Genomic DNA, 142,380 nt, shown 5'->3' on the forward strand with positions numbered 1-142,380 from the left:
TGATCCGTTTGAGTACATTAAAGCAGTCAAGATGATAGCAGATGAGCTAGGGGCAGATGATACCAGAGCCATTCAGATGGCAGGGTTCACTTTAAAATGTAAGAAGGCGAAGGAGTGGTTTGGCGTCTATGTGGACCCTAGGTTGGATAACATGTCTTGGGAGGAGTTTGCTAATGAGTTTGCCGGATGGGCATTCCCAGATAGTTCGAAAGAGCTAAAGATGATAGAGTTTGAGCAGCTCAAGCAGACAGAGGATATGAGTATTGATGAGTTTACTGACAGGTTTCTGGAGTTGCTGCGGTATGCAGGACAGGCCTATGATACGGAACAGAAAAAGGCTAGGAGGTATGCTATGAAACTGCATTCCAGGTATTCCTCTTTGATCCATGCAGCCGAGAGGGAGAGTTTCCACACCGTGGTGGATTTAGCACGGAGGATGGAGGCTAGTGCCATTATACAGGGTACAGTGAAACAGCAGCCGGCACAGTCTTCTGGTTCTAAGACCCCAGGTAGGGGTAAGTCAGATCCCTCTTCACAGGGTGCAGCAACTTCCAGTGGTAAGAAGTGGAGTGGTTCCACGCAGAAGTCGAGGAAGAATAAGTTCTGGAATAAGATTAAAGCAGGTCTGGGATTAGGCAGTGGCATGAGTTCAGGCTCAGAGGTTCCAGTGTGTGGTCGGTGCGGTAAGGCGCACAGAGGAGTTTGTCGTTTGGGGATTACAGGATGTTACAGGTGCGGCCAGGAGGGACACATGGCTCGTGAGTGCCCTCAGGCATCTTTCACGGCACCATCCCAGCAGACAGCTCCAGCTAGCATGCCACAGCCACCAGTTTCAGTTATGACACAGGGCAGAGGCAGAGGGAGAGGGTCAGCCTCTTCATCTGCAGGTCCCAGAGGTGGAGGTCCGTCAGCTCCGGCGCGGATTTTCACGATGACACAGCAGGAGGCAAACACTTCTAACACCGTGGTGTCAGGTAATCTCCTCATTGGGTGTTCTGAGGTGTATGCTTTGTTAGACCCTGGTGCTTCACATTCCTTTGTTGCTCCCAGAGCCATAGAGAGAGTGGGTTTGATGATGTCTGGGTTAGAGTGTCCCCTATGGGTCAGTGGCCCTAAGTGTGATCCATCGTTGGCAGAGACAGTCTGTCGACATAGTCCAGTGTTTATAGATGGTAGATGCCTTCCAGCTGACCTTGTGGTTCTAGAGTTGACAGATTTTGACGTCATTCTAGGGATGGATTGGCTATCTGCATATGGTGCTACCTTGGACTGTAGAGACAAGGTAGTTAAGTTCAGAGATGAGGATGGATCTGAGTTTGTCTTCAGAGGAGACAGGAGGGGCACGCCTAGAGGTCTGATATCAGCCCTACAGGCTCGTAGGTTGCTCAGGAGGGGATGTCAGGGGTATCTAGCTCATGTGAGAGAGCTAGACAGTCAGGTTAGGGACCCCAGTTCAGTGCCCGTAGTCAGAGAGTTCCCAGATGTGTTTCCAGATGAGCTTCCAGGACTACCACCTGATAGGGAAATAGAGTTCGAGATAGAGTTAGTGCCTGGTACCAGACCGATCTCTATTCCTCCCTACAGGATGGCCCCAGCAGAGCTAAAAGAGTTGAAAGAGCAGCTACAGGAGTTGGTAGATAAGGGTTTCATCCGTCCAAGTACCTCACCCTGGGGTGCTCCAGTGTTGTTTGTCAAGAAAAAGGATGGATCCCTTAGACTTTGTATCGACTACAGGCAGTTGAACAAAGTCACTACCAAGAATAAGTATCCTCTCCCCAGGATCGATGATCTATTCGACCAGCTAGCAGGAGCAGGTTGTTTTTCTAAGATAGATCTAAGATCGGGCTATCATCAGCTGAGAATCAGGGAAGAGGATGTACCTAAGACAGCGTTCAGGACCAGATATGGGCATTATGAGTTTTTAGTGATGCCGTTCGGGTTGACTAACGCCCCTGCAGCATTCATGGATCTCATGAACCGAGTTTTCAGAGAGTACCTGGATCACTTTGTTATTGTCTTCATAGATGATATCTTGGTGTATTCCAGGAATGCAGAGGAGCATGCCCATCATCTGAGGATAGTCCTGCAGACCTTGAGAGAGCATGGTTTATATGCCAAGTTCTCCAAGTGTGAGTTCTGGCTAAGGAGCATTTCATTCTTGGGGCATGTAGTGTCAGATCAAGGTATAGTAGTGGACCCCAAGAAGATAGAAGCTGTAGCCAATTGGCCTAGACCCACCACAGTGACAGAGGTCAAGAGTTTCTTGGGTTTGGCAGGCTACTACAGGAGGTTCGTTCAGGACTTCTCTAAGATAGCGGCTCCTATGACCAGATTAACCAGAAAGAACCAGAGATTCACATGGTCGGACCAATGTGAAGAGAGTTTTGAAGAGTTAAAGAAAAGATTAACTTCAGCACCGGTTTTAGCTCTGCCTACTAGTGATGAGGACTTCACAGTATTCTGTGATGCGTCCCGAGTGGGATTAGGTTGTGTGTTAATGCAGAATGACAGAGTAATAGCTTATGCTTCTAGACAGCTGAAGAAGCACGAGCTGAACTATCCAACACACGATCTTGAGATGGCAGCTGTTATCTTTGCACTCAAGATGTGGAGGCATTACCTCTATGGGGTGAAATGTGAGATCTTTACAGATCATAAGAGCCTACAGCACATCCTGAGTCAGAGGGAGTTAAATTTGAGGCAGAGACGGTGGGTGGAATTGCTTAGTGATTATGATTGCAAGATCCAGTATCATCCGGGAAAGGCAAATGTTGTAGCCGATGCCTTGAGCCGGAAATCATTAGGCAGTTTATCCCACATTACAGCAGAAAGGAGGCCGGTGGTGAAGGACTTCTACAGGTTAGTTGAGGAAGGGCTACAGTTAGAGTTAACTGGTACAGGTGCTTTGATTGCACAGATGAAAGTTACACCCGTGTTTCTGGAGCAGGTGGCTCAGAAACAACATGAGGATCCAGAGTTGATCAAGATTGCCAGGACTGTTCAGTCAGGCAAGAGCGAAGAGTTCAGATTCGACAACCAAGGGATTCTCCGCTACGGGCATAGACTATGTGTACCAGACGATATCAGTTTGAAAGGAGACATTATGAGAGAAGCTCATAATGCGAGATATAGCATTCACCCTGGAGCCACCAAGATGTATCAAGATCTGAAGAGAGTGTATTGGTGGCCAGCAATGAAGAGAGAAGTGGCACAGTTTGTGTCAGCCTGCGAGATATGTCAAAGGGTGAAGCTAGAGCATCAGAAGCCGGCTGGAATGCTTAACCCACTGCCGATTCCAGAATGGAAATGGGAGAACATAGCCATGGATTTTGTAGTGGGGTTACCGGCGACGTCCAACAGACTAGACTCCATATGGGTGATTGTGGATAGACTGACTAAATCTGCTCACTTCATTCCTGTCAGGAGTGGCTACTCTGTGGACAAGCTAGCGCAGGTATATGTTGAGGAAGTTGTGAGGTTACATGGGGCTCCTGTTTCTATAGTGTCTGACAGAGGACCCCAGTTTACCTCCAGGTTTTGGCGAAGTCTGCAAGAGGCTATGGGCACAAGATTAGACTTCAGCACTGCTTTCCATCCACAGACTGACGGACAGTCAGAGAGGACCATCCAGACCATAGAAGATATGCTTCGAATGTGTGTGCTAGATTTTGGAGGATCTTGGAGGCAGCATCTACCCTTAGTGGAGTTTGCCTACAACAATAGTCATCATGCTAGCATAGGGATGGCCCCATATGAAGCTCTGTATGGGAGGAAGTGCAGGTCACCAGTTTGTTGGGAAGAGGTTGGAGAAAGGTCCCTAGCAGGGCCTGAGTTAGTCGAGATCACGAACAGGGTGGTGCCCATCATCAGAGAGAGGCTCAAGACTGCTGTTAGTCGGCAGAAGAGCTATGCAGACGTTCGCAGAAAGCACATAGAGTTTGAGGAGGGGGATCTGGTCTTGTTGAAAGTGTCTCCAATGAAAGGGGTGGTTCGTTTTGGGAGGAAAGGTAAGCTGGCTCCGCGGTACATTGGACCTTTTGAGATTTTGCAGAAGGTCGGAAATGTGTCGTATAAGCTTGATTTGCCTATGTCTATGGAAAGAATCCATCCAGTCTTCCATGTTTCGATGCTAAGGAAGTTTGTGTCAGATCCGAATAAGGTTCTCAGCGAACCAGATGTGGAGATCCTAGGTGATCTCACGTATGTAGAACAACCAGTGAGGATCATTGACACCCAGATCAGAAAGCTAAGGAACAAGGAGATCCCGATGGTGAAAGTCCTCTGGAACCACCATAACATAGAAGAGTGCACCTGGGAGACACGGGAGTCTATGCTCCAACAGTACCCCCATCTCTTTTGAGGTTAGTGTTAGCTTCTTTTGTTCTTTATGTGCTTTATGTTATGTTTTTACTCTGTTTTGAGTTAGAGAGGAACATTCGGGGACGAATGTTCTTAAGGGGGGGAGAATGTAATACCCGGCTAGACCCCGGTATCGGAATTCCTACGTTCCGGCGGATTTTCCGTTGGAAGTCGGGATTCGAGGATGTCGGAGCTTGCCCTAAGGGTATAAGAAAGGTTTTTAAGATATAGGATTTGGAGGCTGAGAGCATGAGTTGTGCTCGGATTCTGCCTTTCTGGAGAATCCAGGTTCGGCCGCCGAAGTAAGGTTCGGCCGCCGAACCCCTTGTGGAGGCAGTTTCGGCTGCCAAACTTTGCCCCCGAAAGCTTGGCTTTTGGGTGAGAAAGGGGCTTTCGGCCGCCGAAAGAGGGAGTTCGGCCGCCGAAAGTGCATGAGTTTCGTCTCTGGACGAGACTTTCGGCCGCCGAAGGTGCCGCCGAACATGCCTGAGTTTCGTCTCTGGAGAGGGGTTTCGGCCGCCGAAAGTGCCGCCGAAAGTGCCCAGTCCAGCCTTCTTTTGCCCATTTTTCCATGCATGCCTATGATGTTTTAGAGGGGTTTTGGGGAGATAGTAGGAGTTATGTTTAAGTACGTTTGGTCCTCATTTGAGTCCACCTGTGTAGGTACGGACCCGAGAGACCAAGGAGGCCCACAGAGTTAGAGTTACACAGAGACTGCTCAGCAGTTGACAGAGGTGAGTGGAACAGAACTTTATTTTAAACGTTAAGAACTGTTTTAGCATGATTCATGCATCATTAATGCCATGTTTATGTAGGATGCTTTGCATTAGTATTCACCAAGTTGATGCATTGCATTATTACTTGTATATGTGGATTGGACCGAGGCGATCTCAATAGCCCATAAGTCTGTCATTATTGTATGTCCTGTGTGAGCTCTTTTGGGGCCGGGCATTTACCTTGGATGAGTCCTGTGAGAGCCCTTATAGGGTCGGGCACCATGAGTAGTTAGTGAAAGACCTGTGTGAGCTCCTTTGGGGGCCGGGCACTGACAGAGGGAGTTTTGGGATCATGTCCAATCCGAGATGTGAAATGTTTGTGCAGTGATGCATCATATGATAGCATGTTTTAAATGTGATTTATTTTATAAATTCCGCTCACTGGGCTTTAGCAGCTCATCCCTCTCCCTAACCCCATTTTTCAGGGCCTCAGAGAAGAGAAAGAGAAAGAGAAAGCAAGGGTAAAGGTATATGTAATAGTATAGAATAGTGGACATGATAATGATGTACAGTACAGAGTTTATGTAATGTATAGAAATGATGTAATAGCAAGTTATGTATTGAGTTATAGAATTGTGCTTGGCCCTAGTGTATGTTTATCCCTTTGCACATGATCATTTTATGATTGAGATAATGTTGTTATGATGCGCTAGGCTTGGTGCATGGTAGTCTTTCTATCTCTGTAGTTACTGTATGGTACCATAGCAGGTATCACTCTTCGAGTGCATACAGACAGAGCATGCATAGTCCAGGCTTAGTTGATGAGAAAAGTTTCAAGAAAAGAAAAGATAGGCAAGCAAAGAAAAGAAAAAAAAGAGAAGAGTAAGTAACAGTTTTAAGCTTAAGTATGATCATGTATGGGTTTTATCAGGTACACAGAGTTGACAGTAGGCTTACTACGGGTCCCGGCGGCCTTAAGCCGATCTGGATCCTAGTGCCGGTGATGGTCCGGTAAGCGGGCTGTTACAGATAGGGCCTTTGCTTCTTTCTCCCCCACCAGTGTTTGTTCAACGGCTCTGGTCCCCAATCTTGCCTGCTCTTAGGCTTGTCTTGTCTCTTATCCTCCCTGGCCCTTCCTCGTCTCTATCATCTTTAGCAAACCTGCTTGCAGTTAAAGCGTCGTCCTGCCTTATATACTTCTCTGCTCTTTTCATAAGCTCTGTTGGAGTGGTAAGGGGCTTCCTGCACATAGGGGTGAGCAGTATTCGGTTCAAACCGAAAAAACCGACCGAACCGAACCGATTTGAAAATTTGGTTCGGTTTTTTTTATACTTCGGTTCGGTTCAGTTTTGATCAGAAAAAAACCGAAAAAACCGAACCGAACCGATTAGTAATAATAATATGTTTTTTCAATAATATATAGAAATTAAATCATATTAAAATTAAAATATTTTAATTAAATTTTAAAACATTAAAAATAAAGTGTAAAAAATAAAAAATCATTAAAAATCGAAACCGATCAAACCGAACCGAACCGAACTGAATCAGACCGGTTCGGTTCGGTTCGATTCGGTTTCTGACCAAAATCGGTTCGGTTTTCATAAACACTCAAATTTCGGTTTTCAGTTTATTCGGTTCGGTTCGGTTTTGAACCGAACCGACCGAATGCTCACCCCTACCTGCACAATGACCCGAAGAACTCTAGGGAGGTAGTGCCCTTCTGCATAGCTTTTACGGCTCTTCCTTCATCAAGCTCGGGTATCTGCAAAGCTTCAGAGTTGAACATGGCCACGTACTCTCTTAAGGATTCATTCTTCCTCTACCGAACGATTTTCAAGTAGCTTGTCTTTCTCTTCGCAGGGATCCTAGCGATAAATCTACTGATGAACATGTTGGCCACGTCAATGAAGCTTTTAATACTTTATGTCTCCAGGCTGTTAAACCACACCCGGGTTAGTCCTGTTAAGGTGGTAGGAAAAATCTTGCACATCAAGGCATTTGAGTAAGTTTGCAATTCTATGAATGTCTTGTAGTTCAAGACGTGCTCCTTGAGGTTTCCTGTCATGTCATAAGCAGCCATTGTTGGCATCATGAAACTTTTTGGGAATAGTCTCTTGTTGAATCGTCTCACAAACAGTGATGAGGTTGGTAATAGGGGACTGCTGCTGTCTCGTGCCTCCAACTCCGTTAGTAGTTGTTCTTTCAGCCTTTCTAACTTCTAATCTACATCTACGTCCTCCCTTCTGAGCCTTTCTTAAGGCGGTAGTTTCTTTCTAACTCTTCACTCTCCTACCTTTCCGCTGGTTCAGAGGAATTACTCTCAGCCCCATCATTCTCAATGAGCTCTCTCACTACCCTGCCTCTTATTTTGGCTATCAGCTCGTTCCTCTGACTGACCTCTCCATCCCCATCATCTATTTTCCTATTGTTCTGTTGAGGGGCTTGATAATTTAGTGTAGGTTGAGGTTCATTAACAGTGAACCCTTCAAGGACGGGTGGTACGCTCAGTGGGGTGTTGAACCCTCTCTGTTGCAGCATCTGGCCTAGCCAGTAAGCGGTGTTCTGTAGCTGGAGAGCCATATTCTGCAGCTCTTGGTCAGATAAGGTAGTTCATGGCATAATCCCTACTGAGCTCGGTGAGGGATTAAATAACGTGGGTAGCTGACTTATTGGAGCAGTCAGGCTATAAAATGAGAACTATGGTCCTTCCTGAGTAGAACTATGGTCCTTCCTGAGTCGAACTCAGGTCATTTGGGATGTTTCCGGTATGGTTTTCGTCGTGATTGACCATGTGGATCTTAGCGGGTGAAATGAGAATGAGAACTCCGATGATGAAAAAGATCTTCTTCGTTTCTACAGACGGCACCAATTGATATTCTGAGATCCAGTAAGGGGTAGATTCAAGGTGTATTTTAGTAAGTTTAGTATAGTGTGTCTCTCCCTTACTTCCTTTGTTCCTTTTCTCTTTTGTCGTCTAGTGACGCTTAACTGTTGTCTTGTGTTTGTACCCTCATATCACAGTCACGCTGACCGTACGTATGAATATACAGTGTCTTTTTCTATTATTAGGCGATCATTTAATTCCATTCGGCGCTATGTGGATATGATTCCGAGCGTCACGAGGTTTGTTATTTCACGGGGTCAAAGGAATAAATGAAATTAGACCTTCCACGCGTAGATTCGAGCCTGATCCAGCTCATCAATGTGAGTTCTGTATTTATACATGAAATAGATCTGACTGTCGAATTTTAATAGAGTTGAAATTTGGTATTTCCAATATCGATCTAATCTGAGCTGGAATGTTCAGGTTCAGTCACCATCAAATACTAAATAATATTTTTTTAAATATATTCTATTAAAACTTTAATTAAATTCTACATAATTTTTTATAAAATGAAATTCAACCAAACTCTATGCGAGTTTGAATACAGCTCGGAAAAAAAAAATGGCAACGGCCATATAATTTCTTCAACCACCCGTGCGTGAAGGGTACAATACAATGCCATCTCGCAGATGTGGAGGAAGAACACAAACACGTGACGCTTTATGCGTTGCCTTCACGCTGATATGGTCCCACACACCCCTCTAACTACATTTTTTTTACCAACATAAAAGTATTGCATTTACTACGGCCAATGGGCCAGGATGGTTATAGTCTAACACAAAGAGTCTTGAAAATAAACCAATCAAGTCCAACCCAATTTAAAATACCAAAATCCAAAAATCCAAATCTCACTACCCATAATTCGGAAATCCATATCCGGACACTCTTATCAGATCCAAACTAACCGCATTGCATTCCTCACCCTCATCTCTCTCAATCGTTGTTGCACTGCTGAAAGCGCAGAATGCCAGATTAAATAAAAATACAATGAAGAGAAATCACAACATAAATCTAAATCCATTCCCAATCAAATTATATTAGCAATAAAAAAAATAGAAGGTACAATCAAAACACATATACAATTAAAATTGGATCGAAAGAAGATATAATCGGATAAGGGCAGTTCAAGAGAAACTGAACTTAAAACGAGGAAATACAACAAAATTTACGGTGGGTCATCGATTTATAAAAGCCTAACCATTGGATGGTTGATGCCATCTCCAGTTGAAACACCCTACAGAGTTAAAGATTTTTTTAAAACTAAAAGACACAATTTCCAAACTTTCAAGGTAGGTAGGGTAAAAAATTTATTAATAAAAAAAACAAAAAAATGTACAGAAAAAATGAAAACAACAAAATAAATTATAAAACAAATTAAAATAACCATCATCTACTCCGTCATGATGAGAGAGAAACTGAAAAGGAAAAAAAATGAAATCAAAGTACTCTGAAAATGACCAAGAAACAAACAAAATGAAACCCTTGCCAATGTCGATGACCTTTCGAATTCCTTTTTTCTCTTGATTCTTTCATTTTTTTTTTTTCTTTTTTAGGTTCTCGATTCTCTATATAACTACATAAATTTAAATAAAACTTACAACTTTTACAAGTTTAAAAAAATATGTATAATACTGTAAATTCATTGTATAATATTACTATATTATTAATAAAAGCAAACACTTCATGCCTATATTTATAAACCAAATATCTATTGCGTTACAATAATGAGTTTTTCTGAAAAAATCACTGCAAATACATAAACAAATAACTAAGAGAAATTAATAATAACGAAAAGTGATGCTTGAGATTATTAGAATACCGTATAAACTATAGTTTATAGAATATATTTAAATATATAATGTATTTTTATATTTTTATAAAGTTAGTTTTTAAAAAAGTTATGATGAAATTAGTTGTTTTAATAATTATTATTTAAATTTAAAAATAATATTCATGAATTAAAGTAAAAAAAAATCTGAAAATATTATTAAATGATCTAAATTTCAAGATGATAACCATCAATAATATGAGTGAATAAAGTCCTGTCTGGTATATATATCTAATTAATTTTAAATATTATATTATTGAAAATTATAGTATATTTTATCTAAAATTATAATAATATCCATCTAATATTGTAATGTAAGTGAGACAAAGAAAATATGTTTTCTATGAGAATAATAAATTTTCAGCACAATTATAAATGGAGATAGATGAAAATATTGTTTATTTTTAAATATATTTATTTAATTTATAATTACATAATAAAAAAAATTTCCGTTGACCGTAACACCGAATAATTTATCATAATTTTGCTAACCGAACCAACGTCTGAGGAAGTAGACCAGAAACCGTAGGCAAAAACCGAAGAACCCTAACTGCAAAGGAGGAAGTGGAACGAGCCGACCAGGTGGGGCCCAACTAAAAATCTAAAAACAGAAAAAGTTTCAAAAAGGGAGGACCCAGAGCGGTCTGACGTGGCTTTCGAGGACACGTGAGGGTTTCTCAGCTTCAGCTCCGCATTACACGACAAAACTCACCTACGTGATTAACAGTCTCCCTCGCCCCGTGTTGATTAGTTGAGTTTCTAGCAATACTACCGCACAAACACACTCACACGCATAACACGAGGTCACCCTTCCTTATATAGAACTCAGAAAAAACTTGATGAATGGTAGGCGATGAGAGCTCACGGGGACTACTAAGAGGCGGCTCGCAAATTAGCATAACTAGGTGGTCGTAAAATAAAATTAGCAGAACTAGGCGTCTCACGCTCGCCAACCATAAGAAGCTCCGCTATTTCTTCATTTCATTTCGCCTACTGCCTGCTCTTTCTCAACAGCCACAAGCAACATAATAATAATATAAAAAAAACAGTCTCTCTTTTCTTTTTCTTCTCTCCTCTTTTGTTAGGGTTTTTGCCGGACAAGCTCCAAGTGGGATACTGCAATGGCTTTCTCTGCTCTTCTCAGATCCACAGCTACCTCTCCTTTGATCGAGGCTTCTCGCACCGACCTCTCTCGCTCCCCCTCCGATCCATTTAAGGTTTTACTCTCCTGTGATCGCCGCCTACTTTTGGATCATGTCTTTGTTGTTTTTTTATTTCTAAAGCTTGCTTCGGTTTTCGGATTCTGTCTTTTTTTTTTTTTTTTTTTCTAAATTTATCTCAAGAGTCTCTTATGCTTAAGATATACGCCCAATAGATAAGAAAATGGAAATATGTTTTCCGTTGCTTTCCTTTACTTTATTTTTTTCCCTCTATTTTGGGAAAAAGGAAATGAAAAGCTGGCTTAGGTAAGCTGAGCAATGAAAAATTCGTCTAATATATCCTTGCTCTCTTTTTTTTGACTAATCAAGTACTGTTTTTTTAGCTAATACAGACCTCGCAGTTTCTTGTGTTAACTTTCCGATTGCTTATTAATGTTTAGAACTGGCTAAATGACGGGTTATGGATTCTACTCTGTTTTTCGTGTTCTCAACTGGGTGTCGCTATGCTAATTTTCTAGAAAATTTACCGAGATCAATATATATAATTTTTTTTACAATTTATCTAAGTGTAGCATATATGACGAGTTAAATGCGTTTATATCTTTGGACATTTCAATAATACACTCTCGTTCTTTGCCAAATATTCAGGTTTCAAGCGTTAATTTCAAGCATGATTTAATATCTTCCAAGAGCATTTTTGGAACTTCAGTTCCGTCTGGATCTTCTTCATTGCAGTTAAGTCAGACAGTGCTTTAGCATTTCAATGACATATATGACGTTATTAGTATGCATTTCTCTACGCATATGCATGTTTTATTGTGTTACTAATATTATTATATATATTATTTTTAAAGTGGTGATGATACATTTTAAACCATTCAGGGGATGCAGTGCAAGAAGTTTCCAACCCATCAAGGCCACAGCACTTGAAATGCCTCCTACTGTCATGAGTAAGAATTATTAAACTTGCATTAGTTTTTGCTTCTTTATCAAACTTGGTCAGGATTTGGGAGATGTATTTTCTCTGATGTAGCTTGTCTATTCTTTGTTTAGAATCACGGAGTGATGGGAGGACAAAGATTGGAATCAATGGTATGTTTTCGTATAATTATAATAATTATTATTATTAGTTTTTTGCTGCTTTTCTTTTCTATTCAGGGCAGAGTATATAACTTGCAGAATGTTTCAAAGTCTGATGTAAGTTATGTCTAGGTGAATTTAGAGATGTATTTAATGGTATTGCTGAATGGCTGTGTTGGCAGCTCTGTGTTGGTCACATTATTTTATTATAGGTTTGTTGTTATCTTAATATTGGGGAATTTTAGTGGATGAAGAGGATGTATTCCAGATACATGTTTAAATATAGAGATTATTTTCCATTACAAGGACTTGGATGAGGTTCTTAAGAGAATTCTTGTGTTTTGTAGTGGTTCTTAAATTGTCTCTTAACTAATTCTCGAGTCACAATAAGAGCTTGGGCTAAGAATGCTTCATTCCTTAATGAAAGAGCATGTCTATCACAACAGAATTTATTCAAAAATATTTTAGGAAAAAAACAATTGTAAAAGAATGACCAAGATTGCTTATATAGAAACTATTGCTCAAGGATTGGCATTGAAAATCTAATTCAATTTCTTATTTTACCATCTCTCTTTGCTGTGGCTTCTTAAATGAGGGTTTTTTGGTTATGCACAGTAGAATTTCATGTTATTATATTGATGCAGGTTTTGGTCGTATTGGAAGATTGGTTTTGCGAATTGCAACTTTGAGGGATGATATTGATGTGGTAGCAGTTAATGATCCTTTTATTGATACCAAGTACATGGTAAGTTTGTGCATTTAGGTTTCTTCACAGTGTTTTTTTTTTTTCTTTTTGGTTTTAACATTATACCTCGGTTTAACACTTGCTGTCAACCCTTCTTATAATTCCTTGGGAATCTATTCCCTGTGGTTTATAGTGCTTGTAACTGGAGCATTGAATTTGTATTAGGACTAGTAGATTGTGCAAGGAGCCCATGATATTTTGTTAGAAGGAAAAAAAAACGCGAGTAAGGTTTTAAATGGATTATTGAATATGATTTTGTGTGTGTGTGATATATATGTAGAATGTGATTATTACTTTATTGAAGGATGGTATTGTTGCTAGTGCCACCCTTAGTATGAGAATGGTCTTTTGCAATGATTTAGGTTGGCGTTGCTTTGCTTGGTTTCCATTCAATAATGTGTATATTCTTTTGATGGTGGTGGGTGGTTGAGTAGTTAAGTTCTTTTTAGTTATTCAGGTTTCTTTGGTTTGGAAAAGGATGGGCGCATAATGCTCTCTTTGTTGCACCTTATCCAGGCTTACATGTTCAAATATGATTCTACTCATGGAGTTTACAAGGAATCCATCAAGGTTTTGGATGAGTCGACCTTGGAAATCAATGGGAAACAAATCAAAGTTTCAAGCAAAAGGTATTATCCTGCAATTGTACTCACTCTGGGTGCGTCAGATGGTAATAGGAACCCTTGTCAGAACTTTTGTTTTTATGTGAGAACTTCAAGCTAACAGTTAAACTAATCTCTTTGCAGGGACCCAGCAGAGATTCCTTGGGGTGATTATGGGGCTGAGTATGTAATTGAATCTTCCGGGGTTTTCACTACACTTGATAAGGCTTCAGCACACAAGAAGGTTGGTATTAACCATCAGTTTTCCCCTGAATCATTGACATGTAAAGTCTAAATTCAAGAGGAGAGCTTGTTTTTTAATCTGCTTTTGCAGGGTGGTGCCAAGAAAGTGGTAATATCAGCTCCCTCTGCTGATGCACCAATGTTTGTGGTGGGGGTGAACGAGAAGACATACAGGCCAAACATGGACATTGTTTCTAATGCTAGCTGTACCACCAATTGTCTTGCTCCTCTTGCAAAGGTCCGTTTTTATCATGAGATTTCAAGACTTATTGCACATTGATGATTAATCAGTTTGAGAGGTTAGCTATTGTTTTTCTAAGTGATTTGGTAAGGGACTAAGGGTTATGCTGGACAGATATGTCTAATTTGAATCTTGATATGATTATGTATCAAATGTAATTAATTAGTTCCTCATCTTTGATCTTGTCTTTGTTTCTTTCTTGTGTTTGTTGAACTTAGCATTCAATGCTCTCATTTTACAGGTAGTGCATGAGGAATTTGGTATAGTTGAAGGTTTAATGACGACTGTCCATGCAACTACAGGTTTGTCTCTCTTTTCCCATCACAATCTCACATGCAAGTTATGGGGTTTGCTGAATTTATCATGATCAATGAGTCACATGGTTATGATCTTTATTCTTTAGCAACACAAAAGACTGTAGATGGTCCATCAATGAAGGATTGGCGTGGGGGCCGTGGAGCAGGACAAAATATCATTCCTAGTTCCACTGGTGCTGCCAAGGTATGAGATTGAATTTCTGAATGTGGATGAACTTTGTGAAACGGGGATTTCTTGTTTGATAATGAATTTAAGATATAATTAAATGCTTTTGGCTTTGTAGGCTGTTGGAAAAGTTCTCCCGGAACTCAATGGAAAACTTACTGGAATGGCCTTCCGTGTCCCAACACCTAATGTTTCTGTTGTGGATTTGACTTGTCGACTTGAGAAGAGTGCATCTTATGAAGATGTTAAAGCAGCTATCAAGTATGCTTGCTATTTCTGGTTTGCAATCTTTTTTAGGGGTGGATTTGATTTTTTTTTTTTTTTTTTTTTTGGTGTGCGTTTGCGGGGGAGGGGGGGGATGTTGGATTATGCTTGGAAAGTCATGTTTTTCTAATTTATTTTAAAGTCTATTATTCAGCATTGACTAAGACTCTGGTCATCAAATGAAGGTGTGCATCAGAGGGACCCCTAAAAGGCATTCTTGGTTATACTGATGAGGATGTTGTCTCTAATGATTTCGTTGGTGACTCGAGGTCTCTTTTTCCTTCTCTTTCTTTGTGTGTATGTGGTGTGCCATTCCATTTTATAACAATAATTAAAATTATTGGCGGTGCATTTGTTGGTATCTGAAGTTCAGGAGGCAATTCTATGATTTTAAGATTATCTTTGTTATTTCTTATCTAACTTGTGAAGGCTTGTTTTGGGCTTGATATTTTTGCTGTGTTTTCATGATTATGTGATAGTCTGAAATTCATGTTCAACATATTAAACAACCATGATAATTTGAAAAGCTGGTTTGCCTGTGCCCCTTGTGGTGTTCCGAGTCCTGTGATTTATCATCTCATCAGATTGAAAATGATGGCATGACCTGAAATTGATCATTCAAATAGTGTTTAATGGTGTTTCGTCATTCTAATCGACTACTTCTATTGCTCCAGGTCAAGCATATTTGATGCCAAGGCCGGGATAGGATTGAGTGCCTCGTTCATGAAGCTGGTGGCTTGGTATGATAACGAGTGGGGATATAGGTATATCATCTCGTTCAGTTGATATTGTGATGATATGTGACAATATAGTTTTTATTAACGTTTCACAAATTGTCATTGTTACCTTTCCCACAGCAACCGAGTGCTGGACCTGATTGAGCACATGGCATTGGTTGCAGCACATCACTAAAGAATTTTTAATGAGGTTTATAGCTGCCGACTGCAGCAATTTTAGCATGTGCTGAGAGTTTAATCCGAAGTGTAGTCAACAGATTTTCTAGTGATTCAGTTTTTGCCAAGTGGCCTTTTTTTGGTCTGATAATTTGAATTTGGACATCCCATGATGCGACATTGAAATAATGTGATATTCAACATGTATTGAGGTCTGTTTATTAATAAACCTCCGTGTGGACATCCTGATCGTAGAAAAGTTACTCGGTGTTCCTTTCGGTTGGTGTTGTATTTATTGGCGGATTAAATATGATTGTTTTTTGACAAATGAATTGCAAGACGGTCACGCCATAAGTGCATTTTGAGCCTTAATATTCTTCGCGATTCCTTGTTTGGAGGTACCCTCTGTCGTATTCATTATTGTAACTAGCAACAGTTTCTCCTTGGCACATTAGCGGGTTCGAAGTCCTTTTGAGAAAATTTCCACTTATCATAGAATTGCAAAGATGAAATTGTTCGGTTCTGTTCTGTCACTGATGAGACGTATCCGGCAACGGCAAGAATATGAGAACGCCTTGGCGTTATTTATACTTTTTACCCGGAAGCTTCACGTAACGTTCAACCTCATTCGAGCTTGTAAACACGTGATGAATGGATGAGTTGAGCGTCCACTCCTCGATTTTGAAGCTATATATTTTTTTTCTGGATTTCTTTTAACAAGGCTCGCACTATTTCCCGATTATTTCGTACAAACAATTTGTTTGCTCACCTGATTTCTGAAATGAAATTCATGTGAGCTTGAAAATAAAAATTAAAATCTGTCAAATCATCCCAAAAGCTGATAGAGCTGCAGTTAATAGGAACAAAAGTTTTGTTTGGTTCCCAGCATTTCATAGTTTTAAATAAAAAAAACAAAAAAGAAGGTAACTTCTATATGAGATGACAATTTACTGAATAGCTCACATTTTTCTTTCTATTTAACATAACCGCAATCTGCTCAAACATGTAAAATTCCCTACAATACCAAGCCAACCAACCCCATTACAAAAAGCCATCATCACCTAGAGAAGGAAAAAAAAAAAAAAAGGCACGAAACACCAAAACTATACACCAAGTGAAATTGAAAATGAAAAACACTGCCACTGCCACTGCCACTGCAGCCACCAGACCTGACCATCGTCACTTGTCAATACCCCCCTCACTGTTACCACCCACCATTGCAGCCACCGTCAATATTAATAGTGATTAAAAGAATAATAGAACACAGTATAGTGAGTCTTCAACATTATTACACTGGTATTACATCATTCTTTGAGGTGTCTTCACATCTTAAAACAATACCATCTAGGCTTGCTGGAAAAATACATTTGGCCCATTGACACCCTGTTGTAATTGGCTCAGGTGGAGGAACAATCATAAGCACGTTATCATTCCTTTGAACAACTCCCATTACACTAACAGTACTTCCTTCTTTGATATACCTGTATAATCAACATTAGCAATTTCTACATATTTACAAACTCATCAATGGCATTATGCTAATGCTTTTTCTTTCTTTGGAGCTATTAGCTAATTTATATTTAATAACAGGAAGCAAAAAAATTAGGCATTTAGTTTTCAACTTTGTTGACAATAAGGTATAGTGCTTGGTTGAACCATATGCTACTATATGAGATGCTTCAAGGCTCAATTTCCCCATATTCATTTAATTAGCATTAATGTTGTTAAATTTAGGTCAGGCTTAACTCACCCCAAAAGTTAGCTCAAGAGGGAGGAGTGCCTATGGCCCATATAAGGGGCACGTTACCCCTTTCCACAACCGATGTGGGATTCAACACACTCCCTCATGCCCAGAATTTTTACTGGTGCGTGACACATTTATGGGGCGCCCAACATCGGATGGGGAGGCTATGATATCATGTTAAATTTGAGCCAGGCCTAACTCTCCCCAAAAGCTAGCTCAAGGGGGAGGAGTGCCTATGACTCATATAAGGGGCACATTACCCCTTTCCACAACCGACGTGGGATTCAACACCCCTCATGCCTAGAATTTTTATTGGTGCGTGGCAAATTTATGGGGCGCCCAACATCGAATGGAGAGGCTCTGATACCATGTTAAATTTGGGCCAGGTCTAACTCACCCCAAAAGCTAACTCAAGGGGAGGAGTGCCTATGGCCCATATAAGGGGCACATTACCCCTTTCCACATCCGACGTAGGATTCAACAAATGTTAGTTTATATAATCCAAAACTTCAGGATTCCAGCATATTGCCAGCAAATTCAAAGCCCATAGTCTCACTTTTAAACACATTAACCTATAATTCAGGCATTATCCACCCACTATTAAAATGAGCCTTAAAAAATAATCCTAAATAAGGGGAATTTGTGTGTTTGCTATCACCGGGTTAAATTCATTCAATTTATACAAAAGGGGAAAAGAAGAGAAGAAGAGAAAAATTGTAGTATTAGCAAAACAATAATATAAAGCATTTTTATCAACAAGAGAGAGCTCTTACCCTTCTTTCATTTGCATTATTCGATCATCTCTTGAAAGGTTCCGTTCTCCTAACCATCTGATGAACTCTGGAGACAACTCTTCAGTACCGGGGTTGACATCAATGACGAGGGAATCATCAACATAAGGGGTCACCCTTGCTCCATAGCCAGTTTTAACCAATGCTCTTAACCCAGATTGGAAATCAGAGATGTAGAAGTCAACTGCACGTCTCTGTCAAATAAAATTTATACAAAAGAATCCAGTCAGAAGTATGCAAATCTCAAAAACAGAAGTAATAAAGTTTATTTCAATGGGCACGTGAGACTCAATAATGGCACATATGAGCATATTGCCCATCCAGCATTCCAGTTGACTTCTATAAAAAGCAAGGATAGCAAATTAACCTAGCTTGAACAACATAAGGCAGTGTGGCAACACAAGAAAGGGCATGCATTACCCATGTTATTAAAAACAACAAAGTGAAGAGCTGGCTGGCAACCTCTTCAGTAGCAGCCACTTGTATCTGATCAAAGCCTCTTCTACATGCATGATGCACAATTGTAAGGCACTTTGCAATTCATCAAAAGTTCTAAAATGGACACAAGTTCCTCAATCTATTAAAATATCCAGACCCTGATAACACACACACACACACATGCAGAGGAAACCTGGTGTGAATAATATTACTCAACACATGATAACTATCCAAGAAATATACCAAGTTAGTGTTCCAATTACTCACTTCTAATGATCTGAGTCCCCAGGTGAAACGTCGATGAGTCGGGTTAGCTGCTTTTGAATCCCATCCTCGATACTCATACAAACTTGTGGATGCATACACACATCTAGGAACTTTTTGGAAGGATGACTCAAGAGGCACATTACCACAGGTCACCACCTACAAACACCCAATAAAGCATTTGATTATAGATTTAACCAGAAAAGCAGTAAGTAATAGCCATCATATATATAACCAACAGGCTCTTCAAATGCATTGGAAATATAACTCCTAAAGAAAAGAAATCCCAATTTAATGCTTGAACATAAGGCCCTTGTCCACAACTTCTGCAATAGATATTATTCCTCATTCATCCATTCCCTCTCCATAATATAGTCATTCATGTGACACTTCAGCAAATATAGAACCACAGCACAATTTCCAAAAACTCCATGTGGAATTCAGATAATGCTTTAATGCAGTTTGGCACATGCACAGGTAACTTACAAACACTTAAGCACTTAATTACACTATACCACAAACATAATCAAGATGAAATATTATATCACAAAAACTTATGCATTACCCCAGATATCTTTACAAATTGTCCATTCTTGGCATTTCGCAACTCTGCATCTGGGTAACTAGCAATAAAACCCATGATAGCTGTCCTCCCAAAGAAGGTATTCCATATGAATAGTCCAGCAACAGCACCAAAAAGAACCACAACAACGATTAGGAGAATGGCATTATGCACTGCTCCAAGGATAAAACCACCAGCAATGAAGCCCATGACAAAAAGTAGAATCAGTGACCACAATATTGGTTTTGGAAAGTTCTTTCTGAAAGAAAAGTCATCTTCTTGGCTAAGGACAGTAACTGCTTGATTGTGAACAACAGCAGATCCTGGAATTTTCATTGATCCCATAGAATCTAAAGGGCCCGATACCTTTCGAGGTGCTCCAGATGAATTTAAGGGCCCCGATGAAATAGGCCCAGATGTAATGAGACCAGTTGCAGGAAGAACAGGAGGAAGGGGGCCAGAATTTTGGCGGCCAGAGGGTGTCACTCCACCAGACTGGGGGCCAGATGTCCTTTTTACAGGATCTCCATGCCTATTTAAGGGTCCAGAATTAGATTTCTTCAATGAAGCTGAACCTGACACGCCTCCAGACGATGCAACACCTGATGTGGTATAGGCAGCTCTAGCTGCTGCATTAGGCAAAATTGGTCCTGAATGTGAAGCAGCACCTCCAAATGATCCTGTCCTTGAAGGAGCACCAGTTATAGGTCCAGATTTTCTAGACTTTGAGCCATCCACAGGAATATCAAACATTTTACCCAATTCTCCCGACTTCTTGATATCACCACCAGTGTATGGCATGGCCACAGAGCTCATTGTTGGAGTCCTTTCCTTTGGTTGCTCAGGCCTTCCCGATACATAGAGGCCATTGCTGAGCTGATGAGATGGGAACCGAGAACCCATCTAGCTTTTTATAGAGATTGCAGGAGATATTACACAATAAAGCTGCTAAGTGTGGTGACGCACAGGTCAAAGCCGCCCTACAAATAGAAAAGACCTTAAGAGTTTAGGCAAATTGTTTGGTATTAAACAGTAATTAAGGATGAAAAAGGGGTGATACGCAGCCAGGCTTCAGAATTTGATTGAGAAAAGGGATCTGGCATGGCGCGTAACACATAAAGAACAGAAAAAAGGTTGTTGCAGATAATACTGCAGCAATAAGGTTACAATAAGCTGCACACAGAATAAGTGGGTTGCTAGTGAAACATAATAACATATTGGCTTAATCATGCATCTGTAAACCAACAGAAGAATGGAAACTTCAAATAAAATGTGAGTGGATTCTAACACCAAGTGAAACATATAAATGAGATAAATATGCCAAAAATAACATATCCCAAATATCCCCAAATGCTAGAATTAACAGAAGCCAACCCTGTAAAACTGTGCAGCAGCATCAGATCACCAACACAAATCGACTAGAATCCTCATGAGACATAAGAACACCAGTGTCCAAATAATATTTCAAAATTACTATATCGACAATGCCCGTTTGAACACCGAGTCAGGGAGAAGATGTGAAATGGATGTAAACTCTATTCAAGTATAAATCAACCATAAAATCTTCCGACATCTACCATCCACGTAACCAGAAGATATTTCACACAAATCAATGAACTAAGTATTCCAATATACTATTTTAAGGATAGTTAAAGAGCAAGGATTAAGATGTAGGAAATTGATGCACAGAACCCCAGATAATATAACAACTACCCTTCAGTTTATTTCATTATTTCGTTTCCTGCATTTTACACCATCAGAAATAAATTTCAGAGAATAATAATAACAGCATTAAGAAATGAAGAAAATTCGCCAGATCTAGCAACTACACATCTCACAGCCTAAGAGCTCACCTGAGAGGAAAACTTTACTACATAAATAGAAGAACTTCAAATCTAGGATTCAATAGAATCTAAGGAAAGGGGAAAAAAGAAGATAGAGGGAAAGACTAAACAGAAGCATCGAAATCTATTATTTATAGAAAGATATGACCAAAATAAGACATAGTTTAGAGAGAAGGAATATCAAAGAGCCAACTTCGCAGCTCAAATCGAGAGAATAAAGCATACCCAGATGACATTTCCACGAAAACTCAAGAAAATGGGTAGATCTAACCCCAGATGGAGTTTTGAAAGCAAAATGTAGCATGAAGGGAAGAAGATATAGAGGGGCAAGGTGGGAAGCGATAGAAGAAGAAAAAGAAGAATGGTGGCCATAAATCATACCTGAAGAATTAGAAACGGAGGTGTGTGTTGTAGAAATCTGGAGAAGATTAGGAAACAGCAACAGCAACAACAACAACATGGGTGAATCAAAAGACAACAGTGGTAGTAGTACTAGCATATCCCCCTCTAAAGACTAACTCTTTCTCTCACTAAAAAGTAAAAGTTTTCTCTCTCACTCTAAAAATCTTCTCTTTTTTGTGAGTGTCACTTGAGAGAGCCGCAACAGGCAACTGGTGAGTTGTCTCGTCCGGCAAAAGCCTCCGAACTCAGCAAAAAATGATTACTAAGCAAACCCTTAATTGCTATTATTATTATTATTATTATTATTTAAAATATGATTTAATTAATAATTAATAAAGTTAAAGACATGTACTATAAGCTCCATTAATTTTACAATTCTCAAATCATATATTTCTATCGATATAATTAATTAAAAATATATATATTTTTATAAAATTAGATATAATTAATTAATTTAATCATTGTAAAATATATTTTCATATAAAAATGTAGGCTTATAATAATCACATTCTAATCATTATTCTAACCCCAACAAACAAACCTTCAATCGCACTTCTCTCTTGTTAGCCAGGGAAATGCCAGATAGGCCCTTCGCTCGCTCTCATGTGAAATTACTATATTATCCTCATACGTTTTTATAATGAATTTTTAATATATATATATATATTTAATGACTGCATTTTTTTTAAAAATTAATTGACTTAGAATTCAACATGCATAAACAAGGATGCTGCTCCTTTCTGTTGGCTGTTACGAGGAAGATCTATTGGAAATTTTGTATGAAAAAAGAAAATTGTTTTTTAATTTTTATTTGATTATTTTAAATTTGTATAATAAATATATTAATAATTTCAAATGAAAATGGATGTTGATTTCTTTTTCAGGGGAGAGATTTGTTTTATCTGCTGCATCTCATTGCATTGGAGTGAGAAAGAAAAAAAAAAAAGGCATTATTATGATCCTAAGTTTAGTTAAGAAGTTAGCATTCAAGATTTCTTAAGCTTTCTTCAATACTAATTGATTATTGATAATGCTAACAATTCTTTTTTTTATTATTATTATTATAAATAATAATGCTAAATTGTATTAAAACAAATTATACAATTAAATTTTAAAATATGATTTAAATTTTAAATCCACACCATATTATATTAATCTTAATAATTAATGGCTTTATTACAAAAATTATTATAGATTTTTATAAAATCTCTAATTCTTCTATATTTTAAAATTATTAAACTAAATTAATCATTCCATTAAAAAAATTATATAATATTTAAGGCGGTTATTAATTTATTTAATAGAATAGTTACAAAATTTTGATTAAAATAATTTGAAAATTTAGATTTCACATTTGTTATTTGAAGAAATACCAATCTGATGATCTTCTTCATAGTATTGTTGTAAACCTACATTTTGCATATGGGATATCACAGCAAGCAAAGTCATTTCCTTTTAGCGTTTCCAGATAGAAGCCTTCGCCAAATTCATGATAAATTTGTCTATTTCCAATTTGGCATCTCTATCTCTCTTTTTTTTTTGTCCTACTTCCATTTGTGGTACGTATATCAGTAAACATGGCCTCAAACAGTTTAATTTTCAGTTAATAGATTAAAGTATGATGAAAAAAAAAACCTATTTTTTTCATTTATATTTTAAATTTATATTATAAAAGAATGATAAATAAAACTTGACTATTCACTATTAGGATCAAAATTACTCAAATGATTTCGATTAATGAATGTAGATGTAATAGTTTATTAAGAGGCCGGTTAATCATAATTGATACAGTTATTTTTTTTAAAATAAAAATTAGAAATTAAAAAAATAGGACTTAAAACTTGTTAGTGATTACAATTGATCGTAATTTTTTTTTTCATTTAAATTGTATTGATTCACTTTAATTTATTTTAGAATAAAAACCAAATAAATGATATCTAAAATATTGAAAATGCTGTCATTTTGAAAGATAGTCAAAATCGAACTAAACAACTTGAAACATAATCTTTTTTTCAACAAAAAAACAGAAACCGTTTCCAAAGGAAATCCCCTTTCCAATGGTTCTAACTTAAAATTGGCCCGTGACCAGAATTAAGTAAAAAACAAGCAGAAGAAAAAAAAGGAGAAAAGTGAAATTTTAGGATTTAGAAACTTGTATATTGTATACAAAATGCAGAATCAGGAGAGACCATGCCGAGAGAGAAAATGCATGTGGATTCAAGAAAGCTGAGTATCTGAGACAGGTTAAAAAAATCGAAATCAAACCGAAACAAATCGGTTATTTTTCCCATTAAAATTGATTAACGTTAACATTAATAGTAGAAATGATAGAGGTGAAGGAGATAGGAAGGAAAAGTGATTTTGTTATACAAAGTGGTCGCAAGCAAATATCAGGAATCAATGCAACACACAACTAAGAAAGATTAATGTCGTAAACATATAATTATTTTCAACATAAAAAAAATGTCGTACACATAAATCAAGGGACACAAACACAACAATCTAGTAGCAATAGCAAGTAGCAACTAAAAATCAAAGCTACTCAATAACACAAGTTCCCCTCTTCACAACCGCTTGCTGGCTGCTGCTCATCCACCTATTATGGAAGTTGTCTCTCTAAAATTGGATAAACAAATCTCATGAACTATACACCAACTTCAAGGCAAAAAATGTAAAAAACATAAAACCTCATCTCATTTTCAATCATCATCAGTACTTAACACTACAATATCTGCCCCCAGGAAAATTATATCGGACTTGCAACACGGGAAGAAGTTTTTCATCTTAGATATTGTTGACTACACAGGGATGACATCAAAATTTGATGTATCTTCACATCTCAAAACAATACCATCAAGGCTAGCTGGAAATGTGCACTTGGACCACTGCCATCCCGTTGCCAATGGCTCAGGTGGTGGAACAATCATGAGTACGTTTTCATTTCGCTGAACAATTCCCATCACGCTGACCGTGCTGCCTTCTTTGATGTACCTACAAATAAACAAAACCACAATTTTTAGCAACTTATAGGAAACATCTAAAACCTACTCAGGAGAATTGGATTCTTATGCAAGATGATGCATTCAATAACAAGAGGGACTAATAATGAATGCCGCCTTATATATCCAGCATGTGTAATAGCTCAAGATCCCCAAACTACGGCCCCAAGTACTATAAGAACACACTCTCAGGCCATCTTAATTCTTTAACAGGAGATAGTCTTACCCTTCTTTCAATTGCATTATTCGATCATCACCTGAAAGCTTTTTATGCCCCAACCACCTGGCAAACTCTGGAGACAAGTCTTTCTTCTCTGGGTTAATTTCAATAACATAGGAATCATCAACAAAAGGAGTTACCCTTGTGCCACTGCCAGTCTTAACCAATGCCCTCAGCCCTGATTGGAAATCAGAGATGTAGAAGTCGCTTACATGCCTCTGTAAGACAAACCAAACCATACCAAAAACTACAATTAATTTAAGATCCTACAGCTTACATGACAAGCCAGCCTACAGTTTTGACAATAAAGTTCTCAATCTAGAGGAACACTATAGCCACTTTGATAGCACATCAGTGTAAAGAGATACAATTTGAAAATTCTCAAGAAGAACAAAAGGGGGTGGGGGTAGAGGGAGACATGCGGAAGCCAATAAAATATTTCAAGCCAGCTACTCACCTCTGATGATCTTAGACCCCATGTAAAGTGACGATGGTTAGGATTGGCTGGTTTTGAACCCCATCCACGATACTCAAACAATCTTGTTGATTTATAGACACATCTGGGAACTCTTTGGAATGATGACTCCAGAGGTACATTACCACAGGTAACCACCTTAATTACAAGACAGTCTTCCAGTCAAATTCTAATAATTAAGAAGGTGACAAAGGGAAAAGAAAAAAAATCCTGATTAACTTGCACATGAGACATACAAAAAGCCAGGCCCTTAAACCACAAATATATCCATGTCCTGTTTCTAAAAGAAATAAAAAATAATGTTTACCTATATTATGAAACTATTAGCATATTGAACTATTTCCAGGGCATCAAATTTATTTGGTTGATTCTAAATAAAAGGGAAAAATAAGTACACTTTGGGTCATTCAGAACTGCAAATCCCAGTAAAAGCGAATAAAATGCAACATACTGCATTGAGAAGTCTGAAAAGAGGGGGGGGGGGGGGGACAAATGAAAGGAACATGTATATGACCAGCATACATTCATACATGAATTAGTTAGTGCCAAGAAGCAATTTGCTCAAATCTCTTCTATTGTTTGATTGTCTTCCACTCTTCCTCCAAATGCACCATGTTAGACAGTAAAAATCCCAATTGCCACAATCACCTTTCTTACTGAAACAATGGATGGCTAACAACTAAATTACTGCTCCTGTCACGAAACTTCAATCAGAACAGAAGAAGTGCCTACGGATTCCATGTCACAAGTCAATGTAATAAAGATGCTATGATGTCTCAACATTCAAATTTACACATCCAAAACCAACTTAATATCATTCTTCCCCATAAGAGATTATGCTTCAAAATTTCCCCAACTGATAGCAAACTCAAAGGAGTTCTAACAATACATACACTTCTCACTAGGAAAGAAAATGCCAGAAAGATAGACCCACTTCTCAACTCTACAACAAGAAGTCATGGACAAGCTTCCTTTTGTTGGATTTTTCCAACAAATTAGTGATCTCAGAGAGTTAAATCATCAATCACGATGTCTGCTACCAGTAATCTATCCCATATATACTGCCTTCAAAGAACCCCTATTCATGGCAATAAAAAGAAAGTGGAAAGATAAAGGCTGTTTCATTGGATCAAACATCATGCCAAAACTGAATGCTGCTGACGTCTCCTGAAAAATTTTGAGAACATATCTCCATACCAAATAAATACTCTTCCTGAGACCTGTAAGTAATCACATTATATATTAAGAAAGACTAAACTAGTCTCCATACGCAGTTGCCTCAAGCAGCAGTGAATCGCTGCAAGAAATAGTAATGCTAACAATCAGGCCCCCCAATCAAAATGGAGAAAGACGTTTCTCCACTCCATCACAAGATATTCAGAGTTTTCTTCTACTAAACCTAGAAAGGCTTGCACACCTACCACAATCTAGGCCAAAGAGATGGGACACAGAGCAGTTAGGATAGCTTTACAAAATAGTCTCAAGTGGAGTAATTTTATCCAATTTTGACAGTGCAAATTGTCATAGCCAATCACACATTTCATAGGTATAGTTACATAACAAATATGATTATAAATTTTTATTCAGTTCCTTCCATGCTATCACGCTCTTAAAATAGTATCTTAAACTAAGAAAAGCTCAAGTCCTTGCAATTAAGGGTGCATAAATATACATGTCAATGGTTTTCAAAACATTGGAAACTATTCAAAAATCATAAAGAACCAAAATTTTAAATTCTTGAAATGTTATAAAAGCAAGACGTAAATCTGGGTGTGTTCAAGAGGTTTCTGCACAGCACTATGCACGTAAAGAGCCGTTACAATAGGATATGATTTTCTTGTAGGTCTCAGAGCCATTTAAACTAACAGAAAAACTTCAAGCATGTGCAATGGCAAAGCAAAATCATCACAAGGAAGGGGAAAAAAGATCCAATTTTACATCCAAATAGATGGTGGCATGAGAATATATACACACACGCGCTTATATCATAAGAGCATTTATCACATACCCCAGTCACTTTCACATATTGCCCATTCTTTGCAGTTCTAAGATCGGCATCGGGATAATGAGTAATGAAATCTATGATGGCCTTTCTTCCCCAACAAACATTCCAAACAACTAGTGCAGCAACTGCTCCAAAGATGACCACAACAACAATAAGGAGAATGGCATTGTGGACTGCTCCAAGAATAAAACCACCGGCAAGGAATCCCATTACAAATATCAGAATCACCAACCATAATACTGTCTTTGGAAAGTTCCTCCTGAAAGAATAGTCATCATCTTGACTAAGAGTAGTCACTGCTAGGTTGTGAGCACTGGAGAAGCTGCTAATTTTCCCTGATCCCATAGATTCCAGAGGACCTGATACCTTTCTAGGAACCCCAGAAGAATTTAAGGGTCCTGATGTTATGAGACCAGTTGCAGGCAGAACAGGTGGAATAGGCCCAGAATTTTGTCGCATTACTCCACCAGATTGAGGGCCAGAGGACTTCTTTACAGGATCCCCATGTTTATTCAAAGGTCCAGAACTTGACTTCTTTAGTGAAGCTGAACCAGGCATGCCTCCAGAGGATAAAGGACCAGACACATTGTACCCAGCACGAGGAGCAGGGTTGGTCATCAAGGACCCTGAATGTGAAGAAGCCCCAGCAAATGATCCACTTCTTGATGGAGCATTAGGTATTGGCCCAGATTTTCTAGACTTAGAACCATCCATAGGGATATCAAACATTTTTCCTAATTCTCCTGACTTCTTAATATCACCACCAGTATAAGGCATAGCTGTTGACGTCATTGTTGGAGTTCTTTCTTTGGGCTGTTCTGGTCGGCCCGACACGAAAAGGCCATTGCTGAGTTGATGAGATGGGTATCTGGAACCCATCGAGCTTTTTAAACAAACTCGAAAGAAACCAAGCAATGAACTAACACTGAAATGATCCTGTGTCTCACTGAAATTTAAAAAGGAAAAAACAAAAAGGTTTCTTCAAGCCCTTATAGACTTTATAGGAGGAAAAGATAAAATCAACTACAAAAGCTATGATAACCAATTGTCAATTGCGAAAAAAACCTGACCTGCAATAGACTGCCTATTAGACAGGCAAACATTCAGGAAATGTGACAAACTAAAGATACGGCAATGATCTGCACCTTGTGGTCAATAAAACACAAATTAATTACAAGATTAGAACACCAGGATTTAGATTTTCAACAAAATAAAATGAAAATTAAAAAGCCTAAAATATTAAGAATGCAAAAGACAGCTGGAGGCATTCACTTGAGAAGAAAGACCGAGACATAAAACAATTAAAAAAAGGGATCACACAGATGCTATGATAATGATCCAACAAGAAAGTAATCCACTGACCATCACATAAACTATTAGTTTAATGGAGCTTTATATAATTATAAGGACCTGAATATTGAAATAATAAAGCATACAGCTTTGAAATTGATTTCCTTCCCAACATCTGTCTGAAGCTAATCAATGAGAAAAGTTATTCCAATTAAATTAAAAAAATATTATCAGAATCTTGAGAATTTCAAAATATTTACAGATCAAGCATATCATTTGGCAATCAAGGTATCTGATGTGTGATCATAGCCTGGATTATTGGACTGCACAAAATATTTCACCAATTTGAAGGGGAGAGAACCCAAGTTATTTTACAAAATTACACATTCATAATCATGAATCTGTGACTAGAACAATATTAGCTTGGGAATTCTAAACGATACAATGAATGGGTGCATGACCTAAGTACCATTGGAGGTAAAAGCTTTTGCACAATCTGAAGCATAATTAGAAGAATGGAAATTATTAGCCTACTGTAGAACTAATTTTCTTCCTCATTGCTTAGTAAGGCGTTAATGTGCTGCAGAAACAAAATGTTGATAAAATTAAACATTTCATTATACTTTGACAAGTTACTAAAAGTTGGCTCCATAAACAACCATCCAAAGACTGATGTCGTCCAGAAAATCACAGCACGACTATCCAAAACAACTCAGGAGAGTCAGAAAAATGAAAACCAATGGGAAATGAAAAAATGCATTGCTTAGAAGAGGCACTACCATGCCTTTGTGGGCTGAACCCTAAATAGGATATAATGACACAATATGCTTGGCGTCATGAAATCAAAGACAAGCATCCAAAGTTGAAAGGATATGAAATTTAACCAATTATCTATATCCAACTAAAGTCTACACCATCCAGACTGCAGAATTCAGATAACGAGGGAAAAGAAATTTATTTTTAACAAATACCCAGAAGACGTAAAAAACAAGAAACTTAGAAACTTGTGGAATCCCATTGTGTCTTGGATACTTCAAATGAGTTGTTCCATTCCGAAAGAACAATAAACAACTCCCTTTTGGTCAAAATATCCAAATCAATACTTCTGTGCTTCACAAATTCAAATCCTGGATTTTCAAAAGACCCTCAACATTGTTCATATTGTCAAAGATTTTTCTTCTTTTCGCATGCTTTCAGACAGTCAGAAATCTAAGATTCAAAAGTCGAATTTCAAGTTTATTACGTTCTCTCAGCAACCAACAGACTATTAAAGGAAGATATAATGTCTAGGCCACTAACTTTCTATATGAATACTCGTACAAAATGGATATATATGTAGACGCGAAAGCAAGCACGTACCTACAGTAGATCAACATCATGACGCAAATAGAGAAAACAGAAAAATATCCATACCAACAAAGTAAGAAATTGCGGAGAAAATGCCAAGATCTAGCAAGCGCTGAGAGTTGAATAGTAGGATGAGAAGGAGATGCAGTGAAGCCCAAAAGCGCAAGGATGAAATGGAAGTGAAGGTGAATATATTGAGAGAATATGATAGGTACCTGAACAATCAGCGAGAAACGGAATGTGGGTTTCAATCAATCAAAAACAGGAGGTGAAGTAATAGTAGTGGCAGTTGCAAGTATGAGCACAGCTAGATCCCATCCGCGTACAATTCACCATCTCTCTCTCTCTCTCTCTCTTGAAGGAGCCACAACAACTGGTGGATTGTCTCTTTCTGCAAAAAATAAAACCCACCAAATTAAGAGAGACTGAAAAAAGATTTATTTTTATAATAATATTACCTGATTATATTCACCTTGACTCTCTGCCCTTGAGCATTTGTTTACTAATTTATTTCTTAGCGCTTCTGTGCTGGAATGGCATACACTGTGCTGCTGGTGTTACATCAGTGAAATTACCATACTAGTCCCTGAAACTGTTGATATTACCATGAGAATTTCTTGGAACGAAGTTACGGAATAAATTAATAAATGAATTAATTCATGTCGCGACCAATAAAATAATAAAACGTGTCATCCAAAACCAATCCTTAGTTTTCTACTGCAGATTAGACGCGTCAAAATTACTGCCTTTTCTCCTTCCAAACTCCGCATCCTCTTCGCCAGTCAATTCATTGGAAGGGATGAGTTTAGGGGATCAGCTAAGCTTCTACTTTCTCCTTCCTTGACATGCATCTAACCAATTTAGTTTCAGAGGCAGCAATGAGGCTGGAGAAGAGACAGACGTGGTAGCTGGACTGGAGCTAAAAATGAAAGAGGCTGGCTTTTGCATAGAGTTTAGGCAAGACTGAAGCAACAGTGGAGCAAGTGAAACGTAGTGTTCGAAGGAGAAGGTGAATGAAACGAAGCCCATCTGTTGTTTCTGCTGCATTATTCTTTCTGAGGAGCGAGTGAACCATCCTATTTGAGCAAACAATAAAAACAAAATCTTCCATTGGTTTCGAGAGCTGCAAATGCAATCAAACCATTTTGCAGTCCTCCACTACCAATCCAAACCTCCAAGCCAACGGCAGTGGTTTTAGCATCGCTGCATTATTAATCCCTTCATTTCTATTTTTTTTTTTATATTCGTTAAAACTAATATATTTTATTTTTTATTTCATAGAAATTGCATAATTATTATTACATTATTTTAAAAATTAATAAATTACTTTGTTTAACTTGAAAAATAAATATAATATATCTCTTTTAGAATAGATGAAAATGTGATGTAAAGTTGAATCTTTTTTTCGTCCGATGATTTCTACCGAGATGAATGGTGAATATTTATAAAATTACACTGATGAGGTGGCAAGCGGAGAGAGGAAACGGAGGAACGACATCTCTCGCCCCGCCCATCTCCACCTGTCCAGTCACGCGCGGGCGCACGCACTCTCTCTACTTTATCCAATTATATATTCTCTCTCTTTCTGTCTCAAAGCCTATCTGTTTTTGTGTATTCCATCTAAAAAGCATGGCCCTTTCCCTCTCATCCAAAACCAAAGCCTACCTAACCAGCTCTCCGGCACGATCAATCCCCCGCTTCTTAGCTCTGCGTGCCCAATCTAATACTCCTTCCCACCCCAACCACATCGATTTCTCAGATGACTCCTCCTCTACCGACCCTTCCCTCCGGAAACTCGAGGATGCCATCCACCGGATCATCGTACGCCGCGCTGCACCTGATTGGCTCCCTTTCCTCCCTGGTTCCTCCTACTGGGTCCCACCTCCTAGATCCACCGCCGGATCCCTTGGGATTGCCCACTTGGTTGAGAAGCTCGCCAATCCATTGACCGATGAGGAGTCCCTCTCCATGACCACCGTCAGAGGTTGGCCTTCCTCCGATTATTTTGTTAAAGGTAATTTGATTGCCTTTTTCTATTACGATTTGGAAGGGTGTTTTTTTTTTTTTTTTTTTTTTTTTTTTTTTAAATTGGGAGTACTGTCAAATGCTCGGATTTTGGATGCCTTCCTCATCTAGAGAAAAATTCTGTGTGATTTTGGTAGTTATGAATGTTTTTGGTTGTTATTAGCTGGCTTCTCCTTTCCGAAAGATTGATTGGTTGTGTTCTTCAATGCGTATCGACGTATGTATGTTTGGGGTATTCTAATATTTATTTCCTACTTCCCCTCCTTATGCATGTCTCTAAGGGGGAAAAAAACCGTATACTACTGAGTTTTTCCTGGAAAATACGTTCTTTCTAAAGCTCAAGAGTAGGAGGATGAGGAGGTCAGGAGGAGAGGTCAAAGCGAGAACAATTATTATTTAGATTCATCAATTGGATGCCCAATTTTACTACTACGCTCCCAGCTTGTGCCTCTGAGAGGGATACTGCGTTTCTTTCCTGTATTAGAGATTAGTTTTTAGTGGTTCTTGAAAGTCCCCAACATAGATTGCTTGCTCTCTCCTCCGGGAGGATAAATACACTAGTGTTTCCCATAGCAAAAATCACATATTGCTGAAGCCTTGAAAATAAAAGTAGGTAGGATGAGCAGATGAGGGAAAATGATGTTATGAGTCGCTTGAATTTATAAATGTGGTTATACATTTGGAACTTCCTTTTACAAACTGATGCATGCTGCAACTATTTCCCAGGGGTCCTTTGAAATAATAGCTTATCTGGAATACAATGTTAATTACACCTTTTCTTTTCGTCCTATGTTCTTATAGGTTCACTTCCACATTCAATGGAGTTGACTATAACTTCAAACAAAGCAGCAGAGACGGAGGCAACTTCCAATAATACTTCTAAACCTGAAGATGAGGAAGGATGAATTGTGCGTCTAAAAGAACTAGCATCTGGGTGAGTGGAATTTTTCCTTGGATATGTTTATATTGGTTACTGCTATTTTTGTTTTTCACTTTGATGGTGTTAGTAGCATCTGCTCAAGGATGTCACTAACAGCAATATCTAGCATAGTGTTAGGTTAAAATTAAGTTGGCCACGCAGTTTGGGATTAAAAAGCTGGTGATTCCTGCTTCAGATATTGCAAATGTCAGTATGTTAATTAGTTGTTCCGTTGTTGAACTGTTTTACTGAAATCATGCAACGATGAAGTCTAAGAGGCATTTATTAACCTGAAAAAGATATTTGAATTGAAATTATGATGACTCAAAAATAAAAAAAGATATGGGAAGCTGGGCCATGATGTCACATAACAGCAGTACTAGGTAGGGGATATGAAAAAGGAAGAAAAGGAGGTTACATGTAAGAACTTCCTCAGATTACCATGTTTATCTGATAGACTGATCTTTTGCCTTGTTGACTCGCAGCTAAAACTTTGAATTGACGAAATCATTAAACCTTAACATTTTTTTTTAACCTTCCAATTGACTCTCTTATTGCTGTGTGTCAGGCTCATCTAGACTTGTAAATTTTATGTAGAACAAAGACTCGATAGACTTGAAATTTCACAAACTGCATGACAATTTGGTCAAAAGGAGGGAGCTGCACAGATGCAACCTGGTGACGTAGCAATTATTTACCTTGATCATTGCTACGCTCGAAACATGTATTAGTGGCTTTGGTTGAAGCGCACGTTGTATTATTTTGTATCTCTCTGGCTTGCTGAATATTTGCTGTTCTGATTGTAGTTCACTTGATAGCTTCCCCTTGTACATATGCTTTCAAGAGTAATAACAATGGTGCTTCTGTTCTTACTTATCCATAGCCCTCGTTTGTCCCTAAATTTTTATTTTTAAAAGATGCCTAGAGACATATTGAGGATGTAAATCAGTATTTGATGAGATGGCAAAAAGAAAGATTGGAAATTCAATTCAATTTAACACTGCTAGCTTCAGCCAGACCAGCCAGAAGTATGGCACTATCTTGATCAGTTAACCCTTGGAATTTTGCCTGATCATACTCGTATGATTGCTTTATCGAGTAGGTCGCGGTAATTTTCTTTTTCCCTTTTCTTTTTTTCTCCTTTTGTAACGACTACAAATTGAGAAAAATCAGAAAACATACACGAGGGAGAATATTCTATAAGTAGACAAAAGAAGATTTTAATTCAATTTGTTATTCATTTTTTTTGTTCTCACAAACAAAAAGGTATGGACAATTTTGTCGTCAAAGAACAAATATCAAACAAGCAATTCCCTATGGAGCTGGTTTCTTAATACACAACACAACGACTGAAATACAGGTGGAGGAATTCGCAAAGAGAAAACACCCCTGGCTACGTAGTTTTAAATTGGAAGATGCCTATAGATCCCCATATACAAGTGAGGGAAAGGACCAACTTTTCCAGCCTTTAATTTGCTCAATGCCCTGATGCCATGTCTAAACATAAAAGCAATCACATGAAGGCAAGACCTCATGTAAATTATTAAGGACCAACTTGCACCATGATGCACATATTCATGTGGACTATCCGAAAATGACCCCATCCACGGGAATGCAAGACCTGAAAAAATAATAGTGAAAAAGAAATCCTAAGAACAAGATTGAATGTAAAAACACATCCAGGATACAAGATGTTCAAAGATGCCAGCAATTCATCTAATAAGTTCACAGTACAAAACCTGAGACGGCCTTACAAATTTAGAAGACCATATATGACAAGCAAAGCCCTTTTTGTTCATATCTATATCCTGTTTTATTCCATTTCCCCAATTTCTTAATACTTCCAGAAAATGTGAATTTGGATTTTTTTAAGTTTATAAAATAGTCTCCATTCCCTTTCAAATGCATTTTCTGAGAACCAAACTCTCATTAACTCACGTTAAACAGAAGTGAATAACCAAAATCGTGAAAAGCAAAATACCAGTGCATACAAGAATATACATGCATGTGAAGGATCTAAAGCGCTAGAAAAAGGTTAAATTACTCCTTGTCCATCTCGCGGCTCTTATGAAGTAGAGGTAGTCAAGTGAACACAAAATGTTCAAGGTTAATTATACTGTCTAATGTAAATTCTTTATCAAGTGAATAGGAAGTTGAAAGTACTCACTGAGATTACAACACTGCAGAATCCCAAATTAATAAAGGCCCAACATTCTTAGCTCTGTGACATGGCTGCCATCAAGTTCAGGTACAGTTTTGCTAGCTTCTCGGTCTTCTACCACATATTCCTGACATTATTGAAGTACCAAAATGATGATGCTTTACTATAGAACAGCTATAAAAATTAGAAAAGCAATCAGAAACTTGAAGCAGGAAAAAGAAAGAAAAATAAAAGGAAAATATATGAACACATCCTTCCATGTCATCAAAGCAACCCAAATGTTTTATAAAATCTTTTATTTAAGCTTGAACATAGTCATTTCCAATTACAAAATTAGTATACAGAAAACCTTCTATATATATAAAGTTGGAGCTCTGAGAGGGAGCTTTCTCTTCTAAAAGCAGACCTCATGGATAGACTAGCATTAAATTGGACCTACTCCTAATGTTTTGGGTTGCCAAATTGAAAGACAACTAAGATAAGACACCAACTTCAAGGAAATATTGTACAAAATTGGTAATAAATACAGAATTGAATTTAAATTATTACTTGGAATCAGTTCTATAAAAAATTATTTTAGTAACTCCCACACTTTAAGAATAAGATACTAGACCTTTGTTAGTTCTTGTTTGGCAAGAACATGGTAATGACGTTCATTGATCCTTTGTCCACAAATGATGGCAATGAAGAAACCATAGAGCAAACCCACCAAAACAATAGCTAAAACTGCACCATTGAAAATACCATGGTATTAGAGGTACTCACAAAGAAACCATAAAAAATATATATCTTTTAAAATATAAAGGTGGAAAATTTGATGAAAAATGCGAGACATAAGATGCCATAATACCAGTTATCCTCAAATTTACAAATGCAGATTACAACACATCAGAAGAGGAAATGCTAACTAGTTAAGCCCTTAGAAACCCTGATGATAAATAACAGGAAGCACACATTCCCATTAACTTGGGTAAACTCAAGTATCCACCTTTATAAAAAAGAGTAAGCCTATTTGTATTAACATGCTAATCACATAAATTTATAACTACAGCAACTTCTTTTAAAATTAACAGTAAATGGCCAGAAACTTTAACATTAGTAACAATTACAGAGACCTCTAACTTCTTTTTCTAAATATTATGCCTTAATGATACGTTTACTCAAATGGATTAATTTAATAACCTTTTGTGTTAGCTAAGAGAACTTTTTTTTGGTTCATTAGCACTATTAATAAGTAAAATGAAAATTCACAAGTGATGTAAAATTTTCTTTTGCATGAGAAAAAAGGCAGTGCAAGTGCCATAGGCATAATTCCTTAAGGTTGCAATGACTTGAAAAAATAAAATTCAAGTAGCGCTTATTTCCAAGAATGTGAACAAATATGGGCCATACCCCAAGTTTAAAAATTTCAAATGGCTAATTGTAATTGTTCTCATCTTGAAGGTCTTCACCTGACTAAAAGGTCAGTAAAAGAAGAGACAAAATGTTTGTGCTTTGCACCTAAAAAAAAGGCTGTGGATTTGTCATTTCACAAAAAGAAGATGGGACATTAATACTACATCTTAATGAATATCTCTAATAAAGTTAGAATACAGTGATATAGTGAAAAAGTTAGTCAAACTCCTTAAAATCTTTTTATCTACCCCCAACCCACAGTCCTCCACTCCCATTTCTCTCTCTACCCAAAAACAATAGGAAGCTTCTTTTTTCCAAACTGAAAACTTATCTGTGTTGATAAGATTTCAATTGAGGACTCGAAGAAACCTACCATTTTCCACAGTAATTCGGTTATTAGCATACCAGACAGGAAAGAGATGTTACAGATTCAGTTTAACTTCTATGAAATATTACACGTTAACCATGTAATCCCAACTTTTTGAAGGTTGTATCTGATCATTATCCCTTTCCATGCAGCTTCCCAAGATAACATAATATGATTTTCTATATATATTATTTAACTATTTATACAGTTGAACTTTAATCCACATCTTACCCAAATGTTGATCCCACCACTGATGTAAAGCTTACCACAAAAACAGAATTCAAGTAGATTACTAGTAGTACTGTGCATACCAGCCATTGTATAAAACCCATAAGGATGTTCTTCATAGCCAAACATTTCCCTGAGCTCCTCCCCATAGAACTTATAGACAAGCATCCCCAATAATGCAACAATCTGTTGATGGCATAAGTCCAATAACTCACTAAACAAGAAAAGAACCATCAACATGGATTCAAAGAATTAATAGAACAAATATGGCGACCATATGACCAAAACAGTTCCCCATATAGTGATATGTAAATTGAATGTTAGATTATCCTGAATGTTTAGTTTCAATGTATGACTGTATGGTTGATATTCCACAAAAAAAAATGATATTCAATAAGCACTATATGCATGAATTAGCATGTTTGGTTTGGAAACTGAAGATCTTCAGAAAAAGTTTTCTAAGTGCAGCAACCCCAGAATCCTAAAAGATAATTTTCTAACTTTCGTTATGATCAGTTCATCAGTTCATCTAATGCAGTTTATATCTTAATCCAAGTAAAGCCACAACATGGGAAATTTCAGTTTCAGAAAGGGGAGCCTTGAAGTTAGAAATTATTTACCACAACTATTATAAACAATGTTAGACTTCTAAATTTAGATGTGCAGTAAGATTCAGCACAGGCTAGAATAATGAATGAGAGAATATGAAAACAACTTAAGAGAGACTAAGTGATGCATGCCAGAACAGGAAGCCATTTTAATCATATTCAAAAAAATACTTTTTAAGTAATTGGGTAGACAATGATGATAACTAGCCCAAACAAGGTAAGTGAACAACATCAAACTGATCAATTAGTGTGAAACAATTGTTTAACATACCAGCTGTACAGCTACAAAAATGAGTGCATGGTCCCTGGCAACAAGGAACTGAAATTTCAATCTCAACCACCAGCGATCAGGAGGGACATTGGCACGTAATACAAACAATGCCCTGCACTCTGTGCAGTGAGCAAAAGCAAAGCCCTCCTGAAAAAATCATGGAAGTAAATAAAGAAGTACTAACAATTAAAAACTACAGAATCTAAAATTATCAATCAGATGAATCTATCATTCTGAAATAGACATAATTATCTGAAACTTTTGCACCACTACACAAAATCACTCTTAAATTTGGGCCAGACCTAACTCACCCCAAAAGCTAGCTCAAGGGGATGAGTGCCTATGGCCCATACAAGAGGCACATTACCCCTTTCCACAACCGATGTGGGATTCAACACATCGCCTCTGGGCCACATCGCCTCACGCCCAGAATGAATTTTACTGGTGCGTGATATATTTATAGGAGGCCCAACATTGGATGGGGAGGCTCTGATACCAATTAAAATAGCCTGGCCCAAATAACTTTTGGGCCCACTTTCCACTTGGTCCAAAATAGTTAACCCAAGTTATTTAGTAGTTTCGTGCTAGCTATTATATACAATTCCGATTTTCTATAATCTCCCGATGTGGGACGGCTTCCGCAGCGGAAGTAGGCAGCTGACCGTTACACTCGGTCCCGCTAAATTTACGACGTCCTCATCCCAACTGAATCGGATACAATTGCTAACCAGGACCGGACCCTCGGGTATTGTGGTTCGCTAGTACTTCCGGCGGCTCCACCTCATCTCTCACGGGTAGCTCTTTCCTCGCAGGCCCACTAGCTTTGCACAATTTGTCTGACCCAGGGTGGCTTTGATACCAATTGAAACAGTCCGGCCAAACTGACCCTAATAACTTTTAGACCCACTTTTCACTTGGCCCAAACTGACCCACGTTACCCCTTTCTACAACCGATATGGGATTCAACACACACCCCTCATATCCAGAATTTTACTGGTACGCGATATATTTATAGGAGGCCCAACATTGAATGGGGAGGTTCTGATACCATGTTAAATTTGGGTCAGGCCTAACTCACCCCAAAAGCTAACTCAAGCTAACTCAAGGAGAGGAGTGCCTATGGCCCAAATAGAAGGTTCATTTTTCCATAATATCAGCTTCAAAAAGTATCATCCAAAATATCAATGATGATTCTCGTAGTCAAGGAAAAGGGATGCCAGTGAAAATAATAATCACCTTGGTTGACCTCCAATTATCAAGGCAAGACCTATGAACATACTTTTGAGTGCCTTTGCAATGGCATGGTGCAATTAGGTCTTCTCCTGTAAAAAATCAGCACATGCTGCAATCTGATTAGGTTCAGAAACACCAATTATAGTTGCACATAACGCACAACTTCTGGGCCATAATAAATGGTGTATAGTCCAAAAATCTCATCTTAATTTGTGAGAAAATCAATCATGTCAAATGGGACAAGAAAATTTAAGATACAGATACAAAAAAGGTACCAAGCAGAATAGGTAGTAAAGACCTCCATTATCAAGGCAAATACGACATTGAGGTTGATCTGAATTCACTAGATGACAGGTTTCATCGATATGAACACTTTCTAAATCATCACCATCGCAATCCTGTACTACAGATATAATTTCACATGAAGATGATGATTCTTGCGAATGATGCAAAATGGTCGACTGGCATAAGATGGGTTCACTTTCTGAAATATCTTCCTTGTGACTATCATTTGATACTAATTGCATTTCAGATAATATTGAATCAGCATTAAACTGTCAAATTCATCAAAAAACATATAATTCCTGCCACACATTTCAATAGAAATTAGGCAACCTGCAAAAAAGGTGAAAAATAACTGGTTATGCTCGACAGTATACAGGACATGCAACAAGTGCCAACTCTAATGAAAAGTAACAGTTGGATTCAAACACTGTGTCAAAATGTAAATCAAAATCCAAGAACAAATATCATCTGATAAGCATTTCGAACATATTTGTAAAAAGTGTCCAACTCAATTTGACACAAGAATGTCTAGTTAGATAACTTCTGTAAAATTCACAGGAGCGCTCAATCTGAATGGATGTCAACGAAAAGTTTTGCACCAACAAAATAAGTGGGCTCACTCAGAACCAAGTAATATCACAGCTTCATATATGTTGCATAAGTAATAGCACAATAACGTTTAAGATGCACATGATTATGAGCTCCAAAAAGATCTTTCCTGGATTAAATGCAGGCACTGGATAATAGATCATACGATATCTTCATCAAATTATCTACCATGTGTACGTAAACTTTGACTTTTTTACACTTGAGAGTTTTGAGCCATGTCCTCAGTTAGGGATTCTATGTATGATGCATCAAACTTTGATAATTTCCACATGACCCTTGCACTTGATAGCAGGGACCATTCATGAATGCTACGAGGGATAGCTAATAACAAGTATGGGAAGCTTCTCTACTCATAATTCATAACCTTCTTTGCTTACTCTGTAAGAAAATGAATCAATGAACTTTTGCATAATTCATGGCTATTACTCAGTTTCAAAACAATTCAATGCTTAATATCATTGAAAATGCCGTTTAGTTATAAAGATAGAATCATGGACAGCATTCATTTTCCATTTTAAGCAGGTGAATGATTGCTCCATTCTCATGTTGAACCATCGAAAAAAAAAAAGCACTCAAATCAGGAAGAGAGAACTCGCTGTCTAATAGTTTGGCGGAATTAAACAGAAGATAAGCAAGCATTTTTGCATTAAGCTGCAAAATCTAAAGCCTAAAAAGTCAAAAAACAGAGAGAAAAATGGAAGTAAGAAGATGAAAATGTTGATATTTACCAAAAATTAAGGATCATCATGATATTTCAACAAAATCCGGATTCGCTCATAAGGAATTCAGATACAAATCAGGCGAGATTTGAATGAAAGTGTAGGGTTTGTAGTTTAGCGTCAATGGCAAATGAAAGATAGAGAGAGAGAGAGAGAGAGAGAGAGAGACAGGGAGCGCTAATTGATCGAGAGAGAGAGTAGACAAACCTTAACTTGAACAGACCGTAATTAAAATAAAACATTTGATGCAGAATTAGTGATAAAATTACAGAGGCTTTTAGATCGTGAAGCTCAAAGTATAGGAAGAGGGGGGTTGACGGTCGCGTGTAGAATTGTGGTTGGGCTGTGTTGTAGATGTACGTAACAGACATTATCTAGTAACGTAGTCAGGATGTATCTATCTGGACCGAGTTATATGCGACAGCCAGGCGTTCCCCAGTGTGACCTCTAATTATTTTTATTTTTATGTCTGTCTCGTCTCGTCTCGTCTCGTCTGGCGTGTTATTGTATAAAATTAAATTAAATTAATTAATTTAATTATGTGTAGAAGTTAATTAATTCTAAATAAATTTTAAAAAAATTTATTATTTAGTATTTGGGTATTAATATTATATATAAATTAATTTTTTAATTTTAAAAAATTAGCATAACGTACTTATATAATTAAATAGTTTTTTCATTTTTTTTATTAAAATTAAATGAAAAATGAGAAAAAAATTCTCAAAATTTAATTTTACACTCATCCTCATGCCTAAACACAACTGTGTTGAGTGTTTTTTTCTATTTGCATGGTGGCTTTTTATGTGCGACCGACTACTCTTGGTGTGTTTTATTCTGTTATATTTTTTGCGTTTTATTTGCTTTGTTTGTGAACGAGTGGTGGCCGGTGGAACCTCTGCGAGAGTGAGTTGAAAGCTCTGCTTGCTGTTGTTATTGATTCGCTCAGTGATTGTTTTGATCGGTGCGGTCTACGGTGAGCAGAAAGCGATGCCGTTTGGTAGCTGGATTTTTTAATGTACTGGTGAGGCAATGCCGTTTTGGCCAATGGATGGGTCCCTGGGATGCTCTGATTTTCGCAATTCGGCTCCAAGGTTTTTTGAACTCAGCCAGATTGTATGGACTTGGGTTGAATCCTTTTCGATTTGGACTATATGGATTAACTTTCTGTACTCCTTCCTCTTGAGTTTGGACTCAATATGATTGTAATCTATTTTGCATAAAAAAATTTTAAAAACTATTAAATTTATTTTAACATAAAATAAGTTTATAATTAATTATATTTTATAAAATTATTACAATTTCTTTTAAAAATATTTAAAATTGTGTTAAATGCATGATTAAATATATTAAAAATATTTTGGAAATTGAAATTTAATACTCGTAAGCTAATTTTTTGAAATAATAATTGTAACAATAATGTTAAAAAGTATCAATTATTAATGTCATAATATTTTTCGTCTAATGCGCTAACTTGCTTTTATCCAAAACATTGGAGGCCCACTAGAAAGGTAAGTTTGGGATTAGAGGTTTCTTGTGGAGCGTGATGAGAAAATAAGGAAGACGAAATCTCTGAGTAGCGTGTGGGGATGGCCGAGTTGGTCTAGGCGCCAGATTAAGGTTCTGGACCGAAAGGGCGTGGGATCAAATTTCATTTAAGGATGGCAACATATAATTATAATAGGATTTTATGAGATTTTATTTATAAAATACTCATCACCAAAATTTATTTATATAAATAATTAATTTAATATAAAATAATTAATAAAAAATATTTTTTTATATAAATTATTAATTAAAATATATAAAATTAAATAAATTAATATTTTATTCGAATAATAATAATTAAATTTAAAACAAATTTAAATAGTTTAAATTAATTTTTAATCAAATTTAATATAAATTAGGATATTATTAATATAAATCAAATTCAAAAGGTACTCTATGGTCTACGTTTCTAGTATCAATCTCTAGATTATAATCTTAATTTTTTTTTTTACCCTATTATTTTTCGATAAACATTTTCTATTCCATTTTGTTGGAGTCAAAAGCTTCACCTTCAGGATTCATGCAACTAACAGATTGGCCAAATGACTGTTAGGTTAATATACCTAGAATTCAAACATAAATTCCCGGGAAAGTACAATCCTAATACAAAACTCACCAACAACTGAGGGATATTCAATGGCAGAAATGCGAAATGGGCGTGTTTCTCCATCTTCATCTCCGCCAACACCACCATCTCCCCTGCCCATTAGCACGGGACCCGGCAACCAAAAGTACTCATTCTCCCCATCTCCTTCTCCATCCCCACCCTTTTCGCTGCCTCCTTCAAGCCACACGTCCACTGAAAACCTCCCATTTTTGCCTGATAAATTGGCTACTGCTGCAAAGGTGGCGTCTGCATTTTCACTGGACCTTCAGCATCCTCGTCAAATGGATTCTAGGAGCTCATGCCTTCAGGACTTGTAAGCAATTCATCTTCGTAGTTAGCTTTCCCATGTGATGTAATATTCGAGTCTTAATTAACATTAACATTTACGTTAAAGTCCAACTCACCTAAACTAGTGTTTCATATCACGGGCATCTTAATTGTTTCATCTCATCTTAAGTTTGTTTACCTTGCTTCGTTCTTCCATAATGGTATCTTGTATGCCTTTCATTGTTTTGATTCGCTTGGTGTTATCTATTCTTGAATCATACTTCAGAATATCAAGAACTTTGAAAAAAAAGTTTGGCAAAATTCATTGTACCCCTGTGAATTTGTTTTGGATCTTTTGACTGGTAGGAATTTTGCTTTTAATTGGTTTCTCTTCAACCACGCAGACCAACCAGTCAAAGGCAGTAAGACACTGCCCGACTGCCCCCGTGTCCGTGTGACTGCTAGCTTGCATGGTGTAGTAATTAAGAAACATTGGATCTGATTACAGTTTTTATTATTCAATCAAAATGGGGCCAAAAACCTGTATAAGGTGGCTAATAACCTTTCCCCATTTAATGCAGGCTAGAATGGTTTTTACAGAAATGCTGCAACTGCTGTTCCAAGTTTCTCTGAATCCAGTATATCAAGTAACCACAAAGATGGAGAAGAAGTAGCACTTCCTTCCTCTTCCCCTCTTGTCCCTGGTATTCATTTTTGCTAGCAAATTTGCTCACTGCATTCCATTGTTAAGGAAATATAACCGCATAAATGAACAAATTGCAACAAAAATTTTGTACAACGGCATTTTTTACACTTCATTCTTCCCAGCTTATCAGCCATAGAACCACTTTTGGCGCCTTTCCTTTATAGCCTAATACTTTCGATTTGAAGATAGAGGGGGCGGAGATCCTCTTGTTGATCCCCGCAACTACATTATTCAGAAGCTCATTTTCAATTTTTTTGAGTTATTAAGTAGCCTCATTGAAGGCCAGTGAAAATCGGACCATTATTGCAACACTGAATCTGATTGGACATGATATTAATATCTGCTAAAGTTGGCAACCAATGGTACTCGTGATATTACTATTAAAATGCATACTAACCATTGATGGGTTCAAACATAAGGCAACTAAACATTGACCAGCATGTTACAGCTCAGCAAAGAATGAAGAACATGAGAGCAGAGTGGAAATCGCATAAAAATTTATATTCTGATGATAATTATAGCCCTCTATATATATACTAAATAATAAGTTCAATCTAATACCTGTAACACTTCATAAGCAATGGTACATAACGTCATTCCAAATGTACAAGAGGAGAAAGGAAAGGAGGGTGGGGGGTTAGCTTGAACTAATATAGTATTCTAGTTACTGCTGATTCTGCTGTCTCTGTTGTACAAAATTGGAGTGATTTTGCGATGCGTTCTGCAGAGTCACCATATTGGACTGTAGATTCTGTGCATTTGGTGGCATATTACCAAATGCACCTTGAGAACCAAGCTGCTGCTGTTGTTGAGGCTGCTGTGGCTGTATGGGCATCATACTACCAGGATTCGACACTCCCATATTGAACACTGCACGCAAAAGCCCCAACTGATTTCAGCCTCATACACCAATACTCACAGTAGCTGAAGCATTTGTGTGCGAAAAATGATTATGGCCCTGATGGCACTCCACTTATTTATTTATTTCTTTTTTTACAAAAAAGGCAGTTACAGCCATACAGGCCAGTGATTAGGGAGGGGACCAAAAAATTAGGGGAGAAATAGATAGCAAGAAAATCAACGATAACAACATAAAAGAAATGCAAAGTCAAACAATACAGCAAGGTGAAGAAAAAGGCATATCAAAGGGCATAGGTCATACTTTGATCATTCAGAATTTGGGATGCATGACTCCTCTGGGGATTGCTACCAGATAATCCAAACTGCATATATTGAGCATGTAAAAATAAGTTGCATTATTGAGAACTCTCTAATGCATGGTGCACAGAAAGTAACATATGAGAACACAGTGGAAAAGCAAATTACAAATTTTTCTAGAATTCATCTACATCACATTTAACAAAATCTCCCATTGAGGGTTCAGGGCAAGAAACTCGTCACCACATTGTTAGTTGCTTCTCATTTATCAGAGATTCAGGGTCAAATTCCAGTGGATCAAGATCTTTCATATCTTTCTTGTAAATATAAAGTGCAGTGACATCATAACAAGCTCCAACTTCCATCCTCCCACCCCCTCCTCTCTCTCTCTCTTATTTATTATATTTGTTGCCAGAAAGGAAGGAAGATAAATTTGGAAAGGCATATACCTGCATTCGGGGCACAAGTGGCTGAGACGACATTGTAGCTGACATGTTTGGAATCTAGAAAATGAGAATAAATTTACATTGTTAGGTCCATAGTTCATGCACTCATTCTTAAAGGAAATATAAAAGGCTAAAGTGTAAGGTTATCTAATGGCAGCCGAAACTAAATATGCAACAAGAAGTAAAAAAAATAAATTTGATTGACGTCTATGTTAATAAATATAAGAACAGTTGCTAATGGAAGAAATATGGAATTTATAGATGCAACGCAGTCATAATGCAACCTCACCATAGTAATCAAAATTAGAAGAGAAAGTTTAAAAAATCACAGCTGACACAAAATAGATCATACAAGACTATGGGAGTGAATTAACATATCTGACCATCTGGGTATTTGGTGCCCCCTGAGCAGCATTAAACAGTGCATTATTTGCAGTACCAGAAAACTGGCTCAAATGGCGATTTAATGGATTCCCTTGGTTAAGCGGGTTTTGGCCCATTCCATGCTGAACATGTCCAGAGGGCAGTTGCCTACCCTGAAATTGCTGGTGTCCCAGTGGCTGAGAAAATTGCATCTGATGCTGTCCATGTAACTGGTGAAAAATTAATTTCAACCAAAAAATTATTACAAAATAATAATAATAATAATAATAATAAATGTAAAAGGGACACATCAACAGGTCCTATAATTTAAGACAGACGATAAGGTATCAAGTCAAGTCTTTAATTAAGATGAAAGGTGTAGCAACAGGCACCACTCCCCAGTCCAACCCCAATAATTCAGGGGTGTCTTTGGTTACTAAGTTTCCTCATCGCGTACATTGATTACCAAAGTGCCCATAGCTTAACTTGATTGAGATTGTCACGATATAAAAATAAATATCCAAATTTTTAATGGGGAACCTGATCCAAAGTTTCTTCTTGATTGGGTAAATCACCCAGAGCAAGCAATTGTCTACAAGCCTACTCTTAAAGATTAAAAAATGCCTCAAATGGCCACTAAACTCAAAATTCTGTAAGCATCAGTTTTGCCGTTTTTAACTTTTGAGAAGGATTAATCCAATTCTCACATGGTGAGCACATGAAAGACACTCTGTTAGCAAGTTCATTATATTGAACATATTTCATGGTACATACAAAGTATCTTTCATGGAGTACAAAATATCAGCCACATACCTTTTCTCCTGAAGAAAAATGTATATTTCCTGTTTCATCATAGAGATGCTTAATACTGCTACTAATCTTGTTCAAATTGTGTCTTGTATGCATATTTTTGTTTCTTCACTTGATAAAACAAAAGGGAAATAAATCGTGTCCGCTCATGGGTTCCAGTAATTTATACATACAAATGGTAAAAATATATCAAAAGTCTTGTTTTTTAGAAAAAAGATGCCACACAATTACAATATAGTCTATTAGGCTCCAAGGAGGGAAAATAAACAAGAAAACAACACTAACGGAATAATGATGATTATAATAGCAACTACAACCATTACCTGCTGAAACTTCTGCTGATTCTGTCCCTGCAAATCATGCAGCTGCGGCAGCTGGTTCTGCAAAATTTTTATTTGGATATTAAACAAGAACAGCAATGGCATGACACACTACTGAGTTTGTAACTTTTGCTAACCCAACATAAGTTGGCGATATGAACTAAATGCAATGAACTGTAGCTGAATAGGCAATCAAGTGGAGCGAAGTTTAAAAAAAACTGTCAGATCTGTTTGATATCTACTCCAAAACACATCAAAGATATAAGTTTAAACGTTTGAACAAAAATCCTGATACTTCCACAATTTCTTTTCTTTTCTTTTTTTTAATTATTAAACTGATTGGATCTAGTATAACTTCAGCTAAAAACAAAACTTATCTTTTAAACAATATCATTCAAAATATTTGGGCAAATGATGGCGAGATACACAGATGGAGGCAGACAAGGCTTTAATAGAGAACTCATCATAAATTTAAGATCTTACGTTTCAAACATAGTGTTTGGTTCAATTCTATCTTACAAAACTATATGGAATTTAATTTAATTTTAAATATAATTCATTTGAAATGGATTCCATTGTTTTGTATGACACAACTTAAAATGCAGAATTCAATTGAGTTCCACATGTCTCATTTTTCATTTCTTAAATTATCCTTAAGAGTAAAATAAAAAAATTCTACTCTATCAAAAATTTTATATTTAACAAATTTATAACAACTAACAAAAATATAAACCCATTAAAAATATATTAATAAACTTAAAATAAATTTTCATGACTTGGAGGTTAACACAATAAAATAAACAGTCTTATTAGTAAGAGAAAATAAACTTAGATATTTTAAAATTAGAAAAATAAAAATATATATTATATAATTGTCTTTATATAATAATAGTAGATAAATAGAAAACTAGTTTTATAGTTTTCACTTTTATGACCAATAAAATATAAGGGATAAATTATTGAGAGAAAATTATTTGAGAAGAGCATTTTAGTCCAAAATATGATGTGTAAATTTCGTGGAATTCATATCAAATTCCATCAAATTTGATAGGAATTGGTTTTAGTTATAACCAATTCCATGGAATTGAATTCATATAATTGAATTCTAATTTTTATTCAAACCAAACACACAAAACATGAAATTCAATTGAATTCCACAAAAATTTAGGAATTGCAATTGAACCAAACATCGCCAAAAAGATGTTGAACAAATCAAGCCATTCATTATAGTTGAAAATAAAAAATTTGGGGGCAAACCGCATTTACCCTGACAAACTTCAAACAACTCTGAAAACTCTCATCTAGATGATCTCTAATGAAACTAAGGCTTCTAAAAACTCGAAAAACAGACACAATAACTCAAAGCTTTTGTTATACAGAATGTTGCATGAACTAAGTGCCAAATGTTTTACCTGTTATAAAAGAATATGAAATACAAACAGTTAGAAAAAGTGTTCCTTGAGTCAGTCAGAAAGGTGAATGCCTAGGCTTTATGGCTATGTTCAATACCAAAGTTGAAGAACTGCCAGAAAACCATACCTGTCCCAATCCTTGCATTGAAGATTGTCTGAATTGTTGCTGAGCAAGGAGTTGTTGTTGATGTGGTAATTGCATCATTTTTTGCCTTTGTTGTTGTTGTTGCTGCTGCTGCTGCTGCTGTTGGGTTTGTTGCTGTGGAGAAGGTGTGTTCATCATGTTTGCACTTGACCTTGGTGAGTTGGCATATGGCAGTGGGGAAGTTGTAGTATTGTCAAAGGAAGTAGCACTTGTAGCAGCAGAGGGAGATGCAGCTGATCTTCCCATAAGCGTTGTTCCTGATGCCTGCTGTAGATGTGTTAAAAACTTAAAAGAAGAACAGTGGCATAATGGAGCACAAATGAACTTCTCGTCCAATGTAAATGGAAAATAAAAAGAGTACTCAATAAGTTAAAGGCAAAGCTTTAGCTACTCCATCATAAGACGTTTTATGGTTGATGACTTACAATATAAACTTTTCATGTTATGAAGACATATCTATTACATCCCATGTTCAATTATGACATTCATAGTATATAATTAATGATTAGCCCTGTACCTTGAGCTCTATAAGCAAACAGGAAATGAGCAAAAACACATCATAGGTTTGAAGTTCAGACAGAAACTATATGCAAATAACAGGAACTTCATAGTGAATGATAGGATAAAATGCAACCTTCAGCATAACTGGATGAGAAGATACAAAAATAAACTAAAATATTTAATCACATATATACACCAAAGAATACCGGCATACACAAAAATAAACATGTAGAGAATTCAGAATGAAACTCTTCTATTTCCAAGAAGTCAAATGATCTAACCTGTAGTAAAGGTCCCTGATTATTGATGCTATTTGATGGCAGAGGTGGAGTGCTTTTCATGTACATCCCTGTTGGTTAGAGTTTAGACAGATTCCACAACACCATTAGTGCTATGTTCAAATAAAAAATTACAAAGAATATTTTATGTTGCACTAAGACGATCAATATTACCAGAAGAATCAGAAAAATTATGCTGCCCTCCATCCCCCACAAGCAGCACATCTGCAAGATGCATTGGAAGTGCAGATGTGATCTGCCTCTGGTCTCCTGTCACTCTAAGTCCTGCATCCATATGATTTTTTTTTTTTTTTTTGCGAATAATTGATGACAAGTATACTCAGCTAGAGTAAAATTTTCCAACAAAAGCTAAGGAGAACCAATATACATTCATCAAAGGTCGGTGAGGTCAAGTACTTCCATGATACATCCGAGACTTTCAAAATTTAGTGCTAGATTGGATTTCTAATAATAATACAAAATTACTGCAAATTTAATATTTTGAGAAAAAAGTCCAAATAAATTTCTAACTTTCCATTGAAGTTCATATAAGCCCAATTAGACCTTTTCTCCAAATAAAACCCTGAGCCTTGCATTTAAGTTCTGTAACCTAATGAAATATTACTTTTTTAATAATAAATTACCATTCTCTGCAATTTTTAAATGCTCAAAATTTAATTACTATTTTTATACTTGAATTTTTATTTTTATTTTTGTTTTAATTAAAAGTACTACATAACTTTAATATTAAAAATTACAGAAAATAACATTTTATCATTAAAAAATATTAGATCTTGACTTATTTGGACTTAACGTTAAAGTTCAGGTTTTATTTGGCCAAAAAAAATCAAATTGGGTTTATGAAAATAAAAAAATTTAGGGGCTTATTTGAACTTTAATATTTTATATCCTTCTAAGTTTTGATAATGCCTAATGAAGATTATAATCACAGAAAGGTTACTGCTCCTCAATTGTTTACTAGAAGGAAAATTTTACAACAAAATTAGGAAATTCAAGCTTGCATGCAATGACAGTTTTGAATTGGCAACTAACATGCTCCATTTAATTGCAATTATAGACGTTGCAGCAATGACCACTAAAGGAATTAGCTCGATGACCAAACCCATCATATCCACAAACAACCATAACAAAGTTACTGTTATGACAGAGATATATGCTTCAACTGATTTGAGGTTTAATTCCCTTCCCACACAATCATCAAAGAAATAATAATCAAACAAATCATGTGCATGAATTTTAGCAGTGAAGAGTCTAACCTTCACCATAATTTACAGCAGCTCGAAGTAAATTCTCCTGTTCTTGAATTTTCGCAGCCTGACTCTTGTCTAACGTAGGAAGAATTGTCGGCCCTTGCCGAGTACCAAATTGATAGGCTTTGCGAGTATCATCTAATACTTTTTCAGCACTTTCACAAGCTGCCGCAATCATATCAATTCTATTCTGTAATATTCAAAGTCAAGCCCCTGAAAACAAGGATCCATAGATAGTGTACTGGATGGTCAACAGAATTCAATTCACCTTTAACTTCTCAATTTGTGAGGATATTGGCAAACTTTGCAACCCCTGAAGCAATTGCTCTCTCTTGGAATTGTCATCTATTTCCATCTCTGGTAATAGTTTTGAGGATAGCATAACAGGCAGAACTGCATCCACATAATCCCCAAAAGCATGCATTAATATTATGATTAATCATTATCTTCTGGCATATGAAAATAGATGGGAAGATGTGTTGGAGAAGATAAACTCTTCTAAACTCCAGAAGCAAAGCATGCAGATACTTGAGTAACTTTATGGTTGCAAAAACAAACTCCATAGGCATGAATACATATTTTGGTGCCGCAGAAACTTAATACCAGTGAGGGACGAGATAAAAATTTCACCCGCATAATACCAGGACTAAGATAACTAAACGTGAATTATCAATGTGCACAACCAAAATTCTAATTATTCAAAGATAGTTAGCTAGTATCTAACTACCATGCCAGAAAGATGACCATACTTGTAGCATTTTCTGCATTAACGTTCTTCGGATGCACGACAAAAGCCTTGGAAACCTTCCTAATCTCGTCCACAATGTTGAAAAGCTCAAGATTCACCATAGAATATTGCCCCAAAATATCTTGCCTGATGCACAACAGCATAATATATTAGTAGGATAAAGGATATATCACTTGTAAACTTCAACAATATATTAGTAAAACAGAAAATTAGAATCAATAGATAAATAAGAGAATAAAATTGCGTAGAAAAAGGTTATAACCATTTGGGGGTGACATTGGACCGAGCATGGGCATCGAATTCTTCAAGGATGCGGGAGATGGCTTTGAAGAGGCTAATAGCTCGAGTTTTTACGGCCTCCAAGTTGAGCTGCTGCTGTACCGCCTGGTTCAGCCTTTCCGGTACCACGATCTGCGGTGGTGGTTGTTGATTTTGGAGCTGAGATTGGTCCTGCATCATTCCCTCCATTCCTGAGATTTTTTGGTTCTTCGATTCTATAGAGAGGAGGTGGACGGAACCCACTCCTTCAAAAACACGAGTGAAATCCCAGACAAAGGGTGAGTTGAACTTTTTATTAGAAATTTCTTCAATTAAAATGTTTTTTTACCTCTATTAAAGTCTTTAAATAAAATATAAATATTTATATTATTTAATTTAAATATATAATGCTTACTTCATTTATTTTTAAAAGAATAAAAATTTTATAATTTAATTTTATGAAACAAATAACGGTTTTAAACAAAATAAGAAATTTCTGAAGTAGAAATTGAAAAAGAATTTCGGTAAAACATAGAAGCCTGGTATTGATTTGTCAAATTATATAATCCATAAACGTCGGACTTGGACCCATCCATCATCCATGGCAGGACATGGCCACGAGCCCGGTGCGGCCTGCTTATGCTGGCTTTGAACTAAATTTTAGATTTTTTTTTTCTATTGTAAAATATAATTTTAATAAAAATGATTTTTTTATTATATTTCTGGCAAACAAAGCCATTGAACAGCTCTGCTTTTTACACCGAAAATTATATGCTACATTAGTATTTTATGTTAAGTAGATTGTATGGAATAATAAGGAACTAAATAAATCATGATTTTATTTAAATGAAATAATTTATACTATAAAAACATTTTAAAAATTAATAAATTAATTTTTAATAAATATTAATTGAGATACGTCAATAAATTATTATTTTAAAAATATAATGTGAGATTTAAAATAAATAAAAAAAATAAATTACGCTTAACCTGATGATAATTATATCTAAATAAATTTGAGAAGTTAGCGTTGTATGTTCAATTTTTGATTTTTATTTCATTACAATTTTTAAAAATAAATTGAATAAGAATTTAAAAATAATAACAATTCTGATTAAGCTTCCGCCTTTTGTTGTTTAAAGATTAATAATCACTTTGTATACTCGCATTTATTAAACTATGTGGATGCCAAAGATTTTTAAGTCATGGATACTATTATATTAAATTTTTGGTGATTTATATAACCATAGAAACTAATATACACATGAAACTACTTTTCTCACCAAACCCTACACCAAGAGATCAAAAGCAAACAAAATCATACCCGCTCTCTCTCCATGTATTATGTTTTGCCTCAAAAAAGTTTAATAATTTAACTGCTTTTATCTGAATATCCGTATAAATATTTAACATTTAAATATAACGAAATCCTAATGTGTTAATGTCATTAAAACTAGATTCATCTTTTAATGAAAAATATATATATAAATTGAGCACACTCGAACCGTAGTCGAATCATTGTAGGATAGTCAGACGCAAACCCTTAGAGTTCACTATATAGGTTGATTCATTAGCATACAACCTGATCTACAATCGAGCAGGCCGAACATTAATTTAGATCTTATTTTCTTCCCGATTTAAATAAAAGTTATGGAATGGTCAAGTAGATGATATTTGGCTCTTTAGATCTTATTTTCTACCTCTTTTATATTAATTTAGAATCGCCATGCATTTTCATATATGGTGCAGGCCAAAACACTGAAGAAAGACGTTACAAATGACAGTCAGTAAATTGAGCGAAGAAGGGAGGGCAACTAGTTACGATGATTATCTGACCTCTGCAGAAAGACATTACATAGAGCAGAGGGAGAAAATTGATATCCATAGAATGGCCCAAAGAAGCTAATAAATCTCATCGTGATAGGATTCAAGATTTCAACCAGTATTTGGCGAACATGAGTGAGCATTATGACATTCCTAAAGTTGGCCCTGGCTGAAAGATCCATGGTCTACTGTTCAAAGCATGAGGACTAGCTTATACAGAGGGTTCTCTAGCAACTTGGGGAAAAATAAGGATCCAAAGCACACTTTGTTAACCAAATTTTTTGATATATTTGAAATTTCAGTCTAGCGTGGTTGTTTTTAATTCTTTTGTTTTTGCCATGGAAAAAACGACTATTATTTATAAGAGAGTATTTACAGCCCTATCTTCTACTATAGAGTGCGCGAACAGAGGTGAGGCTTGTAACCCAATCATCCCACAGTTGGCCCAAATGAGTAGCACTGGCCCTCCAATTAGCGCAATTGTTGGTGGACCGGAGACAACACACCACGTCCATATCTGGCGCAGTCCTCAAAGCTTCCTTAATGTCTAACCACAAAGCATGGGGTTCGAGAGGCACCTCCCATTGGTTTTATCAACAATGATGGCTTCTCTGCATGTCATACCTTCAGCAGCCGCCAATGTTGAGCTAAGAGTACCTCATAGCGAAGCCCAGACCTGCTCCAGATAACATCCCCCGCACCCCCCCCCAAAGGAGGCACAACTCGTGCTTTGGCGGGTTCCACCTACTGTTCAAATGACGTGGTGGCAGAGTAACATTCGGTTGATGAAAGGGAACTTCCATATTAGTCTAGTGTGGTTTCTCATATGAAATCATCTTGCGCTTTAATTGTTGATTTGTTTGCTATCCTTGGTTGTGATAGTCTGGAACACCTGTCATTTGATGGGCAGATAAAAATAAACCATAGCAGCCGTGGCCATATTAAATTACTAGAGCAATTAGTCCCCGAACTCCACAAAAGAATAATTAGAAAGATATTAATCATCCGATTAAAATAAATGTTTAAAAGATAATAAATTAAATCATATACACCCCTTATTGAATAAATACATAAGTTATTGTCCCTCCTGCCCAACAGAACTGAAAATGAAATATGACAAATAGTACAAAATAACTATCACAACCCAGCTCAAATTATGGCGAAACGGAACATCTGCTACCATTAGATATACCAAGAATGTCTCTTGATAGAATCTGATGAAGAAATAAATCAAAATTTCAAACTTCTAAATCATCGGGTCTCATCCTCGAGGGCACGGAAACCAGCAGTTAGATCCTCGTGCAACTTGCTGAATTTTGCCACTAGAGCTGCCTCTCCTTCCGCTGGATCCTCAAATTTCTGAGACCTGCAACCAATGATAACCAACTTGATCATAACATAATTATATTGCAATTCAATAGTTTTTCCATTTCCCTACACCCACACCCCTTTTTTCATTTTGTTAGAAGGAGATCCAGTAAGCATCATCATTTTTCCTTACACTAAACGGTAGAAGAGATCTCCCAACCGATGCTTGATGAGGCTGTAGGTTATCTTCTGGCCATCCATACCAGCTGCTCTCTCCACACTCTGCAAGTATAAAAGATCCATAACCATGCTAAGCCTTTAGATTGTTGCACTGGTATATTTGAGCTGCTTATGTTTATACTACTAAATATCAAAGCTTACAAGCCAAACACAATGAAAAAGGATTCTCATATTCCTCTTATGAAGATGCCAATACTCACTACTAACACTGAGTAGAAAAAGCAAGGCTAGAACATTTGAAGCAAGATAACTACAACAATCAATGTTGCTCCAAAAAAAAAAAACACTACAGCAACCCAGGAAACCTATTTTCTAGCCTTCTTTTCAGATCCATGTTCTCAATAACAAAGTGAAACGCCACAATAGTCAATAAAAAGTCAACTGCTACTGAAATCACTGTACTCAAAGTAGAAGGCAAAGGAAGTAAATGCAAAAAGCAATGCTTGAGAAGTTCAAAGCAATTCTATTTCCTTCCATCACTTATTCCAGGAGAGCCTTAAAGAAATAAAGAAGAAAAGGGAAAAACAGTAAATTGATATACACAGCTTTTTACAAATGAATTTTGGGGGAGTTGATCTACCTGATTGGCCAAATTGTAAAAATGAATTATGTTGCGCATCATCCAAACAGACTTGTAGAAAGGACAGAATTTGTCATATCTGTCAGTCATTCAAATTGCCCATACAGAGATTGTTACTAAATTACAAATATATTTGCTGAAATCATTCAGATACATATTGTAGAAAGATTCAACAGTGAAGCTGAAGCTTACGGAGTAAATGCATTCTGAGCAAGATAGTCTTCCCTCAAAAGCTTTGCTGTCTCCAGGGTAATCTTATCTGACTCGGCCAAAGCATCCTTCCCAACGAGCTGGATACCCATGTAGCCATTGGCATTCAGTGATTAGCATATTTAAGGAACTGATTGAACTTTGCACGCAAAAATAACTACACCAGCCCAAATGAGAGGTGCAACAGTCTAAATTATATTTGATTTGAGGAAGAATTGGGGTATCAATCTAAACAACATATCAGACAAGACGTGAAAAATCTACTGAATTTTGTACTCCAAAGTACATTTCTAAATCATCCAATAGAAAAGAAAGGAGATACAAGCAGAAACCTTATAAATTTAAAGTCCTAAGGAAAAACAATAAATAACCACACACCTATCATGTATAGCTTACTTAATTCTCCATCCATGCCATGTTCTCAAAAGTTAGGCAAGTGTCAGGAATCCACCCTTTTGAGCCTTGGGGAACTTAGAATAAAAGAGATTTTGGAATATAGGTAGCCTACCTGTACAATTTCATTTAAATCATCCTCTCTCTGTAGCACTTCACGGGCCTTTGTCCTAATGTTGATAAAATCTGGATCAAATTGATCATAGAAAGACTCCAGTGCCTGGAAAAAGATAAACAATAAAATAAATAACGACAGCTGCATGCAATATAGGGATCAAAGGCAAAAAGGCCTGAAAACCATTAAAAGGAGAGAGAAAACAATAGAGCTTCCTACACAAGGATTGCAAAGAAATTCCTAACATACCGTTGAGTATTTTGAGTAGGAAATAAGCCAGTTAACAGAAGGGAAATGCTTCCTCTGGGCAAGCTTCTTGTCCAAACCCCAGAACACCTATAAACATACAAATGGGAAGCTTCATTAATGTCAATAACAGATACAAAGATGCTAGAGGTATTCTGCAGATGAATTAGATGAAACATAGCACTACGGCTGCATCCACACCATTCACAGAAGAGATAGATGCTGCATAATTTGCTTGAAATTGCAAATTACTACTGGCACCTTCATTAAGAAAAAAGAAATCACTTAATATAAGATGTATATGTTCACCTGGACAATGCTGAGGGTAGCAGAAGTAACAGGATCAGAAAAATCTCCACCAGGTGGGGAAACAGCACCAACAATTGTGACACTACCATTACGTTCTGGCGATCCAAGACATTTTACTTTACCAGCACGTTCATAAAATGAGGCTAAACGTGCTGCCAAATAAGCAGGATATCCACTATCTGCAGGCATTTCTGCCTGTAAGAAAAGTTAAGTCACAAGCAATTATAGTTGGTCAAAGATAGATAACACACTTTTTAACAGCAGATGAAATCCTTAACACAATAAATTCTAGTTTTTGGATGGAGACATTGAAGCCCTTGAATGTCAGGCTCAATGATGCTTTTATAAATGGTACAGTAATCATTTCATTATAATTAGGTGAGTATCAGAGATCATTCATCTCTGGCAACATTCATGATTAACTATATTCAGCTTCTCCATCAGTACAATTCAACTCTTGTAACTTATGATCAGTCATTGCAGGTTACAATTAATGGGCACATTATGACATGGGCTGCAAGCAGCAGCTTGTATGCTACAGTGAATACTTGACTTGTCTAGGATTCTATAGAAACCACAAAAGGTCAGGCACTGCTATAATAGTCCAAGCAACATTTATAAGTAGCAAATTATGTCATTAACAAGCTAAACTTATGAGGAACCAACCAGACGCCCAGAAATTTCACGCAATGCTTCTGCCCAACGAGATGTTGAATCTGCCATCATGCTGACATTATAGCCCATATCTCTGAAGTATTCAGCTATAGTGATCCCTGCAAATAACATATTACCCATAAAGATAAACGCCAAAACAAGGTATTCACAAGATGCAACAATAGCCACACAACGAACTTGATGCATGCAAATTGCCTGTGTTGCAATAAGACAAGAAATCCTAATACATCCATTTACTGATGCGGAACATTTAGCTCAAGCAAAGAAAAATTTACATTTTAGGTTTCTCTTAGTCCACTACTCTTAAATCAACAAGCTTTGATCTGGCAATTTATCAAAGAGGAGTGTAAAAATAATTTTTCAAACAGAAAAGCTATTACTTTCCGTTTCTAGAACTAATAAGCCCTCAAGTTAAAAATATATGATAAATGAAAACAATTAAAAAGTGAGGAATAACAGATATGTTCTGAGAAATAAAAGGTTACAGCTGTAAGATAGATTATTGTGCTGAGAAAGCATTAGCAAGAAAGAGCAAACTTGTAAATTTGCCAACTATAGGTGACAAGCACGAGAGAAAGTTCTACGTGAGAGATCAAGTTTCAGCTGATTATTTATCATGCCAAGTATTTTTCAAGTGGATTACCTGTATAAATTGAAGCCTCACGAGCAGCCACAGGCATATTAGAAGTGTTAGCCACTAGTGTCGTGCGCTTCATTACAGATTCCTCACGGCCATCAGGTAATGTCATTGTCAATTGTGGAAAATCCATAAGCACCTGAATGATTGATTACATTAAAATCTCCAAGACCATAAAGAGGTATTATTAACAAAACTGAGAAGCAAACCTCTGCCATTTCATTTCCTCTTTCTCCGCAACCAACATAAACAACAGTGTCTGAATTAGAGTACTGAGCAAATAAAAAAATAATTCCTAATCAGTCACTTTATGTCTTCATCATCATAAATGTTAACTATGCACCACAAAACATGAAATATAGAAGTCACACCTTGGAAAGAGCTTGACTAATGACAGTTTTGCCACAACCAAATGCCCCAGGAATAGCACAGGTTCCACCGAGAACAGAGGGGAAGAGGGCATCAAGAACACGCTGATTTGAGAACAATTCATCAGAGTTGTCACATTCTTGAATGGCAATATTTTTTTTTATATAAAAAGAAAGAGCCTGCACATTTAGTATGTCTTATAAGTACCTGCCCAGTGAGCAGAGGGGTATCAGCAGCTAGCTTTGATGCAACAGGTCTTGGTGTTCGCACTGGCCAAGTCTGCATATTGAACAAGCAGATGCTAAAACTAAGAAACAAGTACATGGTCAACTCCGAAAAGTATGGCCATAAACACAAATTACAAACCTGAAGCATAGTGAACTGCTTTTTCACACCCTGAAACTCAAGCTCTAAAACAGTGTCCTAAAAAGGAGCAAGAAATCAGTAAGATTTGCACAATAAAAGTTAAACAAAGTTAGATGTTAATGCAAGTTTCTCTTATGTTTACACCTCACACAAATATAGGAGTCAAACCAACATCTATAAAAATCATATATTAATGATTAATGACAGAAGAACCAAAGCATACAATCGCCATATAACACATGTATGGCACTTGCATATAACAATTCTTGCAGCTACAATTCTAATTCTTTACTCAATCTCATATATAAAAATCAAAGAAAAAGTTTTACAGAAGGAATAAACTAGACTGCAAGGACACATAACATGGCAAAGATGACAAACCTTCAATGAATATTGACCAGGAGGTGCAACATAAGTGATTTTTCCCATGGCATCAGGAGGAAGTGCAACATGGTGCTGCATTAGACTGTTCTCAAAGACAGTCTGCAATATAAATATACCCACAACAACTAAGATAAGATTCAATGCACAGTAACTCCAATAATGCTATTCTGGGAGGAATTTAACTAACCAAAGGTTCAAGATTAATGAACTTACTGCATATAAGTCTCCACCAGTCACAAGATCTCCCTCACCTGTTGCCATCAAATATAACGAATTTAGAGGAATCATACATCAGAAACTTTGTTGTATAGCCATCATAATATGCTAATAACTTTCCATGGATTACCTATTTTTTTAGGCTGAAATTCCCAGAGAGTATCTTTGTCAAGGGCTGGGACAGAGACACCACGAGGGATATAGACATCACCAGATCTTTTTGCGATGGTTTTCAAAGGCCTCTATTTTGATAATGCAGGGGAAAAAAAAATCAGAGTGTGGCTAGCCGCTAACTTTGCAATTGAGTATGCAATGTTCAAAGTTAAAGGGATAAGTAAGAAAGCCATCAATCAAAACAAAACAAAATGAAAAATGTAAAGCAGACATCCATAACAAAGATAAAAGGAGATATCAAACCTGAATTCCATCAAAAATATTTCCCAATATTCCTGGTCCCAATTCCACTGACAGAGGCTGTAAGATGAACGTACAATTCATAAGCAAAGTTAATATACCATCTAGAAATCATAAAAATGTTAAGCAAAAAAATCACCTTGTGTGTACGAAGAACAGGGTCATTCACCATTAATCCAGCTGTTTCCTCATAAACTGACATCAAAATTCATAAAAACCCCTTCTGTTATACTTCTTGCAGATATCAAGTGAGAAACGTGATGAAGAGACAATTAAAGAGCAAAAAGCTATCAAGAATCATAGCTGTAAATAACCTTGAATTGTGGCAGAATCTCCTTCCAGCCGAATGATTTCACCTATTAGGTTGTCATGGCCAACACGGACCAGTTCATACATAGCAGCACCAGCCATGCCATCTGCAACCACGACTGGTCCAGACACCTGTCAAAACATATTGCATTATGTGTTATCCAGCAACAGAACACTAAACATTATTAGATCGAGCCAGAGTGCTAATTGGATATGAAGAAAGCCTATATATCATTTCATCTCTTGTCAAATTCATAACTGTTAAATAAAGTATTTGCTATTAGCGCGCCAAGTACATGGCAGATCCAATATCTAAATAAAAATGAAAATATCACAAAGCAGATCCGATTGCTCCGAATTCAACATCGAAACCATTGTTTATAGAAAATCCACAGATTCCATCCAATAATCTTCTTTCAAAGCGATCAATCTCTGAACTTATCAAGTAACATAAGACTCGACTTTAATCATAAATTAGATAACTTTAAAAAATAGTTGGAAAACGGATGAAATGAAAATGATCCAATTGAGAACGAAATCGATCTAAGTACCTTACGAACGTAACCGTACTCGCTCTCCTTCTCGGAATCTTCAAAGGTTGTCAACCGCGCACCGTACACTGACGGCATTTTTCTGCGAGACTCGGGGATATTACGAAAGTGATAATTGGAATTCGAGCCGGCAAGCGAGATCGCTCAAAACCCTAGTGTTCCGGTCAAAACAAGCAATTCACCAGTGGACGATACAGAGATGAAGAAGGCTGAGTGTGTGATTTATGAATATAATTGGGAAGGAAGACGCAATTATATGCAGGATGCACCAGTGGACGAATACACGGGGGTTTGCGATGTTGAGGTGTGTGAGTGATCCCCTGCACACGGTTATACTGTAATGATGTGCACTACCCGTAAAATTCAGTTCGTCATATGATGGACCAATTAATTTTGCACGTGGTTCATTTTGGAATATAGGCTTTTTATGTGTTTTGCTGAAAATAATACATTTGTGATAAAGTAAATACATTTTTCTTTTTTCATAAAAATAAATTGGTTAAATCTTTAACAATCTTAATGTGGATTCTTTAAAAAAAATCAATAAGGAATTCACTATGTTTTTGTTAAACTAGTCAACATTGTACAGAAACCATTTAAATTTAGAGTTAATAAAAAAATATACATTTAATTTTATTACATTTACACCTTTATATTTTTTTATTAATTAAAATTTAATTTTAAAATTATAATTATATGTGTCGTTAAAAAAAATAATGAATTATCATGGTATATTAATGTTATATCCATGTTAATAAATTTTAGAATAAAATTAATAATAATTTAAAAGTTTTAAGTATAATTATAATCTATTTAAAAAATATATATCATTATAATAAAATTAAAAATATAAAAAATTTTAATAATTATTTATTTTATTAATATTTTTTTAGAAGATAAAAAAAATGAAAACTGAATTTATAATTTCAGATGAATCACATATTATTTTAGCCTTAATAAATTAGATAATTAAAGACTTAATTTATATATTATTAATTTTTTTAAAAATTCACTTTAAATATTAAATATTAGTATAATTTAAAAAAAGTAATGAATTATTATTATACTTGAAAATTAAAAAATAATTTTAAAAAATTTTATTATTTTAATATTTTTAAAATGAATCATGTTAAATATTATTTTAAATTATTTTTTAATATTTATAATTAATATATTTAATAAGATTATTTTTTTCAATACTAAATAATAATTATATTAGATAAATTCAAGAAAAATTATTTTTGAATACTTCATACTTAATATATTTAATAAGGTTATTTTTTTAATGATAGTTTTAAAAATAATACTAAATTGTAAGCATATTAAATAAATTTAAAAAATATTGATAGATAATAGTTTTAGTTAAAATAAAATAAAATAAAATAAATTATTATTATTATAAAATTATTAATAAAAATTTAAAATAAATAATAATAATATAATTAATAATTTTTAAATATATTTATCAGTGAAAAAAATAAATTAATAATTTTATAAATTTCTAACTATATAATTAATAGTAGAGTGTATTTAATTAAAATAAAATTTAATTAATAAAATTAAAAATATATAATAAAAATAAAATATATAATGTTTTTGACAATTAATTTTAAATTTTATTGTAATATAGGGTTTACCTAGACATGTAATTTATTAATTAATAGGAAACATTAGACTTGGGCCTGAAAAAGAACCCAACTCTGAAGCCCATAAACAAGCTCAACCTAAAATCCAGAACCCAGCCCCAGGTTCATTCAAGTAACATAATGGCGTAGACACGTAAATTGGGAAGGGGAGTAAAATCTTCTTTGCTGTCTTCATTTTATGTCCCCGATGGCTTTAGCTCAATGCTCCTTCAAATTTCCAAACATAATATGCTCTTTCAAACCCAAGAAACCCCCTACCTCATCCACCTCCAAATGGCATACAACCCCCGCAAGAGACAGAGTAATAGACTTTGGCAAGTACAAAGGAAAGATGCTTGGCGCCCTCCCTTCAACCTACCTCAAATGGGTTTCCAACAACCTTCGTGCGGGCGATTTCGAGCACTGGGCAAAGTTAGCAGACCAAGTTCTTGAAGACCCAGTTTATCAGGACAGATTGGAGTGGGAATTTGCAGATAGCGTCTTGAATGGAAACAAAAATGCCTCTTTGTCTATGGAGGATAGTGCAGTTTCTACGTTGTTGGAGATAAGCGAGAGGTTTGGTTGGGACAATGATGATAAGGTTGGGTGGAGTAAATTGAACTTTGAGCTCTTGGGCACTAGTAAAGGCGGCAGAATCCCAAGAATTTGTAGCACTGTTAAAGAAATGAAAGATCTGGGAACGGAGAAGGAAGAGAAAGATAGGATTTTATCAGAGAATGAAATCAGACGGAAGGAGAGAAGAGAGAGAGCCAAGCTCAGGTCCAAGGACGAGAAGAAGCAGGAGAAGCTGGGAATTTTAAGGAGGACCAAGGATAGTTTCGTAAACGGGGTCAGGGAGGAAATGGAACAGAGGGGTGATCAAGAGGAATGGACGGCAGAGATTAAGAATCCATTTCCTGGACGTGAAGCCCTCTTGAAGAAGGTGCTCCAAAACAAAAAGCTATTCTAATTTTTTTTATATTTTTCTCACTCTTTAACTTATTTTATTGTTGAAACTTTTGCCAAGGAAAATTAATCACAAAGTAGTGTATTATTATAATAATATAAAAATAATTTTTTCTACAATTATTTTTCTTAACCAATTACAAGGGAGCATGTTGAGTCCTAAGCTTTGACGAACAATCCGCAGCTGCATTTGCTATTCTATTAACCATGGAAAAGGATATCATGTTGTTGAACATTATGCTTGAAAGAGTTTGATTTTATGAGTTTGATTTTAATAATGTCAAATCTTATCATGTTTATGTAATCATTTTTAATATTAAAAATGGAATATCAAAAAATATTGGAGAAATAAAAAAAAATTATATATAAAATGAATAAAGACTCTAATGATAATACAAGATAAATTAAAAAAAGAAAAAGCATAAAAAAATAATTTTAGGATTTATTTTAAAAGAGTGAATGAGTTGATATGTTAATGATAAAATTATCTATTTTATTTTATTTTTTAAAAATTAAAAAAAAAGAAGATTTTAAGTTATTTTTTTAAATTGTCATGAAAAATTAAAATTAAATATTTAATTTTAAATACAGTTTTAAATTTAGATATTTAATTTCTGACTGTACTTATTTTAGATAATTAATTTTAAATTGCGAAAATAATTGATTTCAGTTTGCATGATTTTCAAACTGATTAACGGCTAATTTTTCAAAATTATTATCATTGAACTACCTCTTCAGTTAAGAAAAAAAGTTTTTCAGATATCTATTTAAAAGATTAAGTCTCTTCATAAGTAATAAAAATATTGAATCTCAGAAAGCATTTGTAACCTTTGCATTAAAACTTTTCATTATCACATCTGATATTCATTGGCAAATTTACTCTCTCTCATCTTAATAGAATTTCTGTTATATCTGATAAAAAATTTGTTGAGAGTGTCTTTCTTTTGAATAAAAACATATATAAGGTTGATCAAGTGTATGGTCACTTGATAAAGGTTCTAAGCACTTGTTAAAACTTAAGTGAGAGTTTGAGTATGAATCAAACATGTAAAGGTCCACATGCACCTTGGAAGCTTGTTGTTTGTATAAGAGGCTGTTCTCTTGCATGTTAAAAGAATTTTGGTGGAGTGAAAGACTTAAGAAAGGACTTTGGGAGAGTGGACGTAGGCTAAGTTCACCGAACCACTATAAAATCTCAGTGTTTGATTTCCTGCTCCCTTGTCTCCTTACTTTTAAGCTTTTCTTGTTAATTTGAAATATTTCTTTGCAAGTTAGAATTACTGCTGATAAGAATTTAATAAAATTAACTTATTATTTTGATCTCTGTTTTCATTTAATTGCTTCTATTGTTTACATGAATATCTGATTTTAGTTTACTTTCAAAATCTTCCAAGAAAACATTTGAAAAACCTATTTGAATCTATCACCATTTTACTTTCAGAATTAATAGCCATAATTTTTAATTAAAACTTTAAGGGCTGAAAAATTGGCAAAGTGACTCATTCACTCCCCCTCTTGATCACTTATCTCGGGACAACAAATTGGTATTAGAGCTTAGCTCTCTTGCTTGAGGTTTAAATACCTTCGGGAGATCCTAAAATGGCTATTTCTTCTAATTATACTGGCATGCTTACACCTTTAGCTGAAGGCTATTCGATTATAAAACTACATCTTTTTAATAGCACAAATTACTCTTTTTTAAAAGTTAAAATGAAAAATTTTATACAATCCATTAATATAGAAGCTTGGCAAAGAATTATTAAAGGCCTTGAAATTTCTTTGGTTACAGGAGGAACTAGAGAGAAGACTGAGGAAGAATTTACTGATGTTGATTGAAAAAATATTTCCACAAATGCTAAAGTTTTAAATATACTTTATTGTGCTTTGGATGTAACTGAATATAATCGTGTTTTAGGTTGTGAGTCTACAAAAAAAGTATGGGATAAACTCGAAGTGACTTATGAATGCACAAATCAAGTGGAGGAATCAAAAGCAAACTTGCTGGTTCATGACTTCGAATTATTTGAGATGAAATCAGGCGAAACTGTTGCTGAAATGAGTACTAGATTTATTAATCTAGTTAATCTTCTAAAAGCTACTAGGAAAAACTTTGAAGAAGCTACGCTAGTGAAGAAAATTTTAAGATCACTGTCAAAATCTTGAGAAGTAAAAACCATAGTCATATTTGATACAAAAAGACTTCACAAGGTGAGTTGATTGAATCATTAATTTTCTATGCAATGATGTTTAAAAAGCAGATCACGGAGAAAGAAAAAGGCAAGAAAGGTATAGCTTTGAAATCAAAAAAGCTTACAGACAGTAAAAAGAAGTCTATTATCTTGAAGGCAGGTGAATGCTCTAGCTTATCCAGTGATAAAGAAGAAATGGCTATGTTAGCAAGAAAATTCAGAAAAGCTTTCAGAAAAAGTGGAAACAAGTATAAAATATTTATAAAAAAATATGGACCAAAGGATGACTCTCAATCACATCCTCACAAAGACCTAAAAGAAATTATCTGTTATGAGTGTAATAAACCATGTCACATTAGACCCAACTGCCCTAAAAGCAAAAAAGAAGAAAAAGGAAGATAAAGAAAGAAGGCTATGGTCGCTGTTTGGGATACAACTGATAAAAGTTCTAGCGATGACTCAAACGAAAATAATGAAGCCAATCTCTGATGTATGACTCTTGAAAAAGAAGCTGCTGAACCTTCAAAAGAAGAAGAAATTGAGATCTGTCTAAAGCATAAACAGAAAATAAATAAATGGTATGTTAACAGTGGATGTTCATGCCGCATAACTGGAGACAAGACCTTATTCAATAATCTTATCATGAAATCAGAAGGATTTATAAGATTTGGAGATAAGGAAGAACACAGATTATTGAAAATAGAGCAATTGAATTAAAACCATGTATCGAAAATGTGGCACTTGTTCAAGGTCTGAAATACAACCTGTTGAGTGTAAGTCAACTTTGTAATAAAGATTTTAAGATAACATTTCTATCCACACATTGTGAAATTTGTGATATGAATGATAATGCTCTGTTATGACATATAGAATAGATAATATTTATCTGTTTAATTTTGAATGTTTTAAAAATGATGAAAAAAATGCTTTGCTAGTTTTGACGATAAAAGCTGGTTGTAGCATAGAAAATTAGGTCATGCAAACCATATATCGAAAATGTGACACTTATTCAAGGTCTAAAATACAACCTGTTGAATGTAAGTCAACTTTGTGACAAAGGTTTTAAGATAATATTTCTATCCATACATTGTGAAATTCGTGATATGAATGATAATACCCTGTTATAACATATATAATAGATAATATTTATCTATTTGATTTTGAATGTTTTAAAAATGGTGAAAAAAAAATGCTTTGCTAGTTTTGATGATAAAAACTGGTTGTGGCATAGAAAATTAGGTCATGCAAGCATGCATATGATTTCAAAACTCTTAAAGAAAAATCTTGTTAGAGAATTACCAAAATTGAATTTTGAAAAAGATTATCCGTGGAATCTCGGATGTCGGAAACCTCTAGAAGGGTAAAATCATGTTTTCATAAAATGTTTTAATGTATTTTATGGTTTTAAGCAAGAAAGGAAATGAGTTTTGTATGAAAATAGCCTTGAGAGGAAGACTCAGGTTCGGCCGCCGAATCTCAAGTTCGGCTGCCGAACATGCATGCACTTCGGGAGTGCTTTAGGCCCCCGAAGGCATAAGTGAGGGAAGTCCAGGTTCGGCCGCCGAACCTTATGTTCGGCCGCCGAACATGGCATGCATGCGGAGGCACGTTAGGCCTCCAAAAGTGGCCTAGCCAGCCACCTATAAAGGGGTCCCCATGTCCGAACGGGTGAGCTTTTCTCCCCGTTTTCGGCCAAGGTGAGTTCTCCGCCGTCCCTCATCGATTTTGAGCTTCTTCCTTCGAATCTTCATGATTTTCTTATGAGTTTTCACTTGGTTTGAAGATATTTGAGCTAAAGAGCAAGTTTTGAAGCTTGGAGACCAAAGAGGTGATTTCTCCCCATCTCCAAGCTAGGATCGTCTTTCCTCTCGATCTTCAAGAGGTAAGCTTAGATCCAACCTTCCTTGTATGTTTTAAACAAGTTTTATGAAGATCTATGGGGTAGAAATGCATGTTAGGTTATTTTTGAGTTTATGGGTTTATGATATGTTTATGAGCAATGTGGGTTGTTTATGCATGTTTGGTGTGCTTTGGTTGGGGTTTAGGTTAGTTTGAGACCCCTTTATGCTTGTTGGCTTGAGTTGCTTGTTGTAGAATAGGTAAATGCTTGATGGAATGGATTGGGAGGCATTTGTGCATGAAAGAGGCTGAGTTCTACCCTTTGGAAGAACTCAGGTTCGGCGGCCGAAAGTTCGGCAGCCGAAGGAACTTTCGGCCGCCGAACCTGCCTGTGGAGGTCAACTTTTGGCTGTCGAACCCTGCCCCCGAAAGTGGACTTTCTGCTCTGGAAGGGAGTTTCGGCCGCCAAAGGTGCCGCCGAACATGCATGAGTTTCGTCTCTGGAGGGAACCTTCGGCCGCCGAAAGTGCCACCAAAGGTGCATGACTTTCGGATCTGGAGGGACTTTCGGCCGCTGAACCTGCCGCCGAAAGTGCCCTGTTCAGCCTTCCTTTGCATGATTTATGTTATTTTTTAAAGGTGTTTTAGGGGGTTTTTCAGGAATATTTTAGAGTCATGTTCATGGATGTTTGGCCCCTCATTTGAGTTCACCTATGTAGGTTCAGACCCGAGGAACCGAGGACCCCAGCAGTGAGCTAGCAGCTTTAGAGTCAGCCTGAGGTGAGTAGAATAAACCTTTATGTTTTAATTTAATGAAAGTTTTGGCATAACTCATGCATCACGAATGCCATGTGATACTCTAGGTTGTTGCATTAGAAATTCACGAATATGTTGCATTGCATATTATGTTGTTGATGTGGATGAACATTGAATAATCCATTAGCCCTTGTATGGTATGTTATGGCATGATGATGATATGGTATGGAAGTCCAGGAAGACCCATTCTACATCCCTGGCACTATGTAAGAGAAAGTCCAGGAAGACCCATTCTACGTCCCTGGCACCTTGGAATGTTATGATATGTTATGTAAGAGAAAGACCAGGACCCATTCTACGTTTTGGCACTATGGAATATGTAGAGGGCTATTAGTGACAAGTTCATCCTTGATGTGATTTATCTGTGATGTGATGCATTCCATGATAGGATGTATTTTAAATGTTTTATTATTCTGCTCACTGGGCTCTAGTAGCTCACCCCATTTCCCTAATCCCCCAGGTTTGCAGGTTCGGAATAGGCCAGGAGGTCAAGAAAAGTAAAGTTATATCTATGTAATAGTTAGATGTGGACATGATATATTGTAAAGTATTAAACAGTTATGTAATGTAATGATGAGTATTGAGGTTTAGAATTGTGCTTGACCCTAGTATGTTGTTAATCCCTTTTTGGTTACATGATCTTTTAATGAAATGTTTTATGATATTATGTTACCCCATTGGAGCATTGATGAGGACTCCAATGTGGGGTTGATGATTATGATCATTAGTTGTGCATACACAGGTTGAATTTGGTAAGTGAATGAGAAAAGTTCAAAATTTTTATGTAACGACCCCAAAATGGACCGTTACCGGCGCTAGGATTCAGGTCGGCTTAAGGCCGCCAGAACCCGTAGCAAGCCTGCTATATTCTCTGTGTACCTGTAAAACTCATACATGATCATACATTTTCTGTGAAAATAAAAACTCTTTTCTCTGAACCAAGGCTTAACCTGTGCATGCACTATCTCAGTACTCTGTACTCTGTACTCTGTACCTCTGACTAGAGCTTACTCTAGCTGGGTTAACTCATACCTGGTAAGCCTGGTTTTTCATCACATACAGCAAAACATATATACATATACAGATCATGTATAAAACATACATCACTAGGTCAAGCACATGTCTAACTGTATACATAACTCGTACATTTCTTTAATATTACATGTCCACTCTAAGCTATTACAAATCTCTTTACTCTTCCTGTACTCTGCTGGACTGTCCCTGTACATTGTACACTGAACCTGCAAAACTGGGGTTAAGGGAGTGGGATGAGCTCTATAGCCCAGTGAGTAGAACAGTAAAACATCTCAGTCAAATATGATCTCATGAAATGCACCATAGCACAAACAAGCCACATCAAGAGTAAACTTGTCACCACATAGTCCCAGTAACTCTGTGCCAGGGCGTAGAATAGAGCACCTGGTCTTCCTGTCATATATGTATATGTGTATATAACACCTCTGTACTTACCATTGCCAGGGCGTAGTCAAAGGCTCCTGGACTTTGCTATACCTGCCAGGGCGTAGTCAAAGGCTCCTGGACTTTGCTATACCTGCCAGGGCGTAGTCAAAGGCTCCTGGACTTCTCTATACCTGCCAGGGCGTAGTCAAAGGCTCCTGGACTTCCTGTCTGAGACTATTGGATCATTCAGCATTTACCCACATCATCAAATACCGATGCAATGTAACATATTCGTGGATACTAATGCAATCAACCTATGGTATAATCATGATGCATGAGATATGCTAAAACATTCCATTGTGCAAGTAAAAGAGTTAAGTTTAGTTCCACTCACCTCTGGCTAACTGGACTGACTCTGCAGGTTCTGAAAACTCTGGAGCAAAACTCACTGCTGCTCTCTCTGGTTCCTCTGGTCTGTACCTATACAGATAGACTCAAATGAGGGACCAAACTAGCTTATGACCAACTCTATTAAACTCCCCAAGAATCCCCTTAAACTCACTCTAACATCCATGCAAAGCATGCAAAGGAAAGCTGGACAGAACACTTTCGGCGGCAGGTTCGGCGGCCGAAAGTCCTCGCTAGAGACGAAACTCAAGCACCTTCGGTGGCCGAACTTCCACTTTCGGCTGCCGAACCCTTTCGGGGGCAAGCTTCGGAGGCCAAAAGGCACTCCAGAGACGAAAGTCCAAAAGCTCGGGGGCAAGCTTGGGCAGCCGAAGCCACCTCCTCACACCTCTTCAGGGGTTCGGCGGCCGAATGTACCTTCGGCTGTCGAACCTGAGTTCATCAGCAGGGCAGAAACTTGCCCTGCTTCTTGCCAAATGCACCAAACTCCTCTCCAACTTCACACCACACTTCCTCCACTTGCACACACTCATGTATATGCTCAAAGGGGTCAAAAACTACCTTAAAACCCCAAAAACACAACTCAAACAACACAGAAACAAGCTCTATGCACAAAATCATCAAAACCTCACACAAAACCCTATTCATGCATCTCTCTCTATAAACCCCATAAAACCTTCAGAAAACATAAAAACAAGCTCAGGATCTTCACTTACCTTGTGAAACCAAGTAGATGAATGATCCTCACGTGGAGTTTTGGAGCAACTCTCCTTCAAACTCTCCAAACTTCACAACTTTGAGTTTTTAGCTTAAAACCTCAGCAAGTGAAAGAAACAATGTTCTACCGCTTCAACCGACTGAGGGCCATTTATAGGTGGTTGGCCAGACCACCTTCGGCGGCCACACGTGAAACCGAAAGCCATGCATGTTCGGCGGCCGAACCTCAACTTCGGCGGCCGAACCTGGCTTTTCTGCCTTGGTTCATTTCACTCAAAAACTCATTTCCTTATGCGTAAAACTTCATGAACATAGCAAAACATTTAAGAAAAACATAAATCTCACCCTTCTAGAGACTTCCGACATCCGAAACTCCATCGGAAAGTAGAATTCCGATGCCGGACTCTAGCCGGGTATTACATTTTATGTTTATGTTGATCATGTATGGGATTAAACAGGTTTACAGGATGTATGTCAGGCTTGCTACGGGTCCCAGCGGCCTTATGCCGATCTGGATCCTAGCGCCGGTAGCGGTCCAGATTCCGGGTCGTTACAATGTTCAATGGGAAAACAAACAATAGTCTCTTTTAAACAAAAAAAAAAAAATAAAGTTTCAACATCAAGACCATTAGAGTTATTGCATCTTGATCTATTTTGTAACGACCTGGAAACCGGACCGCTACCGGCGCTAGGATCCAGATCGGCTTAAGGCCGCCGGGACCCGTAGCAAGCCAAACATTCATCCTGTATGCCTGTTTAATCCCATACATGATCAACAATTACATAAAAATTTAAAACTTTTCTTTTCATCCAATCACCAAACTCAACCTGTGCATGCACAAATCATAAACATAATCATCAACCCCACACTGGAGTCCTCATCAAATACTCCAATGGGGTAACATAACATATAGTGAGTTTGGCTTACTTAAAACATCATTAAACCATTACATTTGAAAGATCATGTAAACAAAGGGATTAACATATAATCTAGGGTCAAGCACAACTATAATCCTCAATATCATCATTACACTTCATAACTAACTAATACTATTCATTACATTTCAATATTTATCATGTCCACCACTAGCTATTACATGACCATGACTTTACTCTTCTTGATCTCTTGGTCTATCCCGTACCTGCAAACCTGGGGTTAAGGGAGTGGGGTGAGCTACTAGAGCCCAGTGAGCAGAATAATAAAACATTTAAATCATATGCTACAATGAAATGCATCACATCACAGACAAATCACATCAAGGATGGTTTTGTCACCAATAGTCCTCAACATACCCAATAGTGCCAGGGGCGTAGATGGACCTCGACCTGGTCTTTCTCTTAGCATAACATACATGACATAACATTCCTATAATGCCAGGGGCATAGAATGGGCCTCAACCTGGTCTTTCTCTTAACATAGTGCCAGGGGCGTAGAATGGGCCTCGACCTGGACTTCCATACCATACCATATCATATCACATCATATCATACGAGAACTAAAGGATCATCCAACACCCATCCACATCATCATCATATTATGCAATGCAACATATTCGTGAATTCTAATGCAAGCACCCTAGTATATCTCATGGCATTCATGATGCGTGAATCATGCTAAGAACTGATTTATTTACTTTAAAGCATAAAGAGTTATTCCACTCACCTTAGGCTAGCTCAAATGACTCTGGAGCAGCTATCTCACTGCTGAGGTCCGCGATTCCTCGGGTCCGAACCTACACAGGTGGACTCAAATGAGGGACCAAACATCCATTGTAACGCCCCGGAAATCCGGACCGCTACCGGCGCTAGGATCCGGGTCGACTTAAGGCCGCCGGGACCCGTAGCAAGCCTGACATATAACCTGTAAACCTGTATAATCCCATACATGATCAACAACATGCATAAAAATTAAAACTTTTCTTCATACACACTGTCATCAACTAACTCAACCTGTGCATACTCTGATCATATACATAACATAGTCCCTCTGTGGGATCTCATCAAGCCTTAAAGGCAAAACAACCTGTGTTGAGTTAGTTTACATAAACATCATAACATAAGATCATGTATATACAAAAGGGATTAACAATACATTATGGTCAAGCACAACTCTATCCTCAATAACCTCATTACATAACATCCTGAAAATTTTTACATTTCATCATAATACATTTGTCATGTCCACAAACTAACTATTACATACATATGACTTTTTCTCGTCTTGCCTTCTCTATCTATCCCGTACCTGCAAACCTGGGGGTTAGGGGAGAGGGGTGAGCTAGATGCCCAGTGAGTAGAACTATAAAAAGAACATTTAAAACATGCTATCATGAAATGCGTCACTGCACAATTAAATCACACCACGGATGGACTGATTCAAAAATCCCTCAACTCCATGCCCGGCCCTATTATGGGCACCACAGGACTTCGTATTGCCCGGCCCTATTATGGGCACCACAGGACTTCGTACTCGGAGTTATTGCCCGACCCTATTATGGGCACCACAGGTCTTCGTATTGCCCGGCCCTATTATGGGCACCACAGGACTTCGTATATAGAAGGCTAATGAATCATCCTAATGTCCATCCACTATCATCTATCACAACAATACAATGCGGCATAGTCGTGAATTCTAATGCAAACAACCTATAATATGATCATGATGCATGAAGCATGACAAAAGCATTTCATTTCTTAATTTAAAAAGGTTAAGTTTAGTTCCACTCACCTCTGGCTGACTCTGACAAACTCTGTAGCAGCTGGCTCACTGCTGGGGTCCTTGGTTCCTCGGGTCCGAACCTACACAGGTGGACTCCAATGAGGGACCAGACACAAAAAAACATAACTCTAATATATTCCCCAAAAACCCCCTAAAACATCCTGAAAATATCACATAGAGATATGCATGAAGTGGCTGAACAGGGCACTTTCGGCGGCACCTTCGGCGGCCGAAAGTCCTGGACAGAGACGAAACTCAGGTAGGTTCGGCGGCACCTTCGGCGGCCGAAAGTCCCAGGCAGAGACGAAAGTCTCTTTTCGGGGGCAACTTCGGCAGCCGAAAGGCCTGCCTTCCCAGCCATGTTCGGCGGCCGAAAGCGCCTTCGGCTGCCGAACCTGGTTTCTGCCAAAGGGCAGAAACTCGGTTCCTTTGTGCATTTTCGCCTCCAAACTCACCAATCATGCATATACCTCACTTAAAACATGCATACAAGATCCTAGGGGCCTCAAAACATCAAATACCCCAACTACAACACTTCAAACATACTCAAACATGCTACATTGCTCAAAAATCACATAAAACCTAACATTTACTTAAAAACTCATACAACCCTATACATGCCATTCTACCCCATAAAACTTCTTAAAACACATAAGGAGCTTAAGATCGGCTCTTACCTCTTGAAGATCGAGAGGAAGACGACCCAAACTTGGAGATCCACGAAAATGAGCTCCTGAGTTCCCAAAGCTCCAAAACTTGGTTTAAAAGCTCAAAACCTTCAATGCAAGCTTAAAACTCAAGAAAAATGGTAGAGATTTGGAGGAAGAGCACAAGAGTTGCAAAGGGAAGGTCGGAAGCTTGCTGTGGCCGAAAATGGGAGAAAGCTCGCCCATTTCGGCTAAGTGCCCCATTTATAGGTGGCTGGCCAGGCCACGTTCGGGGGCCGAATGTGCCTCCGCATCCATGCAATGTTCGGCGGCCGAACTTGACTTTCGGCGGTCGAACCTGAACTTCCCTAACTCATGCTTTCGGGGGCCTAACGTGCCTCCAAAACGCATGCATGTTCGGCGGCCGAACTTGACTTTCGGCGGCCGAACCTGGGTTTTCCTCCAATGCTATTTTCATGCAAAAACTCATTTAGTTTCATACTTTAAAACCATTAAAAACATGAAAACATTTTATGAAAGCATGGTTCTACCCTTCTAGAGGTCTCCGACATCCGAGATTCCACCGGACGGTAGGAATTCCGATACCGGAGTCTAGCCGGGTATTACATCCATAAATATGACTTTAAGATACTCCCTAAAAACTCCCTAAAACACCTTAAAACAATCATAGAAATCATGCAAAGGAGGGCTGAACAGGGCACTTTCGGCGGCAGGTTCGGTGGCCGAAAGTCCATCAAGAGCAGAAAGTCATGCACCTTCGGCGGCACTTTCGGCGGCCGAAGGTTCCCTCCAGAGACGAAACTCATGCATGTTCGGCGGCACCTTCGGCGGCCGAAAGTCCACTTTCGGGGGCAAGGTTCGGCAGCCAAAAATTGGCCTCCACAGGCAGGTTCGGCGGCCGAAAGGGCCTTCGGCTGCCGAACCTGGGTCCTCCCAAAGTGGCAGAACCCAGCCTTTCACATGCATAAACGCCTCCCAACTCATTCAATCATGCATTTTCCTATTCTACAACATGCATACTCAAGCATATAAGCTCCTAGGGGCTTCAAACTATCTTAAACCCCAACTACAACACATCAAACATGCATATCCAACATACATTGCTCAAAACTCAACATAAAAACCCATAAACTTAAAATAACCTAAACATGTATTTCTACCTCATAGATCTTCATAAAACTTGTTTAAAACATACAAGGAAGGTTGGATCTAAGCTTATCTCTTGAAGATCGAGAGGAAAGACGATCCTAGCTCGGAGATAGAGAGAAATCAACTCTTTGGTCTCCAAGCTTCAAAACTTGCTCTTTTTGTTCAAATATCTTCAAACCAAGTGAAAACATAAAAAACGAACCATGAAAGAGCAAAAACTCACCGTGGCCGAAAATGGAGAGAAAACTCGCCCGTTTCAGCCATGGAGCTCTTATATAGGGACTGCCAGACCACCTTTCGGCAGCCTAAAGTGCCTCCAAAACTCATGCAAGTTCGGCGGCCGAACATGAGGTTCAGTGGCCGAACCTTTGAAACTTTCGGAAGCCTAACTTGCCCCCCCTAAACTATCCAATGTTCGGCGACCGAACTTGAGGTTCGGCGGCCGAACCTGGAAATGCCTCCTTGGTTTTTTTCATTCAAAAACTCAATTCTTTTCTTGCTTAAAACCATAAAATACATTAAAACATTTTATGAAAACATGGTTTTTACCCTTCTAGAGGTCTCTGACATCCGAGATTCCATCGGACGGTAGGAATTTCGATACCGGAGTCTAGCCGGGTATTACATATTTAGACCAATAACTCCTATAAGTCTCGGTGGAAAATCATATGCTTTTGTTATTGTTGACGATTATTCAAGGTTTTCTTGGATTTTTTTTTACACATAAAAATAAAACTTTCAATATTTTTGAAATATTTTATAAATGTGTTCAAAATGAAAAAGGTTATTATATTATATATTTTGAGAAGTGATCATGGAAAAGAGTTTGAAAATTACATGTTTAACAACTTTTATTCAAATCATGGCATATTTTATTATTTTTCTGCTTCAAGAACTCCACAACAAAATAGAATGATTGAACAAAAAAATAGAACTTTGCAAGAAATGGCTAGAGCTATATTAAATGAAAATCATCTTCCAAAATATTTTTGGGTTTAATCTGTTAATACATCATGTTATATTGTTAATAGAGTCACCATTAGAGTATTTTTAAAGAACATACGTCATGAATTATAGAAGGATAAGAAACCAAACATTTCATATCTTCATGTTTATATTGTTAATAGAGTCACCATTAGAGCATTTCTAAAGAAAATACCTTATGAATTATAGAAAGACAAAAAACCAAACATTTCATATCTTCATGTTTTTGGATGTAAATGCTATATTTTAAATAATAAGTAACATTTTGATAAGTTTGATGGAAATATTTTTAAATGTATTTTTCTTGCATATTCTTCTATAAGTAAAACTTATAGAATCTTTAATAGAAAAAGCTTGATTTTGAAGAATTTATCAATGTAGTATTTGATGAATTTAATCCTATTGTGCAAAAAAAATATTCTTGTAAAGCATATTTTTAGTAAATAAAAAATAGATGAGAAAACAGTAGATGAACAAATTGCTGAAACTCAAGCTGATCTTGGAAAAATTTCAATTGATGAAAGAAGTGAAGAACAACAAGCGAAAGTGGAAGATTTACAAATTAATGATCAAATTCATGAGGACCTACACAAGATTGGAGATATCATAAATATCATCCAAAAGAAGACATCATTGACAATGCAAATCAAAAAATGATGACAATGAGTCAATTGAGAAAATATTTCAGTAATAGTACTTTTATTACAAAATTATAACCAAAATCTTTTGAAGAAGCTTAAAATGATAAAAGTTGGATTATTGTAATGCAAAAAGAACTGAATCAATTTGAAAAAAATAATATTTGAAAACTTATTTCAAAGCCTAAAAATCAATTTATAATTCGCACTATACAGGTTTTTTGAAACAAAATAGATGAAAATGGAAATATTGTTAGAAACAAAACTAAATTAGCAGCTCAAGCATACAACTAAGAGGAAGGAATATGTTGGACCTAAATGTCCTAATCCTTGTTTTGATGATTAATAAACAATTGGTGTGCTACTAATTATTTTCAAGAGTGTTTGTATTGAGCTTGCAGGTCCCTTATTGAAACAAATGATATTGCTTCAATCGCAAAAGTGAAAAGTGCCAATTTTGGAAGCATACTACAAGGAAGGGATCATAAAGTATTTTCATTTAGCATGCTTGTCATTTTATTCATTGTGAATTTCAAGTAATTAATTGTGATGGCTCAAGGGTTCTTTCATTTCTAAAAGTTCTTTTAGATATGGCCATTTTTTTGAAGTACTTGACTTTCAGGGACCAAAATGAAATTTTCCAAAAGAAGTGATTTTGAAATTATTTTTCATCAAAATGAAAGATCTAAAAATATAGGTTGCAAAAGTTCAAACGGTTTGAAAAAAGGATTTTTACAGCCTAAGTTATGATTTTTCAAAGATTTAAAGAATTATTTTTTGCCCCCCCTAAAGTCATCTTTCGGCTTCCGAAAGTCAGGGACAGAAACGAAAGTCCCCTATGTTCGGCCGCCGAACATTGACTTTCGGCCGCCGAAAGTGGGTTTTCAACCAGCCCCCTAAGTGTAACCTTCGGCTTCCGAAAGTGAGGGACAGAGACGAAAGTCCCACACCTTCGGCCGCCGAACATTTAACCTTCGGCCGCCGAAAGTGTGTTTTGGGTCTGCCTCCGAAGCCTAAAGTTCGGCTTCCGAAAGAGAGGAACAGAGACGAAAGTCACCCAAGTTCGGCCGCCGAACTCTGACTTTAGGCCGCCGAAAGTTCTTTTTTAAAGGAATAGTTTCCTCACCTCAAATGGTTCGGCCGCCGAACTCTAAGCTTAGGCCGCCGAACCTGAGTTTTTCTGGGCACGATATAACGGTTATTTCTGAACAAAAACGGCTCTATTTGCATTTAATGCATCCCCAACGGCCATATTTATGATAGAACTATAAATACAACTTGCTTTTGATATGAAGAGGTTACAACAACCATCTAAGCAAATATTAATTGAGATTACAGCATTTTTCATTCTCTCTCTCTCAAAACCTTGAGCCAAAGCATTGATTTCTTGAAAGTTTGTTTTGAGTTGTAATTGGTTGGCTTTTCTGAGTGAGTAAAGGTTGATTGAGAGATTCTGTTGTTGTGAGTGTGGCAATGAGCAAAGAATTGCTCTTGAGTGAAAAAGGAGATTTGTAAAGAGCAAAGGCTTGCTCTAAGATTGTAAGGGTTTTGATCTTCACCCAAAGAAGATTTGATAGTGGAGTTGAACTCTCAAGTGGACCTTGAGGAGAGGACGTAGGCTTGGATAGCTGAACCTCTATAAATCATTGTGTTGATTTTTCTCTTCCCTATTCTCTTCTAATTTCTTGTCTTAGCCATTAAATTTTTATAAACCCAATTCACCCCCCCTCTTGGGTTGCCTCAAGGGACAACAGAATAGTTTTTGATGAAATCTTTGCTCCGGTTGTTAAAATTTAAGCTATTAGGGTGCTTTGTGCTTTTGCATATTTTAAAAATTTTATGTTATTTCAAATGAATGTTTAAATTACATTTTGAAATGGTTACATAGATGAAGAGATTTATGTAGCATAACCCTTAGGTTTTGAAAATCCAATTTATCCAAATTATGTTTGTTGTCCCTTGAGGCAACCCAAGAGGGGGGTGAATTGGGTTTATAAAAAATTTAATGGCAAAGACAAGAAATTAGAAGAGAATAGGGAAGAGAAAAATCAACACAAAGATTTATAGAGGTTCAGCTATCCAAGCCTACGTCCTCTCCTCAAGCTCCACTTGAGAGTTCAACTCCACTATCAAATCTTCTTTGGGTGAAGATCAAAACCCTTACAATCTTAGAGCAAGCCTTTGCTCTTTACAAATCTCTTTTTCCACTCAAGAGCAATTCTTTGCTTAATGCCACACTCACAACAACAGAATCTCTCAATCAACCTTTACTCACTCAGAAAAGCCAATCAATTACAACTCAAAACAAGCTTTCAAGAAATCAATGCTTTGGCTCAAGGTTTTGAGAGAGAGAGAATGAAAAATGCTGTAATCTCAATAAATATTTGCTTAGATGGTTGTTGTAACCTCACAACAACAAAAACAAGTTGTATTTATAGTTCATTCATAAATATGGCCGTTGGGGGTGCATTAAATGCAAATAGAGCCGTTTATGTTCAGAAATAACCGTTATACCGTGCCCAGAAAAACTCAGGTTCGGCGGCCTAAGCTTAGAGTTCGGCGGCCGAACCATTTGGGGCGAAGAAACTATTCCTTTAAAACTGAACTTTCGGCGGCCTAAACTCAATATTCGGCGGCCGAACATGGTGGACTTTCGTTTCTGTTCCTCACTTTCGGAAGCCAAACTTTAGGCTTCGGAGGCAGACCCAAAACACACTTTCGGCGGCCGAAGGTTAAATGTTCGGCGGCCGAAGGTGTGGGACTTTCGTCTCTGTCCCTCACTTTCGGAAGCCGAAGGTTACACTTAGGGGGCTGGTTGAAAATCCACTTTCGGCGGCCGAAAGTCAATGTTCGGCGGCCGAACATAGGGGACTTTCGTTTCTGTCCCTGACTTTCGGAAGCCGAAAGATGACTTTAGGGGGGCAAAAAAATAATTCTTTAAATCTTTGAAAAATCATAACTTAGGCTGTAAAAATCCTTTTTTCAAACCGTTTGAACTTTTGCAACCTATATTTTTAGATCTTTCATTTTGATGAAAAATAATTTCAAAATCACTTCTTTTGGAAAATTTCATTTTGGTCCCTGAAAGTCAAGTACTTTTAAAAAGTGGCCATATCTAAAAGAACTTTTAGAAATGAAAGAACCCTTGAGCCATCACAATCAATTACTTGAAATTCACAATGAATAGAATTTAACAAGGCATAAACAAAAATAATTTCTTATCCCTTTCTTGTGGTATGCTTCCATAATTGGCACTTTTCACTTTTGTGATTGAAGCAATTTCATTTATTTCAATAGGGAACCTGCAAGCTCAATACAAACACCTTTGAAGATAATTAGTAGCACACCAATTGTTTATTAATCATCAAAACAAGGATTAGGACATTTAGGTCCAACAATCTCCCCCTTTTTGATGATGACAAACAATTGGTAAACATTAGGATAATAATCATAAGTGTAGTGTGTGTATTTTAAAAAATTTCTCCCCCTTAATGTGCTCCCCCTGTCAAAAATAATTTATGCCTTATTTAAAATGAGAGAAGGCACATAAGGGAGGTTTTGACTCAATGCAATGAGATGCAATGGATCCTATATGAATGAATGAGTGCTAACAAGGAATGCATCTCAAATGAATACACACAATATTCACAATCCAAGAGAGAGAAAAAATATTTAATCCAAAAGAATCAAACAAAAATAGCCAATATCCATAAAAAATATCAAAAGTATACATAAGTAATACCATCTCTCCCCCTTTTGACATCATCAAAAAAAAATACCACAATATCAGAAGGGAAAGAACAACAGCAACTAGATAAACAACAAAGAAATATCACTGAGGCGGCTGAGGAGGTGGCAGTCCAGATGACTGCTGAAAGAAGTGCAAAATCTGTCTCTGCTGCTCGATCATGGTCTGCTGCTGGTCTGTAAGTCGGGCTAGCTGCTGCTCCATCTGAGTCTGGCGATCAGATATCTGAGTCTGGCGATCAGATATCTGAGTCTGGTGATCAGACATCTGAGCCTGGCGATCAAATATCTGAGCAACCTGCAGCTCCAGACGACCCATGGCATCATACAGATCAGATGCAGTCCGTGAAGATGTACCCTGCTCGGTGGACCGCCCGGTACTAGCATCGCCTCTGGGAGCTCGCTCTGTCTCAAGATCAGTAAGAGAAGCATCATCTGACTCCTCATCAGAACCATCATGTGCCTGTGCTGCTGCATGTGCTGCTCTGCGAGCTGCAAAATCTCTCCTAGAATTATAAAATTCATTGCCTCTCCTAGTCAAACCCATGTGGTGGAGGGTAGCCTCAGTATAGGGGGTGTACTCACTAGACAGAGGTAAGGCCGACTCGGTACCTGGGTCAACACCTAGGGCTCGGAGAAGAAGAGTAAGATGACGACCAAAGGGGAGACAGCCTCGACTCAGCCTAAGGGAGTCTGCTATAGAGTGAATCATAATATGTGGCAGGTTAAGGGGTCGACCCTCTAGCAGACAAGACACTACAAACATGTCAGAGTAGGAGAGTGCAGTCCTATGACCCGATCTAGGGAGAATCTCATAGGTGACTATGTGGTGAACAACTTTAGGGAGAGTGTTGAGGTCACAGGCCTTAAGCCTAGAGGGCTCCTCACGATCTACATCTCCTGAAATAATCCTAGTCTGGTGAAGGGAAGAGACCTCACCAGTGATCCACTTATGAGTGGTAGAGACAACAGCCCCAGAGTTGGGGATACCTAGGTGACGAGCAATGATGTCAGGAGTGAGGTAAACTCTCTGACCATTTACAAAACTAACTAGGTGAGGAGGAGTGTGATGGGTGAAGGTGTGTAGGTTTGCATAGAACTCCCTAACAATCCTAGGATGGGTGTCTGCTGGAGTGATAAGAAGGTGGTCCCATTCCTGAACAATGAAGGGCTGTAGGAAACCCTGAGTGCGAAAAAGCTGAACACTATTATCATGGATTGTTCTCCCAGGATGAACAAACCTGAGAGAAAAAGGCTCAAAAGCTGGATCCTGCTCTCTAACTACAGGGAACTCAAAGGGTGGTGAGGCAGGATGGTCTGGGGAGGGAGACCTAGGAGCTCTACTGGATTGACCTCTAAAATATGGATGTCTACGGGCTGTGGATTTTCTACCCATTTTACCCAAACAACAGCTACAGAGGCAAATGATAAAAACAGAAAAGATACCCATAAGCAACACACTACCACAAACTCAACCCATAATCACAATCACAGCCAATAAGCATCATAGTCTCATATTCAAAAACCAGTATATATATATACCCAGTTAACAAAGAGCAACAACAAAAAAACAAAAAAAACAAAAAAACAAAAAAAAAATGGGCAGAGTATATGTATATAACCAGCTACTTGTTGTCCAGCTGACAGAGAGCAAAAGATAGGCAGTTTAAAATAAATATAAACACAGCTATCAATAACCCAGCTAATCAGTTACTGCATTTCAAATCTTTTTGGAAAAGGAGGTGGAATGTGAAAGCTTACTTTTGGATCAGTTTTGTGCACAAGAGGTGGTTCAGATGGTGATGGTGAGGTTTCAGGTTGCCTTGGTTCTTGTGCAGAGGGTGTCTCAAATAGCGCTGGCTTTGGTGCAACTTGCTTTTCTTCCTCATATCTTGCATCTTGAAGTTCTTTTCCACTTCTCAAAGTGATGACACTCACATTCTGTCTAGGGTTAGTTTCAGTTTGAGAAGGGAGTTTACCTTGGGTTTGCAGTTGGCTTATAGAGGTGGCCATTTGTCCTAGGTCTTGTCGCACGCCTTGCATGGTGCTTATCAGTGTCTCCATCATCTTTTCAAGACTCGGATTGGAGCTTGAAGGTGCTGATTGGGCTTGATTTCTTTGGTAGTTCTGGGTATTGTTGGCCCTCCCATAGCTGAAATTAGGGTGGTCTCTCCAACCAGGATTGTAGGTGTTTGAGTACGGATCATGTCTGGGTTGGTTATTGTACCCTCCTATGGCATTTGCTTGCTGGTGGTCTTCTTGGAGAGTAGGACATTGATCAGTTGGGTGTCCCACATATGAACAGATACCACATGGCCTAGGAGGCTGAGGTGCTTGAATCTGTTGCACTACTTCTATGGCAATATTTTTCATAACAGATGTTAGTTCAGAAATAGTGGGAAAACTCACCTCATTGGCCCTTTGTAGTTGCCTCTCTTCTCCATACTGCCTAGATGAGGCTGCAAGAGTAGATATCAACTCTTTCATCTCCCTTGGTGACTTGTCTAGGATAGATCCTCCACAGGCTACATTTATGAGTTTTCTTTCTGATGGAATCAATCCTCCATAGAAGAACTGTATGAGGGCCTTGTCTGACATATCATGTTGTGGACAACCTGTACATAGTCTTTCAAACCTTTCCCAATAATCATATAAGTCTTCAGTTGGTTTTTGCCTTATGCTAGTGATTTCTCTTATTATGCCAATTGATTTAGATGGTGGGAAGTATTTGTCCAAGAAGGCTTAGACCATATCATCCCAAGAAGTTATAGATCCAGGTGGCAAATAAAATAACCAATCCTTAGCATGGTCGTCTAATGAAAAGGGAAAAGCTCTCAGTTTAACATGATCTTCAGAGATCCCTTGAGGTCTCATGGATGAACAAATAATTTTAAATTCTTTTAAGTGCTTATATGGATTTTCATTCTCTCTACCTCTAAACTTAGGAAGAATATGTATCAAACCTGTCTTGAGTTCAAAGGGAACTGTAAGAGGTGGATAGGTGATGCAAAGTGGAGCATAATCACCTATAGGAGTTGCTAACTCCCTCATGGTTCTTTCCCTTTGTGCTTGTGGCCTATTTGCTGGATTTTCTTCAACTATTTGGCCCTGGACAGCTTGTCCATTAGGGGCAGCAGCATGTGCTTGAGGTTCTGCCATTGGTGCAAAATTCTGTTGCTGGAGTGCAGGACTTTCGGCGGCCGAAGGTTGATGAGTTTCTGCGTTTGAGGCTTGCTTTCCTAGCCTTCTGATGGTGTGTTCAATTTCGGGATCAAAGGGCAGTGTGTCTCTACTTTCAGATCTGGTCATGAAAGAAAAATAAACAAACAAGTAAGATCAATTCCCCGGCAACGGCGCCAATTTTTGACAGTGCGGTTGTCGAAGCCGGTCAAAAATAACCTTCTTGGTTATCAACAATTTACAACTGCAGATAGTGATGAAGGATCGAATCCACAGAGAATTGATTACCTATTTGTTTTTCTCAATCAAGACCAAGAGAACCAATTGAAAACACAATTGAAAGCAAGTTATTGAAAGCTGAATGAAAGTAAAGTGCAATAAAAGTTAAAAAGGGGGGGTTTTGAGATTGATTTGATTAACAACTATTGAAAGCAATTAAAACAGCAAGTAATTAAAATAAAGGAGTAAATCAATATGAGAAAAGTCTAGTTGAAGATATGGATCCACCTTGGTTGTTTTGGTTGATCATTGAAACATGGTTATCTTGATTGAATCAATAGGTTGGTTATGGGGGTGGAAGACGCTTCTCACCACCATGTCTTTCCGTATGAACAAACTGATTAGGGAACGTCCTCTAACCAATTACTAATCAATAAATTGCCAAGGAATGTCCTTGGGCCATAGGCATCAAAACAATTGCCAATTGCATGAAGAACAAGAAAGATCCAAACCCTAGCTACTCAAACGCATGAGATGTTGCTAGATCATACAATTTCTTGGGTTTTTACACCAAGTGTTCTATAGAAAGAATATTTCCAGCAATTACGGACTAACAAATATCCTAATCCAACAATTAATTAACTTTGCAATCAAGAATCAAGTGGCCAATTTGATCAAAACAACAAAGCAATCTTGGAATCAAAGCACAATTGCATGAATATTGAATAAACCAAAATCAAACATTTTATGTTCAGATCTCACAACCTTTTAAACAACCTTAGTTTCAACCAAACTTCAACTAGAGAGAAGGGTTTCAGCCACTCATGGCTGAACCAAAACAGAAAATAAAAGAAAAGAAGAGGATGAAGAACTAAGTGGTGGAGAGAGCCCTTGGAGAGGCTGCCAAATTCTTGGAAGAGAGGTGGATAAAAATCTGCTTTTCTTGTCTTCTTGAAGCCTTTAAATAGATCTTGAGAGGCTCCTTAGGGTTTGGTGGCAGTCCATGAGTCTTTTAGAGGCTGTCCAAAGTGTCCTTGGTCCCATATGTGCCTTCTTTGTGCATGGGTGAAGGCAAAAACGAGATGCATGTGATGGGGGGCAAGTGGGGGCTCTTTGGTCTTTTTAATTGCTGCCCAAGGTCTTCAAGATGTTGCCTTAAGAGTTAAGACGCTGCCCATGCACTAATAAGGAAGGTGGAGCCTCCTTTTGAATTTTGAATGTGCATGATACTAAGTGGGAAACATGTGATCTTTGGATTTGGCTTCCTTAAATAGCTTGATCTTGAAATCCAATATTTGAATGTGAATCTTGAAGATTTGGATCTCAAAATACTTCCCTTGTTTGGCTCCTCAAATATGGTAACTTGAGATATGGCTTCTTGCATGAGGAAATAGAGTGTTGAGAGGGATTTTCGGCTGCCTAAAATGAGTTTCGGAGGCTGGACTTTCGGCTCTGGACGCAAGGTTCGGCGGCCGAAAGTACCGCCGAAGGTGGTAGAGTTTCGTCTCTAGAGTCCTCTTTCGGCCGCCGAAAGTGCCTGTAACAGCCCGGAAACCGGTAACCCTCTGTAACGGTCCGAACCATCACTAGCACTAGGATCCAGATCGGCTTAAGGCCGTCGGGACCCGTAGCAAGCCGACTATACTCTCTGTGTACCTGAGAAATCCCATACATGATCAAAGATACTCAACAATCCTGTAAAACTCTCCAGGCTTAACTACTGCTACTCAAATATACCAATCTGAAATGGCCCTCAGGGCCTATACCAGTGACTACTATCTGCTGTGGGTCAAGGGCTTGAAACCCTGTTAATCTGTCACACAATCCACTGGTATCTCATCAAAGCCATACATTAAGCCTGATACACACATTTCTCATCAAGAAACGTAAAACAGGATTCATGTACAAGGGATTAATCATACATCTGTAATACCCGGCTAGACTCCGGTATCGGAATTCCTACCGTCCGGTGGAATCTCGGATGTCGGAGACCTCTGGAAGGGGTAGAATCATGTTTTTATGAAATGTTTTCATGTTTTAATGGTTTTGAGTATGAAATTGAATGAGTTTTTGCATGAAAAAGTCCTTGGAGGAAAACCCAGGTTCGGCCGCCGAAAGTCAAGTTCGACCGCCGAACATGCATGCGTTTTGGAGGCACGTTAGGCCCCGAAAGCATGAGTGAGGGAAGTCCAGGTTCGGCCGCCGAAAGTCAAGTTCGGCCGCCGAAAGTCAAGTTCGGCCGCCGAACATTGCATGGATGCGGAGGCACATTCGGCCCCCGAACGTGGTCTGGCCAGCCACTATAAAAGGGTCCCTTAGCCGAAAACGGGCGAGCTTTTTCCCCATTTTCGGCCAAGGTGAGCTTTCCGCCGTCCCTCACCCATTTTTGATGTTCTTCCTCTAACTCTTTCAAGATTTTCACTTGTTTTCACTTGGTTTGGAAGATTTAAGCTTTTGAAACAAGTTTTGGAGCTTTGGGAACTCAGGAGCTCATTTTCGTGGATCTCCAAGTTTAGATCGTCTCCCTCTCGATCTTCAAGAGGTAAGAGCCGATCTTAAGCTCCTTATGTGTTTTAAATAAGTTTTATGCAAGATCTATGGGTAGAAATGCATGTTAGGTTATATGTTGAGTTTATGGGTTATATTGATGTTTTGAACAATGTGGCTTGCTTGAGTATGTTTGAAGTGTTGTAGTTGGGGTGTTTGATGTTTTGAGACCCCTAGGAACTTGTATGCATGATTTGGTTGAGATATATGCTTGATTTGAGGTTTTGGGAGGCAAGGGGTTCATGTGAACCAAGTTTCTGCCCTTCTGGCAGAAACCAGGTTCGGCCGCCGAAGGGAGTTTCGGCCGCCGAACCCCCCTTTGTGGAGGCAGCATTCGGCTGCCGAAGTTGCCCCCGAAAAGAGACTTTCGTCTCTGTCTGGGACTTTCGGCCGCCGAAGGTGCCGCCGAAAGTGCCTGACTTTCGGATCTGTCCAGGACTTTCGGCCGCCGAAGGTGCCGCCGAAAGTGCCCTGTTCAGCTATTTCATGCATATCTCTATGTGATTATTTCGTGATGTTTTAGGGGGTTTTTGGGGAATATTCTAGAGTTATGTTCAGGTATGTTTGGTCCCTCATTTGAGTCCACCTGTGTAGGTTCGGACCCGAGGAACCGAGGACCCCAGCAGTGAGTTCAGCTGCTTCGGTATTGTCAGAGTCAGCCAGAGGTGAGTGGAACTAAACTTAATCTTTTAAATTAAATGTTTTATCATGTTTCATGCATCATGATTATGCAATAGGATGATTGCATTAGTATTCACGAATATGCCGCATTGCATCGATTGTTGTTGATGTGGGTGAATGTTGGATGACCCAATTAGTCCATGACAGGAAGACCAGAACCCCATTCTACGGCCTGGCACGGAAATGAAAGACCAGGACCCCATTCTACGGCCTGGCACGATTGTGGACTCGAAGACCAGGAGCCCAGAGGAGGCCCTGGGATAATGGTAAGTAATGTATGTATGACAGGAAGACCAGGACCCCATGCTACGGCCTGGCACTATGTTAGCTTGGACTAATTGGTGACAAGTTCACCCAACCCTTATGTGAATTGTTTGTGTTATGATGCATTTCATTGGAGCATAGTATTAAAATGTTTTATAGTCCTGCTCACTGGGCTTTTAGCTCACCCCTCTCCCTTTACCCCCAGGCTTGCAGGTACAGTATAGTGCGGGAGTCCGGATAGAGTAAAGAAGTCATGCTTATGTAATAGTTAGCAATGGACATGATCAAATTGTAATGTAAAAGTACAGTATAGTTATGTAATGAGGTTTATGGATGTTAGCGTGTGCTTGACCATAGAATGTTGTATCCCTTTTTATACATGATCTTAGAGATTTTGATGATGTTTATGTAAACCAGTTCAACACAGGTTATGTTACCCTTTGAGGGCACAGATGAGATCCCACAGAGGGATCAATGTTATGTTAATGTTTATGCACAGGTTGAGCTTGGTTGATATTCATGGAAAGAAAAGTTTTAATTTTTATGCATGTTGTTGATCATGTATGGGATTATACAGGTTCACAGGTTTTATGTCAGGCTTGCTACGGGTCCCGGCGGCCTTAAGTCGACCCGGATCCTAGCGCCGGTAGCGGTCCGATTTTCGGGTCGTTACAACATCACACTAAAGCAAAGACACTAGGGAAAGCACAAGTCTATCCAGTACATGACAGTACATATCTATACATGACATTACAACTAATCTTTTATTTACATCATGTCCACTACGCTATTACAAACATACATTCATGTATAGCTTTCTTTATTCTTGTTGACTCTGACTTGCCTTAGCTATCTCGGAACCTGCAAAACTGGGGTTAAGGGAGTGGGATGAGCTCTATAGCCCAGTGAGTAGGAACAATAAAATAGTTCAGTCATTACATGCTCTCATGGAATGCATCACATCACAAACATATCATCTCAAGGATGAACTTGTCACCAATAGCCCTCAATGTAACGACCCGAAAATCGGACCGCTACCGGTGCTAGGATCCAGGTCGGCTTAAGGCCGCCGGGACTCGTAGCAAGCCTAACATACATCCTGTGAACCTGTTTAATCCCATACATGATCAACAAAATACATAAAAATTAAAACTTTTCTTTCATCCAAACACCAAACTCAACCTGAACATAAACATAATCATAACCATCGACCCCTCTGTGGGATCTCAACAATGCCCCAATGGGCAATTACAACATATGTTGAGTTGGTTTACATAAACATCATAAAAGATCTAGGATCATGCATTAAAAGGGATACATTATACATAGGTCAAGCACAACCTCTAATCCTCAATATCATTACATTACATAACTATTCATAACTTTACATTTTATCATGTCCACATTCTATCTATTACATACAAATAACTTCAATACTCTTGCTGACCTCCTGGTCTACCCTGTACCTGCAAACTTGGGGAATTTGGGAGAGGGGTGAGCTACTAGAGCCCAGTGAGCAGAATAGTAAAGCATTTAAAACACATGCTATCATGAAATGCATCACATCACAACTAATCATATCAAGGATGAACTTGTCACCATTTAGCCCTCTACATATTCCAATCATGCCAGGGGCGTAGTGCAGGCCACACCTGGTCTTTCTCTTATACATAACATAACATACATAACCAATGGTACCGGGGGCGTAGTGCAGGCCACACCCGGTCTTTCTCTTACATAGTGCCAGGGGCGTAGTGCAGGCCACACCTGGACTTCCATATCATATCATCTTATCATAACATATGAGGGCTAATGGATCATTCAACATTCATGTAATACCCGGCAGATTCAGACATCGGAATTTCTACCGTCCGGTGGAATTCAAGGATGTCAGAGGTTTCTAGAAGGGTAAGAGAAAGGTTTTCTATTTGAAGAGAAAAGGCCAAGGAGGCAGAATGCAGGTTCAGCCCCCGAAATTTAAAGTTCGGCCGCCGAAAGTCCCCTAGTTTCGGCCCCCGAAGGCAATGTTTGGCCGCCGAACGTTGCATGGTTTTGCATGCAGGTTTGGCCGCCGAACCTGAGGCGGTTGCTCATCTATAAGGGCACCGAGTGGCAGAAAAAGGGGGAGACTTCTTCTCTCCTTCTGGCCTAGGTAAGTTCTTGATCTCCTTGAAGTGTTTTCATGGTTTTTTCTTCAACTCTTTCAAGGTTTTAATGAGTTTGCCTCTTGTTTTGAAAAGGTAGGAGCTTTAAACAAGGTTTTAGAGTTTGATGCGTTTGAAGCTTGGTTTCTCCATATCTTTGCGTTTGAATCATACTAGCCTTTGTTCTTCAAGAGGTAAGTGTTGATCCATGGTTTTTATGATGTTTTACATGAGTTTTGTAAAGGGAAAAGGGAGCTAGGCATGAGTTTGCATGAGATGGGCATAATAGGGTTTATGAATCCTTTATGTTTGATGTGTGCCTTGTGAGCTTGTTTTGTTGGAGTTTAAGTTGTTTTAAGCTCCTTTATGCTTGTTAAAGTGTTTATGCATGTTTTAGAGGGGTTACATGTATGTATTGAGGGCTGAGCAGGTGATGGAGGGACTGGCAGGCGTCCTTGTGCACGAAACTGAGTTCTGGATGAACTCAGGTTCGGCCGCCGAAAGTCCAAGTTAGGCCGCCGAACATGCCTAACTTTCGTCTCTGGAGGAGACATTCGACCGCCGAAGGTGCTGCCGAAGGTGCCCTGTCCAGCCTTCCTTTGCTTGTTTTGCATGCATGTTTTGAGGTGTTTTAGAGGGGTTTTGGGAAGGTGTATAAGAGATGTTTATCAGTTGTATAGAGTATGTTTGGTACCTCATTTAAGTCCTCCATTGTAGGATTGGACCCGAGAAAACGAGGTATTTAGCAGTAGTAGCTACTTCAGAGTTAGAGTTGGTCCAGAGCTAGTTAGCCCAGAGTTAGCCAAGCAGAGGCTACAGGTGAGTGGAACTACACTTTATACTTTTAAATTCAAATATGACATACATTTTTAGCATATTTCATGCATCATAAAATGCCATGTTATGTATTAGGTTGTGTTGCATTAGAATCCACGAATATGCTGCATTGCATAAGATGATATTTGTGTGGATGAATGTTGAATGATCCATAGCCCTTGATATCAGTTGAGACACCATGAGAGCATATGAGATATGGCATGAGATAGCCATACCAGGTCGCCCCTAGATAGTCCAGGTCGCTCCTGGTACTATGAGTTAGACAGCTGGGCTGTCAGATCAGATAAGAGAAGTCCAGGTGATGACGTAGTCTCCTTGGCACAGTGGGACATGTTATGATATGAGAGAAATAAGAGAAGTCCAGGTGATGACCTAGTCTCCTTGGCACAGCAGGACATATTATGACATGTAGTAGAGGGCTATTGGTGACAAGTTCATCCTTGAGATGATATGTTTGTGATGTGATGCATTCCATGAGAGCATGTAATGAATGAATTATTTTATTGTTCCTCCTCACTGGGCTATAGTAGCTCATCCCACTCCCTTAACCCCAGTTTTGCAGGTTCTGAGATTAGCTGTGAGAAGTCAAAGTCAGCAAGAGTAAAGAGGAAGGATATGCATGAATGTATGTTTGTAATAGAATAGTGGACATGATGTAATTAAAAGATTAGTTGTCATGTAATGTATCGATATGTACTATCAGTTACTGGATAGACTTGTGCTTTCTCTAGTGTTATTGCTATAGTGTGATGTATGATCTATCCCTTTGTACATGAATCCTGTTTTACGTTTCTTGATGAGAAATGTGTGAGTAGGCTTAATGTATGGCTTTGATGAGATACCAGTGGATTGTGTTACAGATGAAAAGGGTTTCAATCCCTTGAACCACAGCAGATGGTAGTCCCTGGTATAGGCCCTGAGGGCCATTTCAGATTGACACATCTGAGTAGCAGCAGTTAAGCCTACAGAGTTTTACAGGATTGTTGAGTCGTTTTGTATCATGTATGGGATTTATCAGGTACACAGAGAGTATAGTTGGCTGACTACGGGTCCCGGCGGCCTTAAGCCGATCTGGATCCTAATGCTAGTGATGGTTCGGACCGTTACTAAGGGGTACCGGTTTCCGGGTCGTTACAGATTGGTATCAGAGCATAGGGCCTCTAGAGTACGATGTGCTGAGTCAGTATACTCAGGGATCAGAGCTATCTCACATCGGAAAGAGGTTAAGATGTCAGACGTGTAGATCTTCGAGTACGGTGTGTTGAGCGAAGATGCTCAAGGATCAGATTCCCACATCGGAAAGAGGTGTTGTCTTATATAGGAGGGAAAGCACAATAGGTACAATCATGTCCACTAGGATAGGATGTGGAGTCCTGTCTTGCATGATGATGTGAAATGCCATGATGAGCTGCATGTGCATTATTGATATGTTTGATATGTGTTGCGGATTCATGTGTTCTCACATGGATCATTTGATGAGATTTTTGTGTGATGTTGTGCTTTTCAGAAACAGGATGAGAGGAACTAGTCGATCTGCTAGATTGACAGGAGCTCCGCCAGAGAGTGAGAGCATGGATGCTCATCTCCCTGTTCTGCAAAGGGCAAGGTCAGATAGTTTAAGCAGGGAAGGTACATCATGGGACCCTAGAAGGTCTAGTGATGAGAGTAGAAGGGGAGTTGTGCAAAGTGGTATGTCAGGGTTTATGAGAGTCCTAGAGGAGGATGAGCAGAGCAGAGATGGTAGCTTTGGCAGGAGCAAGTTAGGAGGAGATATGGGTGAGTCTCAAGGAGGCACTCAGGCCTCGAGATTTGTTCCACCTCAGTATCCGCCCTACCAGTGGGGGGCAGAGTACCCGATGAGAGGTACATCAGAGTTTCCTAGTTATCACCCATATCCCACCTTTATACCCTATCCTTCCTTTTATCCGCCATATCCACCGCCACATCCACAGTATACCATGTTTCCACTCTTCTTTGGTTATCCAAGTGTAGCAAACCCTACCTCAGGGAATGTTACACCTCCTCCACCACCAAGAGAACCAGTAGCCCCAGTTGTCCAAATACCTAAGCCTAGTTCACCTGGAGGAAGTAAGGTACAGATGACAGACTATTTGCGGTTAGATGTTCCCAAGTTTGAGACTGGTGATGACCCTTTTGAGTATCTCAGAACGGTCAAGATGATAACTGATGAGTTGGGAGTCAGTGAGCGTAGAGCCATTCAGATGGCAGGGGTCACATTGAAATGTGAAAAAGTGAGAGAATGGTTCACCCAGTATGTAAACCCGAGGGTAGAAAGTTTATCCTGGGAACAGTTTGCTACAGAGTTTGCAGGATGGGTTTGTTCAAATAGCTCAAGGGAGCGTAAGGAGAGTGACTTTGCACAGTTTAAGCACACAGAAAACATGAGTGTAGAAAATGACCCAGAGAACAGTGATCGTTTCTCGTTGGGTGAGACTACTGTAAGGAATAAAAAGAAAGTGAGAGGCCTGAAAGGGTCAAAGAAAAGAGAGTTCTGGAATAGGGTCAAGTTTGGCATGAGTTTTTGCGAGGGTTCGAGTTCTGGTTGGGATAGTTCTAGATGTGTGAGGTGCGGTAGGAGGCACAAGGGAGTCTGTCTAGTAGGGACAACAGCATGTTTCAGGTGCGGACAGGAGGGGCACCTAGCGCGTGAATGTTCCACTGCGACTTTGAAAACACAGTCCCAGCAGATAGCCTCAAATAGAGTGACTCAACTAGGAGCTCTAGCTATGACTTTGGGCAGAGGCAGAGGGAGCGAGATCACTCCTTCTTCCACAAGTTCCCCAGATGGTCCATCAGTACCAGCACGGATCTTCGCTTTGACACAGCAAGAGGCCTACACATCAGACATGGCGGTGACAGGTACTTTTCACTTCCATATGTTTTGATGTGTCTGTTATTAGAGACTCTGATGTTTCGCTTTCCTTAGGGCTTTGAGAGTCACAGAGAGTAGGGGTTTGTTAGCTTCTGGGATTCAAATGTCCTCTTTGAGTCACTAGACCCAAATGTGATCCATCAGTGGCAGAGTCAATCTGTCAGTAGAGTTTAGTGTGAGTTTTGAGTAGGTGCCTTCCAGCTGACCTAGTGGTTCTAGAGTGACTGTTTGAAGTCATTCTAGGGGTGGATGGGCTAGTTACTCATAGTACTGCTTTTGATAGGCCGAGTGTAGTTAGGCTTAGAGATCAGGATGGATCACAGGTAGTTTGTTGAGGGGACAGTGTAGAGATGCCTGAAATGTAATATCAGCCCTCTAGGCTCGTAAACTGGTTCGGAGAGGTTATCAGAGGCTTCGTGCTTGTGTCAGAAAGTATAGCAGTTGATCAGATTAGGAGAGGAACCAGGTTGAGTGCCCGCAGCCATAGAAAAGTTTGAGATGTTGTTCCAAATAAGCCGTCAGGTTTACCACCTGCTAAGAGACTAGAATGGGGTATAGGACTGATGTCTAAACTCAGAACCATTCTTCGTCTTCTCTACAGGATGACACCAGTAGAGTGAGAGAGATAGGAATGGTGTCTAGACCCATCATTTCTAGTCTTTGCTGCAGGATGGCACCAGTAGTAGGATGGCACCAATAGAATAAGTGAGATGGTAAAAGCCAGATGAATAGTAGCTAGTGGTTAGTGAGCTAGGAAAGATGCTCGAGGGTGTTGCTATGAGATGCTATGGCCTTAGATTTTATCCAGGTATAGGGAGAGTGATCTCTCATCTCCGAGTGCAGCCCTCAAGGAAAAGACATAAGGCAGAGAATAGAGTAAGAAATAGAAGAGTAAGAAAAGAATAAAAGGGTAAGTGAAAGTGAGCAGATTAAGGAAAAGAGAAGAATAAGTAAACTAGAATAGAACAGAGAAAGAACAGAGTAAGATTAAGAGTAAGTTCAGGAGGAGATTTCAGTTTAGTCTGGGATTAGGTGGTAATTGAGGCAGAGGAAAGGGTTAGCTTTTCCATTAGTAAATTCCTGAGGGAAGTTCCGTTAGCTTTAGCTCGGATCTTCACCCTGACTCAGTCGGAAGCTATCACATTGAACACAGTGACATCAAGTATGTTCACTTGTGGATGTTCGGATGTGTATGCTGTTTGTTTTGAACCCGCATGTTTTTACTTCCTTGTGGCTTAGTGAGCTGTTACTAGAGAGGGTTTGATGACTTCTAGGCTTAGAGTGTTTTCTCTGGGTTAATGGACCCGGGTATGATCCATCTGACGCAGAGTCAGTTAATCAGATCAGTTTAGAGTTGTAGTGAGTAGAAGCTATCCAGCTGACCTTATGGTTCTAGAGTTGACTATTTGATGTCATTCTAGGGCGGATTAGCTACTTACTCATTGTACTACCTGTGTCTGTAGAGACAAGGTAGGAGAGTTCAGAGGCTAGGATGGACCAGAAATAGTCCTTGGAAGGGACAGAGTATAGGTGCCTAGAGGTTTGAGGTCAGCCCAGCAGGCTCATAGGTACACAGGAAAGGTTATCAGAGGGTTCTAGCTCGTGTGAGTGAGTTTAGTAGTCAGATCGGGGAATTAGCCTCAATACCCGTAGTTAGTAAGTTCTAGATGGTTTCCCAGATGAGCTGTCAGGTTTACCATCTGTCAGGGAGTCAGAGTATGGAATAGAAGTGGTGTCTGGACGCGGAACCATTTCTTTCCTTCTACCCTACAGGATGGCACCTACAAAGAGAGAGAGAGAGCATGATCAGAGTATGATAGGAAAGCTTGGTAGAGAAAGGTTACATTCGACTTAGTACCTCACTCTGGAATGTTCCAGTGTCGGTGTGAGAAACGAAGGATGAAACCTTGAGATTTTGTAACGACTGTGAGCAGTTGATGCAAAATCACTACCAAGGACAGGTGTTCTTATGTCGAATTGATGATGATAGATCTGAGATTCGAACACTATGTGCTGAGAGGTAGAGAAAAGCAATTGAATAGAGCTGAGATCAAAGTTGTAGTAAAGAGTCTATACCAGAAGTAAAGGGTACAATAAACTGCTCAGCGACTCTGAGTATACAAGACAGATATTACTGAGTGAGGCAGATGAGATGTTAGCTGCCCTCAGTCAGAAGTCGTGTATCAGTTTATTCTATAGAAACAGATAGCTCGAAAGCTAGAGAGCGAGAGCGCTAGAGATAGTCCAAAGAGAAGCATGCCCATTATATATGACGTAGTGTAGAATTTACGAGAACACGGCATCGAGGCCAAGTTCTATCAGACGAGTTCGGTTTTGGGGCATGTCTGTTTGAATCTAAAATAGATAGACAGGTAAAGCTAGAGGCAAGGACAGAAGAGTATGAAGACAGCGAAGAAGAGTCAAAGAGAAAGAAACGTTAGCAATCAGTGTTAAGTGTGAACTCAGATGAAGCCGTGAAGGGTCAACAGAGTTAGGAAGTATAGAGAACCCGAGAGGGTTTCCGTCAGTAATCTCTGTGTCTCTTTGCAGAGGAAGGTATTAGGCTTTCCTTACTTTCTTATTTGCGTGTGTGTTTATTATGTGCACATTCGAGGACGAATGTTCTTGAAGGGGGGAAGAATGTAATACCCGGCAGATTCAGACATCGGAATTTCTACCGTCCGGTGGAATTCAAGGATGTCAGAGGTTTCTAGAAGGGTAAGAGAAAGGTTTTCTAAAATATTTTCAAGTATTTTAAAGGTTTAGAGTGAAAATGAATGAGGTTTGAAGAGAAAAGGCCAAGGAGGCAGAATGCAGGTTCGGCCCCCGAAAGTTAAAGTTCGGCCGCCGAAAGTCCCCTAGTTTCGGCCCCCGAAGGCAATGTTTGGCCGCCGAACGTTGCATGGTTTTGCATGCAGGTTTGGCCGCCGAACCTGAGGCGGTTGCTCATCTATAAGGGCACCGAGTGGCAGAAAAAGGGGGAGACTTCTTCTCTCCTTCTGGCCTAGGTAAGTTCTTGATCTCCTTGAAGTGTTTTCATGGTTTTTTCTTCAACTCTTTCAAGGTTTTAATGAGTTTGCCTCTTGTTTTGAAAAGGTAGGAGCTTTAAACAAGGTTTTAGAGTTTGATGCGTTTAAAGCTTGGTTTCTCCATATCTTTGCGTTTGAATCATACTAGCCTTTGTTCTTCAAGAGGTAAGTGTTGATCCATGGTTTTTATGATGTTTTACATGAGTTTTGTAAAGGGAAAAGGGAGCTAGGCATGAGTTTGCATGAGATGGGCATAATAGGGTTTATGAATCCTTTATGTTTGATGTGTGCCTTGTGAGCTTGTTTTGTTGGAGTTTAAGTTGTTTTAAGCTCCTTTATGCTTGTTAAAGTGTTTATGCATGTTTTAGAGGGGTTACATGTATGTATTGAGGGCTGAGCAGGTGATGGAGGGACTGGCAGGCGTCCTTGTGCACGAAACTGAGTTCTGGATGAACTCAGGTTCGGCCGCCGAAAGTCCAAGTTAGGCCGCCGAACATGCCTGACTTTCGTCTCTGGAGGAGACATTCGGCCGCCGGAGGTGCTGCCGAAGGTGCCCTGTCCAGCCTTCCTTTGCTTGTTTTGCATGCATGTTTTGAGGTGTTTTAGAGGGGTTTTGGGAAGGTGTATAAGAGATGTTTATCAGTTGTATAGAGTATGTTTGGTACCTCATTTAAGTCCTCCATTGTAGGATTGGACCCGAGAAAACGAGGTATTTAGCAGTAGTAGCTGCTTCAGAGTTAGAGTTGGTCCAGAGCTAGTTAGCCCAGAGTTAGCCAAGCAGAGGCTACAGGTGAGTGGAACTACACTTTATACTTTTAAATTCAAATATGACATACATTTTTAGCATATTTCATGCATCATAAAATGCCATGTTATGTATTAGGTTGTGTTGCATTAGAATCCACGAATATGCTGCATTGCATAAGATGATATTTGTGTGGATGAATGTTGAATGATCCATAGCCCTTGATATCAGTTGAGACACCATGAGAGCATATGAGATATGGCATGAGATAGCCATACCAGGTCGCCCCTGGATAGTCCAGGTCGCTCCTGGTACTATGAGTTAGACAGCTGGGCTGTCAGATCAGATAAGAGAAGTCCAGGTGATGACGTAGTCTCCTTGGCACAGTGGGACATGTTATGATATGAGAGAAATAAGAGAAGTCCAGGTGATGACCTAGTCTCCTTGGCACAGCAGGACATATTATGACATGTAGTAGAGGGCTATTGGTGACAAGTTCATCCTTGAGATGATATGTTTGTGATGTGATGCATTCCATGAGAGCATGTAATGAATGAATTGTTTTATTGTTCCTCCTCACTGGGCTATAGTAGCTCATCCCACTCCCTTAACCCCAGTTTTGCAGGTTCTGAGATTAGCTGTGAGAAGTCAAAGTCAGCAAGAGTAAAGAGGAAGGATATGCATGAATGTATGTTTGTAATAGAATAGTGGACATGATGTAATTAAAAGATTAGTTGTCATGTAATGTATCGATCTGTACTATCAGTTACTGGATAGACTTGTGCTTTCTTTAGTGTTATTGCTATAGTGTGATGTATGATCTATCCCTTTGTACATGAATCCTGTTTTACGTTTCTTGATGAGAAATGTGTGAGTAGGCTTAATGTATGGCTTTGATGAGATACCAGTGGATTGTGTTACAGATGAAAAGGGTTTCAATCCCTTGAACCACAGCAGATGGTAGTCCCTGGTATAGGCCCTGAGGGCCATTTCAGATTGACACATCTGAGTAGCAGCAGTTAAGCCTACAGAGTTTTACAGGATTGTTGAGTCGTTTTGTATCATGTATGGGATTTATCAGGTACACAGAGAGTATAGTTGGCTGACTACGGGTCCCGGCGGCCTTAAGCCGATCTGGATCCTAGTGCTAGTGATGGTTCGGACCGTTACTAAGGGGTACCGGTTTCCGGGTCGTTACAATTCATCCACATCAACAACATATTATGCAATGCAACATATTCGTGATTTCTAATGCACACAACCTAAAATATCACATGGCATCCGTGATGCATGAACATGCTCAAAACTGATTTATTTATTTAAAAGCATAAGAGTTATTCCACTCACCTCTGGCTAGCTCTGACACTGACTGAAGCAGCTGACTCACTGCTGAGGTCCTCGGTTCCTCGGGTCCGCACCTACACAGGTGGACTCAAATGAGGGACCAACATACTATAACATGACTCTGAAAACATCCCCCAAAAACCCTCTAAAACACCTCAAAACACCCATGCAAGAACATGCAAAGAAAGGCTGGACAGGGCACTTTCGGCGGCAGGTTCGACGGCCGAAAGTCCCTTCAGAGTCGAAAGTCAGGCAGGTTCGGCAGCACCTTCGGCGGCCGAAACTCCCAGACAGAGACGAAACTCATGCATGTTCGGTGGCACTTTCGGCGGCCGAAACTCCCAGACAGAGGCGAAAGTCCTCTTTCGGGGGCAAGCTTCGGCAGCCGAATGCTGCCTCCACAAGAGGGTTTGGCGGCCGAAAGTCCTTTCGGCTGTAACAGCCCGCTTACCGGACCATCACCGGCACTAGGATCCAGATCGGCTTAAGGTCGCCGGGACCCGTAGTAAGCCTACTGTCAACTGCTGTGTACCTGATAAATCCCATACATGATCAAACTGAAGCTGAAATCTGTTACTTACTCTTTTTTTTCTGTACTTTTCTAACTTTTCTTGAAACTTTTCTCATCAACTAAGCCTGGACTATGCATGCTCTGTCTGTATGCACTCGAAGAGTGATACCTGCTATGGTACCATACAGTCACTACAGAGATAGAAAGTCTACCATGCACCAAGCCTAGCTCATCATCATTACATCATTATCTCAATCATAAAATGATCATGTGCAAAGGGATAAACATACACTAGGGCCAAGCACAATTCTATAGCTCAATACATAACTTACTATTACATCATTTCTATACTTTACATAAACTCTGTACTGTACTTCATTATCATAATAATCATGTCCACTACTCTATGCTATTACATATACTTTTACCCTTACTTTCTCTTTCTCTTCTCTGAGGCCCTGAAAAAAATGGGGTTAGGGAGAGGGATGAGCTGCTAAAGCCCAGTGAGCGGAATCTATAAAAAAATCACATTTAAAACATGCTATCATATGATGTATCACTGCACAAACATTTCACATCTCGAATTGGACATGATCCCAAAACTCCCTCTGTCAGTGCCCGGCCCCCAAAGGAGCTCACACAGGTCTTTCACTAACTACTCATGGTGCCCGACCCTATAAGGGCTCTCACAGGACTCATCCAAGGTAAATGCCCGGCCCCAAAGGAGCTCACACAGGACATACAATGATGACAGACTTATGGGCTATTGAGATCGCCTCGGTCCAATCCACATATACAAGTAATAATGCAATGCCTCAACTTGGTGAATACTAATGCAAAGCATCCTACATAAACATGGCATTAATGATGCATGAATCATGCTAAAACAGTTCTTAACTTGTAAAATAAAGTTCTGTTCCACTCACCTCTGCCAACTGCTGAGCAGTCTCTGTAACTCTAACTCTGTGGGCCTCCTTGGTCTCTCGGGTCCGCACCTACACAGGTGGACTCAAATGAGGACCAAACTTACTTAAACATACCTCTTAATATCTCCCCAAAACCCCTCTAAAACATCATAGGTATGCATGGAAAAATGGGCAAAAGAAGGCTGGACAGAGCACCTTCGGCGGCACTTTCGGCGGCCGAAGCCCCTCTCCAGAGACGAAACTCATGCACTTTCGGCGGCCGAACTCCCTCTTTCGGCGGCCGAAAGTCCCTTTCTTATCCGAAAGCCTCGCTTTCGGGGGCAAGGTTTGGCAGCCGAAACTGCCTCCACAAGGGGTTCGGCGGCCGAACCTTGCTTCGGCGGCCGAACCTGGATTCTCCAAAAAGGCAGAATCCGAGCACAACTCATGCTCTCAGCCTCCAAAATCCTATCAAACACCCATAACATGCATACCAACACTTCTCAACTCACATATAACATATCTCATGCATATAGAGGCCTAAAAACTAGTTCAAGTCCCAAAAACAACAACAAAACTCATATGAGCAACATATGCTCAAACTCATGCTTATACCCCAAAATATGCCATAAACCTCTCCAAAACTTCTAAAACTTGCTTTAAACATAAGGGGAGGTGAGGATCCATGCTTACCTCTTGAAGAACTAGAGGATTGATGATCCAAGCTTGGAGATGGGGGAAAACTCAATCAACCTCTCCAAGTGCTCAACTTTGCTTCCTTTTGCTCAAATCTCTAAAACACAGCTCAAATCAAGTTAAAACATGCAAGATTTGAGGAAAACATGAGAAATCACACCAAGGAGAGCTTGAACCTACCTTTGACCCAAAAACAGAGTGTTTAACACTCAAGTCTCGGGCAAAGGGGCTTTTGTAGTGGCCAACCGACTCTTCCTTCGGCGGCCTAACGTGCATGCGAACCCATGCAACCTTCGGCGGCCGAACTTCACCTTCGGCGGCCGAACCTGGCTTTTGTCCCCTTGGCCTTTTCATTTCAAAACTCAATGTTCTTAACTCAAAACATGCAAACATGATAAAAACACTTAAAAAACATCTTAAAAACCTTTCTTATACCCTTAGGGCAAGCTCCGACATCCTCGAATCCCGACTTCCAACGGAAAAGCCGCCGGAACGTAGGAATTCCGATACCGGGGTCTAGCCGGGTATTACATTCTCCCCCCCTTAAGAACATTCGTCCCCGAATGTTCCTCTCTACCTCAAAACAGAGTAAAAACATAACATAAAGCACATAAAGAACAAAAGAAGCTAACACTAACCTCAAAAGAGATGGGGGTACTATTGGAGCATCGACTCCCTTGTCTCCCAGGTGCACTCTTCAATATTATGGTGGTTCCAGAGGACTTTTACCATCGGGATCTCCTTGTTCCTTAGCTTTCTGATCTGGGTGTCAATGATCCGCACTGGTTGTTCTACATACGTGAGATCTCCTAGGATCTCCACATCTGGTTCGCTAAGAACCTTACTCGGATCTGACACAAACTTCCTTAGCATCGAAACATGGAAGACTGGATGGATTCTTTCCATAGACATAGGCAAATCAAGCTTATACGACACATTTCCGACCTTCTGCAAAATCTCAAAAGGTCCAATGTACCGCGGAGCCAGCTTACCTTTCCTCCCAAAACGAACCACCCCTTTCATTGGAGACACCTTCAACAAGACCAGATCCCCCTCCTCAAACTCGATGTGCTTTCTGCGAACGTCTGCATAGCTCTTCTGCCGACTAACAGCAGTCTTGAGCCTCTCTCTGATGATGGGCACCACCCTGTTCGTGATCTCTACTAACTCAGGCCCTGCTAGGGACCTTTCTCCAACCTCTTCCCAACAAACTGGTGACCTGCACTTCCTCCCATACAGAGCTTCATATGGGGCCATCCCTATGCTAGCATGATGGCTATTGTTGTAGGCAAACTCCACTAAGGGTAGATGCTGCCTCCAAGATCCGCCAAAATCTAGCACACACATTCGAAGCATATCTTCTATGGTCTGGATGGTCCTCTCTGACTGTCCGTCAGTCTGTGGATGGAAAGCAGTGCTGAAGTCTAATCTTGTGCCCATAGCCTCTTGCAGACTTCGCCAAAACCTGGAGGTAAACTGGGGTCCTCTGTCAGACACTATAGAAACAGGAGCCCCATGTAACCTCACAAATTCCTCAACATATACCTGCGCTAGCTTGTCCACAGAGTAGCCACTCCTGACAGGAATGAAGTGAGCAGATTTAGTCAGTCTATCCACAATCACCCATATGGAGTCTAGTCTGTTGGACGTCGCCGGTAACCCCACTACAAAATCCATGGCTATGTTCTCCCATTTCCATTCTGGAATCGGCAGTGGGTTAAGCATTCCAGCCGGCTTCTGATGCTCTAGCTTCACCCTTTGACATATCTCGCAGGCTGACACAAACTGTGCCACTTCTCTCTTCATTGCTGGCCACCAATACACTCTCTTCAGATCTTGATACATCTTGGTGGCTCCAGGGTGAATGCTATATCTCGCATTATGAGCTTCTCTCATAATGTCTCCTTTCAAACTGATATCGTCTGGTACACATAGTCTATGCCCGTAGCGGAGAATCCCTTGGTTGTCGAATCTGAACTCTTCGCTCTTGCCTGACTGAACAGTCCTGGCAATCGTGACCAACACTGGATCCTCATGTTGTTTCTGAGCTACCTGCTCCAGAAACACGGGTGTAACTTTCATCTGTGCAATCAAAGCACCTGTACCAGTTAACTCTAACTGTAGCCCTTCCTCAACTAACCTGTAGAAGTCCTTCACCACCGGCCTCCTTTCTGCTGTAATGTGGGATAAACTGCCTAATGATTTCCGGCTCAAGGCATCGGCTACAACATTTGCCTTTCCCGGATGATACTGGATCGTGCAATCATAATCACTAAGCAATTCCACCCACCTTCTCTGCCTCAAATTTAACTCCCTCTGACTCAGGATGTGCTGTAGGCTCTTATGATCTGTAAAGATCTCACATTTCACCCCATAGAGGTAATGCCTCCACATCTTGAGTGCAAAGATAACAGCTGCCATCTCAAGATCGTGTGTTGGATAGTTCAGCTCGTGCTTCTTCAGCTGTCTAGAAGCATAAGCTATTACTCTGTCATTCTGCATTAACACACAACCTAATCCCACTCGGGATGCATCACAGACCACTGTGAAGTCCTCATCACTAGTAGGCAGAGTTAACACCGGTGCTGAAGTTAATCTTCTCTTTAACTCTTCAAAGCTCTCTTCACATTGGTCAGACCATGTGAATCTCTGGTTCTTTCTGGTTAATCTGGTCATAGGAGCCGCTATCTTAGAGAAGTCCTGAACGAACCTCCTGTAGTAGCCTGCCAAACCCAAGAAACTCTTGACCTCTGTCACTGTGGTGGGTCTAGGCCAATTGGCTACAGCTTCTATCTTCTTGGGGTCCACTGCTATACCTTGATCTGACACTACATGCCCCAAGAATGAAATGCTCTTTAGCCAGAACTCACACTTGGAGAACTTGGCATATAAACCATGCTCTCTCAAGGTCTGCAGGACTATCCTCAGATGATGGGCATGCTCCTCAGCATTCCTGGAATACACCAAGATATCATCTATGAAGACAATAACAAAGTGATCCAGGTACTCTCTGAAAACTCGGTTCATGAGATCCATGAATGCTGCAGGGGCGTTAGTCAACCCGAACGGCATCACTAAGAACTCATAATGCCCATATCTGGTCCTGAAAGCTGTCTTAGGTACATCCTCTTCCCTAATTCTCAGCTGATGATAGCCCGATCTCAGATCTATCTTAGAAAAACAACCTGCTCCTGCTAGCTGGTCGAAGAGATCATCGATCCTGGGAAGAGGATACTTATTCTTGGTAGTGACTTTGTTCAACTGCCTGTAGTCGATACAAAGTCTAAGGGATCCATCCTTTTTCTTGACAAACAACACTGGAGCACCCCAGGGTGAGGTACTTGGACGGATGAAACCCTTATCTACCAACTCCTGTAGCTGCTCTTTCAATTCTTTTAGCTCTGCTAGTGCCATCCTGTAGGGAGGAATAGAGATCGGTCTGGTACCAGGCATTAACTCTATCTCGAACTCTATTTCCCTATCAGGTGGTAGTCCTGGAAGCTCATCTGGAAACACATCTGGGAACTCTCTGACTACGGGCACTGAACTGGGGTCCCTAACCTGACTGTCTAGCTCTCTCACATGAGCTAGATACCCCTGACATCCCCTCCTGAGCAACCTACGAGCCTGTAGGGCTGATATCAGACCTCTAGGCGTGCCCCTCCTGTCTCCTCTGAAGACAAACTCAGATCCATCCTCATCTCTGAACTTAACTACCTTGTCTCTGCAGTCCAAGGTAGCACCATATGCAGATAGCCAATCCATCCCTAGAATGACGTCAAAATCTGTCAACTCTAGAACCACAAGGTCAGCTGGAAGGCATCTACCATCTATAAACACTGGACTATGTCGACAGACTGTTTCTGCCAACGATGGATCACACTTAGGGCCACTGACCCATAGGGGACACTCTAACCCAGACGTCATCAAACCCACTCTCTCTATGGCTCTGGGAGCAACAAAGGAATGCGAAGCACCAGGGTCTAACAAAGCATACACCTCAGAACACCCAATGAGAAGGTTACCTGACACCACGGTGTTAGAAGTGTTTGCCTCCTGCTGTGTCATCGTGAAAATCCGCGCCGGAGCTGACGGACCTCCACCTCTGGGACCTGCAGATGAAGAGGCTGACCCTCTCCCTCTGCCTCTGCCCTGTGTCATACCTGAAGCTGGTGGCTGTGGCATGCTAGCTGGAGCTGTCTGATGGGATGGTGCCGTGAAAGATGCCTGAGGGCACTCACGAGCCATGTGTCCCTCCTGGCCGCACCTGTAACATCCTGTAATCCCCAAACGACAAACTCCTCTGTGCGCTTTACCGCACCGACCACACTCTGGAACCTCTGAGCCTGAACTCATGCCACTGCCTAATCCCAGACCTGCTTTAATCTTATTCCAGAACTTATTCTTCCTCGACTTCTGCGTGGAACCACTCCACTTCTTACCACTGGAAGTTGCTGCACCCTGAGCAGAGGGATCTGACTTACCCCTACCTGGGGTCTTAGAACCAGAAGACTGTGCCGGCTGCTGTTTCACTGTACCCTGTATAATGGCACTAGCCTCCATCCTCCGTGCTAAATCCACCACGGTGTGGAAACTCTCCCTCTCGGCTGCATGGATCAAAGAGGAATACCTGGAATGCAGTTTCATAGCATACCTCCTAGCCTTTTTCTGTTCCGTATCATAGGCCTGTCCTGCATACCGCAGCAACTCCAGAAACCTGTCAGTAAACTCATCAATACTCATATCCTCTGTCTGCTTGAGCTGCTCAAACTCAATCATCTTTAGCTCTTTCGAACTATCTGGGAATGCCCATCCGGCAAACTCATTAGCAAACTCCTCCCAAGACATGTTATCCAACCTAGGGTCCACATAGACGCCAAACCATTCCTTCGCCTTCTTACATTTTAAAGTGAACCCTGCCATCTGAATGGCTCTGGTATCATCTGCCCCTAGCTCATCTGCTATCATCTTGACTGCTTTAATGTACTCAAACGGATCATCTCCTGATTGGTACTTAGGAGCATCTAACTTTAGGTAATCAGTCATCTTTACCTTGCTCCTCACAGATGGGCCAGGTTGAGGTGTTTGGATAACTGGGGCTTCTGGTTCTACCACTGGTGGTGGTGGGGGAGGTGCAGAACTTTCTGGTGTAGAGTATGCTGGACTGGGGTAAAAAGGTGAGGGTGGATACATGGGATATGGTGGATATGGGGGGTAATACGGTGGATAAGGCATATATGTGGGATATGGGTGAAAACTAGGATAATCCGATGTACCTCCCATCGAATATCCTGGGCCCTGTGGGTAGGGCTGATAGTGGGGTGGATAACCATACCCCGAGGCCTGGCCGCCTCCCTGTGATGATCCCACACCCTCCTCTGTAGTGCCAACACCTAACCCTCCATCCCTTCTTGGATCCACATCCATCTCTTCCCTTGTATCACTCGATCTTCTTCTCTGTTTTGTCTCCCTCCTGCTGTCATCAAAAGACCTTCTAGGGTCCCTTGATGATCTTTCTCTGCCTGCCCTTTGGGACATAGCTCTTGGCAAAGCAGGGGGACGCCCTTCCATACCCTCATTCTCGGGCGGAGCTCCAGTCAATCTAGCTGATCGACGGGTTCCTCTCATCTTAGCTTCTGAAAACATAACATGAACTTTAGCATCATAGGATCCATGTAACAACATGAACCCTCAACTCATAGCATAGCATATCATAGCATATCAGTAAATGCACATGCATAAAATCATGGCATTACACATCAAGACAGGACTCAACATCCTATCCTAGTGGACATGATCTTCCTATTGTGCTTGCCCTCTAAAACAACCTCTTTCCGATGTGAGATATCTCTAATCCCTGAGCATCTTAGCTCAGCACACCGTACTCTAGAGGCCCTATGCTCTGATACCAATCTGTAACAGCCCGCTTACCGGACCATCACCGGCACTAGGATCCAGATCGGCTTAAGGCCGCCGGGACCCGTAGTAAGCCTACTGTCAACTGCTGTGTACCTGATAAATCCCATACATGATCAAACTGAAGCTGAAATCTGTTACTTACTCTTTTTTTTCTGTACTTTTCTAACTTTTCTTGAAACTTTTCTCATCAACTAAGCCTGGACTATGCATGCTCTGTCTGTATGCACTCGAAGAGTGATACCTGCTATGGTACCATACAGTCACTACAGAGATAGAAAGTCTACCATGCACCAAGCCTAGCTCATCATCATTACATCATTATCTCAATCATAAAATGATCATGTGCAAAGGGATAAACATACACTAGGGCCAAGCACAATTCTATAGCTCAATACATAACTTACTATTACATCATTTCTATACTTTACATAAACTCTGTACTGTACTTCATTATCATAATAATCATGTCCACTACTCTATGCTATTACATATACTTTTACCCTTACTTTCTCTTTCTCTTCTCTGAGGCCCTGAAAAAAATGGGGTTAGGGAGAGGGATGAGCTGCTAAAGCCCAGTGAGCGGAATCTATAAAAAAATCACATTTAAAACATGCTATCATATGATGTATCACTGCACAAACATTTCACATCTCGAATTGGACATGATCCCAAAACTCCCTCTGTCAGTGCCCGGCCCCCAAAGGAGCTCACACAGGTCTTTCACTAACTACTCATGGTGCCCGACCCTATAAGGGCTCTCACAGGACTCATCCAAGGTAAATGCCCGGCCCCAAAGGAGCTCACACAGGACATACAATGATGACAGACTTATGGGCTATTGAGATCGCCTCGGTCCAATCCACATATACAAGTAATAATGCAATGCCTCAACTTGGTGAATACTAATGCAAAGCATCCTACATAAACATGGCATTAATGATGCATGAATCATGCTAAAACAGTTCTTAACTTGTAAAATAAAGTTCTGTTCCACTCACCTCTGCCAACTGCTGAGCAGTCTCTGTAACTCTAACTCTGTGGGCCTCCTTGGTCTCTCGGGTCCGCACCTACACAGGTGGACTCAAATGAGGACCAAACTTACTTAAACATACCTCTTAATATCTCCCCAAAACCCCTCTAAAACATCATAGGTATGCATGGAAAAATGGGCAAAAGAAGGCTGGACAGAGCACCTTCGGCGGCACTTTCGGCGGCCGAAGCCCCTCTCCAGAGACGAAACTCATGCACTTTCGGCGGCCGAACTCCCTCTTTCGGCGGCCGAAAGTCCCTTTCTTATCCGAAAGCCTCGCTTTCGGGGGCAAGGTTTGGCAGCCGAAACTGCCTCCACAAGGGGTTCGGCGGCCGAACCTTGCTTCGGCGGCCGAACCTGGATTCTCCAGAAAGGCAGAATCCGAGCACAACTCATGCTCTCAGCCTCCAAAATCCTATCAAACACCCATAACATGCATACCAACACTTCTCAACTCACATATAACATATCTCATGCATATAGAGGCCTAAAAACTAGTTCAAGTCCCAAAAACAACAACAAAACTCATATGAGCAACATATGCTCAAACTCATGCTTATACCCCAAAATATGCCATAAACCTCTCCAAAACTTCTAAAACTTGCTTTAAACATAAGGGGAGGTGAGGATCCATGCTTACCTCTTGAAGAACTAGAGGATTGATGATCCAAGCTTGGAGATGGGGGAAAACTCAATCAACCTCTCCAAGTGCTCAACTTTGCTTCCTTTTGCTCAAATCTCTAAAACACAGCTCAAATCAAGTTAAAACATGCAAGATTTGAGGAAAACATGAGAAATCACACCAAGGAGAGCTTGAACCTACCTTTGACCCAAAAACAGAGTGTTTAACACTCAAGTCTCGGGCAAAGGGGCTTTTGTAGTGGCCAACCGACTCTTCCTTCGGCGGCCTAACGTGCATGCGAACCCATGCAACCTTCGGCGGCCGAACTTCACCTTCGGCGGCCGAACCTGGCTTTTGTCCCCTTGGCCTTTTCATTTCAAAACTCAATGTTCTTAACTCAAAACATGCAAACATGATAAAAACACTTAAAAAACATCTTAAAAACCTTTCTTATACCCTTAGGGCAAGCTCCGACATCCTCGAATCCCGACTTCCAACGGAAAAGCCGCCGGAACGTAGGAATTCCGATACCGGGGTCTAGCCGGGTATTACATCGGCTGCCGAACCTGGTTTCTCCCAAAGGGCAGAAACTTGGTTCAAACATGCACAAATACCTCAAACTCATGCCATCATGCATTTAGCTCAACCAAAACATGCATACAAGCTCCTAGGGGTCTCAAACTACCTAAACCCCATCTACAACACATCAAGCATGCATTTGCAAGCCATATTGTTCAAAAACACAACATAAACTCATAAACCTAATTATAAGCTAAACATGCATTCTACCCCATAAATCTTCATAAAACTTACTTAAAACATGCAATGAGCTTAAGATCGGCTCTTACCTCTTGAAGATCGAGAGAGAGACGACCTAAACTTGGAGATGGGAGATTTACAACTTCCTTGGGTCTCCAAGCTCAAAACTTGCTCAAAACTTGAAAATCTTCAAAACAAAGCAAAAACTTGTGAAAATCTTGAAAGATCTGAAGGAAGGGACTCAAGATTGGTGAGGGACGGCGGAGAGCTCACCTTGGCTGAAAATGGGGAGAAAAGCTCGCCCATTTCGGCTAAGGGACCCTTTTATAGTGGCTGGCCAGGCCACGTTCGGGGCCCGAACGTGCCTCCGCATGCATGCCATGTTCGGCGGCCGAACTTGAGGTTCGGCAGCCGAACCTGGACTTCCCTCACTTATGCCTTCGGGGGCCTAAGGCACACCCGAAATGCCTGCATGTTCGGCGGCCGAACCTGGGTTTTCCTCCAAGGTTGTTTTCATGCAAAAACTCATTTCCTTTTTACTTAAAAGCATCAAATACATTAAAACATTTTATGAAAACATGGCTTTACCCTTCTAGAGGTCTCCGATATCCGAGATTCCACCGGACGGTAGGAATTCCGATACCGGAGTCTAGCCGAGTATTACACTAAACTACATGTCATAATATGTCCCACTGTGCCAAGGAGACTAGGTCATCACCTGGACTACTCTTATCTGTCTCATATCATAACTGTAATACCCGGCTAGACTCCGGTATCGGGATTCCTACCGTCCGGTAGAATCTTGGATGTCGGAGGCCTCTAGAAGGGTAGGAACCATGTTTTTATAAAATGTTTTAATGTGTTTTGTGTTTTAAACATGAAAGAAAATGAGTTTTTGCATGAAAATAGCATTGGAGGAAAACTCAGGTTCGGCCGCCAAACCCCTAGTTCGGCCGCCGAACATGCAGGTACTTCGGGAGTGCTTTAGGCCCCGAAGGCATAAGTGAGGGAAGTCCAGGTTCGGCCGCCGAACATGACATGCATGCGGAGGCACGTTCGGCCCCCGAACGTGGCCTGGCCAGCCACTATAAAAGGGTCCCTTAGCCGAAAACGGGCGAGCTTTTTCCCCATTTTCGGCCAAGGTGAGCTCTCCGCCGTCCCTCACCAATCTTTGATGTTTTTCCTCTAGATCTTTCAAGATTTTCATTTGTTTTAACTTTGTTTTGAAGATTTGAGCTTTTGAGCAAAGTTTTGGAGCTTGGAGGTTCAAGAACCCAATCTCTTCCACCTCCGAGTTTTAGGTCGTCTCTCTCTCGATCTTCAAGAGGTAAGAGCCGATCTTAAGCTCATTGCATGTTTTAAGTAAGTTTTAAGTAGATTTATGGGGTATAATGCATGTTTAGGTTATGGTTATGTTTATGGGTTTAATGTATGTTCATGAACAATGTGGTTGCTTGATGTGTTGTAGATGGGGTTTATGATGGTTTGAGGCCCCTAGGAACATGTATGCTTGTGTTTGTGTGTTGTAGAATAGGTTTGATGCATGTTTGGAAGGTTTGGAGGCGAAATGTGCAAAGGGAGCCAAGTTTCTGCCCTTTGGCAGAAACTAGGTTCGGCAGCCGAAGGATTTTTGGCCGCCGAACATGGCTGGGGAAGCAGCCTTTCAGCTGCCGAAGCCTGCCCCCAAAAGGAGACTTTCGTCTCTGTCTGGGAGTTTCGGCCGCCGAAGGTGCCGCCGAACCTGCCTGACTTTCGGCTCTGGAGGGACTTTCGGCCGCCGAACCTGTCGCCGAAAGTGCCCTGTCCAGGCCTCCTTTGCATGTTTTCCTATGGTTGTTTCATGTTGTTTTAGGGGGTTTTTGGGGAGTAGTTTATAGTTATGTTCTAGTATGTTTGGTCCCTCATTTGAGTCCACCTGTGTAGGTTCGGACCCGAGGAACCGAGGACCCCAGCAGTGAGTTCAGCTGCTTCGGTGTTGTTAGAGTCAGCCAGAGGTGAGTGGAATTGAACTTAATCTTTTAAATTGAGAAATTAAATGTTTTATCATGTTTCATGCATCATGATCATGCAATAGGATGATTGCATTAGTTTCACGAATATGCCGCATTGCATCGATTGTTGTTGATGTGGGTGAATGTTGGATGACCCAATTAGTCCATGACAGGAAGACCAGGACCCCATTCTACGGCCTGGCACGGTTATGGGACTCGAAGACCAGGAGCCCAGAGGAGGCCCTGGGACAATGGTAAGTAATGTATGTTATGACAGGAAGACCAGGACCCCATGCTACGGCCTGGCACAGAGTTAGCTTGGACTAATTGGTAACAAGTTCACCCAGCCCTTATGTGAATTGTCTGTGTTATGATGCATTTCATTGAAGCATAGTGTTAATATGTTTTATAGTTCTACTCACTGGGCTTTTAGCTCACCCCTCTCTCTTTTACCCCCAGGCTTGCAGGTGCAGGAAATGAGTTTTTGAGTGAAATGAACCAAGGCAGAAAAGCCAGGTTCGGCCACCGAAGTTGAGGTTCGGCCGCCGAACATGCATGGCTTTCAGTTTCACGTGTGGCCGCCGAAGGTGGTCTGGCCAGCCACCTATAAAAGGCCCTCAGTCGGTTGAAAGGATAAGGCTCGCCGATTCCTTTCACTTTCTGAGGTGAGACTCTGTCCTTCTTGAGTATTTTACATGTGTTTCTCCAATCTTGCAAAGGTTTGATTAGTTTTTATGTTATTTTGAAGGTTTTAAGCCAAAAACTCAAAGTTGTGTATTTTGGAGAGTTTGAAGGAGAGTTGCTCCAAAACTCCACATTAGGATTGTTCATCTTCTTGGTTTCAAGAGGTAAGTGAAGATCCTGAGCTTGTTTTCATGTTTTCTGAAGGTTTTAGGAGATTATGGGAGAGAGTTGCATGAATAGGGTTATTTTTGAGATTTTGATGATTTAGTGAGAAAAGCTTGTATATGTGTTATGTGTTTGTGTTGTTGGGGTTTTTAGGTAGTTGTTGACCCCTTTGAGCATATACATGAGTGTATGCAAGTTGAGGAATTGAGGTGGTTGAGATTGGGAGAGTTTTGTGCTTTTGGCGAGAGGCAGAGCAAGTTTCTGCCTTGCGGATGAACTCAGGTTTGGCCGCCGAAGGTACATTCGGCCGCCGAACCCATGAGGAGGTGGCTTCGGCTGCCCAAGCTTGCCTCCGAGCTTTTGGACTTTTGGCTCTGGAGGGGAGTTCGGCCGCCGAAGGTTAGAGACTTTCATCTCTGGAGTGCCTTTCAGCCTCCGAAACTTGCCCCCGAAAGGGTTCGGCTGCCGAAAGTTGAGATTCGGCCGCCGAAGGTGCATGAGTTTCGTCTCTGGAGAGGACTTTCGGCCGCCGAACCTGCCGCCAAAAGTGTCCTGTCCAGCCTTCTTTTGCATGCTTTGCATGGATGTTTGAGTGAGTTTAAGGGGATTCTTGGGGAGTTTAATAGAGTTGTTCATAAGCTAGTTTGGTCCCTCATTTGAGTCTATCTGTATAGGTACAAACCAGAGAAACCAGAGAGAGCAGCAGTGAGTACTGCTCTAGAGTTTTCAGAGCCTGCAGAGTCAGTCTAGTTAGCCAGAGGTGAGTGGAACTAAACTTAATATTTTTAATTGAGAAATGAAATGCTTTTAGCATAGTTCATGCATCATGAGTATACAGTAGGTTGTTTGCATTAGACTCCACGAATATGTTGCATTGCATAGTTATTTATTGCTGTGGGTGAATGCTGAATGATCCAATAGTCTCTGAGAGAAGTCCAGGAGCCTTTGACTATGCCCTGGCAGGTATAGAGAAGTCCAGGAGCCTTTGACTACGCCCTGGCACGTATAGCAAAGTCCAGGAGCCTTTGACTACGCCCTAGCAATGGTAAGTACAGAGGTGTTATATACACATATACATATATGACAGGAAGACCAGGTGCTCGATTCTACACCCTGGCACGGCAGAGTTACCGGGACTATGTGGTGACAGGTTTACCCTTGATGTGGATTGTCTGTGGTTTGATGCATTCCATCAGAGCATGTGTTAATGACTATTTTACTGTTCTACTCACTGGGCTATAGAGCTCATCCCACTCCCTTAACTCCAGTTTTGCAGGTTCAGTGTACAGTGTACAGAGGAGATCCACAGAGTACAGAAAGAGTAAAGAGATTTGTAATAGCTTAGAGTGGACATGTAATACTAACGAGATGTAATAGTTGTGTATAAAGTTAGAAATGTGCTTGACTTAGTGATGTTTGTGTTGTAAATCTTTTGTTATGTATATGATCTGTATATATATATGTTTTATAGAGTATGTGAAAAACCAGGCTTAACAGGTATGTGTTAACCCATTAGAGTGGAAAAGGAGTGAGTTTTGAAGAGAAAAGACCAAGGAGGCATTTTGCCATGTTCGGCCGCTGAAGGTAAAGTTCGGTCGCTGAAAGTGCCCTGGATTCGGCCCCCGAAGGCAATGTTCGGCCGCCGAACGTTGCATGGTTTCGCATGCAATTTCGGCTGCCGAAGCTGAGGCGGTTGTTCATCTATATAGGGCACCGAGTCCAGAAAACAGAGGAGGGTTTCGTCTCTCTTTCTGGCCTAGGTGAGTTCTTGATCTCCTTGGATTGTTTTCATGGTTTTTCTTCAACTCTTTCACAGTTAAACAAGTTTTAAGTAAGTTTTATGTGTTTTTGAAGAGTTTGAAAGCTTGGAGAAGTTTGAAGCTTGAATCTCCATATCTTTGAGTTTGGATCACACCAGCCTTTGTTCTTCACGAGGTACGTGGAGATCCTTGATGTTTATACTGTTTTTCTATGAGTTTTATGAAGGGAAGGGGAGTGAATTTGCACAGCTAGGGGAGACAGAAAACATGAGTGTAGAAAAGTACCCAGAGAATAGTGCTCGTTTCCCTTTGGGTGAGGCTGCTGCAAAAGAAAGTTAGAGGTCTGAAAGGGTCAAAGAAAAGAGAGTTCTGGAATAGGGTAAAGGGTAGTATGGGTTGTAGCGAGGGCTCGAGTTCTGGTTGGAATAGTTCTAGCTGTTCGAGGTGCGGTAGGAGGCACAAAGGAGTCTGTCGGGCTGGGACAACAGCATGTTTCAGGTGCGGACAGGAGGGGCACATGGCACGAGAGTGTTCCACGATGACCGTATCAGCACAGTTCCCGCAGACATCCTCAGACAATACCAACCTCGGTGCAGGGCAAATGTAACGACCCGAAAATCGGACCGCTACCGGCACTAGGATCCAGGTCGGCTTAAGGCCGCCGGGACCCGTAGCAAGCCTAACATGCATCCTATAAACCTGTTTAATCCCATACATGATCAACAACATGCATAAAAATTTAAAACTTTTCTTTCATTCATTCATTCATACACCAAACCCAACCTGTGCATGCACTGAACATAGTCATAATCATAAACTTGACCCCTCTGTGGGATCTCATCAATGCCCCCAATGGGTGGCCTAACATATGCTGAGTTGGTTTACATAAACATTATCAAATATCTAAGATCATGTATTAAAAGGGATAACAACATGCTATGGTCAAGCACACTTCTAGACCTCAATATCAATATATTACATATCTATACATCATTATACAATTTCGTCATGTCCACAATCTAGCTATTACATATAAACGATTTCAATACTCTTGCGGACCTCCTGGTCTACCCTGTACCTGCATACTTGGGGTTAAGGGGAAAGGGGTGAGCTACTAGAGCCCAGTGAGCAGAATAATAAAACATTTGAAACATATGATAACATGAAATGCATCACATCACAGCTAATCACAACAAGGATGAATTTGTCATCAATAGTCCTCTACATATTCCAACTGTGCCAGGGGCGTAGAATGGGCCTCACTGGTCTTTCTCTTACATAATCATAACATAGCATATCATAACATTCCAACTATGCCAGGGGCGTAGAATGGGCCTCACTGGTCTTTCTCTTACATGGTGCCAGGGGCGTAGAATGGGCCTCATTGGTCTTCCGTACCGTATCATCATCATATCATCACATATGAGGACTAAAGGATCATTCAACATTCATCCGCATCATCAACATATTATGCAATGCAACATATTCGTGAGTTCTAATGCAAGCACCCTATTATATCTCATGGCATTCATGATGCGTGAATCATGCTAAAACTAATTTATTTATTTAAAAGTATAAGAGTTATTCCACTCACCTCTGGCTGAAGCTCTACTGACTTAGAAGCAGCTGAACTCACTGCTGTCGATTCCTCGGGTCCGAACCTACTGTAATACCCGGCTAGATTCAGGCATCGGAATCCCTACCTTCCGGCGGAATCTCCGTTGGAATCTAGAATTCTGAAGATGCCAGAGGCTTCTAGAGGGGTAAAATGTGTTTTCTAAAATGTTTTCACATGATTTTATGGTTTTAAATGAAAATGAATTGAGTTTTGAAGAGAAAAGGCCAAGGAGGAAGAACCCAGGTTCGGCCGCCGAAGGTGATGTTCGGCCGCCGAACATGAGATGGTTTCGGATGGACTTTTGGCTTCCGAAAGTTGAGTTGGGCAGAAACCAGGTTCGGCTGCCGAACCTCAAGTTCGGCCGCCGAACATGGGGGACTTTAGGGTGCTGGTTTGGCCGCCGAATGTGGCTCAGCCGGTCGCCTATAAAAGGCCTCAGACCGAAAATGGGCGAGTTTTCTCCCCATTCTCGTGCCCAGGTGAGTTCATGTCCTCCCTTGGTCGATTTCACGTTTTCCTTCAATCTTCTATGGTTTTTATGAGTTTCATTCTTGGTTTTGAAGAGTTTTAAGCTTGGATCAAGGATTTGGAGCTTGGAGACCCCGGAGCTAGTTTCCTCCACATCTCCAAGGTTCGGGTCACACCAACCCTCGATCTCTAAGAGGTTAGTGTAGATCCTTGTTTTTCCTTATGTTTAATGAAGTTTTACGTAAGTTTTATAGAGTTTGATGGTTGAGTTTGGGTAGAAATGCATGTTTAAGGATTATGTGGGTTTTTGTGCTAATGTATGTTATATGTATGATTACATGATGTTTTGTTGGGGTTTTAAGTTAGTTTATGCCCCTTTATGCATGTGGGAGTGAGTATGCATGATTGGGAGAGAGTATGTAAGGATTTGGGTGTTTTGAGTTCGGTTTTTGGCTAGGCAGAATCGGACCTGTCGTCCAGAGGGGACCAGGTTCGGCCGCCGAAAGGAGTTTCGGCCGCCGAACCTGCATGAGAGGCAGCCTTTCGGCTGTCGAACGTGCCCCCGAAGGAGGGACTTTCGTTTCTGTCCAGGGGTTTCGGCCGCCGAACCTGCCGCCGAACCTACCCGAGTTTCGTCTCTGGAAGGGACTTTCGGCCGCCGAAGGTGCCGCCGAAAGTGCCCTGTCCAGCCGTTTCTTGGGTGTTTCCTATGCATATTTTAGTGATGTTTAGAGGGGTTTTTGGGGGTATGTTTATGAGTTGTTTAGAGTATGTTTGGCACCTCATTCGAGTCCACCTGTGTAGGATCGGACCCGAGGGACCGAGGAGGCCAGTAGTGCTAGCAGTTGCAGAGTCAGTCAGCGTCTGCCAGGAGGTGAGTAGAACTAAACTTAATCTTTTATGTACGAAATCGAATGCATAAAGCATGCTCATGCATCATGATTATATGTAATAGGATGATTGCACTAGTTTCACGAATGTGACGCATTGCATTATTTGATGTTGATTCAGGAGGTTCGGACCAAGGCGACTTCAATAGCCCATATCTGTCATTGAGTCTTGGGTGAGTCTTTTGAGAGCCGGACAAGTACATATAGGAAAGTCCTTGTGAGCTCTCTGTGGACTAGGCACCCTGTCATGTATGTGAAAGTCCTGTGTGAGCTCCTTTGGGGGGAGCCGGGCACCGACAGAGGGATTTTTGAGGTCATGTCTGATCCTTGAGAGTAAAGGATGCTAGCAAAGAAAGGAACTCTCAAAAACACTCTGTGGGGGAATATTTAGCTGCATGAGCCCCGAGACGGACCAGAGACAGTTATGTGATTTCTTTGTGATATGACGCATTTCATGAGAGCATGTAATTAATGAACTGTTTTCTATGTTTCTACTCACTGGGCTTTTTAGCTCACCCCTCTCCCCTAACCCCAGTTTTGCAGGGCCAGAGCTAAGTTAAGCCAGAGTAAGTCAGAGTAAGCTATGGGGAAGGAAGAGTGATGCATGGTTTGCTGTGTTTTGATGTAATAGTATAGCTTAGTGTATGTATATGGTAAGTAGCTGGATATAAAGAGATGTATGCCTGTATGCTTGTTTACTTGAATAGTATAGTGGTGGACATGATGTATATAAAGGATATGATATGATGATGTATGTAAAGAGTTTATGAAAAGCTAGAGGATGGAAAGTATAGTAGGTCATATGCTGTTTAGAGTTGTGCTTGACCCTAGAGTTGGTTGATCCCTTGGCTTACATGATCTTAAGAAAATGTTTTGACGTTAAAAAGGTTAAAGGTTTTAATGATGTGAAATGTTTTAACGTTATGAGATTTGAATGGCCGTGAGGGAAGAAAGGGTTTCAATCCCTTGACCCAAAAGCGGACATGGTTTTAAAGCATGCTTGATGACCCATCTGGTATGAGGTTCTATGTTTTCATGCATGGGTCAGGCTGAGGTAAGGAAAGCAAGTTTAAAGGTTTTTCTGAGACACAAGCTTACTTTTCAAGAAAAGTTTTGATCATGTATGGGATTTGACCAGGTGATAGGAGGTATGTTGGCTCGCTACGGGTCCCGGCGGCCTTAAGCCGATCTGGATCCTAGCGCCGGTGGCGGTTCGAGCCGTTACGGTAGGGTATCGGTTTCCGGGCTGTTACACCTACACAGGTGGACTCAAATGAGGGACCAAACAACTAGAACATAACTTTAAAAACATCCCCCAAAAACCCCCTAAAACATCTCAAAACATCCATGCAAGAACATGCAAAGGAAGGCTGGACAGGGCACTTTCGGCGGCAGGTTCGGCGGCCGAAAGTCCCTCCAGAGCCGAAAGTCAGGCAGGTTCGGCGGCACCTTCGGCGGCCGAAACTCCCAGACAGAGGCGAAACTCATGCATGTTCGACGGCACTTTCGGCGGCCGAAACTCCCGGACAGAGACGAAAGTCTCCTTTCGGGGGCAAGCTTCGGCAGCCGAAGGCTGCCTCCATAAGAGGGTTCGGCGACCGAAACTCCCTTCGGCTGCCGAACCTGGTTTCTCCCCAAGGGCAGAAACTTGGTTCAAACATGCACAAATGCCTCCAAACTCAAACCATCATGCATTTAGCTCAACCGAAACATGCATACAAGCTCCTAGGGGTCTCAAACTACCTTAAACCCCAACTACAACACATCAAACACACATTACAAGCCACATTGCTCAAAAACTCATCAAAAACTCATAAACTCAACATAAGCTTACTCATGCATTTTCTACCCCATGAACTTCATAAAACTTACTTAAAACATAATATAAGCTAGAGATCGACTCTTACCTCTTGAAGATCGAGAGTAAAGGCGACCAAACTTGGAGTTGGGAGAGATTTGAGTTCTTGAACCTCAAAGCTCCAAAACTTTGCTCAAAAGCTCAAATCTTCAAAAAAAAGTTAAAACAAATTAAAAACTTGAAAGATCTAGAGGAAAAACATCAAAGATCGGTGAGGGACGGCGGAGAGCTCACCTTGGCCGACAATGGGGAGAAAAACTCGCCCGTTTTCGGCTAAGGGACCCTTTTATAGTGGCTGGCCAGGCCACGTTCGGGGGCCGAACGTGCCTCCGCATGCATGTCATGTTCGGCGGCCGAACCTGGACTTCCCTCACTTATGCCTTTGGGGGCCTAAGGCACACCCGAAATGCATGCATGTTCGGCGGCCGAACTTTGAGTTTCGGCGGCCGAACCTGAGTTTTCCTCCAAAGTTGTTTTCATGCAAAAACTCATTTCCTTTTTACTTAAAATCATCAAAAACATTAAAACATTTCATGAAAATATGGTTTTACCCTTCTAGAGGTCTCCGACATCCAAAATTCCACCGGACGGTAGGCATTCCAATACCGGAGTCTAGCCGGGTATTACAACAGAGGTAGAGAAAGAGGGGTAGTCCCTTCTTCAGTAGGTTCCTTAAGTGGAAGTCCGTCAGTTTCGGCTCGGATTTTCATCCAGGTCCAGTCAGAGACAGACACACCGAACACAGTGGTGCCAGGTAAACTCACTTTGGAGTGTTCTGATGTGTATGTTTTATGGCCACTAGTAGAATATCAGTTGATGTGCGAATAGAGTTCAATGTTCAGAGATAAAGGTTCAGAGACGAGTGAGTAGTTAAAGGTTAGGGAGCCGAAAGAGCTCGAGAGCTATAGCCGTGGATTTTAGAAATCCAGGTGTAGGGAGAGTGATCTCTCATCTCTGAGTATAGTACGTATAAGAAATAAGGCAGAAAATAGAGTAAGAAATAGAAGAGTAAGAAAACAAGAAAAGTAAGTAAGAAAAGAGTAAGTGAAATCGATCAAAATAAGAGAAAGAAAAGAGTAAATGAGGTAGAATAGAGCAGAGAAAGAACAGAATAGAAGAAATGTCAAGTAAAGATAAGTTCAGAAAGAGATTTCAGTTTAGTCTGGGATTAGCTAGCGATTGAGCTCTGGTTTATCTAGTTCTGAATACGTGAGGCATGGAGTTTACACAAAAGTAGTCTGTTGGTATGGGACTACGGCATGTATAGATGCGAGCAAGAAGGACTCATGTTGTGTGAGTGTCCTACTGTGGCCCTGATTGGCACAGTCCCAACAGATGACTTCTAGTAGTGTGGCTCAGCCTGTAGCTCTAGCCATGTTACAGGACAATAGTTAGGCAGGAGGAGAGAGTTCTCCTTTTCTTTGGTAGGTTCCCGAGGGAAGATTCGTTAGCGTTAGCTTGGATCTTCATCCTGACGCAGTAGGAGGCTAACACATCGAACACGGTGACATCAGACATGGTCACTTGAGGGTGTTCAGATGTGTAGGTTTTAGTGGACTCTGATGTTTCTTTCCCTGTTGTTGTGAGAGTCGTAGATAGAGGGGGGTTTGATACCTTCTGGGCTTAGAGTGTTCTCTTTGGGTTAGTGGACCCGAGTATGATCCATCTGAGGTAGAGTCAGTCAGTCAGATTCGTTTAGAGTTTGTGGTGAGTAGATGCGATCCAGCTGACCTTATGGTTCTAGAGTGGACTATGTGATGTCATTCTAGGGCGGATTGGCTAGCTACTCATAGTATTACCTGTGTCTGCAGAGACAAGGTAAGAGAGTATAGAAGGTAAGATGGATCAGAGGCAGTCCTTAGAGGGGACAGTAGAGCATACACAGAGGTGTAATATCAGCCCTACAGGCTCGTGAATTCTTTAGGAAAGGTAGTCAGGGGTTTCTTGCTCTTGTTCGAGAGCATAATAGTCAGGTCAGGGAACCAGCCTCAGTGCCCATAAGCAGAAAGAGAGAAAAAGTTTTATATGTTATCCCAGACAAACTAGCAGGTTTACCATTGGTAAAAAACAATATAGAAGCTCGAAACGCAGTTGCAAGGTTAAGAGAGATAGCAGTTGTGACCTTGGTAGATAAGGATTCTCTCCGACTTAGTACTACACCCTGGAATGTTCCAGTGTCGTTATGAGAAACGAAGGATGAAACTTGGAGATTTTGTCACGACTGTGAGCAGTTGAACAAAATCACTACCAAGGACAGGTGTTCCCATGCAGATGATCTATAGGAATAGCTAGTAGAAGCTAGTTGTTTGCCAAGCTAGATCTGACATCTGCATGCTAACTGTTGAGAGCTAGAGTTAGTTCAGTGTAGGAGGAAGGGATCAAAAGAGAAAAAGCCAATATAGTAAAGAAGAAGAAAGGCGGGCAAGGATCAGAGTGCGCAGCAAAAGCGTAGACTAGTTCAGAAAAATAGAGAAGCATGCCCATTATCTACTACGTGTTATAGATTTTAAGAGAACACGGCATAAAGGCCAAGTTCTGTAAAATGAGTTCGATTTCAGGGCATGTCTGTGTAAATTGTGATATGGCACAATACGATGTTTTAACGTAAGTAGAGAGTTGAAGCTATAGGCAAGGCATCTAGCTTTTCCTTAGAGTTATTGCTCTTGTGACCGGGTCGAGTAAAGAAAAGCAAAGGTTAGTGTAATCAGAGTAGTATGAATAAAACTGAGAAGAGCCAAAGAAAAAGGAAAATCAGTAGCTAAATGAAAGAAGCAAATCAGTTGTGGACTGACAGGAGTGATAAGTAGTCAGTGTAGCGTGTGGACATAGATTAAGCAGTTAAGCATCAGCAGAGTCTGGTAGTGATTGTACGACCTGGGAGTGTTTACTCCAGTGGTATCTGGACGAGAGGTTTGAGATTGTACTTGATTGCTTACCTGTATGTTTATTGTTGGTTTAAACATTTGAGGACGAATGTTCTTAAAGGGGGGAAGAATGTAATACCCGGCTAGATCAGACATCGGAATTTCTACCGTCCGGTGGCATGCGAGGATGTCAGAGGTTTCTAGAAGGGTAAGAGAAAGGGTTTCTAAAATGTTTTCAAGTGTTTTAAAGGTTAGAGTGGAAAAGGAGTGAGTTTTGAAGAGAAAAGACCAAGGAGGCATTTTGCCATGTTCGGCCGCTGAAGGTAAAGTTCGGCGGCCGAAAGTGCCCTGGATTCGGCCCCCGAAGGCAATGTTCGGCCGCCGAACATTGCATGGTTTCGCATGCAGTTTCGGCTGTCGAAGCTGAGGCGGTTGTTCATCTATATAGGGCACCGAGTCCAGAAAACAGAGGAGGGTTTCGTCTCTCTTTCTGGCCTAGGTGAGTTCTTAATCTCCTTGGATTGTTTTCATGGTTTTTCTTCAACTCTTTCACAGTTAAACAAGTTTTAAGTAAGTTTTATGTGTTTTTGAAGAGTTTGAAAGCTTGGAGAAGTTTGAAGCTTGAATCTCCATATCTTTGAGTTTGGATCACACCAGCCTTTGTTCTTCACGAGGTACGTGGAGATCCTTGATGTTTATACTGTTTTTCTATGAGTTTAATGAAGGGAAGGGGAGTTAATGCTTGAGTTTGCATGAGTTGAGCATCTTAGGGTTTATGTACCCTTTGTGCATGTGTGACGTGTATGTGGTTCGTTTTGGGGTTTTGAGCTGGTTTCCAGCACCTATGAGCGAGTAGAAGTGTTTATGCATGATTTGGAAAGGTTAGAGGCATGTATTGAGAGCTTAGCAGGGATTGGAGGGGCTGGAAGGCGTCCTTGTGCACGAAGCTGAGTTCTGGATGAACTCAGGTTCGGCAGCCGAAAGAGGATTCGGCCACCGAACATGCCCGACTTTCGTCTCTGGAGGAGACATTCGGCCGCCGAAGGTGCTGCCGAAGGTGCCCTGTCCAGCCTTCCTTTGCTTGTTTTGCATGCATGTTTTGAGGTGTTCTAGAGGGGTTTTAGGGAGTTGTTTATCAGTTACATAAAGTATGTTTGGTACCTCATTTGCGTCCTCCATTGTAGGATTGAACCCGAGGAACCGAGGTGTTTAGCAGTAGTAGCTGCTTCAGAGTTAAAGGTAGCCCAGAGTTAGCCACTGCTTGGCTACAAGTGAGTGAAACTAAACTTAATATTTTATAATGACACGGTTCTAGCATGATCCATGCATCATAAAATGCCATGATATGTATTAGGTTGTGTTACATTAGAATTCACGAATATGATGCATTGCATAAGATGTTGTTCCTGTGGATGAATGTTGGATGATCCATAGCCCTTGATAGAGATCAGATACAGAGTTATGGCATGAGATAGCCATACCAGGTCGCCCCTGGATAGTCCAGGTCGCTCCTGGTACTATGAGTTAGACAGACAGTTCAGAGATAAGCGTAGACCAGGTGATGACCTAGTCTCCCTGGCATAGTCGGACCTGTTATGATATCAGATCAGAGATAAGAGTAGACCAGGTGATGACATCGTCTCCCTGGCACAGTGGGACATATTATGACATGTAGTTGAGGGCTATTGGTGACAAATTCATCCGTAAGATGATATGTTTGTGATGTGATGCATTTCATGAAAACATGTAATTAACGGATTGTTTTATTGTTCCTCCTCACTGGGCTCTAGAGCTCACCCCACTCCCTTAACCCCAGTTTTGCAGGTTCTGAGATAGCTATGGGAAGTCAGAGTCAGCAAAAGTAAAGAGGACAGATATGCATGAATGTATGTTTGTAATAGCATAGTGGACATGATGTAATGAAAAGATGAGTTGTAATGTACTATATAGATGTACTGTCATAGACTGGATAGGCTTGTGCTTTCCCTAGTGTCTTTGCTTTAGTGTGATGTATGATTAATCCCTTGTACATGAATCCTGTTTTATGTTTCTTGATGAGAAATGTGTGTATCAGGCTTGATGTATGGCTTTGATGAGATACCAGTGGATTGTGTTACAGCTTAAAAGGGTTTCACTAGCAGATAGTAGTCACTGGTATAGGCCCTGAGGGCCATTTCAGATTTATATATCTGAGTAGCAGTAGTTAAGCCTGAAGAGTTTTACAGGATTGTTGAGTATTTTTTATCATGTATGGGATTTATCAGGTACACCGAGAGTATAGTCGGCTTGCTACGGGTTCCGGCGGCCTTAAGCCGATCTGGATTCTAGTGCCAGTGATGGTTCGAACTGTTACAGAGGGGTACCAGTTTCCGGGCTGTTACAGATGTGATGCATTTCATGGAAGCATATGTTTTAAAATATTGTTTTACTGTTCTGCTCACTGGGCTCTAGTAGCTCACCCCTTTCCCTTCATCCCCCCAGGCTTACAGGTTCAGAATAGATCGGGAGGTCAGCAAGAGTAAAGGCATAGTATATGTAATAGTTAGTTGTGGACATGAAAGATAATGTAATGTAATGTAATGTAAGATATTGTTCAGATTTGTATTGAGGATTAGTATTGTGCTTGACCCTAGAGTTATGGTTGATCCCTTTTGATACATGATCTTTATGAAATATCTTTATTAATGTGATGCAACCCAAGCTTGATGTATGTAATGTTGTCCCAACTAGAGCATTTGATGAGGGCTCTAGTATGGGGGTTTTATGTATTCAGTCTAGTGCATGCACAGGTCAAGCTTGGTAGATGGAAAGTTTAAAATTTTTATGAAAATGTATGATCATGTATGGGATTTATCAGGTACATCAGGTTGTATGTTAGGCTTGCTACGGGTCACGGCGACCTTAAGTCGACCTAGATCCTAGTGCCGGTAGCGGTCCGATTTCAGGTCGTTACAGGATTGATCATTGAAACTTATATTCTCTTGATTGATTCAATGGATTAGTTATGGGGGGTGGAAGACGCTTCTCACCACCATGTCCCTCCTTATGATTAAATCAATTAGGGAACGTCCTCTAATCAATTACTTATTAACAAATTGCCAAGGAACACGCTTGGGCCTTAGGCATCAAAACAATTGTCAATTGCATGAAGAAATAGAGAGATCCAATCCTAGCTACCCAAATGCATGGAGATATTGCTAGATCATACAATTCCTTAGTTATTACACCAAGTGTTCTTATGTTAGAATAATTCCAGCAATTAAGGACTAAAAAATTATCCCAACTAACAATCAATTACCTTGCAATCAAGAATCAAGTGGCCAATTTGATCATAACAACAAAGTAATCATAGATTCAAGCACCAAATTGTATGAATATTGAACAAATCAAAGACAAATAGTTTATGTTCAGATCTCACAATCCATAAAACAATCTTAGTTTCAACCAATCTTCAACTAGAATAAAAGGTTTCAACCACTCATGGCTGAAATAAAACAGAAAATAAAAGGAGAACACAAAGGAAGATGAACCGAATTGGAGATGGAGATGGTGCGCCTTGCTTGGCCGAATGGGGGAGAAGGAGTTGCTGTCCAATTTGCCTTGGATGGCCTCTTTGAGATCTTTAAATATGTTCTAAGGTGCTATCTTAGGGTTTCAAGAGGCTGCCCACGTTTTTAGAGGCTGCCCAAAATACCCTTGGTCCAAGATGTGCCATCCATGCACATGTGTGAAGGGAAAAACGTGGGGCATGTGTGGCTTGTGCAAAAGTGGGTCTTCTGGTCTTTGTTTGCTACCCAAATGTCTTCAAGATGATGCCCAAGGTGCCTAAGAGTTTCCTTCACACTCTCCTTGCCGCCCATGCACTAATAAGGAAGGTGGAGCCTCATTTGCAATTTGAATTTTGAATGTGCATGGCATGAGGTGGCAAGCATGTGATCTTTGGATTTGGCTTCCTTGATAAGCTGGATTTTGAAATTCAAAATTTGAATATGAATCTTGAAGATTTGAATTTCAAAATACTTTCCTTATTTGGCTCTTCATATGTGGCAACTTGAGACTTGGCTTCTTGAATAAGGAAAATGCTACTTGGAGATTTGAAATTCGAATTTCAAATTGCTTTGGCTGAATGTTCTTTCCTTCTTTGCCACTTTCCTTATTTAGAACTTTCCTTATTTAGCTTGACTTGATTTCAACTTGGCAGGCTTGCTCTCCTTTGCTCCATTTAAGGCAGTTTTAAGGGCATTTTCTCTAAAATGTCCTTTTTCACCATTTTCTGCAAAATAATGTCAAGAGTACTAAATTAAGCAGAAATCATGTAAATAATCATCAATAATATCAAGATAAAAAGGACTAAAATATGCTCTATCATGCATGCACAGGTCAAGCTTGGTATATGAAAAGTTTAAAGTTTTTATGAAAATGTCTGATCATGTATGGGATTTTATCAGGTATACAGGATGCATAGTAGGCTTGCTACGGGTCCTGGCGACCTTAAGTCAATCTGGATCCTAGCGTCGGTAGCGGTTCGGTTTTCTGGTCGTTACACCTTTAACTCTGCAGATGTCATCCTGTAGGGAGGGATAGAGATGGGTCTGGTTCCTGGCATCACTTCAATTTCAAACTCTATCTCCCTAGTAGGTGGTAAACTTAGCAGCTCGTCTGGGAAGACATCTAGGAACTCTCTGACTACGGGCACTGAAGCTGGTTCCCTAACCTGACTGTTAAGCTCTCTGACATGAGCAAGAAACCCCTGACAACCCCTCCTAAGCAACCTACGAGCCTGAAGGGCTGATATCAAACCTCTAGGCATCCCTACTCTGTCTCCTCTGAACACTACCTCTGATCAGGATTGATCTCTGAATCTGACTGCCTTGTCTCTGCAATCCAAGATAGCACCATGAGTAGAAAGCCAATCCATCCCTAGAATGACGTCAAAATCGGTCAAATCTAGAACCACAAGGTCAGCTGGAAGGCATCTACCCTCAACAAAAACTGGACTATAGCGGCAGACTGACTCTACCACAAATGGATCACACTTAGCCTACGGCTCTCAAAGTCACTCTGTCTACGGCTCTCGGAGTAACAAAAGAATGAGAAGCACCAGGGTCCATAAGAGCGTACACATCAGAACATCCAATAGTGAGATTACCTGACACCACCGTGTTCGATGTGTTAGCCTCCTGCTGAGTCATGGTGAAGATCCATGCTGGAGCTGATGGACCTTCTCCGTGGGAACATGCTGAAGAAGAGGTTGTCGCTCTCCCTCTACCTCGACCTCTGCCCTGAGACATGGTTGGAGCTGCTGGCTGGGCCACGCTGCCAGAAGCTGTCCGCTGGGACTGAGCCATCATAACTGCACTGGGATACTCATGTGCCATGTGCCCTTCCTGTTCGCATCTGAAATATGTTGTAGTCTCAAATCGACAAATCCCTTTATGCGGCTTACCGCACCTCATACATCCGGAGCTATCCGAACCAGAGCTCAAACCACCACCCATTCCCAGACCAGACTTTAACCTGTTCCAGAACTTGTTCTTCTTAGGCTTGGATTTGTTCCACTTCTTACCCTTCATGGCAGCTTCACCCAAAGGAGAGATCAAAATTTCCTGAACTCAGAGTTTTGGAACCCGAGGACTGTGCCACCTGCTGCTTTACTGTCCCCTGAATAATGGTACTAGCCTCCATTTTTCTGGCTGCATCTACTATGGTGTGGAAACTCTCCCTCTCTGCTGCTAAGATTAAGGAGGAATACCTAGAGTGAAGTCTCATGGTATACCTCCTTGCTTTCTTCTGATCCGTATCATATGCCTGCCCCACAAACTGAAGCAACTCCAGGAATTTGTCTATGTACTCATCTACACTCATGTCTTCAGTTTGTCTCAACTGCTCAAACTCAATTACCTTCAATTCTCTTGAACTATCTGGAAAAGCCCATCCTGCAAATTCATTAGCAAACTGCTCCCATGATAGGCTATCCAGTCCCAAGTCCATATAATTTTTAAACCATTCTTTTGCCTTCTTACATTTAAGAGTGAACCCCGCCATCTGAATGGCTCTGCTATCACTAGCCCCCAACTCATCAGTTATCATTTTCACCGTCTTGAGGTACTCAAATGAATCATCACCTGTTTTGAACTTGAGAGCATCCAACTTCAGATAGTCTGTCATTTTCACCTTGCTCCCATCTGATGGGTTGGGTCTCGATAATTGGGTTTCAGGAATCCCTGGTTCTACTGGGGGAGGAGGAGGTGGTGCAGCATTCCCTGGGTTAGGGTTTGCTGGGTTCTGGTAGAAAGGTGGGGGTGAAAACATGGGGTATGGTGGATATGGAGGGTAGTAGGGAGGATAGGGCATGAATGAGGGATATGGGTTATAGCTAGAGAAATCCGATGTGCCTCCCATCGGATACCCCCGTCCCTGTGGGTAGGGTTGGTACTGTGGTGGGTAAGCAAAACCCGAGGCCTGAGCGCCTCCTTGTGATTCTCCCATACCTTCCTCTGACATGCTCACACCCAAACTGACATCCCTGCTCTGATCATCTTCTATTATATCCCTCACTTCCGCAGACATCCTACCCGGATTGATTCTCCTCCTTGTAATACCCGGCTAGAGTCCGGCATCAGAATTCTACTTTCTGATGGAGTTTCGGATGTCGGACATCTCTAGAAGGGTTAGAGTAATGTTTTTCTAACATGTTTTGGTATGTTTCATAGGTTTAAAGTATAAGGAAATGAGTTTTTGAGTGAAATGAACCAAGGCAGAAAAGCCAGGTTCGGCCGCCGAACATGCATGGCTTTCGGTTTCACGTATGGCCGCCGAAGGTGGTCTGGCCAGCCACCTATAAAACGGCCCTCAGTCGGTTGAAAGGATAAGCTTCGCCGTTTCTTTCACTTGCTGAGGTGAAACTCTGTCCTTTGTGAGTATTCTTTCATGTTTTCATTCAATCTTGCAAAGATTTGATTAGGTTTTATGTTATTTTGAAGGTTTTAAGCAAAAACTCAAAGTTGTGAAGTTTGGAAAGTTTCAAGGAGCGTTGCTCCAAAACTTCACGTTAGGATCGTTCATCTTCTTGGTTTCAAGAGGTAAGTGAAGATCCTGAGCTTGTTTTTATGTTTTCTAAAGGTTTTATGTGGTTTTGGGGGAGAGTTGCATGAATAGGGTTCATTATGAGGTTTTGGTGATTTTGTGAGTAAAGCTTGTTTCTATGTTGTTTTTGTTGTGTGTTTGGGGTTTTAAGGTAGTTTCTGACCCCTTTGAGCATATACATAAGTGTATGCAAGTTGAGGAATTGAGGTGTTTGAGGTGGAGTGAGTTTTGTGCATTTGGCGAGAGGCAGGGCAAGTTTCTGCCCTGCTGATGAACTCAGGTTCGGCAGCCGAAGGTACATTCGGCCGCCGAACCCCTGAGGAGGTGAGAGGAGGTGGCTTCGGCTGCCCAAGCTTGCCCTCGAGCTTTTGGACTTTCGGCTCTGGAGAGGAGTTCGGCCGCCGAAGGTGCCGCCGAAGGTTAGAGACTTTCGTCTCTGGAGTGCCTTTCAGCCTCCGAAGGTTGCCCCCGAAAGGGTTCGGCTGCCGAAAGTAGAGTTTCGGCCGCCGAAGGTGCTTGAGTTTCGTCTCTGGAGAGGACTTTCGGCCGCCGAACCTGCCGCCGAAAGTGTCCTGTCCAGCTTTCCTTTGCATGCTTTGCATGGATGTTAGAGTGAGTTTAAGGGGATTCTTGGGGAGTTTCATAGAGTTGTTTATAAGCTAGTTTGGTCCCTCATGTGAGTTCATCTGTATAGGTACAGACCAGAGGAACCAGAGAGAGCAGCAGTGAGTACTGCTCTAGAGTTTTCCGAGCCTGCAGAGTCAGTCCAGTTAGCCAGAGGTGAGTGGAACTAAACTTAATGCTTTTAATGGACATATGAAATGCTTTTAGCATACTTCATGCATCATGAGTATACAGGAGGTTGTTTGCATTAGCATTCACGAATATGTTGCATTGCATAGTTATGTGTTGATGTGGGTGAATGCTGAATGATCCAATAGTCTCTGAGAGAAGTCCAGGAGCCTTTGACTACGCCCTGGCAGGTATAGAGAAGTCCAGGAGCCTTTGACTACGCCCTGGCAGGTATATAGTAAAGTCCAGGAGCCTCTGACTATGCCCTGGCAATGGTAAGTACAGAGGTGTTATATACACATATACATATATGACAGGAAGACCAGGTGCTCGATTCTACGCCCTGGCACGGCAGAGTTACCGGGACTATGTGGTGACAGGTTTACCTTTGATGTGGATTGTCTGTGTTATGATGCATTTCATAAGATCATGATTTAATAATCTGTTTTACTGTTCTACTCACTGGGCTATAGAGCTCATCCCACTCCCTTAACCCCAGTTTTGCAGGTTCAGTGTACAGTGTACAGGGAAAGTCCAGCAGAGTACAGAAAGAATAAAGAGATTTGTAATAGCTTAGAGTGGACATGAAATTTTAAAGAGATGTAATAGTTGTATCAAGTTAGACATGTGCTTGACTTAGTGATGGTTGTGTTGTAAATCTTTTGGTATGTACATGATCTGTATAGGTATATATGTTTTCCTGTTTTACTGTATGTGAAAAACCAGGCTTAACAGGTATGAGTTAACCCATCTAGAGCAAGCTCTAGTCAGGGGTACAGAGTACAGAGTACAGAGATAGTGCATGCACAGGTTAAGCCGTGGTACAGAGAAAAGAGTTTTTTATTTTCACAGAAAATGTAGGATCATGTATGAGATTTATAGGTACACAGAGAGTATAGCAGGCTTGCTACGGGTTCTGGCGGCCTTAAGCCGACCTGAATCCTAGCGCCGGTGACGGTCCATTTTAGGGTCGTTACACTCCTATTTACATCAAAAGACCTTCTAGGGTCCCTTAATGTTTCTCCTTTGCTAGTTCTACTAGACCTTCCTCTTGGCAGAGCAGGGGGTAGGGCATCCATGCCCTCATTTTCAGGTGGAACTCCAGTCAATCTCGCAGATCGACGAGTGCCTCGCATTCTGATTTCTGAAAAATGATATACATCACATAAACATTAGCATCATATGGTTCATGTGGACATACATGAACCCACATCATATTCATACATATCATTAATGCACATGCATAATATCATGGCATTTCACATCATCATCAAAACAGGACTCTACATCCTATCCTAGTGGACATGATTTTTCCTAATGTGCTTGCCCTTCTATAACATCTATGAGCCCGACACGCTAGGTCCAACCATATGAACCTAGGGCTCTGATACCACTCTGTAACGACCCGAAAATCGGACCGCTACCGGCGCTAGGATTCAGATCGACTTAAGGTCGCCGGAACCCGTAGCAAGCCTACTATACCTCCTGTGTACCTGATAAAATCCCATACATGATCATACATTTTCATAAAAAAATTTAGACTTTTCATATACCAAGCTCAACCTGTGTATGCACCATAAACTGTATACATAAAACCCACACTAGAGCCCTCATCAAATGATCTAGTATGGTAAACATCACATGCCTCAAGCTTGGTTCATCATAACTTATCATTAAAACATTTACATAAAGATTATGATAAACAGGGATATACAAAATATAAACTAGGGCAAATCACAAATCTAATCCATTACATAGTACATGTCCATTTCTATTCTATTACATTATACTATACCAGCCATTTATCCGACTTCCCGATCTATTCTTGACCCTGCAAACCTGGGGTTAGGGGAAAGGGATAAGCTACAAGAGCCTAGTGAGCAGAACATAAAAATAGTTTAATAAACATATGCTCTCATGGAATGTGTCACAACACAAACAATACACATCAAGGATGGACTTGTCACTAATAACCCTCTACATATCCAAATAATGCCCGGCCCTCGACGGAGCTCCTCAGGACTTCCTCTTAAACATAACATAACATGTCCAACTGTGCTAGGGGCATAGAATGGGTCTCGACCTGGACTTTCTCTTACATCGTGCTAGGGGCGTAGAATGGGCCTCGACCTGGACTTTTGTATCATATCATATCATATCATATCGAGGGCTAGTGGGTTATCCAATATCCATCCACATCAACAGTAAATTATGCAATGCATCGTATTCGTGAATTCTAATGCAACAACCTATTACATAACATGGCATTCATGATGCATAAACATGCTTAAAAGTTTGATTACTTTAAAAATAATAGATTAGTTTAGTTCTACTCACCTTTGGCTGACGCTCGACTGACAAAGACGCAGCTGGCTCACTGAAGGCCTCTACGATCTCCCAGGTCCAATCCTACACAGATGGACTCAAATGAGGGACCAACACAATTATTACATGACTCTAAACAACTCCCCAAAAACCCCCTAAAACATCACAAAACATGCATGTAAAACAAGCAAAGGAAGGCTGGGCAAAGGACTTTCAGCGGCACCTTCGGTGGCCGAAGGTCCTCTACAGATCCAAAAGTCAGGGTCCTTCAGGGGCAGGTTTGGTGGCCGAAGGTCCTCCATAGATCCGAAAGTCAGGAACTTTCGAGGCGGGTTCAACGGCTGAAACTCCCTTACAGATTCGAAAGTGCATGCTTTCGGGGGCAGGTTAGGCGGCCAAAAGGCTGCCTCCCATGCAGGTTCAGCGGCCGAACACTGCTTCGGCAGCCGAACTTGGGTTCCCCAAAATGGCAGAACCCGATTCTGGCTCATGCATTTCAGCCCCGAAACTCTCAAACCCTCACTCCCAACTTCCCACAACATGCATACTCACTCCAACATGCATAAGAGGTATAAAACTAACCTAAGCCCCAACAACAACAAGAAGAACATCACATAAGCATACATTCATCAAAAACCCAACTCAAAACCTATAACATTAGATCTAAACATAACATGCATCTTTAACCCTTAACCCTTTTTAAAACTTACTTAAAACATATAAAAAGGCAAGGATCTACACTTACCTCTTGAAGATCTAAGGTAGATAAGACCCAAACTTGGAGATGAGGAGGAAAACGGTCTTCAGAGGTCTCCAAGCTTTAAAACTTTGGATTCAAGCTTAAACTTCAAAAACCAGAAGAAAACTCATGAAAATTTGAAGGAAAAACATAAAATTATCAATGGGAGGGCAAGAACTCACCTTTGCCCGAAAATGGAGAGAGAAACTCCCCCATTTTCGGACTGAAGGCCTCTTATAGGTGGCTGGCCAAACTATCTTCGGAGACCAAAAGAAGAGCTCCCATGGCAGCACCATGTTTGACGGCCGAACATAAGGTTCGGTGGCCAAACCTGGGTTTGTCCCTCAAAAACATTTTTCTTTCATTTTAAAACTTAACTAAAAACCAATCAATAAAATCATGAAAAATATTTTGTAAAAATATATTGTACCCTTCTAAAAGGTTCCGATATCCGAGATTCCCGGATTCCAACAGGGATTCCGTTGGAAAGTTGGAATTCCGACACCGAAGTCTAGCCAGGTATTACAGACCACTGCAAGTTCATTGGGAGGACGCACTCCTAATCATTTGTTACCTCAAAGGCCAACCAGGCCAAGGTATCTTGATGTGCGCCAATTGTAACCTTACCTTCACCGCCTACTATGACTTTGACTGGGCTAGTTTTCCTTTGACCCGCCGATCTCTCACTGGCTATTTTATTCTTTTGAGTGGCACTCTCATTTCTTGAAAGACTAAGAAGCAACCGAGCGTGTCCCGCTCTTCTGCTGAAGCTGAATATCAGTCCATGACCACTATCGCTTCTGAACTTAAATGGTTAAAAGATCTCTTAATCTCTCTTGGTGTGTGTCCAACTATGCCTATATAATTGTATTGTGATAGTCAAGCTACTCTACACATTGTGGCCAACCCTGTCTATTACGAATGCACCAAACATATCGAAGTGGACTGCCACTTTACTCGCAATAAAATCCTTTGTGGCAACATTCACACGGGCCACATTCGCAGTTCTGTGCAGCCAGTTTATATCTTCACCAAGCTTGGGGAAAGATCAATTTCATTTTCTCCTTGGCAAATTGGACATTCGTAACCTTCATGCTCTAACTTAAGGGGGTGTTTGAAGCGACCAGATGTCCTGATGATTCGACCTGGATCCAATCTCTTCATGACCTGTCAATCAGACGTCTTGATGATTCGATATGGATGCGACCTCGTCATGACCTGTAGACCAAATGTCCTAATGATCCGACCTAGATATGACCTCTTCATGACCTATCGACCTGTTTAGCATCTTGATGACTTGCCGATCTGTACAGACTTGTCTGGCGTCTTGACAACCTATCGTCTTTAATGTGGTTTAAGGCTTGATTTACATATAAATATCTTTTCCAATGTGATTTAAGACTTTATTTGTGTGAATATTTTTTTTATTTTATACATTATAAAAAAATTTAGTTTGTATAGTATAAAAAATTTGGGCTGATAATGTATAAAAAATTTTATATTCTTAGCTTTTTTTTTTTAAACAAAGTAAATTTAGTGTATATATTATCACAAAAATGTGTATATATTTTCACGGTAAACATTATAAAGTTTGCTTATTATATATTTTAAGCATTAATATCATTTATTTAATTAAAAATTTAATTGGATTACAAAAATGTGTACTGCTCTAAGCTCTTTATGTTTTTAGTTTTGTTATCTTTTAAAATAATAATAATAATAATAATACATTCACTGAAAAGCTAATACATAAAACTAAATTTATTTTTAAAAGCATTTCTTATAAATTTTTATTGATGACATTTTGAAAAATGTCATACAGCAATTTTCTCCAATCTATTTATATATTTATTGATATATATCAAATACTTTCAAAAAATAATATAAATAAAATAATAATCAAATTATTTTAAAATTACATAATGTATATTTATAATTATATATTTAGCAAATACAAAAGTATATCAGTTATTTAAAATTTATTTAATAATATTTAAAAATAAAATTATAAATAATTCGTGCAACACACGAATAATACGACTAGTTTATACCAATATCTAAATTCAAAATTTCATAGGTATCCAAAGTAGCATTAAAGAACTCTATTGTGATTTGAATTTTTTTTTTTTTTTTCTTAGCTGAGAATTCATTATTCAAACAAGAAAAATGACAATTTGCCAAATCAGAATTGACAGTATGCTCTCCCAATTAAGATTATATGAAGCCGCAGCATTTGTTTTTTCCCTGGTATATGTATCGAGTCGATTATGGACATCATATCCTTACGTGTAACATGCATATTCAAAATACGAATGGTTGGAAAACCATCATGTAGGCAATTCACAGTCTCTCGTTTTCCTGGCCAAGAATGTGGATGCCACGTAGATATGAAAGGGATGTATATAGAATGCCTCTCGTCCATGCACCTATTAATGGTGATGGCGTGATGGGACCACTATCTTTTATCTGTTTGAACTTTGTAAAAATCTAAACCAATGGATGAGGAGGGTCTGAATTCTGAAACAAGCCTGTAGCATTTAGCAATAGTCCCTTGATTTGGTTCGACTACTCCTAAAAATGAAGGAAAATAGAATCTAAGGAATATCAGAATATATTACTCATAATGCTGATCCATACTCCATTTAATCCGGCTCGCTTTAGTATGGGAACAACCTTATCACTTGAAGCCGTGAAAACACATAAAACCATCATAAACAACAAAAGCAGTGCGTATCTTTCTAGAGCCAGCAGCCGCTGCTGCTTAACCATTACCAGTTTTCTTGCAGCTTATTGCACTGTTGTAGCCTCCGTTGCAGGTGCAGTAGATGCACCCCAACAAGCTGCAGAGACACTACTGAACGTTCCTCAATCACTGTCCGGCGACTGTGCATCATCAGCCAAGGATTGCAGAAAGGCTACAATCCAACGGCCCAAGTCAAAGAAGGCAGAGTCGTGCACTGTCAAGTGTGTAAACACTTGCATCCGGGGCGGCGAAGGATCACCTGGAGAAGGCCCTCTTAATGTTAGACGGTACAAACTTAAATTTTAAGTTTCAAATTCTGCATCGGATGGCTCATTAATTTATCGGTATTACTCTCTGTTCTCGTATTCAGGCTTGAGCTCCGACAAAAACAAAAATTCTGTCTTGGGATAGCCACTCTTTGGGCGCAAGTTTAATAAGTAAATATATTAATATTAGAGTTGTAGATGTGTTTAACCATCTATTGCCTCTTTCATTTTTCAAATAAAACTTATATATTTTGGAGAAAAATTTATGTGTGCTTAGTTATAGAAAATATTTCTATTTTTTAATTTTTCTTGTTTAAAAAAATAAAAAGTGTTCATTTTAATTTTTTATTTTAATTGAAAAACAGAAATTTTATTTATTTTTTAGATTTTATAAAAAAATAAAAATATTAAAATAATTATTTTTTTATGTTTTCTATTATATTAAAAAATTAAAAAATACGAAACCCCATATCCGAATAGACTTTTCGTAAATAAATGTAATTTTTAATAATTATGTTTATACGCTTAAATATGCATAAATTTTTTTATTTTAAATTAATATAAAATGCATGAAATTTTTAATTTTAAATTCATATAAAAATTAAGTGGAACATATTATAAAAAAATAAATATATTTTCTAAAAAAATAAGGATAATTTAAACATATTTTCTAATTTTTGTAATTAAAAATAATTTTTAATATTATATAAAATAACACATTTTTCTAATTTTTCATAGAGAATAAAATAAAAAAAACATAAAATTATTTTTTTAACTAAATGCACCCTAAAGTTTCTTTTGTTTTGCGTTTCTTGTTCTTGATTAATCTCGTGTGTAAATTAAAGATATTTTAATATTTACATGTGTAACATCATTTCATTCCAAATCACCAATTTCGATTTCATTTTTCTCATCTTTTGCAGTCCTCTGGTGGTTTTCAAGCAAGGATTCCGAAGCCGTCAATACTGGTAAATTTATACTCCTTATTTATGAACCTCTGATAAATTACCAATGATTCTAGTAGGTTGAAAGACAAAATGAAGTGCTTGGTGATCAATCTATAGCTAATGCGCAACTTTTCGCATATTTTCCTAACAGAAATAGCTACAGGGAGCAGGTTCGCATATGCGAATTTGCCGTTAGATTGTTTAATCCGTTGAAAAAAAATTGTTTAGGAAAATTGTTTTGTTATTTAGTATTTTATGACTAAATTAACGTTTAGAAAAATTAAATTATTTTTTAACATTTTCTAAATAGTAATGTTGAAGAAGTTTTTTTTTTTTTTTAACTGCAGTTTCAACTGTAATGTCAAACAAACTCTTAGAAGGATGTATATGCTTAGCACCCCTGCAACCTCTTCCACCATAAATGGTGACAAAGTCTATCATTTATACCATAGATACTTGCAAAACAACGAAGCTAATGTTCTCCTTCCGCACAGGATTATTAGCCTATTAAAGTAACTAATAAAAATGCACAATGTCAACTCAACTGTTTATGTAATTGAATTACAAAAATAATTAGTTAAGACCATGATCTCCACTTTGAAAGTTGAAGTACAAAAATATTGAAAATATAGCTTTAAAACTTTGGTAGGATAACTGTTTTTTTCCTGAAGAAAGTTAAAGGTGATTAGTGATCTTTATTTATTGTTATGATTCTTTGATTATCAAGCTATTTAAATTGCGTAAGTGTACAGAGAATGATCCCCTTTTTTTGTAACAGTTTGGTAGAATGTTCGGATATTTGTAATTTGATTGGTGATGGAGATGATGGACCTTAATTCGAGAATTAATTTATTATCATTTTACAGTTTGATCAAGTTGTAAAATTTAATCATGCAGCAAAAGTACTATCTTTCTGTCAGTTTTCTAACTTATAAATTTTTAGTTTCTTCTTGTCTCTCTACTTTTTCTAATTTCAATTCCAACATTTCTATTGTTTAAAAAAAATAATTAATTTTGTGAAATAAGTTCTTCTGCACCGTTAAATTTGAGAAACAAATTATGAAAAGTAACATGGAGATTTGCATCTTGAAAATTTAATAAGTGGCATTCATGGTGGGGAATTTTCAAAATGCTACTCAAGAAGATAGGAACCCATCGAGCCATACCTCGAGACTCAATTAATGGAGAAATTTGAGAGCATTTTTGGAAAAGGGAAGACTTGTGTGCGCTGATGACTTCGTTAGAGTTGATTAGATTTTTATGGCATGTATTCAACAAATCATTGAAGAAAAATTTTCTGATGGAAGGTATTTACTTCGATAGGAATAGACCTCCATATTTTTAGCATAAAGATAAGGAATTTTGTCTTGTAGTTAGGTGGATATTTCGTAATTAATAAAGGTTTTTCTTTGAAAGAAATGTTGGAGATATAAAGTGTGCCGGAAAAAGAAAATGTTGTGAGAGTTGAAGAGATAAAATAAAAAATAAAAAAGTAGTAAAATAAAATTTTGTGTAATTGTATATCTCTGTAAAAGCTGAGAATTCAACTTTTTCTTTAATATTTTTTTCCTGTTTTACATTTTGTGTTCTACCTAATTATAAACTTAGTTAGTTATTCTTATCTCTGTTTTAGATAGCTATTCTTTACTTTTTAAATATCTATTTTTCATTTTTAAAAAACTAATTTTTGTGTTCTAAATCAATAGTGGGATAAGAGCTAAGATGATTTTAGAAAAATCTATTTCCAAGCATCTATGGCTATTTTTTTATTCAAGTGAAAGCAAGAATTTTATCTCCATTTTCATCCATTTATAAAATTGAGAAGCTACAAAAAATTTTATATTTTAACTATTTATTAAAAGATTTTCTGAAAATTTATATGAAAGAATCGATATATTTATAAATTGTAAAAACACTGGTAAATTTCTAACATGTAAAAATCAAAGACTAACATGTCTCTAAAACCTGATTGAAGTGACTTGTGCATGTTCACATACTGTTGAAAACTTAAAAAAGGTTTGTCATATCCATAAACTGCAAAGGAGTTGTACCTACTAAACTTTGTAAAGTTATTGCTGAAAGGTTCATCCTTTTTGTCTTGTAAGAATTAAAAAATAATAATTTCTAAATTTTGATCTCGGAAAATTTATTATCCAGAGTGAATTTAGAATTTATTGCACTTTTTAAATATGATAAAATTAAAAAAGAAGTAGAAAATTAAGTATTTTATATATACCTTACTGGTAAAAGGTGCAGCAAGGTGTTATATACATATATATTATAATTTTTAAAATTTTGTAAAATTTACAACTTAATTCATATTTTTTAAATAATACATAATTTAATTTTAAAATTTTTATCTTATTAATAAAATATTTATTCTTTTAAATTTAATGTTACTCATAAAAATAAATAAATTCTTAATTCTTAATACCAATTTTCTTAATTTTTGATATTTATCAACATATTTTAGAGCATTCCTATATTAAAAAAAAATTTTCCATATAAACTCTTAAATTCTTAAGTCCTTAATTTTTTAATTTCTAATTTATATATAAATATTTATAGTGATTTTATATTAAATACTTTTTCATTATATAGACTTGAATCTTTAACTTTTTAAATTTAGTAATTTTCAATTTATACATTATATTTTATTTCAGTCTTATATTAAATATTTTTTTCAGCTATATTAAAGTAATAAACTCTTTTTATACAATATATATAATTTTTTAAAATATATTACAAGTGGTAGATGTGTAAAATAAAAAAAATAAAATACAGAAACTTAAATTAAATTATATATATTAATATAATAAAAAAATATTTAATATTATAATGCTATAAAATGGAAAATAATTTAATTTTTAAGATTTTATTTTATTAACCAAATAGTTATTTTATTGACATTCATTATTAAATATAATAATTTAATAGTTTGAATTTTTTATTTTATAATACTTTAATTTTTTTATTTAAAAATAAATAAATTTTATAAAAGTAATTTTCTATCAGTAAGAAAAACACAGCATAGAACTTTAGAAATGATATCTTTATAATCAAAAACCTTTTCATTTCTCGAAAGCCATATTGACTATTGACTATAAGATAGCATGGACAGTGGAGTCCAAAAATTTAATTTGACATTTTTTCACAATTATAAATTTTCATCCAGGTAAAAGCAAAGATACTTGAAGAAGTGAGATTCGGTGGGGAGTCCAGATGCAGACATCTAAATAGAGATTTGATTTGATGGATTGATCATTAATTTGTGATTGGTTTTGTAAGATCCCTCCATAATTGATTTTGAGGAAAGTGGACCTATAAAATATGAGAAGACGGTCAGAGGTCCACCAGAGATGCACCCGACGGAGACTATTCAATACTCAAGTCAGATCGGGATCTTCTAGTAGTGTTTAGAGAAAATAAAACAAAGAGGAGGAAGAGAAGATAAAGCTCCCGAGAGAAGGAGGATGGGTTTTAGGATTTCTCTCTATGTGTCGGTGAGAGAGAGAGAGAGGGTTTTTCCCTTGGAGAAGAAGATGTCCCCTTTTAGGATTAGTTCAGTGGTATATATACCTCTGATCGCTCCCTTGCGCTCGTGTTCCCATCGGGTGGAGCAATGATGTTTTTTGGTAGGTGTGTCAGGCGACGCATTAATGATAGGTGACAAGACAATAAATACGGAGCTGGCTAGTTCGTACCTTCTACACGTGCATTTATAATCCCGGTGCAGTATGAGGGAGACGACCAGTCCGTAGAAGGTCGGCATCTTTATCCTAATTTCATCAAGTCGTGCCTGGTACATCCGACCTATATAGAGGTGAGTTTCTTTCGGTCATTGAGGTCAGCCACATCTGCATTCAAAGCCTTGTTGTAGTATGAGCTTTGAAGAGGTCTGCTTGTCTTCTCTGGGCTTTGAAGAAGTCGGTCTGTCTGTTCCGAGCTAAACTCAGGAGTGTTGATGGTCTAATTCTTCATACTCAATAGGCCAAGCTTTCATACTCAATAGGCTAACCTTAATAGTCTACCTTTTCGAATCTTCTTTATGGAAGATTTGACCTTAATGGTCGTCCCTTCTGGCCTTATTTTTTTTACCTGACCTCATTGGTCTACACTTTTGGGTCACATTTTACTCTGACGCGTCTTTTGAGATTTAAACCCTGTGTATTTTTTATGAGCGTTACAACTAATTAGCTTTTATGAGCATTTTAGCTCTTTATTAACTCCTTAGCCCTGATTATTCGTCCGAGCTCTTAGGCTCTTTGTAATCTTCTTCTGGGCTTTTACCTCTAATTTTTTGTTTGAGCACTTTTGCCCTGAGATTTGGTCGAAGCGCTTTTAGTTTTTCATATTCTATAGGGCTCTTTTTAGCCCTGGGTTTCCATCCAGGTACTTTGACTCTTATGCATCATCCAAGCTCTTAGTTTCCCTGTATTATTCTGGCCTCTTAAGTGGTTCTTCTGAGTTCTTTGCCTCTTAGGTGCATCTTCTGAGCTCTTTGACTCTTTGTATCTTCCGGGCATTTTTGCCCTCAAGTGCTTTCTGGGCTATTTACCTTTAAGCTTTATTTCATGCTCTTTAATCCAGGTTATTCATCTAAGCTCTTTGGCTCTTCAGCGCTTCTTCCGAGCTCTTTGGGCTCTTTAGTGCTCTTAACCTTAGTCCGATTATTTTACTTCTTAAACGTCTTTTCGGCTTTAAACCTTGAATCTTCTTTTGAGCACTTTGCTCTTGAGCGTCTTCTGCGCTTTTTGCCCTTCAGTGACTTCTGAGCTTTTAGGCCTGATGCTTCTTCTGTGCCCTTACCCTTCTCCAAGGGTTATTTATGAGCCGTTGGAGAAAGGAAGCCGCTTCCAAGCGCTTTGCTCCCACACGATCTCTTCGAGCATTTTTGCCCTTGCGCTTTTTCTCGAGCACTTTTGCCATTAGTCATTTTTCGAGCTCTTAGCCCTAAAATTTAGTCCGAGCATTTTGCTCTTTAAGTCTCTACTAGGCACTTAACCCTGATTCTTTATCCAAGTACTTTGGCTCTCTCTTATTTTTTAGGCATTTGGCCCTTAAGTGCTTTTTTAGCTATTTAGTCTTGATTCTTCTTCCGAGCTCTTTGGCTCTTTATATTTTCCGGGCATTTTGGCCCTTAAGCTCTTTCTGAGCTATTTTCCTTTAAGCATTTTTCAGGCTATTTATCCTGATTCTACTTCCGAGCATTTTGGCTCTTGTATACCTTTTGGGTAATTTTTGTCCTTTAGCCCTTTTCAGACTATTTTCCCTTAAACGTCTCCCGATTTCTTTTGCTCTTATTCTTCTTTCGAGCTCATTGGATCTTCTGGGCATTTTTCCCTTATGCACTTTCCAAACATTTTTTCCTTTAAGCACTATTCTTGGATTTTTAGTCCTAGTTATTCTTCCGAGTGTCTTTTAGCTCTTTACCGAGCTCTAAGCTCTTTAGTTCTCTATATCATTTTGGGCTCTTTAGTGCTGAATATTTTTATGAGCATTTTAGCTCTTTTCTAGGTTCTTTTAGCCTTGAATATTTTTACGAGTGTTTTAGCTTTTTTCGGGCTCTTTAGCCCGGATTTTTTATCTAGGCTCTTTAGTCTGAATTTTTTGTCCGAACTCTTAGGCATTATATCATTTCGAACTCTTTAACCCGGATTCTTCATTCAAACTCTATGACTCTTTGTATTTTTCGAGATTCTTTTCCTTAAACACTTTTCGGGCTAGTTTTAGTGGTGGTGGTGTTGTTCACTTTGGATCGCATGGGTCCACCAATCTCATCTAATATTTGTGGTCTTTTGAATAGGATCCTTTGGTGGTTTTTTTGTGAACCCTATCAACTGTGCTTCTTGCTCTCTAAAAAGTTTTTAGTTCGCAAGCACCACAGTACTGCAGAGATTACCCGTGTCCTTTCGTTGGGTGCAATCATTTTAATTTTGCACATACCCGATCCGTTTTGTCAATAATTTTTTATTTCTGTGATAAATAATATTTTCATGAGTGACTAGTTTATTGTAAAGAAAAAAAAACATTTGTGTGAATTATCATTTATATATTTTTTTTTAATGATAAAATCAAAGTTTTAAGATTTATTATGATTTTTATCGATGGACTAAATTTAATTTAAAAAGATTAATTATATAATTTTTAAAATTTTATTTAATTAATAAAATAATTCTGTAAAATAAATATTTTTATTTTAACAATATTTATTAATTTCAACTTACATTCTCTTGTCAATCATATTATTTTCCCTTTTATTTATTAAAAAATATGCAAATTAATTAACTTAAAGTAAATTTAATATATTTTA

At 39.2% G+C, this 142,380-nt stretch overlaps 10 protein-coding genes across 22 annotated transcripts; 5 read left to right on the forward strand and 5 right to left on the reverse strand.

Moving 5' to 3' along the window:
- The first annotated feature begins 10,665 nt into the window (after positions 1-10,665).
- LOC110616889 (glyceraldehyde-3-phosphate dehydrogenase GAPCP2, chloroplastic) lies at positions 10,666-15,870 on the forward strand. 3 transcript variants are annotated; one of them, XM_021759401.2, is made up of 14 exons: positions 10,679-11,004; positions 11,596-11,681; positions 11,830-11,897; positions 12,001-12,039; positions 12,672-12,772; positions 13,289-13,401; positions 13,519-13,618; positions 13,709-13,855; positions 14,100-14,160; positions 14,262-14,359; positions 14,460-14,602; positions 14,791-14,874; positions 15,280-15,369; positions 15,463-15,870. In XM_021759401.2, the coding sequence occupies exons 1-14, from the start codon at positions 10,909-10,911 to the stop codon at positions 15,515-15,517; spliced, it is 1,281 nt and encodes a 426-aa protein (XP_021615093.1). In that variant the 5' UTR covers positions 10,679-10,908; the 3' UTR covers positions 15,518-15,870. The 3 variants fall into 3 exon arrangements, with proteins under 3 accessions (XP_043813338.1, XP_021615095.1, XP_021615093.1); XM_043957403.1 differs by lacking the exon at positions 14,791-14,874 and having other exon boundaries at positions 10,666-11,004; XM_021759403.2 differs by lacking the exons at positions 15,280-15,369; positions 15,463-15,870 and having other exon boundaries at positions 10,666-11,004; positions 14,760-14,869.
- Positions 15,871-16,444: 574 nt separating this feature from the next.
- Positions 16,445-21,793, reverse strand: LOC110616888 (uncharacterized membrane protein At1g16860). Of its 2 annotated transcripts, none has more exons than XM_021759400.2 (5): positions 21,523-21,793; positions 19,301-20,277; positions 18,739-18,894; positions 18,016-18,227; positions 16,445-16,979 (listed from the first exon to the last, which is right to left on the reverse strand). In XM_021759400.2, the coding sequence occupies exons 2-5, from the start codon at positions 20,198-20,200 to the stop codon at positions 16,787-16,789; spliced, it is 1,461 nt and encodes a 486-aa protein (XP_021615092.1). In that variant the 5' UTR covers positions 20,201-20,277; positions 21,523-21,793; the 3' UTR covers positions 16,445-16,786. The 2 variants fall into 2 exon arrangements, with proteins under 2 accessions (XP_021615092.1, XP_043813336.1); XM_043957401.1 differs by lacking the exon at positions 21,523-21,793 and adding an exon at positions 21,151-21,488.
- A 2,164-nt stretch (positions 21,794-23,957) lies between these two features.
- On the reverse strand, positions 23,958-30,502 carry LOC110617599 (uncharacterized membrane protein At1g16860). 6 transcript variants are annotated; one of them, XM_021760502.2, is made up of 7 exons: positions 30,352-30,502; positions 30,095-30,270; positions 28,313-28,387; positions 27,246-28,188; positions 25,220-25,375; positions 24,769-24,980; positions 23,958-24,534 (listed from the first exon to the last, which is right to left on the reverse strand). In XM_021760502.2, exons 4-7 carry the CDS (start codon positions 28,119-28,121, stop codon positions 24,342-24,344), a joined length of 1,437 nt encoding a protein of 478 aa, XP_021616194.1. In that variant the 5' UTR covers positions 28,122-28,188; positions 28,313-28,387; positions 30,095-30,270; positions 30,352-30,502; the 3' UTR covers positions 23,958-24,341. The 6 variants fall into 6 exon arrangements, with proteins under 6 accessions (XP_021616194.1, XP_021616197.1, XP_021616196.1 ...); XM_021760505.2 differs by lacking the exon at positions 30,352-30,502 and adding an exon at positions 29,946-29,991 and having other exon boundaries at positions 28,313-28,381; positions 30,095-30,320; XM_021760504.2 differs by lacking the exon at positions 30,352-30,502 and having other exon boundaries at positions 28,313-28,381; positions 30,095-30,320.
- A 963-nt stretch (positions 30,503-31,465) lies between these two features.
- Positions 31,466-33,699, forward strand: LOC110617601. 2 transcript variants are annotated; one of them, XM_021760507.2, is made up of 3 exons: positions 31,466-31,893; positions 32,706-32,838; positions 33,392-33,699. In XM_021760507.2, the coding sequence occupies exons 1-2, from the start codon at positions 31,509-31,511 to the stop codon at positions 32,807-32,809; spliced, it is 489 nt and encodes a 162-aa protein (XP_021616199.1). In that variant the 5' UTR covers positions 31,466-31,508; the 3' UTR covers positions 32,810-32,838; positions 33,392-33,699. The 2 variants fall into 2 exon arrangements, with proteins under 2 accessions (XP_021616199.1, XP_021616200.1); XM_021760508.2 differs by having other exon boundaries at positions 33,421-33,699.
- A 328-nt stretch (positions 33,700-34,027) lies between these two features.
- Positions 34,028-40,923, reverse strand: LOC110617600 (E3 ubiquitin-protein ligase MARCHF1). Its single transcript, XM_021760506.2, has 8 exons — positions 40,709-40,923; positions 39,385-39,701; positions 39,090-39,175; positions 37,854-38,000; positions 37,058-37,160; positions 35,598-35,710; positions 34,991-35,111; positions 34,028-34,444 (listed from the first exon to the last, which is right to left on the reverse strand). The coding sequence occupies exons 2-7, from the start codon at positions 39,611-39,613 to the stop codon at positions 35,019-35,021; spliced, it is 771 nt and encodes a 256-aa protein (XP_021616198.1). The 5' UTR covers positions 39,614-39,701; positions 40,709-40,923; the 3' UTR covers positions 34,028-34,444; positions 34,991-35,018.
- A 1,916-nt stretch (positions 40,924-42,839) lies between these two features.
- On the forward strand, positions 42,840-44,190 carry LOC110617606. Its single transcript, XM_021760513.2, has 2 exons — positions 42,840-43,164; positions 43,700-44,190. The coding sequence occupies exons 1-2, from the start codon at positions 42,881-42,883 to the stop codon at positions 43,749-43,751; spliced, it is 336 nt and encodes a 111-aa protein (XP_021616205.1). The 5' UTR covers positions 42,840-42,880; the 3' UTR covers positions 43,752-44,190.
- Positions 44,191-44,301: 111 nt separating this feature from the next.
- Positions 44,302-51,856, reverse strand: LOC110617604 (mediator of RNA polymerase II transcription subunit 8). 2 transcript variants are annotated; one of them, XM_021760512.2, is made up of 12 exons: positions 51,539-51,856; positions 51,278-51,402; positions 50,797-50,921; positions 50,535-50,718; positions 49,432-49,542; positions 49,261-49,328; positions 48,461-48,745; positions 46,925-46,981; positions 45,812-46,009; positions 45,432-45,485; positions 44,987-45,047; positions 44,302-44,694 (listed from the first exon to the last, which is right to left on the reverse strand). In XM_021760512.2, the coding sequence occupies exons 1-12, from the start codon at positions 51,742-51,744 to the stop codon at positions 44,489-44,491; spliced, it is 1,680 nt and encodes a 559-aa protein (XP_021616204.1). In that variant the 5' UTR covers positions 51,745-51,856; the 3' UTR covers positions 44,302-44,488. The 2 variants fall into 2 exon arrangements, with proteins under 2 accessions (XP_021616204.1, XP_021616203.1); XM_021760511.2 differs by having other exon boundaries at positions 45,812-46,021; positions 48,461-48,742; positions 51,539-51,854.
- Positions 51,857-54,341: 2,485 nt separating this feature from the next.
- Positions 54,342-60,970, reverse strand: LOC110617469 (V-type proton ATPase catalytic subunit A). The gene is made up of 20 exons (XM_021760250.2): positions 60,681-60,970; positions 60,135-60,261; positions 59,960-60,015; positions 59,824-59,880; positions 59,537-59,648; positions 59,404-59,441; positions 59,188-59,289; positions 58,807-58,863; positions 58,648-58,719; positions 58,443-58,544; positions 58,281-58,343; positions 58,078-58,210; positions 57,426-57,532; positions 56,760-56,954; positions 56,454-56,540; positions 56,205-56,309; positions 55,679-55,776; positions 55,487-55,565; positions 54,860-54,948; positions 54,342-54,724 (listed from the first exon to the last, which is right to left on the reverse strand). Exons 1-20 carry the CDS (start codon positions 60,756-60,758, stop codon positions 54,610-54,612), a joined length of 1,872 nt encoding a protein of 623 aa, XP_021615942.1. The 5' UTR covers positions 60,759-60,970; the 3' UTR covers positions 54,342-54,609.
- Positions 60,971-62,457: 1,487 nt separating this feature from the next.
- LOC110616923 lies at positions 62,458-63,389 on the forward strand. Its single transcript, XM_021759454.2, has one exon. It carries the CDS (start codon positions 62,505-62,507, stop codon positions 63,273-63,275), a length of 771 nt encoding a protein of 256 aa, XP_021615146.1. The 5' UTR covers positions 62,458-62,504; the 3' UTR covers positions 63,276-63,389.
- A 71,214-nt stretch (positions 63,390-134,603) lies between these two features.
- Positions 134,604-137,022, forward strand: LOC110617005. Of its 3 annotated transcripts, none has more exons than XM_021759575.2 (3): positions 134,604-135,141; positions 136,044-136,088; positions 136,415-136,938. In XM_021759575.2, the coding sequence occupies exons 1-3, from the start codon at positions 134,735-134,737 to the stop codon at positions 136,581-136,583; spliced, it is 621 nt and encodes a 206-aa protein (XP_021615267.1). In that variant the 5' UTR covers positions 134,604-134,734; the 3' UTR covers positions 136,584-136,938. The 3 variants fall into 3 exon arrangements, with proteins under 3 accessions (XP_021615267.1, XP_043813240.1, XP_021615268.1); XM_043957305.1 differs by adding an exon at positions 135,225-135,291 and having other exon boundaries at positions 134,605-135,141; positions 136,044-136,938; XM_021759576.2 differs by having other exon boundaries at positions 134,609-135,141; positions 136,846-137,022.
- The last annotated feature ends 5,358 nt before the right edge of the window (positions 137,023-142,380 follow it).

Source organism: Manihot esculenta, chromosome 6 (genome assembly GCF_001659605.2).
Source record: "Manihot esculenta cultivar AM560-2 chromosome 6, M.esculenta_v8, whole genome shotgun sequence".
In the NCBI taxonomy this organism is placed as follows: Eukaryota; Viridiplantae; Streptophyta; class Magnoliopsida; order Malpighiales; family Euphorbiaceae; genus Manihot; species Manihot esculenta.

Excerpts from the sequence above, each read along its gene's own strand:
- LOC110617005 (XM_021759575.2), top strand. The coding sequence starts at position 134,735 with ATGCTGATCCATACTCCATTTAATCCGGCTCGCTTTAGTATGGGAACA. Across the intron at positions 135,142-136,043 it reads GGCCCTCTTAATGTTAGACG|TCCTCTGGTGGTTTTCAAGC; the intron begins GTACAAACTTAA and ends CATCTTTTGCAG. Across the intron at positions 136,089-136,414 it reads TTCCGAAGCCGTCAATACTG|TTTCAACTGTAATGTCAAAC; the intron begins GTAAATTTATAC and ends TTTTAACTGCAG.
- LOC110617469 (XM_021760250.2), bottom strand. The coding sequence starts at position 60,758 with ATGCCGTCAGTGTACGGTGCGCGGTTGACAACCTTTGAAGATTCCGAG. Across the intron at positions 60,016-60,134 it reads AGATTCTGCCACAATTCAAG|TTTATGAGGAAACAGCTGGA; the intron begins GTTATTTACAGC and ends TTTTGATGTCAG. Across the intron at positions 58,344-58,442 it reads TTAGTCAAGCTCTTTCCAAG|TACTCTAATTCAGACACTGT; the intron begins GTGTGACTTCTA and ends TTATTTGCTCAG.
- LOC110617600 (XM_021760506.2), bottom strand. The coding sequence starts at position 39,613 with ATGCAATTAGTATCAAATGATAGTCACAAGGAAGATATTTCAGAAAGT. Across the intron at positions 38,001-39,089 it reads ATAATTGGAGGTCAACCAAG|GAGGGCTTTGCTTTTGCTCA; the intron begins GTGATTATTATT and ends TGATTTTTTCAG. Across the intron at positions 35,711-37,057 it reads TGGGTTTTATACAATGGCTG|TTTTAGCTATTGTTTTGGTG; the intron begins GTATGCACAGTA and ends TCAATGGTGCAG.
- LOC110616923 (XM_021759454.2), top strand. The coding sequence starts at position 62,505 with ATGTCCCCGATGGCTTTAGCTCAATGCTCCTTCAAATTTCCAAACATA.
- LOC110616888 (XM_021759400.2), bottom strand. The coding sequence starts at position 20,200 with ATGGGTTCTCGGTTCCCATCTCATCAGCTCAGCAATGGCCTCTATGTA. Across the intron at positions 18,228-18,738 it reads GGGGACTCAGATCATTAGAA|AGACGTGCAGTTGACTTCTA; the intron begins GTGAGTAATTGG and ends TTTATTTGACAG. Across the intron at positions 16,980-18,015 it reads ATAATGCAAATGAAAGAAGG|GTATATCAAAGAAGGAAGTA; the intron begins GTAAGAGCTCTC and ends TTGATTATACAG.
- LOC110617599 (XM_021760502.2), bottom strand. The coding sequence starts at position 28,121 with ATGGGTTCCAGATACCCATCTCATCAACTCAGCAATGGCCTTTTCGTG. Across the intron at positions 25,376-27,245 it reads AATATGTGAAAGTGACTGGG|GTGGTTACCTGTGGTAATGT; the intron begins GTATGTGATAAA and ends CTTGTAATTAAG. Across the intron at positions 24,981-25,219 it reads GGGGTCTAAGATCATCAGAG|AGGCATGTAAGCGACTTCTA; the intron begins GTGAGTAGCTGG and ends TTTGTCTTACAG.
- LOC110616889 (XM_021759401.2), top strand. The coding sequence starts at position 10,909 with ATGGCTTTCTCTGCTCTTCTCAGATCCACAGCTACCTCTCCTTTGATC. Across the intron at positions 11,682-11,829 it reads TCTGGATCTTCTTCATTGCA|GGGATGCAGTGCAAGAAGTT; the intron begins GTTAAGTCAGAC and ends TAAACCATTCAG. Across the intron at positions 12,040-12,671 it reads GACAAAGATTGGAATCAATG|GTTTTGGTCGTATTGGAAGA; the intron begins GTATGTTTTCGT and ends ATATTGATGCAG.
- LOC110617601 (XM_021760507.2), top strand. The coding sequence starts at position 31,509 with ATGGCCCTTTCCCTCTCATCCAAAACCAAAGCCTACCTAACCAGCTCT. Across the intron at positions 31,894-32,705 it reads CTCCGATTATTTTGTTAAAG|GTTCACTTCCACATTCAATG; the intron begins GTAATTTGATTG and ends ATGTTCTTATAG.
- LOC110617606 (XM_021760513.2), top strand. The coding sequence starts at position 42,881 with ATGGCAGAAATGCGAAATGGGCGTGTTTCTCCATCTTCATCTCCGCCA. Across the intron at positions 43,165-43,699 it reads AGCTCATGCCTTCAGGACTT|GCTAGAATGGTTTTTACAGA; the intron begins GTAAGCAATTCA and ends CATTTAATGCAG.
- LOC110617604 (XM_021760511.2), bottom strand. The coding sequence starts at position 51,744 with ATGGAGGGAATGATGCAGGACCAATCTCAGCTCCAAAATCAACAACCA. Across the intron at positions 51,403-51,538 it reads TCCAATGTCACCCCCAAATG|GCAAGATATTTTGGGGCAAT; the intron begins GTTATAACCTTT and ends GTTGTGCATCAG. Across the intron at positions 45,048-45,431 it reads CACTTGTGCCCCGAATGCAG|TTTGGATTATCTGGTAGCAA; the intron begins GTATATGCCTTT and ends CAATATATGCAG.